We start from the raw sequence: 124,101 nt of genomic DNA on the forward strand, positions 1-124,101 counted from the left end.
TACGGAGATGAATAAGGATTAGGAGTGTGGGATGCCGTGGTTACTGTTCGCCACCAGCGAGGTTTCACAGGAGAGTACGGGGTTTCAGTCCAAATGACCTGGTGTACGGACATAGTGTGCATGGGCTTCTAGCGGTGCTCCAGGATGTATGGAAGTGTCCCGAGCCACCTCAGTCCCTGTTATCTTCTGTGTGTGATTTCCGGCGACGCCTGTACGTCGCTGGTGAGATGGTTAAAGAGAAGCTTCCCAGGGGAGGATGAAAGGAATATTTGATTAGCGAGCTGAGCATCGTCACTTTAGTCCAGGTGACCAGATTCTTGCTCGGCTGCAAATGGTTGGTTCTCCTTTTCAAGCCAAGTTTCAAGGTCCATATACAGTTGTGCACCAGTACACTGAGCAAAACTATCTAGTTGCTCCTCCGGAACGGAGGAAAGCGCACCAACTGTCCCATGTAAAAATCTTGCCAAAATCCTACTATCCACGTTACCTCTGGGACCCGAAGAGTGGGAGTCCTCAGAGGATGGTAAACCTGTTCTTTTGGCCGGTACTGTTACATTGCTGGGTTCTTCTTGTCATGCTAAGTCCATGCATAGTAAGGAGGAGATCCCTGGTGCAGAAGATTGAAAAATTAATAGAAACTGGATCTTTTGGATAGCCTTCTCGCTCATCTACCTGCTTATAGGAGAGATGAGTTGTTCGGTCTGATTCTCAGTTTTCCAGTTTTGCTTTCTGATATACCTACAAACTTAATAGAACACAATATTGACGTTGGGAATGTTGACCCCATCCGTCCGTGGTTCTATAGAGTTTCTCCAGAACAACAGAGTTGTCTGGACGCTGAGATCAGGTACATGCTGGATGGTGATATTGCAGAGCCTTCTTTCTCCAGCTGGGCTCCTCCCTGTATCTTGGTCAGTAAACCGGATGGGACAAACAGATTTTGTACGGACTACCATAAGGAAAACAATGTCACTATGCCAGATTAATTTCCTCTTCCTCGGATGGAGGACTGCGTTGATCAGGTCAGAGCGGCTAAGTTTGTGAGCCGGGTTGTGACAAGTGGGGGTCTTGTGAAGTTTGAACTGTTAAAGGGCTATTGGCAGGTGCCACTGACGAGTAGAGCATGTGAAATCCCTGCCTTTATTACACTCTCCTGTCTGTACTTGTATTCTGTTATGGGTTTCGGCTTGCGTAACGCACCTGAACAGGGTTGTCTCCGGTCTGTACTTGTATTCTTTTATGGGTTTCGGCTTGCGTAACGCACCTGAACAGGGTTGTCTCCGGTCTGTACTTGTATACTGTTATGGGTTTCGGCTTGCGTAACGCACCTGAACAGGGTTGTCTCCGGTCTGTACTTGTATACTGTTATGGGTTTCGGCTTGCGTAACGCACCTGAACAGGGTTGTCTCCGGTCTGTACTTGTATACTGTTATGGGTTTCGGCTTGCGTAACGCACCTGAACAGGGTTGTCTCCGGTCTGTACTTGTATTCTGTTATGGGTTTCTGCTTGCGTAACGCACCTGAACAGGGTTGTCTCCGGTCTGTACTTGTATTCGGTTATGGGTTTCTGCTTGCGTAACGCACCTGAACAGGGTTGTCTCCGGTCTGTACTTGTATTCGGTTATGGGTTTCTGCTTGCGTAACGCACCTGAACAGGGTTGTCTCCGGTCTGTACTTGTATTCGGTTATGGGTTTCTGCTTGCGTAACGCACCTGAACAGGGTTGTCTCCGGTCTGTACTTGTATTCTGTTATGGGTTTCTGCTTGCGTAACGCACCTGAACAGGGTTGTCTCCGGTCTGTACTTGTATTCGGTTATGGGTTTCTGCTTGCGTAACGCACCTGAACAGGGTTGTCTCCGGTCTGTACTTGTATTCGGTTATGGGTTTCGGCTTGCGTAACGCACCTGAACAGGGTTGTCTCCGGTCTGTACTTGTATTCTGTTATGGGTTTCGGCTTGCGTAACGCACCTGAACAGGGTTGTCTCCGGTCTGTACTTGTATTCTGTTATGGTTTTCGGCTTGCGTAACGCACCTGAACAGGGTTGTCTCCGGTCAGTACTTGTATTCTTTTATGGGTTTCGGCTTGCGTAACGCACCTGAACAGGGTTGTCTCCGGTCTGTACTTGTATTCGGTTATGGGTTTCTGCTTGCGTAACGCACCTGAACAGGGTTGTCTCCGGTCTGTACTTGTATTCGGTTATGGGTTTCTGCTTGCGTAACGCACCTGAACAGGGTTGTCTCCGGTCTGTACTTGTATTCTGTTATGGGTTTCTGCTTGCGTAACGCACCTGAACAGGGTTGTCTCCGGTCTGTACTTGTATTCGGTTATGGGTTTCTGCTTGCGTAACGCACCTGAACAGGGTTGTCTCCGGTCTGTACTTGTATTCTGTTATGGGTTTCTGCTTGCGTAACGCACCTGAACAGGGTTGTCTCCGGTCTGTACTTGTATTCGGTTATGGGTTTCTGCTTGCGTAACGCACCTGAACAGGGTTGTCTCCGGTCTGTACTTGTATTCGGTTATGGGTTTCTGCTTGCGTAACGCACCTGAACAGGGTTGTCTCCGGTCTGTACTTGTATTCTGTTATGGGTTTCGGCTTGCGTAACGCACCTGAACAGGGTTGTCTCCGGTCTGTACTTGTATTCGGTTATGGGTTTCTGCTTGCGTAACGCACCTGAACAGGGTTGTCTCCGGTCTGTACTTGTATTCGGTTATGGGTTTCTGCTTGCGTAACGCACCTGAACAGGGTTGTCTCCGGTCTGTACTTGTATTCGGTTATGGGTTTCTGCTTGCGTAACGCACCTGAACAGGGTTGTCTCCGGTCTGTACTTGTATTCTGTTATGGGTTTCGGCTTGCGTAACGCACCTGAACAGGGTTGTCTCCGGTCTGTACTTGTATTCGGTTATGGGTTTCTGCTTGCGTAACGCACCTGAACAGGGTTGTCTCCGGTCTGTACTTGTATTCGGTTATGGGTTTCGGCTTGCGTAACGCACCTGAACAGGGTTGTCTCCGGTCTGTACTTGTATTCTGTTATGGGTTTCGGCTTGCGTAACGCACCTGAACAGGGTTGTCTCCGGTCTGTACTTGTATTCTGTTATGGTTTTCGGCTTGCGTAACGCACCTGAACAGGGTTGTCTCCGGTCAGTACTTGTATTCTTTTATGGGTTTCGGCTTGCGTAACGCACCTGAACAGGGTTGTCTCCGGTCTGTACTTGTATTCGGTTATGGGTTTCTGCTTGCGTAACGCACCTGAACAGGGTTGTCTCCGGTCTGTACTTGTATTCGGTTATGGGTTTCTGCTTGCGTAACGCACCTGAACAGGGTTGTCTCCGGTCTGTACTTGTATTCTGTTATGGGTTTCTGCTTGCGTAACGCACCTGAACAGGGTTGTCTCCGGTCTGTACTTGTATTCGGTTATGGGTTTCTGCTTGCGTAACGCACCTGAACAGGGTTGTCTCCGGTCTGTACTTGTATTCTGTTATGGGTTTCTGCTTGCGTAACGCACCTGAACAGGGTTGTCTCCGGTCTGTACTTGTATTCGGTTATGGGTTTCTGCTTGCGTAACGCACCTGAACAGGGTTGTCTCCGGTCTGTACTTGTATTCGGTTATGGGTTTCTGCTTGCGTAACGCACCTGAACAGGGTTGTCTCCGGTCTGTACTTGTATTCTGTTATGGGTTTCGGCTTGCGTAACGCACCTGAACAGGGTTGTCTCCGGTCTGTACTTGTATTCGGTTATGGGTTTCTGCTTGCGTAACGCACCTGAACAGGGTTGTCTCCGGTCTGTACTTGTATTCGGTTATGGGTTTCTGCTTGCGTAACGCACCTGAACAGGGTTGTCTCCGGTCTGTACTTGTATTCTGTTATGGGTTTCGGCTTGCGTAACGCACCTGAACAGGGTTGTCTCCGGTCTGTACTTGTATTCGGTTATGGGTTTCTGCTTGCGTAACGCACCTGAACAGGGTTGTCTCCGGTCTGTACTTGTATTCGGTTATGGGTTTCTGCTTGCGTAACGCACCTGAACAGGGTTGTCTCCGGTCTGTACTTGTATTCGGTTATGGGTTTCTGCTTGCGTAACGCACCTGAACAGGGTTGTCTCCGGTCTGTACTTGTATTCTGTTATGGGTTTCTGCTTGCGTAACGCACCTGAACAGGGTTGTCTCCGGTCTGTACTTGTATTCTGTTATGGGTTTCGGCTTGCGTAACGCACCTGAACAGGGTTGTCTCCGGTCTGTACTTGTATTCTGTTATGGGTTTGGGCTTGCGTAACGCACCTCCCACTTTTCAGCGTCTTATGAACAGGGTTGTCTCCGGTCTGGTTGGCTTGTTTATCTGTTTATCTGAACGATGTAGTGGTTTATGCAGATACTTGGGAGGAGCATGTGTCTCGTATTGAAGCCTTGTTTGAACACCTGGCTGCAGATTGATAGTGAGGCAATCTGGCGAAATGTGAGTTTGCTCAGGCGACCGTTGTGTACCTTGGTAAGGTGGTTGGGCAGGGTGAAGTGCGTCGGGCTACAGTGGTAGCTATTGATGCTTTTCCACCGCCAACTACTAAATAGGAACTAATGCGTTTCTTGGGAATGATTGGTTATTACCGTAGTTTCTGTGGGAAATTCTCTACCGTAGACGCTCCTCTGACTGATTGGCTGAAAGCTAAGGCTGATTGGCTGAAAGCTAAGGCTGATTGGCTGAAAGCTAAGGCGGATTGGCTGAAAGCTAAGGCGGATTGGCTGAAAGCTAAGGCTGATTGGCTGAAAGCTAAGGCTGATTGGCTGAAAGCTAAGGCTGATTGGCTGAAAGCTAAGGCGGATTGGCTGAAAGCTAAGGCGGATTGGCTGAAAGCTAAGGCTGATTGGCTGAAAGCTAAGGCTGATTGGCTGAAAGCTAAGGCTGATTGGCTGAAAGCTAAGGCTGATTGGCTGAAAGCTAAGGCGGATTGGCTGAAAGCTAAGGTGGATTGGCTGAAAGCTAAGGCGGATTGGCTGAAAGCTAAGGCTGATTGGCTGAAAGCTAAGGCGGATTGGCTGAAAGCTAAGGCGGATTGGCTGAAAGCTAAGGCTGATTGGCTGAAAGCTAAGGCTGATTGGCTGAAAGCTAAGGCGGATTGGCTGAAAGCTAAGGCTGATTGGCTGAAAGCTAAGGCTGATTGGCTGAAAGCTAAGGCGGTTTATTTCACATTTATTTAACCAGGTAGGACAGTTTAGAACAAGTTATCATTTACAACTGCGACCTGGCCAAGATAAAGCAAAACAGTGTGACAAAAACAACAACACAGTTACACATAAACACATGTCCAGTCAATAACACAATAGAAAAATCCTATGTAGAGTGTCACGGCCCCTCCTCTGCAGTGCAAGGGAATAGGGTGCTAAGTAGTGCACTATATAGGGAATAGGGTGCTTAGTAGTGCACTATATAGTGTCACGGACCCTCCTCTGCAGTGCAGGGGCGGTTCCTCCTGCAGGCAGAGGAGGGTCGTTAGTGATTGGAGTCACCTGGGCTCAGGGTATTTAAACTGCTTCACTAATCACCTCTCTCTCTCTCTGCTTCTCCAGGTATGATCCTGTTTTGTTTGTTCCTTTGTAGTTTTGCATAGTTTTCACTCAGTCATTCACACACACAGATTCACCCATCCCTGCACTTTACATACACCCTACATTATGATACTTTCACACCTCATTCCATTTTTCTTAGTTTAAAGTTAATAGTTTTTGGTTTACAATAAAGAACCTTTTTGATTGGCCTATACCTGTTGTTCATGTTCCCTCATTTTTGCCACAGGCTATGAGCAGGCCTGTGACAACAGTGTATGCAAATGTAGAAGAGTAGAGGTAGGCCATAGAGGTGAAATAATTACAATTTAGCATTAGCACTGGAGTGATAGATGTGCAGATGATGATGTGCAAGTAGATATACTGGGGTGCAAAAGAGCAAAAGGGTAAGTAACAATTTGGGGATGAGGTAGTTGGGTGTGCTATTTACAGATTGGCTGTGTACAGGTACAGTGATCGGTCAGCTGCTCTGACAGCTGGTGCTTAAAGTTAGACAGGAAGATTTGGTCTCCTCTCTGTCAACAGGCTTTTGAAGATGCAAAGATGTTGCTTACCTGCTAGTCATGTGGGGGCAGGTGGATGCTAGTCACGTTGGGGCAGGTGGATGCGAGTCTGGTTGGGGCAGTGGGATAGTGTTAACAAGGGCAATAGTTGGTGTGTGGTGTTCCTGAGTCCTTGGTGGTCATTCGTTTTTTTTTTTGGGGGGGGGGGGTGACCCTCCCACTCTGTCTGCCCGAATTCTTACTCTTTGCGCTTGTTTTTCATAATAGGATGTCAGTGGGCGGAGCCGGGAGTATCGTCAGCCAAATGGGACACACCTAGGCGTGGGGGTGTGTCCCGGGGATAAATACACCCTTCCCCCATTCTGTGAGGAGACTCTCCATGCAGACACACTGTTGTTGGTTGTGGCATTTTGTGGCTTGATTGTTTTGGCACCTCTCAACACACCTCATTATCACCATCTATGCACGCAACCACTCACTTACACTACTGACTACACACACCATTGTCAAGGTTATATAGTTACTAAATATATTTATTACTTGATCTCTGTCTCCCTTTTTGTTATAGGCTATGTGACCGAAGCACAGAATCGTCTAGAATGTCATTGTGTGCTGTAGAGCTAAGATTTCCCTTCACTGGAACTAAGGGGCCTGAACCATGAATAAAAGCCCCAGACCGTTATTCCTTCTCCACCAAACTTTACAGTTGGCACTATGCATTCGTGCAGATAGCGATCTCCTGGCATCCGCCAAACCCAGATGAGTCCGTTGGACTGCCAGATGGTGAAGTGTGATTCATCACTCCAGAGAACATGTTTCCACTGCTCCAGAGTCTAATGCTGGCGAGCTTTACACCACTCCAGCCGATACGCTTGGGGATCTTAGGCTGGTGCTCAAGCTCGCGCCGAACAGTTCTTGTGCTGACTTTGCTTCCGGAGGCAGTTTGGAACTTGGTAGTGAGTGTTGCAACCAAGGACAGATCATTTTGACGCTCTTCGCGCTTCAGCACTTGGCAGTCCTGTTCTGTGAGCTTGTGGAGCCTACCACTTTGCGGCTGAGCCATGGTTACTCATAGACATTTCCATTTCACAATAACAGCACTTATAGTTGACCGAGCCAGCTCTAGCAGGACAGAAATTTGATGAACTGACTTGTTGGAAAGGTGGCATCCTATGACTGTTCTACTGCGAAATGGAGATCTCATGACTTTGTGTTCTTATTTAGATTTCACTTTATAGTGATTTACTTTATTTACTTATTCTAGTTCTTTACGTTAGACTGTGGAATAACATTTTTTTCTAGCTTTATTAAAATATATTTCAAAACAACCTTTTAGATGTTTTACCTCACTTGAAAGTTCTAAATATGTAAAATATCAACGTAACATAAGGCAGTAGGTAACCTTTTTCGATTACGGTTCCACCAACTGAAGTTGGCTGTTACGGTTCCACCAACTGAAGTTGGCTGTTACGGTTCCACCAACTGAAGTTGGCTGTTACGGTTCCACCAACTGAAGTTGTCTGTTACGGTTCCACCAACTGATGTTGGCTGTTACGGTTCCACCAACTGATGTTGGCTGTTACGGTTCCACCAACTGAAGTTGGCTGTTACGGTTCCACCAACTGAAGTTGGCTGTTACGGTTCCACCAACTGAAGTTGGCTGTTACGGTTCCACCAACTGAAGTTGGCTGTTACGGTTCCACCAACTGATGTTGGCTGTTACGGTTCCACCAACTGAAGTTGGCTGTTACGGTTCCACCAACTGATGTTGGCTGTTACGGTTCCACCAACTGAAGTTGTCTGTTACGGTTCCACCAACTGATGTTGTCTGTTACGGTTCCACCAACTGAATTTGGCTCTGCCCGGAGTACTCCTGATGTACCCCCTCATGTACATTTTAACTAGTAACTGTGGTCTCATTAATCTTCTCAAGTACCCTCTGTGGATCGTCCTAGTACCCCTGGTTGGGAACCAATGACATAAAGGCATTTCCTGTGTCCTGTATTATCAATATATCAAACTATGTTTTTTTCATCTTTATGGTTTATATTTTGAAACATTGCTTTCTGTGCCTCCCCCGACCCTCCCTTTTCAATGTCACACAGTTGACCATTTGGGATGCAGACATAATCCAATCATACGTTTGATGAAATCATTAGCCTTATGACATTGCATTCAAATGCTGTGTGTTTTAATATACCGTATATAAATTAGCAACATCAAGACACATACACTAAAATTAATTTTCTGTCAATAATCTCAAAATAGTAGTGTAGTATCCATAAAGGTGAACAAGATGATAATCAGAGTACTAAACATATTTTAATATTAAAAAAGAAAGAAATGAACTATTATTCTAACCAATATGTGTGTCTGACCTATGTCCAAGTGTCCAGGTGGATGGGGCAGGTAAACATTTAGCTGCTGGAAATCCTTATCGTGGTGAAGGACTTGGGCATTTTGGACCTCCCCATCCCCACTCTCAGTTCACCTTTGCAGCTGCCTGAACTGGCTCTGTTGTTGCTGTCCCCTTGGCTCTGGATAGAGGCTGTTTCAGGCTGTGTTGACGATGCCGATGGCTCGGATTCATAGAGAACGCAGATGGAGCCGTCCTCTCCTATCCGATATGACACCTCGTATGGATCCACCCACATGGTTAGCTCACTGGGCAGAAGGGTGAAGAGCTGTTCTCTGGTCAGTCCGATGGTGCCGGCGGCTTCACCAATGACTGGGTCCATCTTGTGGTTCTCGTTGATTCTGATGCATCTATAAGCTGAGCCCCGGCAGGGAGCGTTAGGGAACCAGTGGTGTTTGTAGTGCTCTGCAAAAATAAACAACAAAGTCATGTCAGGATTTTTTTTTTTACCTTTATTTTACTAGGCAAATCAGTTAAGAACAAGTTATTATTTTCAATGACGGCCTAGGAACAGTGGGTTAACTGCCTGTTCAGAGGCAGGACGACAGATTTGTACCTTGTCAGCTCGGGGGTTTGAACTTGCAACCTTCTGGTTACTAGTCCAACTAGGCTACTCTGCCGTGTGATGTAGAAAAGGATTGGGCAGTCAAAACAGCCATTTTTGCTCTCTGTCCTTCATGTTTTGTCATTGTGTGTGTGTGTTTGAGAGAGAGAGAGAGAGAGACTTCTGCTACTCAGACATCAATCACCATTGAAGATTTTAATAGCAAGAATATCAGCAGCAATTACAAAACAAAACAATCCACACAATGATTATTATGTCCTATCCTGGTGTCTATGTTTTCTGTCCTATAGGTAGCTAGCTAAGTGACAGTCTAATGTTCATTCATAGCCTGTAGCCCTAAACTTCTACTTGATCTGCTTAAAAAAAAAAAAAAAAATGTTACTGACCCGTGTGATGGAATGCATACTTGTCTGGTGATTTTTATAGGCTACCCTATGCATGAACAGTCATATTCCCCATTCATTTTACCTCCCAGAGATTTCTCGAGGGAATAGCTGAAATGCTGAAGTTGCTCCTCGGATAGCAGTCCAGTTGTTTTCAGTAATCTGGAGATGAAATTCGCTGCTGTGGATACCTCAGTTTTCATTTTATATCTGTCTCATAGAGTAAACAAACGGATAACATTAGTTCACAATCAAACTACAATTACATTTATACCAAGATTGTATCGAAAATAACAACCTAGGTAATAACAATGTTATAACGACCCGACACCATCTCTCTTTGTTGCAATTATTAACATAAATGACACGAAAAGAAAAATAAAACAAACCTGGTCTACAATCAGGAAGGAAAAAAAAGTTACTGTATCGCTTCTTCTCCTTGCAAATATGACTAGGAGATTTTGAAAAGGGGGAAAATGTAGATTACGTGTGGTGAAGGGGAGGAGAAAAAACAACGTATTTCAGTGTAATCTTTGGCGCTCACAACACTGCTTCTTTTTTCTGCTCAGCTGGTAAACATTCTGGAGTACCCACAAAACCCCAGGCAACCAATCCTGTCACACATCACCTATGACGTCATACAGATTTCACTCTCCTTTTTGTGTAAGTGGAGAGAATGTCGTTGAACTTTGTTCACTAAATGTTTACACATAATTATGCCAGAATGATATCACCGCAAATATCCATCAAAAAAAATAAACATATGGGCGAAGTATTACAATGTCTTTATTTTATGATCTGATATGTACTACTGACACAATGTGTCATGGATTTAATTAATTCACTGAGATGAAATGTTGCGTAAACAATCTATTGGGAATCAATTTTTAAAAAGTCTGTCTCTGTCCCTTTTTTGTGTGGAGATTTTTTGTCTGCTCCGAGAAAGAAGGATAAGATAAGAACGAGAGAAAGATAGAGAGATGGCAAAACTCGGCGTTGTTATTTTTGTCCCTTTTGGCGATCCATACAGTTTTTATCACGGAGCGCTTTCTAGACCAATAGGATCGCTGTTTATGTTGAGGTCGTGAATAAGCAGCGTTGTGATTAGCTCATTCTGTAAAACGTTTGAAAGATGGTTTGATAGCTTGCTAACTGAGTTCGCCTGCAGTTATTTTTTGTGAACTTTGTATTTTATTTTTTAGGAATGCCTTCTAAATTGTGAGACGTGCGACAAATAACTAGCCAGAGGCTTGCTTTGAACTGCAATACCGGAGAGGTTCAGGTTGAATGGTTGAGTTTCCTGACCCACATTGACTGGCGCAAGTTAGCTTGCCAAAGTTCGCTAGCTAGCTAAAAAGTTTCTACTTGGCTATCCAAGCTGCACGTTTTCTAGTAATTTTAGTGGCAAAAAAAGTAGTCGGACCCCTGGCCCGGTAACATGGCGTACCCACCCCGCAAGCGCCTCAAGGTGGTGAGCCCTGCGGCTCCATGTAACGACCCCTTCGGAGGTGACGATGATTTTACCCAGGATGATCTGGAAGAGATTGATATTATAGCATCTCAGGCCGTCAACGGAGATCTAGCAGGACCAGGGCCAAGCTCCAAAGGGACGGGGATGGGACCCATTGGTCCTCGACCAGGGGAGTCGTTGAAGCCGTATTCGGGGAGCAGACAACAACCCTCTGGTCTGGCTAGGAGTAACTCCATGAGAGGCAGAGAGATCCCCGAGTTACCATGTAAAGACACTTTCGGTAAGACTTCTGAAATAAATGTACTGTCTGTGGCCTGAAGCACTTAACTATGCCTGACAGAATATATATTGGCCTCTTGTTCTTCCATTCCTGACAGAATATACACTAACGTTACCGGTCAAAAGATTTAGAAAAACCTACACATTCAAGGCATTCCCATATTTATTTATTTTACATTTTCTACATTGTAGAATAATAGTAAAGACATCAAAACTATGAAATAACACATATGGAATCATGTAGTAACCGAAATGGTGTTAAACAAATCAAAATAGATATTTAAAGTAGCCACCCTTTGCCTTGATGACAGCTTTGCACACTCTTGGCATTCTCTCAACCGCCTTCATGATGTGCCTAGGGTTGCAACATTTTGGGGAATATTCAAAGGTAGAAACTTTTTGTGAGAATTACCGGGACTATATGGGAATTAACGTAAATATATGCAAATTAATATTAATACAATTGAAATGTAATGTTTTTTGCATTGGAGTTATTTACCATATCACGTGGAGAGGGAAACCTTTTTACCTCATCATAAGCTGACATATCATCACGTGGAGAGAGAAACCTTTTACCTCATCATAAGTTGACATAGTATCACGTGGAGAGAGAAACCTTTTTACCTCATCATAAGTTGACATATTATCACGTGGAGAGAAACCTTTTACCTCATCATAAGTTGACATATTATCACGTGGAGAGAAACCTTTTACCTCATCATAAGTTGACATGTTATCATGTGGAGAGAGAAACCTTTTTATCTCATCATAAGTTGACATATTATCAAATCATTAAATCCTTCCAATAGAACATTTTAAAACAATTTAGTTACGAATTGAACTTTAATTAAATGAGTTGACTCTAAACATGGGATGATTTCACTGAACAACAAAAGGGAATTTCGAAGGTTCCCCAATGATCCATCGCTTCTCCCATTAATGTTTTCAACATACATCTGTAAAATTATAGTCTAGAAACTAAATCTTTGGTTGTCTTCCTCTCAGTCTTCCATGTCTTCTCCCTGGACCTCCTCAATGTCCACCTCTTGAACATCAGACTCTGAGGCCTCATTTTCACTGTCACTTTCCAACCTTGTTGAGTATGGCTCATTGCCAGGTTCAAAAAGACTCATATTTGCCCGGATGGCCACCAATTTTTCAACCCTTGTATTGGTCAGCGTGTTGCGTGTTTTGGTGTGTGTGTTCCCAAACAAAGACCAGTTGCGCTCTGAGGCGGCTGATGTTGGTGGGATTTGGAGGATGATGAAGGCAACAGGGGAAAGAGCCTCAGATCCACTAAGTCCCTTCCACCAGGTGGCTGATGAGATATGTTGGCACGACTGCCATATTGCATCTCCATCCCAAAGCCCTTGCTTGGAAGTGTACTTCGCCAGACTGCCAAGAACCTCGCCCTCATCCAGGCCAAGGTGGCGAGACACGGTAGTGATGACGCCATAGGTCTTGTTGATCTCTGCACCAGACAGGATGCTCTTGCCGGCATACTTGGGGTCCAAAATGTACGCTACGGTGTGTTTGGGCTTCAGGTAGAAGTCTTCACGCTTTCTGATGTATTTCAGAACTGCAGTTTCCTCTGCTTAGAGCAACAGTGAAGTGGGCAGGGCAGTTCGGATTTCTTCTCTTACATCTGCAAGCAGAGTCTGAACATCAGACAGGATGGCATTGTCTCCCTCAATCCGTCCAAATGGCTACTGCTATAGGTTTCAGGAGTTTCAGGCTGCTTACCACTCTCTCCCAAAATACATCATCCAGGAGGATCCTCTTGATGGGGCTGCCCATATCGGCAGTCTGTGATATGGCCATTTCTTGGAAAGACTCCTTCCCCTCCAGGAGACTGTCAAACATGATAACACCACCCCAACGGGTGTTGCTGGGCAGCTTCAATGTGGTGCTCTTATTCTTCTCACTTTGCTTGGTGAGGTAGATTGCTGCTACAACTTGATGACCCTTCACATACCTAACCATTTCCTTGACTCTCTTGTAGAGTGTATCCAATGTTTTCAGTGCCATGATGACCTTGAGGAACAGATTCAATGCATGAGCAGCACAGCCAATGGGTGTGATGTGATGGTAGGACTCCTCCACTTGAGACCAAGCAGCCTTCATGTTCACAGCATTGTCTGTCACCAGTGCAAATACCTTCTGTGGCCCAAGGTCATTGATGACTGCCTTCAGCTCATCTGCAATGTAGAGACCGAGACCAAATTAGTAGATAAAGCATGTCTGGTTGGAGGGATGCATGCTGAGCGAAGAACATTCAGAAATCTCTTCCAATACACATTGCCTGTGAACACCAGAGGTGAACCAGTTGCATACGCAGCTCGAGCAAGACATTCATCAGCATTTCTCTGACTACATTCTTCCATTGAGTCCAAAAATCTTCTGATTCCAGGAGGACCATGAGCTGTTGCTATCGATAAGGTGTCTGATTCATCATTTTCACCTTGAATATAAGTAGAGGGACTTTTGTCAGAGGTCGCTTATTGTGAGCGTTGAGGGAACTTTATGCACTTGGCCAGATGATTCAGCATCTTTATTGCATTCTTCACATATGATTTGGCACAGTATTTGCAAATGTACACAGCTTTTCCTTCTATATTAGCTGCAGTGAAATGTCTCCACACATCAGATAGTGCCCATGGCATTTTCCTGTAAAGAAAACACAAATACAATTCCATGTACAGATAAATAGTTAAGCGGTTAGATTAAACAACTCCTTTGTAAGATAAATGTTTTAAAATGAAACATGTATGGAAACAGGTGAATTAACACTCCTCGGTTAGCAGGCTCAAGCAAGCTAAAAACCCACATGGTAGCAAAAACTAACTCGCAGAAATTGTTAACAAGTTAGACATTATTTAAACACACTTTGCTGTAGGCTACTATTTACTAGTTAACAAAAAATCATGTATGGCATATAAAATATATTCACCCCACCCAGTATTGTAATCAAAACTTACCAAAAAGCATGTAGCCCTTGGCTCAGACAGTGTAGTAGTGTGGACTCATTAGCATCTCATTAGTGTGCCAGATCTTGATAATCAGCTGTACATATTTTATTTTTTATTTTACCTTTATTTAACCAGGCAAGTCAGTTAAGAACAAATTCTTATTTTCAATGATGGCCTAGGAACAGTGATGGAAGAATGCACTATGCATGCAGACGGTTGCAATTCCATTGAATTGAGGATAGTTTAAACAAAATATGCCACAAGACCTATAATTGCCTTAAGTGTATCCCACAAAAAAAGGTTCACTGTTATAAGCTAACTTTCTTTTGATGAATTTAAGCAAAGTTCCCAGGCATAATTTCCCATTGAAACTTTCCGGAAAGTTTCCCAACCCTTTGCAATCCTCGGTGTGCCTTCTTAAAAGTTTGTTTGTGGAATTTCTTTCCTTCTTATAGTGTTTGAGCCAATCATATACAGAAGATAGCCCTGTTTGATAAAATACCAAGTCCATATTAGAGTTCAAGTAACCGACATGAGGTAGTCACCTGGAATGCATTTCTTCAATCAACAGGTGTGCCTTGTTGAAAGTTAATTTGTGGAGCCAATCATTGTGTTGTGACAAGGTAGGGTTGGTATACAGAACATAACCCTATTTGGTAAAAGACCAAGTCCATATTATGGCAAGAACAACTCAAATAAGCAAAATAGAAACGGCAGATCCATCTTTCCTTTAAGACGTGAAGGTCACAACGATGAAACTGGCTCTCATGAGGACCGCCACAGGAAAGGAAGACCCAGAGTTACCTCTGCTGCAGAGGGTAAGTTCATTAGTTACCAGCCTCAGAATTTGGCAATTAACTGCACCTCAGAATGCAGCCCAAAATAAGCACTTCACAGAGTTCAAGTAACAGACGCATCTAAACATCAACTGTTCAGAGGAGACTGTGGGAATCAGGCCTTCATGGTCGAATTGCTGCAAAGAAACCACTACTAAAGACACCAATAAGAAGAAGATACTTGTTTGGGCCAAGAAACACGAGCAATGGACATTAGTCCGGTGGAAATTTGTCCTTACTTCTGATGAGTCCAAATTGGAGATTTTTGGTTCCAACCGCCTTGTCTTTGTGATACAGTGTGAGTGAACAGATGATCTCCGCATGTGTGGTTCCCACTGTGAAGCATGGAGGAGGAGGTATGATGGTGTGGGGGTGCTTTGCTGGTGACACTGTCTGATTTATTTAGAATTCAAGGCACACTTTAGCAGTATGCCTACCACAACATTCAGCAGCGATAAGCCATCCCATCTTGTTGGCACTTAGTGGGACTATGACCAACACACCTCCAGGCAGTGTAAGGGCTATTTGAACAAGAAGGAGAGTGATGGAGTGCTGCATCAGATGACCTGGCCTCCACAATCACCCGACCTCAACCAAATTGAGATGGTTTGGGATGAGTCGGACCACAAGGAAAAGCAGCCAACAAGTGCTCAGCATGTGGGAACTCCTTCAAGACTGTTGGAAAAACATTCCAGATGAAGCTGGTTGAATGAAAGCCAAGAGTGTTTAAAGCTGTCAACAAGGCAAAGGGTGGCTACTTTGAAGAATCTAAAATAAATATTTTTGGGGTTACTACATGATTCCGTATGTTATTTCATGAGCAGGGCATTGACTCTGGATGCTTCTGTGTGTCACTCTGAATGGGTCTGTTGGATGACTGGTGTGGTGTAGTTGCGGCTTCACTGCATGTATATTGTATGTTTCGGATATTCAATAAAGTATACTTTTTTTAAAGAATGTCTTCGGTGGTATTACCTAAAATAAATACCAAAACTTTGGCAGCCATGCCATTATAAAGACCTTTATTCTACCTGTAAGATTTATGGGAAGATTATTCAAATTGTTGAGTAATGGAATAAGATTTTTTATATATAATCTTATTCCATTACTCAACAATATGAACGCAGATCTAATTAATTTAAATTATCTTCCCATACATTTTACAGGTAGAATAAAGGTATTTTAGAATGGTATGTATGGCTGCCAAAGTTTTGGTATTTAGCATCCAGAGTCAATGCCCTGCTCAAGGGCACGTTGACAGATCTCCCACCAGGCCGAAAGAATGTGAACCCGAAACAACATTCTATCTCCCGCCCAGCAACTCTACTCCCATTCCACATCCCAACCCTCAGCTTCCCTCTGTCCAACCCACCCATCTGCTGGCCACACTCTTCGGATTTCTACGCGACATATATCTTTCAACTATGCTGTGAAGTTTAACGTACAATTTCAATCTATCTAATCGAATAGAATCCACAGATTGCGAGTTGAAGATAAATACTTTAACTAAGAGTATTAGTATATTAGTAATTAACTGACCCGGTCTCTCCAGATCTCCTAACAGTACTATTTCTAGGGTCAATTTTAGATCAATGTTTTGCATTTTCAGCCATTCCTGAACCTGAGACCAGAAACAGGCTACCTGAGGACAATACCAGAATAAATGCTCTATTGATTCTGTATCCTCACAACAAAATCTGCAGAGCTTCGATGATATTGTGCCCCAAATATTCAACATTTTGTTGCTGCCAAGAATTCTCTATAATAATTTTAGCTGAAAAGTACGAGGTCTTAAATCTTGCATTGTTTTATATCAACTCATACACCCTGTACATCGGAAATCTCTTATTTTGCAATCTGTATGGCACAGTTGTCAACATCCTGGTCTTCAACTGAAACTCAGATACTTTTCTATTTATGCTATTTTTATTCCTCCGCCAGTTTCGATATTTTTATATTGGGCAGACAGACCAGTTCTCTACCTCCTCCCACTGCCACCCGCCTCCTCCAGTTTTGATCCTTTATATTGGGCAGACAGACCAGTTCCCTACCTCCTCCCGCTGCCTCCCGCCTCCTCCATTTTTGGGGTAATGCTGTAAAAAATTGGATGTAATCTTGGATTGAGCAGACCTTCCCGTACAATTCTGATAACTCCATGAAGGACATAACTCTACCATTCCAATTTACAATATAATTTAAAAACAAAATACCCTTTTCAAACATCTTTCCCATAAATACAGGTATTTTATCAACCAGCATGTTTGAGTTCAGCCATAATATTTGTTCTATCTTTTCAGGGGATGAAATTGAAATTGTAGCCAGCTCTGCAATGCTTGTTTGAAAAAGAGTATATTTTCAATTAATCGAAAATGAGACATGGCAATCTGCACAAAGGCAAAAAGGCCATTTTTAAACAATCAATGAGCTTTTCTTAGTAATCTACTTGAGAACCATTTAGGGTTCAAGTAAAACTTTTGAATAAGTGAAGCTTTTAGAGAGAGGTTTAGTGCTTTTATATTTACTAATCTTAACCCACCCAATTCATATTCATCATATAGATAGGCATGCTTTTTATTTTGTCTGGTTTAGGATTCCAGATAAAGTTAAATATTTTTTTCTCATGATTAAAAAAACAAATTATCTGGAGTAAGTGACTAAACTCACTAAGGAGTTAATCAGGGAAATTTTTCCGTAAATAGACAGGTATTTACCTCTCCATGGTTACACGGATCTTGTCTATTTTTACAACTTTTCTATTGAAATTCAATGTGGAGAGCTTATTTATATATTTTGTGATATGAATACCAAGTATGTCTACTTCATCATCAGCCAATTCTATAGGTAAACTGCAGGGTAATGTAAAAGTTGTATTTTTTAAAGATCCAATACGTATTATTGAACACTTTTCATAATTAGGTTTTAGTCCAGAGAGTACTGAAAAGTTATCTAGATCTTTAATGAGACATTGCAGGGATCTAGCTAGCAGATTAAATATAAAACTTGAGTCATCGGCATACATGGACACCTTTGTTTTTAAGCCTTGAATTTATAATCCTCTAATGTTATTTGATATGATTTAGCTAGCATTTCGATGGCCATAACGAATAGGTATGGTGACAGCGGACACCCTTGTTTAACTCCTCTTGACAATTCAAAACTCTCTAAGTAGCCGTTATTTACTATTTTACACCTGGGGTTGCTATACATTATTTCTACCCATTTTATAAGAGAATCACCGAAATGGAAAAAAAGCAGGCATTTATAAATAAAATCCAGTCTTACTTTATCAAATGCCTTTTCAAAATCCGCTATAAATACCATGCCTGGCTTCTTAGATGTTTCATGATGTTCTATTATTTCTAGTAGTTTGTCGTATATGATCTCCAATGTATTGTCCATGTGAAAAACCTGTCTGATCAGGATGAACAATACCTGGTAAAACCCTTTTAAATCTGCTATGCATTTTGCTAGTATTTTTGCATCCCAACATTGAAGTGTACGAGGCCTCCAGGGTTTTTTGACAGCAATATAAAGACCCAGTCTATCTGGGTCTTGTTTTAATAATCGGGAATTCAGACCCTTCGTATTTCATAGTTTTGATGTCTTCACTATTATTCTACGATATAGAAAATAGTCAAAATAAAGAAATATTGTCCTCTTGTTCTTTCAATCTTGACAGAATATATATTGTCCCCTTGTTCTTGTATTCCTGACAGAATATATATTGTCCTCTTGTTCTTCCATTCCTGTCAGAATATATTTTGTCCTTTTTGTTTTCGCAGGGAACAGACATCAGTCTAAGACCGACGGGGAGCATTTAAAGCAACTGGAAGCCCAACAAGCAGACCTCCAGAAAAAGGTAGTGAACTGATATGCCGAGTTGTGAAACTCAAATCCTGGAAAGTCTCGTGACGTATATTCACATTGCTAGTTTACTTTTAAGAAATCTCAGCAGCTCAATATCAAGTCAAAATCAAATAATACAGTGTGGAATATGACGGTGTGATGTGGTGTTGTTCTCCAGCTAAAGGAGGTAGAGGAGGAGATCCTGATGAAGAACGGAGAGATCAGAGTGCTGCGTGACTCCCTCAGGGTCGCCCAGCAGGAGAAGGAGACGCAAAGACAGGCTCAGCTCCTCCTGGAGAGGGAGAAGAGAGAAACTCAGAGCGAGAAAGAGAAGGAGCTCTCCAAGAAGGTAGATGTCCCAAGTCGGTTTTTGATTCTGTACGACTATCAAACTCCGATGTGTTACGAAACCACCCTTTACACACTATCCTGCCAAGTCCGAACTAGAGTTGCAAAATTCCAGTAACTTTCTCAACTTTCCCAGAAATCCTGGTTGTAATTTATCAGGTATCAGGAGGGAATAAACAGGACATCCAGAATCCTCCAGCCTGGATTTCTGGATAACCTGGTCCTTTCTTTTTGCATAGTTACAGGAATTTTGCAACCCTATGCCGACCCAAACCGTATGTAATGTAAGCTCACTCCACTGCACACTGACACCCGTTACAATGGAGGAAGCTAAACTGTTTGTATCACACTGACCCCCGTTACAATGGAGGAAGCTAAACTGTTAGCATCACACTGACCCCTGTTACAGTGGAGGAAGCTAAACTGTTAGCATCACACTGACCCCCGTTACAATGAAGGAAGCTAAACTGTTAGCATCAAACTGACCCCTGTTACAGTGGAGGAAGCTAAACTGTTAGCATCACACTGACCCCTGTTAAAGTGGAGGAAGCTAAACTGTTAGCATCACACTTACCCCGTTACAGTGGAGGAAGCTAAACTGTTAGCATCACACTGTCCCCCGTTACAGTAGAGGAAGCTAAACTGTTAGCCTCACACTGACCCCCGTTACAGTGGAGGAAGCTAAACTGTTAGCATCACACTGTCCCCCGTTACAGTAGAGGAAGCTAAACAGTTAGCCTCACACTGACCACCGTTACAGTGGAGGAAGCTAAACTGTTAGCATCACACTGACCCCCGTTACAGTGGAGGACGCTAAACTGTTAGCCTCACACTGACACCCGTTACAGTGGAGGAAGCTAAACTGTTAGCATCACACTGACCCCCGTTACAGTGGAGGACGCTAAACAGTTAGCATCACACTGACCCCCGTTACAGTAGAGGAAGCTAAACAGTTAGCAGCACCTTGAAGTCAGTTTCGCGTGAAGGGGTATCTCATCCTTTACTTGAATGGTTATTTACATGTCTGACACAAGGTGATGAGCCACTGCTTTGTGGGTTACATGAAATAGCGCCCCATTATACTATTAACCAGAGCCCTATGTAGTGCACTATAAAGGGAATAGGGCGCCATTTGGGTTTTCTGATGACCATCTAACCCATTGGTTTGTCTCTGGCTGTATTCTGTTAGAATGGTTTTCTGATGACCATCTAACCCATTGGTTTGTCTAGCTGTATTCTGTTATGATGGTTTTCTGATGACCATCTAACCCATTGGTTTGTCTAGCTGTATTCTGTTATGATGGTTTTCTGATGACCATCTAACCCATTGGTTTGTCTAGCTGTATTCTGTTATGATGGTTTTCTGATGACCATCTAACCCATTGGTTTGTCTCTGTCTGTATTCTGCTATGATGGTTTTCTGATGACCATCTAACCCATTGGTTTGTCTAGCTGTATTCTGTTATGATGGTTTTCTGATGACCATCTAACCCATTGGTTTGTCTCTGTCTGTATTCTGCTATGATGGTTTTCTGATGACCATCTAACCCATTGGTTTGTCTCTGGCTGTAGTCTGTTAGAATGGTTTTCTGATGACCATCTAACCCATTGGTTTGTCTCTGGCTGTATTCTGTTAGAATGGTTTTCTGATGACCATCTAACCCATTGGTTTGTCTCTGGCTGTATTCTGTTAGAATGGTTTTCTGATGACCATCTAACCCATTGTATTTTGACGCTCCCACCTATCCAACCTCTATGTGCGTGTCACCCGTTACAGACCATCTAACCCATTGTATTTTGACGCTCCAACCTATCCTGTCTTACGGTTGGAAAAAAGCACAATACAAGTTTCCGTTGGACGTCTGTGTACAATTGGACAATAAAGTCCATCTGTTTCTTCTAATGTGTCCGCAGGTGCAGTCCCTGCTGTCTGAGCTGCACTTCAAAGAGGCTGAGATGAACGAGATGAAGACTAAACTACAGAACGCAGAGAAGGGAAGGAAAGCAGTGGCTTCACCTGTCCCCAGAAACAGGTACCCAAACACACACACCTGTCCCCAGAAACAGGTGCCCAAACACACACACCTGTCCCCAGAAACAGGTGCCCAAACACACACACCTGTCACCAGAAACAGGTGCCCAAACACACACACCTGTCCCCAGAAACAGGTGCCCAAACACACACACCTGTCCCCAGAAACAGGTACCCAAACACACACACCTGTCACCAGAAACAGGTACCCAAACACACACACCTGTCACCAGAAACAGGTGCCCAAACACACACACCTGTCACCAGAAACAGGTGCCCAAACACACACACCTGTCACCAGAAACAGGTGCCCAAACACACACACCTGTCCCCAGAAACAGGTGCCCAAACACACACACCTGTCCCCAGAAACAGGTACCCAAACACACACACCTGTCCCCAGAAACAGGTACCCAAACACACACACCTGTCACCAGAAACAGGTACCCAAACACACACACCTGTCCCCAGAAACAGGTGCCCAAACACACACACCTGTCACCAGAAACAGGTTAACTGCTCTTCGGGCCTACCAGTCTTTCTGTATATGATATGTAATGAGCTGATTGGACCAGAGAGCACACAGGAAAACTATGCGGACCAATGATTTTCAGGTAGACATTAGACCTTTTCCAACCTGGGGAGGCTTAGCTATTGTCTTTATTTTGTTATGTTCTGACTTTACAAAAGTGGATCAGGGTTCTCGCCAAAGAATGTAAGAGAGGTACTGCTCCACCTTGTAGACTGGCTGCGCCATATGACTTTATTTGTTATTATATAAGGCAATATTTAGCTTTCGGGTTGCTGGAAATGGATAGATTGCAGGATTTGACAATATTTGCACATTATTCTTGCACGCAGCTCTGTCAAGTTGGTTGTTGACAGTTGCTAGACTGACATTTTCAGGTCTTTGCCATAGATTTTCTAGTCGATGTAAGTCCAAACTGTAACTCGGCCCCTCCCGAATATTCAATGTTGTCTTGGTTAAACAACTCCTGTTTAGATTAGTCCTTGTGTTTTAGGTTATTGTCCTGCTGAAAGGTGAATTCATCTCCCAGTGTCTGGTGGAAAGCAGACTGACCAAAGGTTTCCTGTAGGATTTTTCTTGTGCTTAGCTCTATTCTGTCTCGTCCTTGTTGATGACAAGCATACCAAATATATTAAGGAGGATGGGATCCACCCAAATAATTTGTGTTCCTGGATCCTTACACAGCATTATAAGGCTGCGTTGAGACAATGCCTTATCAATGACCCAAACCCAGCTCAGTTAATCTCTACCATTGTGACACTGAGTCATCAGAATGCTTCAGCAAATGTACATTATCCCAGGGGTGATGGAAGACACAATGTAAGTAACCTAATGTATGTCCCTCTATCTGCCCTGAATGCCTCAGCTGATCCCACAGCTGTTGTCTGCAGTAATCATGTGTCTATGAACCAGAGTTATACTGTTAGCACTGAGGCGGTGTGCCCTAGGAGGACGTTCAACTCCCCCTGCACTAACATCAATAACAATATCAACTCCCAGCTGTTGTCTGCAGTAATCATGTGTCTATGAACCAGAGTTATACTGTTAGCACTGAGGCGGTGTGCCCTAGGAGGAAGTCCACTGTGAGCAGCTCACCCTGCAACAACATCAATAACAATATCAACTCCCAGCTGTTGTCTGCAGTAATCATGTGTCTATGAACCAGAGTTATACTGTTAGCACTGAGGCGGTGTGCCCTAGGAGGAAGTCCACTGTGTGCAGCTCACCCTGCAACAACATCAATAACAATATCAACTCCCAGCTGTTGTCTGCAGTAATCATGTGTCTATGAACCAGAGTTATACTGTTAGCACTGAGGCGGTGTGCCCTAGGAGGAAGTCCACTGTGTGCAGCTCACCCTGTATTAACATGAGCATGTCTACTTCTGCTAAGCCTCCCAGTAAAGTAATGAAAACAATCAAGCATCCCAGAAAAGTGCTAAAAATAGCCCACGTTAAACATATGTAGCTTAAAGAAACAAGGTTCATGAAGTCAATAATTTGCTAGTAACAGATGACATTCATATTCTGACTATCTCTGAAACTCACTTAGATAATACCTTTCATTATACGGTGGTAGCAAGACATGGTTATAACATCTACAGAAAATACAGAAATTCCAATGGGGGCGGTGCTGTGGTCTATATTGAGAACTACATTCCTGTAAAGCTTAGAGAGGATCTCATGTTAAATACTGTTGAAGTAATATGGCTACAGATTCATCAGCCTCACCTAAAGACCATTCTGGTGGGAAGCTGCTATAGACCACCAAGTGCTAACAGTCAGTATCTGGATATTATGTGTGAAATGCTTGATAATGAATGTGATATCAACAGAGAGGTACATTTTCTGGGTGATTTAAATATTGACTGGCTTTCATCAAGCTGCCCTCACAAGAAAAAGCTTGAATCTGTAACCAGGGCCTGCATCCTGGTTCAGGTTATCAGTCAACCTACCAAGGTAGTTACAAACAGCACAGGAATGAAATCATCAACATGTATTGATTACATCTTTACTAATGCTGCAGAAGCAGCTTTAAAGCAGTATCCAAATCCCATCAGATGTAATGATCAATATAGTAGCCATACCTAGGAAAAGCAACGTTCCAAAGGCTGGGCCTAATATAGTGTATGAGAGGTCAGGCTGGGCCTAATATAGTGTATGAGAGGTCAGGCTGGGCCTAATATAGTGTATGAGAGGTCAGGCTGGGCCTAATATAGTGTATGAGAGGTCAGGCTGGGCCTAATATAGTGTATGAGAGGTCAGGCTGGGCCTAATATAGTGTATGAGAGGTCAGGCTGGGCCTAATATAGTGTATGAGAGGTCAGGCTGGGCCTAATATAGTGTATGAGAGGTCAGGCTGGGCCTAATATAGTGTATAAGGTCATACAATACGTTTTGTAGTGATTCCTATGTTGATGTAAAGAATATTTGTTCCGTGGTGTGTAATGAGGAGCAATCAGACGTTGCACTTGACACATGAATGAAATTGCTTATCCCAGTTACTAATAAGCATAAACCCATTAAGAAAATGACTGTTAAAACTATTAAATCCCAATGGATTGGTAAGGAATTGAAAAATGGTATGTTTTAGAGGGATGAGGCAAAGGGAATGGCATAAGTCTGGCTGCACAACCGATTTGGCAAACGTACCGCAAATTGATAAATCATGTGACTAAACTGAATAAAAAGAAACTAAACTATGAAACAAAGATAAATGATATAAAGAATTATAATAAAAATCTTTGGAGTGCCTTAAAAATAGATTTTGGGCAAAAAGGCAAACTCAGCTCCCTCATTCATTGAATCAGATGGTTCATTCATCACAAAACCCACTGATATTGCCAACTACTTTAATGATTTGTTTCATTGGCAAGATGAGCAGACTTAGACATGACATGCCAGCAACAAACGCCAACACTACACATCCAGGTATAACTGATCTAATTATGAAAGACAAACATTGTCATTTTGAATTTTAAAAATGCAGTGTGATAGAGGTGCATTTCTGTTGTCTATCAACAATGACAAGCCACCGGGGTCTGACAACTGGATGGAAAATGACTGAGGATAATAGTGGACAATATTACATCTCCTATTTGCCACATCTTCAATTTAAGACGAGTAGAAAGTGTGTGTCCTCAGGCCTGGAGGGAAGCTAAAGTCATTCCACTACCTAAGAATAGTAAAGCCCCCTTTACTGGCTCAAATAGCTGACCAATCAGGCTGTTACCAACCCTTAGTAAACGGTTTTGCGAAAAACAATGTTCGACCAGATACAATGCTATTTTGCAGTAAACAAATTGACAACAGGCTTTCAGCACGCTGATAGGGAAGGACCTTTCACATGCATGGCACTTACACAGATGACTGATGATTGGCTGAGATAAATTGATGATAAGAAGATTGTGGGAGCTGTCTTGTTAGACTTCAGCGTGGCTTTTGACATTATTTATCATAGTCTGCTGCGGGAAAAACATATGTGTTATGGCTTTACACCCCCTGCTATAATGTGGATAAAGAGTTACCTGTCTAACAGAACACAGAGGGTGTTCTAGAATGTGTTATGGCTTTACACCCCCTGCTATATTGTGGATAAAGAGTTACCTGTCTAACAGAACACAGAGGGTGTTCTAGAATGTGTTATGGCTTTACACCCCCTGCTATATTGTGGATAAAGAGTTAACTGTCTAACAGAACACAGAGGGTGTTCTAGAATGTGTTATGGCTTTACACCCCCTGCTATAATGTGGATAAAGAGTTACCTGTCTAACAGAACACAGAGGGTGTTCTAGAATGTGTTATGGCTTTACACCCCCTGCTATAATGTGGATAAAGAGTTACCTGTCTAACAGAACACAGAGGGTGTTCTTTAACGGAAGCCTCTCTAACAAAATCCAGGTAGAATCAGGAATTCCTCAGGGCAGCTGTCTAGGCCCCTTACTTTTTACAGTCTTTACTAACGGCATGCCAAAGACCCGTGTGTCTATGTATGCGGATCACTCAACACTATACATGTCAGCTACTACAGCGACTGAAATGACTGCAACACTTAACAAAGAGCTGCTGTTAGTTTCAGAGTGGGTGGCAAGGAACAAGTTAGTCCAAAAAACAAAGCATTTTATTTGGGACAAATCATTCACTAAACCCTGAACCTCACCCAAATATTGTAATGAATAATGTGGAAATTAAGGTGACTAAACTGCTTGGAGTAACCCTGGATTGTAAACTGTCATGGTCAAAACATATTGATACAACAGTAGCTAAGATGGGGAGAAGTCTGTCTATAATAAAGCTCTGCTCTTCTTAACAGCACTATCAACAGTGCAACCATTAATAATATGCACGTAATCTCTCCTGGCTGAAAGTGGAGGAGAGATTGACTTCATCACTACTTACATTCATGAGAGGAGTTGACATGTGGAATGAACCGAGCTGTCTGTTTGAACTACTAACACAAAGCTCAGACACCCATGCATACGCCACAAGACGTGCCACCAGAGGTCTCTTCAGACTCCCCAAGTATAGAACAGACTGTGGGAGGCGCACAGTACTACATAGAGCCATGACTACATGGAACTCTATCCACAGTACTACATAGCGCCATGACGACATGAAACTCTATTCCACAGTACTACATAGAGCCATGACTACATGGAACTCTATTCCACAGTACTACATACAGCCATGACTACATGGAACTCTGTTCCACAGTACTACATAGAGCCATGACTACATGGAACTCTATTCCACAGTACTACATAGAGCCATGACTACATGGAACTCTATTCCACAGTACTACATAGCGCCATGACAACATGGAACTCTATTCCACAGTACTACATAGAGCCATGACTACATGGAACTCTGTTCCACAGTACTACATAGAGCCATGACTACATGGAACTCTATTCCACAGTACTACATAGAGCCATGACTTCATGGAACTCTATTCCACAGTACTACATAGAGCCATGACTACATGGAACTCTGTTCCACAGTACTACATAGAGCCATGACGACATGGAACTCTGTTCCACAGTACTACATAGAGCCATGACTACATGGAACTCTATTCCACAGTACTACATAGAGCCATGACGACATGGAACTCTATTCCATATCAAATAACTGATGCAAGTAGTAGAATCCTACTTTTTTAAATACACCTTATGGAACAGCGGGTACTGTGAAGAGGCACAAACATACGCAATACACACACACACACACACACACACATGGATTTTGTATTGTAGGTATGTGGTAGAAGATTAGTGGCCTGAAGGCACACACTTAATGTGTTGTGAATGTATTGTAATATTTTTAAATTGTATAAACTGCCTTAATTTTGCTGGACCCCAGGAAGAGTAGCTACTGCCTTGGCAGGAACTAATGGGGATCCATAATAAACCCCAGGAAGAGTAGCTGCTGCCTTGGCAGGAACTAATGGGGATCCATAATAAACCCCAGGAAGAGTAGCTGCTGCCTTGGCAGGAACTAATGGGGATCCATAATAAACCCAATAGAGAGTAGCTGCTGCCTTGGCAGGAACTATTGGGGATCCATAATAACCCCCAGGAAGAGTAGCTGCTGCCTTGACAGGAACTAATGGGGATCCATAATAAATACAAATACCTATAAAATAATGCTTGAAAAGATGAAGAGTGGTACTCAGTGTTGTGTTGGATTTGCCCTAAACATAACGCTTTGTTCAGGACTTAAAGTTAATTTCTTTGCTGCATGTTTTGCAGTATTACTTTAGTGCCTTATTGCAAACAGGATTCATGTTTTGGAATATGTTGTATTCTTCCTCTCCGGCAACTGAGTTAGGAAGGACACCTGTATCTTTGTAGTGACTGGGTGTATTGATACACCAATGTGTAATTAATAACTTCACCGCTCAAAGGGATATTCAATGTCTGCAGTAGGTGCCCTTCTCTCTGATTCCACTTTGACATTATTGTGGGTAGGCCAGTGACACAAAATCTTAATTTAATAAAATGTTAAATTCAGGCCGCAACACAACAAAATGTGGAAAAAGTCAAGGGGTGTGAATACTTTGTGAAGGCTCATGTAAACATTCACTTCCATTCTTCTCCTCTTTTCCCTGGCCTCTCTCACTCCCTCCATCTCACGGATCCAACACACTCTTAGGTCTATGTCCCAAATTGCACCCTATTCCCTATATAGTGCACTAATTTTGACCTGTTTGAAACTCAATGTGTTTTTTTTTGTGTGTGTTTTTTAACCATTTACTAATCGGTGCCATTCTTTTTGAAGCATTGGAAAACCTCCCTGGTCTTTGTGGTTGAATTGGTGTTTGAAATTCACTGCTTGACTTAGGGACCTTACGCATAATTGTATGTGTTGGGTACAGAAATTAGGTAGTCATTGAAAAATCATGTTAAACACAATTTCACACACAGGAAGTCCATGCAACTTATTATGTGATTTGTTAAGCATGTTTTCACTCCTGAACGTATATACGCTTTGAATACTTATTGACTCAAAGCCTTTCATCTCTTCATTTTTTTAATACATTTTAGATACATTCTTAAACATAATTCCACTTTGAACTTATGGGGTAGTGTGTGTGTGTTGTGTGTCACTGGCCTACACACACACACATCTCAATTTAATCCATTTTAAATTCAGACTGTAACACTACAAACTGTGGGGAAGAAGACACTTTCTGAAGGTGCTGTAAGTCTGATGTCTTTTCCCCATTCTCCCTCCCCGTCTCCAGCCCCGGTCTGTCTGGTCCCACTGCCCTGCTCCAGGGTGCCGGTGGTGCCAGCAGCAGCCCTCACTGTGTAGCCATTCCTGGAGGAACAGCCTTCATCACCAAGGAGATGTTTGGTGCCCAGCTGCCCTCTAGGTCAACGCCAGGCAAGACCCCGGGACCAGTACACCTCAGAGACGGTACGGATGATTGGCTAATCGCCTATGGATTATCACATTCCCACCTGCTCCTTCCATTTTAAACCATTGAGTTCCGGAGAGATGTAACATAATTGGAGCTCCTATTTGGTGTGATTAAGAAAATGTGTATCCCCCTCCGTTGCTATGATGACAAGCCATGTCTCAAGGCTACCTGTTACATTAAAATGTAGTCATTGGGGGGGGGGGGGGTCCAGTGTGACTGTTAACTCGGCCGTCTGACTGGGCCAGTCTGACTGTTAGTTAGACCCGTCTGACTGGCCCAGTGTGAATGTTAGTTAGGCCCGTCTGACTGGCCCAGTGTGAATGTTAGTTAGGCCCGTCTGACTGGCCCAGTGTGAATGTTAGTTAGGCCCGTCTGACTGGCCCAGTGTGAATGTTAGTTAGGCCCGTCTGACTGGCCCAGTGTGAATGTTACTTAGGCCCGTCTGACTGGCCCAGTGTGAATGTTAGTTAGGCCCGTCTGACTGGCCCAGTGTGAATGTTAGTTAGGCCCGTCTGACTGGCCCAGTGTGAATGTTAGTTAGGCCCGTCTGACTGGCCCAGTGTGAATGTTAGTTAGGCCCGTCTGACTGGCCCAGTGTGAATGTTAGTTAGGCCCGTCTGACTGGCCCAGTGTGAATGTTAGTTAGGCCCGTCTGACTGGCCCAGTGTGAATGTTAGTTAGGCCCGTCTGACTGGCCCAGTGTGAATGTTAGTTAGGCCCGTCTGACTGGCCCAGTGTGAATGTTAGTTAGGCCCGTCTGACTGGCCCAGTGTGAATGTTAGTTAGGCCCGTCTGACTGGCCCAGTGTGAATGTTAGTTAGGCCCATCTGACTGGCCCAGTGTGAATGTTAGTTAGGCCCGTCTGACTGTTAGTTAGGCCCGTCTGACTGGGCATGTTGTTTTTGTGTTCAGATGGAAAACAACAGTCCAGCGGCAGACAGGAAGTGACTCACTCAGACCCTTTTAACACATTTCAACACTCTCATCATCAAGGTGAGTTTCTAGTTACCTAACCCTCAGTATAGTATCTATATATAGTTCTACTAGTTACCTAACCCTCAGTATAGTATCTATATCAAATCAAATTTATTTATATAGCCCTTCGTACATCAGCTGATATCTCCAAAGTGCTGTACAGAAACCCAGCCTAAAACCCCAAACAGCAAGCAATGCAGGTGTAGAAGCACGGTGGCTAGGAAAAACTCCCTAGAAAGGCCAGAACCTAGGAAGAAACCTAGAGAGGAACCAGGCTTTGAGGGGTGGCCAGTCCTCTTCTGGCTGTACCGGGTGGAGATTATAACAGAACATTGCCAAGATGTTAAAATGTTCATAAATGACCAGCATGGTCGAATAATAATAAGGCCTAACAGTTGAAACTGGAGCAGCAGCACGGCCAGGTGGACTGGGGACAGCAAGGAGTCATCATGTCAGGTAGTCCTGGGGCATGGTCCTAGGGCTCAGGTCCTCTGAGAGAGAGAAAGAAAGAGAGAAAGAGAGAATTAGAGAGAGCACACTTAAATTCACACAGGACACCGAATAGGACAGGAGAAGTACTCCAGATATAACAAACTGACCCTAGCCCCCCGACACACAAACTACTGCAGCATAAATACTGGAGGCTGACAGGAGGGGTCAGGAGACACTGTGGCCCCATCCGAGGACACCCCTGGACAGGGCCAAACAGGAAGGATATAACCCCACCCACTTTACCAAAGCACAGCCCCCACACCACTAGAGGGATATCTTCAACCACCAACCTACCATCCTGAGACAAGGCTGAGTATAGCCCACAAAGATCTCCGCCACGGCACAACCCAAGGGGGGGGCGCCAACCCAGACAGGATGACCACATCAGTGAATCAACCCACTCAGGTGACGCACCCCCTCCAGGGGAGAGCCCCAGTAAGTCAGTGACTCAGCCCCTGAAATAGGGTTAGAGGCAGAGAATCCCAGTGGAAAGAGGGGAACCGGCCAGGCAGAGACAGCAAGGGCGGTTCGTTGCTCCAGAGCCTTTCCGTTCACCTTCCCACTCCTGGGCCAGACTACACTCAATCATATGACCCACTGAAGAGATGAGTCTTCAGTAAAGACTTAAAGGTTGAGACCGAGTCTGCGTGTCTCACATAGATAGGCAGACCATTCCATAAAAATGGAGCTCTATAGGAGAAAGCCCTGCCTCCAGCTGTTTGCTTAGAAGTTCTAGTGACAATTATGAGGCCTGCGTCTTGTGACCGTAGCGTACGTGTAGGTATGTACGGCAGGACCAAATCAGAGAGATAGGTAGGAGCAAGCCCATGTAATGCTTTGTAGGTTAGCAGTAACACCTTGTAATCAGCCCTTGCTTTTGACAGGCAGCCAGTGTAGGGAGGCTAGCACTGGAGTAATATGATCAATTTTTTTTGGTTCTGGTCAGGATTCTTGCAGCCGTATTTAGCACTAACTGAAGTTTATTTAGTGCTTTATCCGGGTAGCCGGAAAATAGAGCATTGCAGTAGCCAAACCTAGAAGTGACAAAAGCATGGATACATTTTTCTGCATCATTTATGGACAGAAAGTTTCTGATTTTTGCAATGTTCCGTAGATGGAAAAAAGCGGTCCTTGAAATGGTCTTGATATGTTCTTCAAAAGAGAGATCAGGGTCCAGAGTAACGCCGAGGTCCTTCAGTTTTATTTGAGACGACTGTACAACCATTAAGATTAATTGTCAGATTCAACAGAAGATCTCTTTGTTTCTTGGGACCTAGAACAAGCATCTCTGTTTTGTCCGAGTTTAAAAGTAGAACGTTTGCAGCCATCCACTTCCTTATGTCTGAAACACATGCTTCTAGCGAGGGCAATTTTGGGGCTTCACCATGTTTCATTGAAATGTACAGCTGTGTGTCATTATGTTTTCGAATGACATCCCCAAGAGGTAAAAAATATAGTGAAAACAATAGTGGTCCTAAAACGGAACCTTGAGGAACACCGAAATTTCATCATTGGTGGGGGGCGCTACATCATTCTCTGTGTTGGTGGGGACACCATGTTAACTGTTCTCTGTGTTGGTGGGGACACCATGTTAACTGTTCTCTGTGTTGGTGGGGACACCATGTTAACTGTTCTCTGGTTCTCTGCGAAGGCTCAGTGCTGTTAAGTCTGCTGTTACAGCATCCTTTAGACCCCAGTAGTCTGGGTCTGGGTCACCTGCTCTGCATCAGCCCTGACGCACTACCTGGTCTCCTGACCAACACCTGTCTCAGCTCGTAAGACCCCCCATCATCCTCATTACTCTGTTTTATTTCACTGTGTTTTTTTGGTTGATGCATTGAGTCATTTAACACTGTGTCCACCCTTACAGAGGGTCTTCGGTTGGCTCCAGTTCCTCCTCGACAGAACCCAGGCTTGTTCCCCACCACAACAAGCCCCACAGTCAGCAGCCACGCTTCAAACACTACCAGAATCTGGCCCTGTCTGGCCTCAACATGATGGCCCTACCCAGCCACCACACTGCCTTGCCTCCTGAGGACCCGCCCAACCAGAACCCTTCCCACTCTGCCTCTGCCCTGAAAAACAATACCAGGTCCTGTCCTGGTGCTGTCCACCTCCTCCCTCTCCTCGACTACCACATCGGCCTGTTCTGCCAGAGTCTGGAGGCTATCGCCCTGGACGGCTCAGGGACAGGGTCTGGTAAGAGGACCCTGAGAGGGAGCTCTCTGTCTGGGTCGTCGGACGGCAGCCTGGCCTCCAGCGTGGAGGATTCCCTAGGCAGTCAGGAGGAGTTTGCCCTGGCAGCCCTGAAGGCCCTGCATCATACTGTGGCCCAGAGCTCTGAGGTCGTGAACACCCTGCTGGCCCTAACGCCTGGAGCAGAGGAGAGCCCTCCACAGGGTAACACTAGACACGGGTATGTATGATTTGAACATTTTAATGTCCCGAATGAGGAAATTCAATACGCCACTTTTTAAAAACACAACAGATAAGCAGCGCGTTGAGCTACGGTCGGCAGGCTGAATGTGTGCAACATGCTATAATACATACGATACACATTCAGGTTTTAAAGGGCTTGATCTTTTTTGCGTGTTTGAAGCATTTCATTGTATCGGTCATGAGAAAGGCCGCAGGGCTGAACCATCACTAAATGTTTGCCTCCCAGTCTCTAATCTGTGTTCGATGTATTTATGTCCTTTTAAGGGAAGTTTTTATTTTGTATTCACTAGGCTATATTTTGTTTAATTGATTCTATGGATCCAAGGACTCCCTGGAAAACAGTAGCTAGTGTTACTGAGTGGACGATCCTGGCTAAATTAATTATTTTGATTGACCAACAGGCCCATCCTGGCGTCAGGCCTGGCCCCCCTGCTGCCTGACACCTCCATCCAGCCTGGGACTTCTAGAACCTCTGAGACCCCAGTGGATGGCACCAGAGAGGGTCCGGCCCTCCATCCTCTCCTCAGGAAGCTCCTCCAGCTGTCAGACCCCTCCTTCTCCACCAGCGCTTTTCAGAGGGAGGCCCTGGTGCCCAGCAGTCTGACGACTCTCAACATGCTGCTGGAGAGAGCACAGGAGCGGCAGCTGTCCAGGCAAGCCCTTAGATTCTACCCAAATGGCACCCTATCCCCTATATATAGTGCACTACTTTGGACCCGAGCCCTGGTTCAAAGTAGTGCACTATGTAGGGAATAGGGTGCCATTTTGGATGCGTTCTCTTTAATGCAGAAAAGAAACGACATTGAGTGTCTAGTTTAGTTAATCTTCTTCTTATATAAGCAAGTAAGACTGCTCTCGGGCCGTGCGCAGTGCAAGCTGACATGGTCGCCAGGGGTTTCCTCAGTGCAAGCTGACATGGTCGCCAGGTGTTTCCTCTGTGCAAACTGACATGGTCGCCAGGTGTTTCCTCTGTGCAAACTGACATGGTCGCCAGATGTTTCCTCTGTGCAAACTGACATGGTCGCCAGGTGTTTCCTCTGTGCAAACTGACATGGTCGCCAGATGTTTCCTCTGTGCAAACTGACATGGTCGCCAGATGTTTCCTCTGTGCAAACTGACATGGTCGCCAGATGTTTCCTCTGTGCAAACTGACATGGTCGCCAGGTGTTTCCTCTGTGCAAACTGACATGGTCGCCAGATGTTTCCTCTGTGCAAACTGACATGGTCGCCAGATGTTTCCTCTGTGCAAACTGACATGGTCGCCAGGTGTTTCCTCTGTGCAAACTGACATGGTCGCCAGGTGTTTCCTCTGTGCAAGCTGACATGGTCGCCAGATGTTTCCTCTGTGCAAACTGACATGGTCGCCAGGTGTTTCCTCTGTGCAAACTGACATGGTCGCCAGATGTTTCCTCTGTGCAAACTGACATGGTCGCCAGATGTTTCCTCTGTGCAAACTGACATGGTTGCCAGATGTTTCCTCTGCAAACTGACATGGTCGCCAGATGTTTCCTCTGTGCAAGCTGACATGGTCGCCAGGTGTTTCCTCTGTGCAAGCTGACATGGTCGCCAGATGTTTCCTCTGTGCAAGCTGACATGGTCGCCAGGTGTTTCCTCTGTGCAAACTGACATGGTCGCCAGGTGTTTCCTCTGTGCAAACTGACATGGTCGCCAGATGTTTCCTCTGTGCAAACTGACATGGTCGCCAGGTGTTTCCTCTGTGCAAACTGACATGGTCGCCAGGTGTTTCCTCTGTGCAAACTGACATGGTCGCCAGATGTTTCCTCTGTGCAAACTGACATGGTCGCCAGATGTTTCCTCTGTGCAAACTGACATGGTCGCCAGGTGTTTCCTCTGTGCAAACTGACATGGTCGCCAGATGTTTCCTCTGTGCAAACTGACATGGTTGCCAGGTGTTTCCTCTGTGCAAACTGACATGGTCGCCAGGTGTTTCCTCTGTGCAAACTGACATGGTCGCCAGGTGTACGGTGTTTCCTTTGACACATTGGTGCTTCCGGGTTAAACAGGCATTGTATCTAGAAGCACGGCTCTCGACATTCGCCTCTCCCGAGTCCGTACGGGAGTTGCAGCGATGAAACAAGACTGTAACTAGCAATTGGTTAACACAAAATTGGGTAAAAAATAAATATATATATATATAATAATAATAATAATAATAATATTATTATTTTTTTTTAAGTGGTTAAATGTATAGATATAGTAACACCCCCCCCCCCCCCCCCCCCCCCACCCCTAAACTCAAAATGCAGAATAATGCCTGGCTGGATGAGGAGTGGGCCACGAACTTAAAACTCGTTAAACTGACTATCCTTCCGATCCTCGACTTTGGCGATGTAATTTACAAAATAGCCCCCAACGCTCTACTCAGCAAATTGGATGCAGTCTATCACAGTGCCATCTAATATTGTTCAAATTTGAATAAAACTAGTCCATTGCCTGCGCTACTCAAACAAACAGCGTGAGAATATCTTAATGCATCTAGGAAATATAAATCCAATAGGTGGAAATGTCATCTATTAATATTTTGGTAGCGGATTAATAGACAACTTTCCAAGTCACATGTGCTCTCATTCATGCTGTTATGGTCCTACAACAATACATACAGGTGATGTTGTTGTATTGTAATCGGCTCTAAGGAAAACAAGTGGGCTCAGACGTCAAAATGACACTTCAAGGTTCCTTGAAGGGATTTTGTATCTTTAACCGCTACTCTTGTAATTTAATCAGGAGGCCACCACAGATGATGTTTGGGGCCACCACAGATCCACAGATGATGTTTGGGGCCACCACAGATGATTTTTGGGGCCACCACAGATGATGTTTGGGGCCACCACAGATGATGTTTGGGGCCACCACAGATGATGTTTGGGGCCACCACAGATGATGTCTGGGGCCACCACAGATGATGTCTGGGGCCACCACAGATGATGTCTGGGGCCACCACAGATGATGTCTGGGGCCACCACAGATGATGTCTGGGGCCACCACAGATGATGTCTGGGGCCACCCTGGATTTTTACCTCAAATCCAATATGGCTGCCATAATACCATTTCATGGAAGTCAAAATCACCTGTTATTTTATTTTACCTTCATTTTACTAGGCAAGTCAGTTAAGAACAAATTCTTATTTTCAATGACGGCCTAGGAACAGTGGGTTAACTGCCTGTTCAGGGGCAGAACGACATATATGTACCTTGTCAGCTCGGGGGTTTGAACTTGCAACCTTCCGGTTACTAGTCCAACGCTCTAACCACTAGGCTACCCTGCCGCCCCAGTTGTCCTGGTTTATTTAGTATTTAGTCTTTAAAATAATTTTAATACATCTCTCGATATAACTAGGACTAGCACTGCCGTGCCTCTGTTGAAGTAGATGAAGCCAAGTAGCTGTTCATGTTGTTCACAACACAAGCACATAGTAGAGTAACCAAGGTACAGGAAAACAACCTGTAACACAACAGCCAGCCACTCTGGCAGCGTATATGTACAACTATGACATGCCCCCTCTTTCACCCACTGAAATTAAGTGGACAAGGTCTCTGGGGTGACCAGGACATGAGTGTGTCCTAACAGGCTGAGGAGACAAAGTAGCCAGTAGTGTTTGCAGTTCTGGGACCTGACCAGGTTACACAGATAACAGTAGTGGTTGGGGCCTGACCAGGTTACACAGATAACAGTAGTGGTTGTAGTTCTGGGGCCTGACCAGGTTACACAGATAACAGTAGTGGTTGTAGTTCTGGGGCCTGACCAGGTTACACAGATAACAGTAGTGGTTGTAGTTCTGGGGCCTGACCAGGTTAAACAGCTAACAGTAGTGGTTGTAGTTCTGGGACCTGACCAGATTACACAGCTAACAGTAGTGGTTGGGGCCTGACCAGGTTACACAGATAACAGTAGTGGTTGTAGTTCTGGGACCTGACCAGATTACACAGATAACAGTAGTGGTTGTAGTTCTGGGGCCTGGCCAGGTTAAACAGCTAACAGTAGTGGTTATAGTTCTGGGGCCTGACCAGGTTACACAGCTAACAGTAGTGGTTGGGGCCTGACCAGGTTACACAGATAACAGTAGTGGTTGTAGTTCTGGGGCCTGACCAGGTTTCACAGATAACAGTAGTGGTTGTAGTTCTGGGGCCTGACCAGGTTACACAGATAACAGTAGTGGTTGGGGCCTGACCAGGTTACACAGCTAACAGTAGTGGTTGTAGTTCTGGGGCCTGACCAGGTTACACAGCTAACAGTAGTGGTTGTAGTTCTGGGACCTGTCCAGGTTACACAGATAACAGTAGTGGTTGTAGTTCTGGGGTCTGACCAGGTTAAACAGCTAACAGTAGTGGTTGTAGTTCTGGGGCCTGACCAGGTTACACAGATAACAGTAGTGGTTGTAGTTCTGGGGCCTGACCAGGTTAAACAGCTAACAGTAGTGGTTGTAGTTCTGGGGCCTGACCAGGTTACACAGCTAACAGTAGTGGTTGGGGCCTGACCAGGTTACACAGATAACAGTAGTGGTTGTAGTTCTGGGGCCTGACCAGGTTACACAGATAACAGTAGTGGTTGTAGTTCTGGGGCCTGACCAGGTTAAACAGATAACAGTAGTGGTTGTAGTTCTGGGGCCTGACCAGGTTACACAGCTAACAGTAGTGGTTGTAGTTCTGGGGCCTGACCAGGTTACACAGATAACAGTAGTGGTTGTAGTTCTGGGGCCTGACCAGGTTAAACAGCTAACAGTAGTGGTTGTAGTTCTGGGGCCTGACCAGGTTACACAGATAACAGTAGTGGTTGTAGTTCTGGGGCCTGACCAGGTTACACAGATAACAGTAGTGGTTGGGGCCTGACCAGGTTACACAGCTAACAGTAGTGGTTGTAGTTCTGGGACCTGACCAGGTTACACAGCTAACAGTAGTGGTTGTAGTTCTGGGACCTGACCAGGTTACACAGCTAACAGTAGTGGTTGTAGTTCTGGGGCCTGACCAGGTTAAACAGATAACAGTAGTGGTTGTAGTTCTGGGGCCTGACCAGGTTACACAGATAACAGTAGTGGTTGGGGCCTGACCAGGTTAAACAGCTAACAGTAGTGGTTGTAGTTCTGGGGCCTGACCAGGTTAAACAGCTAACAGTAGTGGTTGTAGTTCTGGGACCTGACCAGGTTACACAGCTAACAGTAGTGGTTGTAGTTCTGGGACCTGACCAGGTTAAACAGCTAACAGTAGTGGTTGTAGTTCTGGGGCCTGACCAGGTTACACAGATAACAGTAGTTCTGGGCAAGCTACAGCAACAAGGGCAGTATACTTCCTGTATGACTGGCAGGGTATTGGGGCTGTGTGGTGATCAGTTTCAGTTGGGTGCAGGCACTCAGCAGATGCAGCTTGCATACCAACGAGACCCATTTATTTATGTTTTATTTCACCTTTATTTAACCAGGTAGGCCAAAATTCACCCAACTTATTGTGGGTAGCTTGTGGAAGACTACCCGAAAGGTTTGACCCAAGTTAAACAATTTAAAGGCAATGCTACCAAATACTAATTGGTAGCTAATACTAAGAAATAAGAGCCGTAGGCCATTAATATGGCCAAATCCGGAAACTATCATTTTGAAAACTAAAAGTTTATTCTTTCAGTGAAATACGGAACCGTTACTTATTTTATCGAACGGGTGGCAACACTAAGTCTAAATATTGCTGTTACATTGCACAACCTTCAATGTTATGTCATAATTATGTAAAATTCTGTCAAATTAGTTCGCAGTTCGCAACGAGCCATGCGGCTCAAACTGTTGCATATCCCTGAACACGAGAAGTGACACAATTTCCCTAGTTAATATTGCCTGCTAACATGAATTAAATATGCAGGTTTAAAAAAATATATATATACTTCTGTGTATTGATTTTAAGAAAGGCATTGATGTTTATGGTTAAGTACATTTGAGCAACGATTGTGATTTTTTCCACGAACGCACTTTTGTTAAATCATCCCCCGTTTGGCGAAGTTGAAGTAGGCTGTGATTCGATGATAAATTAACAGGCACCACATTGATTATATGCAACGCAGGACAAGCCAGTTAACTTCTTATGGCTGCAATCCATTACTAAAAATATTTATATTCATGAAATCACAAGTGCAATATAGCAAAACACAGCTTAGCCTTTTGTTAATCCAGCTCTCGTGTCAGATTTTGAAAATATGCTTTATAGCGAAAGCAATCCATGTGTTTGTGGAAGTTTATTGATCGCTCGACAAAACATTATGAACACCTAGCATCAAAGTAGCTTGGTCACGAAAATCAGAAAAGCAATCAAATTAATAATTTACCTTTGATCTTTGGATGTTTTCACTCACAAGACTCCCAGTTACACAATAAATGTTCCTTTTGTTCCATAAAGATGATTTTTTAAATCCAAAATACCTCCGTTTGTTTGGTGCGTTTTGTTCAGAAATCCACAGGAAAGAGGGTCACGACAACGCAGAATTCCAAATAGTATCCGTAATGTCCACAGAAAAATGTCAAACGTTTTTTATAATCAATCCTCAGGTTGTTTTTAAAATATATAATCGATAATATATCAACCGCAACTGCTTTTTCAGTAGGAGAGGGAAGGCAATGGCTGCCCAATCTCTGTTGCGCATACAAAACGCTGCTGGCACCCGGCCATACAATTACTTGATGTTATCTTTCTCGCTTATTTTTCAAAATAAACTTATACACATACACATGGTTTTTCAAACTAAACTTTAACAACATACACATGGTTAAATGGAGCAAAGGCAGGCTATGGAACATGGAGTTTTCAAAATAGAAGCCACTTCCTGGTTTGATTTTCTCCAGGGTTTCGCCTGCAATATCAGTTCTGTTATATTCACAGACAATATTTTGACAGTTTTGGAAACTTTAGAGTGTTTTCTATCCAATACTAATAATAATATGCATATATTAGCAACTGAGACTGAGGAGCTGGCCGTTTACAATGGGCACCTATTCATCCAAGCTCCTCAATACTGCCCCCCAGCCATAAGAAGTTAACCTAGTAATATCATCAACCATGTGTAGTTAACTAGTGATTATGTTAAGATTGAATGTTTTTTACAAGTTAAGTTTAATGCTAGCTAACAACTTACCTCGGCTCCTTGCATCCACAAGGTCCTTTTCGGCGCTGCACTTGCGTAACAGGTGGTCAGCCTGCCACGCCGTTTCCTGTGGATTGCAATGTAATCAGCCATAAGCGGCGTCCAAAAAGGCCGGTGACCGATTGTCACGACGCCGTTTAATTGGTCGATCAGACCCAGGGCCCCGAGCTTAATGATCAGCTTGGAGTGTACTAAGGCTGAGCTGCTGTTGTCAATGAACAGCATTCTTACATAGGTATTTCTCTTGTCCAGGTGGGAAAGGGCAGTGTGGCAATTGCGTCGTCCGTGGATCTGTTGGGGCGGTATACAAATTGTAATGAGTTTAGGGTGTTGGGTATGGTGGAGGTGATATGATTCTTAACTAGATTCTCAAAGCACTTCAGGATGACAGAAGTGAATGCTATGGGGCGAAAGTAATTTAGTTCAGTTACCTTTACTTTCTTGGGTACAGGAACAATGACCTTGAACATCTTGAAGGTACAACCGACTGAATAGGGAGAGATTGAATACGTCTGTAAACACTCCAGCATGCTGGTCTCTGAGTATGAGGCTTGGGATGCCATTCTGGGCCGGCAGCCTTGCGCGGGTTAACACGCTTAAATGACTTAAACACATCAACCACGAAGAATGAGAGCAAAAATCTGGAAGGAGATCCTCGCCCTGAGCTCGTCTACTTTATTGTCCAGGGACTAAACGTTACCGGGTAATAATTCTCTGAAGGGGTGGATGGTATGCACGCCGCCTGAGTGACTTGGGCCAACTCCTTCTACCTCTTCTCCGGTGTTTTGATGCAGCCCCTCAGGATGAATAGAGCTGCCTCGGGAAGTTCAAACAAAGGATTTCTTGTGACCGCCAATCTATTATCCAAACGTTCTTTCCTGCTGTAGGTAATAATACAATACATCTTCTGAGCAAATAATGTCTGAAACAACAACAAAGAATACACCCTTTAACCTCTCTCGGCAACCCGGCGCGCTAGCGTCCCACCTTGCCAACAATAAATGCAAATGCGCTACGCCAAATGCTAATAGCACTCGTTAAAACTCAAACGTTCATTAAAACTCACATGCAGGGTACTCAATTGAAGCTACACTCGTTGTGAATCTAGCCAACAAGTCAGATTTTTAAAATGCTTTTCGGCGAAAGCATGAGAAGCTATTATCTGATAGCATGCAACACCCCGAAATACCAGAAGGGAACGTAAACAAAGGAATTCGCGTAGCCGGCGCTACACAAAACGCAGAAATAAAATATAAAACATTCATTACCTTTGACGAGCTTCTTTGTTGGCACTCCTATATGTCCCATAAACATCACAATTGGGTCTTTTTTTCGATTAAATCGGTCCTTGTATACCCAAAATGTCCATTTATGAAGACCGTCAGATCCAGGAAAAACACAGTTTTTAAACGCAACGTTATTTTTTTAAATAAAAAAAGTTGCCTATAAACTTTGACAAAACACTTCAAAAAACTTTTGTAATCCAACTTTAGGTATTAGTAAACGTTAATACGCGATCGAATTCATCACGGGCGATCTGTATTCAATAGCATTAAGTCTTCAGACGATGGTCGATATTCTCTCTCGATATTCTCTCGACCAAAACTTCCTTTGTGATGCAGTGATGACAGGAAGTGCCTCTTCTTCGTTGAACCAAGGAATAACGTCACACCAATTGCCAAGACTGGAGACATCGTGTGGAAGCTGTAGGAATTGTCAACTGGGAGCCATCTATTTTCTCTTCCCATAGACAATACAGGCAACTGACGCATTGATATTTTTTTTATTTTGGGTGATCAGTTTTCCTTGGGGTTTTCCCCGAGACACACGTTCTGTTATAGTCACAGCCGTGGTTTAACCAGTTTTAGAAACTTCAGAGTGTTTTCTATCCACACATACTAATCATATGCATATACTATATTCCTGGCATGAGTAGCAGGATGTTGAAATGTTGCGATATTTTTAACAAAATGTTGAAAAAAGTAGCCCTAGCTCTAACAGGTTATGGTATTTCGGCAGCCATATTGGATTTTGGATGCCATAATGGATTTAGAGCAGAGGAGGCTGGTGGGAGGACCTACAGGAGGACGGGTTCATTGTAATGGCTGGAATGGAATCAATGGATAGGAGTCTAACGTGTGTTCCATACAGAATGTTTGTGTTTGATACCATCGGTTTCATTCCAACCAACAGAATGAACCGGCCCTCCTCTAGCTCCTCCCACCAGTCTTCTCCGATTTGAAGTCAAGTCTTAGGGGCGCACCCTAACGTAATTGCAAGAGGTTGAACATATAAAATCTACAGAGAAACATTTGACTGAAAATAATCGATAGTTTTCTCTTGTTTTTCTTGGAGATGGTTTTTAGATTAATAGCCACATCATAAAACGCGTAAAAATTAAAAAATATAGCAGTGAATGACGGAAAGATTTGACTTGGAAAGTTGCCTGTTAATTAGCTTCCAAAAAAGTCAAGCTTACACTGATCATAAATCTCCATAGTTAATATTTCCTCCTATTGCATCTCTGTGTTTACAGGTCAATATTAACTAGATGCAGTAAGATATTCTCGTGCTGTCTGTTTGTGTAGCGTAGACAATTAACTACTTCTATTCAACATTTTCGCTGTTTATCAGATCTTGCAATATTGGGTTCATGAGCTTATGTGGCCCATTCCTCATCCAACCAGACATTATTTTGCATGTCAAATAAAATTTTATTGGTCACGTACACATGGTTAGCAGATGTTATTGGTCACATGGTAGCAGATGTTATTGGTCACATGGTTAGCAGATGTTATTGGTCACATGGTTAGCAGATGTTATTGGTCACATACACATGGCTAGCAGATGTTATTGGTCACATACACATGGCTAGCAGATGTTTTTGGTCACATGGTTAGCAGATGTTATTGGTCACATACACATGGCTAGCAGATGTTATTGGTCACATACACATGGCTAGCAGATGTTATTGGTCACGTACACATGGTTAACAGATGTTTTTGGTCACGTACACATGGTTAACAGATGTTTTTGGTCACATACACATGGTTAGCAGATGTTATTGGTCACATACTGTACACATGGTTAGCAGATGTTTTTGGTCACATACACATGGTTAGCAGATGTTATTGGTCACATGGTTAGCAGATGTTATTGGTCACATGGTTAGCAGATGTTATTGGTCACATGGTTAGCAGATGTTATTGGTCACATGGTTAGCAGATGTTATTGGTCACATGGTTAGCAGATGTTATTTGTCACATACACATGGTTAGCAGATGTTATTGGTCACATACACATGGTTAGCAGATGTTATTGGTCACATACACATGGTTAGCAGATGTTATTGGTCACATACACATGGTTAGCAGATGTTATTGCGAATGTAGCAAAATGCTTGTGCTTCTAGTTCCCGACAGTACAGTAATAACCAACAAGTAATCTAACAAGTCCCCAACAACTACCTAATGCACACAAATCTAAAGGGATGGAATAAGAATATGTACTGAATATGGCCGAGCGGCATAGACAAGATGGTATACATGGTATAAGATACAGTATATACAAATGAGATTAGTAATGCAAGATATGTAAACATGATTAAAGTACCGTTGTTTAAAGTGACTAGTGAGTCTCTATGTTAGGCAGCAGCCACTCAATGTTAGTGGTGGCTGTTTAACAGTCTGATGGCCTTGAGATAGAAGCTGCTTTTCAGTCTCTCGGTCCCAGCTTTGATGCACCTGTACTGACCTCGCCTTCTGGATGATAGCGGGGTGAACAGGCAGTGGCTCGGGTGGTTGTTGTCCGTGATGATCTTTTTGGCCTTCCTGTGATATCGGGTGGTGTAGATGTCCTGGAGGGCAGGTAGTTTGCCCCCGGTGATGCGTTGTGCAGACCACACCACCCTCTGGAGAGCCTTACGGTTGAGGGCGGAGCAGTTGCCGTACCAGGCGGTGATACAGCCCGACAGGAAGCTCTCAATTGTGCATCTGTAAAAGTTTGCCAGGGTTTTAGGTGACAAGCCGAATTTCTTCAGCCTTCTAAGGTTGAAGAGTCGCTGTTGCACCTTCTTCACCACACTGTCTGTGTGGGTGGACCATTTCAGTTTGTCTGTGACGTGTTCGCCGAGGAACTTTAAAACTCTCCACTCATGTTTTGAGTTTAGGGGGAGTGTCTCAATATCTATCAAATTACCAATTTTTGTAGTAAATTTTAAAAAATGTCCACAACAATCCATGTATTAAATGGGAGACATTAGAGATGTGGAAAAACACGGTTGTGTTTTGTTCTACCACGGCTCAGGGTAGCTCAAATACTAAAGCCCTTTTTGAGGATTGGCCACGAGCCTACTATGTTCACTTATGTCATGTTTTGTATTGCCTCCTTGCAGGTTCCAGTGTGTTGTGTCCAGTCCGGCTCTGTCTCGCTGCCTGTCTCTAGACTCGTCCTACCAGACCCTGTCTCTGTCTGTCTCCCTACTAGCTGGCCTGGCCCACAGCGATGAGCTAGCTTTTAGAATCTGCTGTCATACAGGTAACTAGGGGGCCTTGTCTGCTGTCGTACAGGTAACTAGGGGGCCTTGTCTGCTGTCGTACAGGTAACTAGGGGGCCTCCTCTGCTGTCGTACAGGTAACTAGGGGGCCTCTGCTGTCGTACAGGTAACTAAGGGGCCTCTGCTGTCGTACAGGTAACTAGGGGGCCTCCTCTGCTGTCGTACAGGTAACTAGGGGGCCTCCTCTGCTGTCGTACAGGTAACTAGGGGGCCTCCTCTGCTGTCGTACAGGTAACTAAGGGGCCTCGTCTGCTGTCGTACAGGTAACTAAGGGGCCTCCTCTGCTGTCGTACAGGTAACTAGGGGGCCTCCTCTGCTGTCGTACAGGTAACTAAGGGGCCTCCTCTGCTGTCGTACAGGTAACTAAGGGGCCTCCTCTGCTGTCGGACAGGTAACTAAGGGGGCCTCGTCTGCTGTCATGCAGGTAACTAGGGGGCCTCGTCTGCTGTCATACAGGTAACTAGGGGGCCTCGTCTGCTGTCATACAGGTAACTAGGGGGCCTCGTCTGCTGTCATACAGGTAACTAAGGGGCCTTCTTTGTCATGACTGGGTCTCCTTCACATTCGTTGATTAGATGACGTTATGCACTTTACCAACGTTTTCAGAGCTGGAATAAGTGAACAATCAATTGAAGAGATGTAAAGCCCGTTTTAATAAATGTGTATTTCTCTGTACGTGGTGGTGATGCTATTGCCGTCCCTCCAGACTGGTGTCCGTTACTGAAGGTTTTCCAGTACATCACCTCCAGGCCTGACAAGACCGTCACAGACTCTCACTGGTCACAGCTGGAGGTGGAGGTGACTTTACCTCACATCTGCTGTTGTTGAAAACAGAACAAAATCACAACTACTATGTTGTCTGTTTATACATGCTGTCTGTCTGTTTATACATGCTGTCTGTCTGTCTGTTTATACATGCTGTCTGTCTGTTTATACAGTCTGTCTGTCTGTTTATACATGTTGTCTGTCTGTCTGTTTATACATGCTGTCTGTCTGTTTATACATGCTGTCTGTCTGTTTATACATGCTGTCTGTCTGTTTATACATGCTGTCTGTCTGTCTATACATGCTGTCTGTCTGTCTATACATGCTGTCTGTCTGTCTATACATGCTGTCTGTCTGTTTATACATGTCTGTCTGTCTGTTTATACATTCTGTCTGTCTATACATGCTGTCTGTCTGTCTGTTTATACATGCTGTCTGTCTGTCTGTTTATACATGCTGTCTGTCTGTTTATACATGCTGTCTGTCTGTCTGTTTATACATGCTGTTTGTCTGTCTGTTTATACATGCTGTCTGTCTGTCTGTTTATACATGCTGTCTGTCTGTCTGTTTATACATGCTGTCTGTCTGTCTGTTTATACATGCTGTCTGTCTGTCTGTTTATACATGCTGTCTGTCTGTCTGTTTATACATGCTGTCTGTCTGTCTGTTTATACATGCTGTCTGTCTGTCTGTTTATACATGCTGTCTGTCTGTCTGTTTATACATGCTGTCTGTCTGTTTATACATGCTGTCTGTCTGTCTGTTTATACATGCTGTCTGTCTGTCTGTTTATACATGCTGTCTGTCTGTCTGTTTATACATGCTGTCTGTCTGTCTGTTTATACATGCTGTCTGTCTGTCTGTTTATACATGCTGTCTGTCTGTCTGTTTATACATGCTGTCTGTCTGTCTGTTTATACATGCTGTCTGTCTGTCTGTTTATACATGCTGTCTGTCTGTCTGTTTATACATGCTGTCTGTCTGTCTGTTTATACATGCTGTCTGTCTGTCTGTTTATACATGCTGTCTGTCTGTCTGTCTGTTTATACATGCTGTCTGTCTGTCTGTCTGTTTATACATGCTGTCTGTCTGTCTGTTTATACATGCTGTCTGTCTGTCTGTTTATACATGCTGTCTGTCTGTCTGTTTATACATGCTGTCTGTCTGTCTGTTTATACATGCTGTCTGTCTGTCTGTTTATACATGCTGTCTGTCTGTCTGTTTATACATGCTGTCTGTCTGTCTGTTTATGCATGCTGTCTGTCTGTTTATACATGCTGTCTGTCTGTCTGTTTATACATGCAGTCTGTCTGTTTATACATGCTGCCTGTCTGTTTATGCATGCTGCCTGTCTGTTTATGCATGCTGCCTGTCTGTTTATGCATGCTGTCTGTCTGTTTATACATGCTGTCTGTCTGTCTATACATGCTGTCTGTCTATACATGCTGTCTGTCTGTCTATACATGCTGTCTGTCTGTCTATACATGCTGTCTGTCTATACATGCTGTCTGTCTATACATGCTGTCTGTCTGTTTATGCATGCTGTCTGTCTGTCTATACATGCTGTCTGTCTGTCTGTCTATACATGCTGTCTGTCTGTCTATACATGCTGTCTGTCTGTCTATACATGCTGTCTGTCTGTCTATACATGCTGTCTGTCTGTCTATACATGCTGTCTGTCTGTTTATACATGCTGTCTGTCTTTTTATACATGCTGTCTGTCTGTCTGTTTATACATGCTGTCTGTCTGTTTATACATGCTGTCTGTCTGTTTATACATGCTGTCTGTCTGTTTATACATGCTGTCTGTCTGTCTGTCTATACATGCTGTCTGTCTGTCTATGCATGCTGTCTGTCTGTTTATACACGCTGTCTGTCTGTTTATGCATGCTGTCTGTCTGTCTATACATGCTGTCTGTCTGTCTATACATGCTGTCTGTCTGTCTATACATGCTGTCTGTCTGTCTATACATGCTGTCTGTCTGTTTATACATGCTGTCTGTCTGTCTATGCATGCTGTCTGTCTGTCTATACATGCTGTCTGTCTGTCTATACATGCTGTCTGTCTGTCTATACATGCTGTCTGTCTTTTTATACATGCTGTCTGTCTGTCTGTTTATACATGCTGTCTGTCTGTCTGTTTATACATGCTGTCTGTCTGTTTATACATGCTGTCTGTCTGTTTATACATGCTGTCTGTCTGTCTATACATGCTGTCTGTCTGTCTATGCATGCTGTCTGTCTGTTTATACACGCTGTCTGTCTGTTTATGCATGCTGTCTGTCTGTCTATACATGCTGTCTGTCTGTCTATACATGCTGTCTGTCTGTCTATACATGCTGTCTGTCTGTTTATACATGCTGTCTGTCTGTTTATACATGCTGTCTGTCTGTCTATGCATGCTGTCTGTCTGTCTATACATGCTGTCTGTCTGTCTGTCTATACATGCTGTCTGTCTGTCTATACATGCTGTCTGTCTGTCTATGCATGCTGTCTGTCTGTCTATACATGCTGTCTGTCTGTCTGTCTATACATGCTGTCTGTCTGTCTGTCTATACATGCTGTCTGTCTGTTTATACATGCTGTCTGTCTGTCTATACATGCTGTCTGTCTGTCTATACATGCTGTCTGTCTGTCTATACATGCTGTCTGTCTGTCTATGCATGCTGTCTGTCTGTCTATACATGCTGTCTGTTCTCTATGGGCAGGTGGTGCGTTTCCTGACCAGTCTGTTCAATAGGAAAGCTTCCACGTGGAGTGTGTTTGTTGAGTCGTCCTGTCAGTGCCACAGTGAGGTAAGAAGCAGAGCTGTTTGTCAGCGGTATAGAAATAGAATAAATAGCTTGGGGTATTGGAACCTCTCACCGTAATGACCTGAATGGGGACGCTATTGGAACCTCTCTATAATGACCTGAATGGGGACGCTATTGGAACCTCTCACCGTAATGACCTGAATGGGGACGCTATTGGAACCTCTCACCGTAATGACCTGAATGGGGACGCTATTGGAACCACTCTATAATGACCTGAATGGGGACGCTATTGGAACCACTCTATAATGACCTGAATGGGGACGCTATTGGAACCTCTCTATAATGACCTGAATGGGGACGCTATTGGAACCTCTCTATAATGACCTGAATGGGGACGCTATTGGAACCCCTCACCGTAATGACCTGAATGGGGACGCTATTGGAACCCCTCTATAATGACCTGAATGGGGACGCTATTGGAACCTCTCTATAATGACCTGAATGGGGACGCTATTGGAACCTCTCACCGTAATGACCTGAATGGGGACGCTATTGGAACCTCTCACCGTAATGACCTGAATGGGGACGCTATTGGAACCTCTCTATAATGACCTGAATGGGGAAGCTATTGGAACCTCTCTATAATGACCTGAATGGGGACGCTATTGGAACCTCTCACCGTAATGACCTGAATGGGGACGCTATTGGAACCTCTCTATAATGACCTGAATGGGGACACTATTAGAACCTCTCTATAATGACCTGAATGGGGACGCTATTAGAACCTCTCTATAATGACCTGAATGGGGACGCTATTGGAACCCCTCTATAATGACCTGAATGGGGACGCTATTGGAACCCCTCTATAATGACCTGAATGGGGACGCTATTGGAACCTCTCTATAATGACCTGAATGGGGACGCTATTGGAACCTCTCTATAATGACCTGAATGGGGACACTATTGGAACCTCTCTATAATGACCTGAATGGGGACGCTATTGGAACCTCTCTATAATGACCTGAATGGGGACGCTATTGGAACCCCTCTATAATGACCTGAATGGGGACGCTATTGGAACCTCTCTATAATGACCTGAATGGGGACGCTATTGGAACCTCTCACCGTAATGACCTGAATGGGGACGCTATTGGAACCTCTCACCGTAATGACCTGAATGGGGACGCTATTGGAACCTCTCTATAATGACCTGAATGGGGAAGCTATTGGAACCTCTCTATAATGACCTGAATGGGGACGCTATTAGAACCTCTCTATAATGACCTGAATGGGGACGCTATTAGAACCTCTCTATAATGACCTGAATGGGGACGCTATTAGAACCTCTCTATAATGACCTGAATGGGGACGCTATTGGAACCTCTCACCGTAATGACCTGAATGGGGACGCTATTGGAACCTCTCACCGTAATGACCTGAATGGGGACGCTATTGGAACCCCTCTATAATGACCTGAATGGGGACGCTATTGGAACCTCTCACCGTAATGACCTGAATGGGGACGCTATTAGAACCTCTCTATAATGACCTGAATGGGGACGCTATTGGAACCTCTCACCGTAATGACCTGAATGGGGACGCTATTGGAACCTCTCACCGTAATGACCTGAATGGGGACGCTATTGGAACCTCTCTATAATGACCTGAATGGGGACGCTATTGGAACCTCTCTATAATGACCTGAATGGGGACGCTATTGGAACCTCTCTATAATGACCTGAATGGGGACGCTATTGGAACCTCTCACCGTAATGACCTGAATGGGGACGCTATTGGAACCTCTCTATAATGACCTGAATGGGGACGCTATTAGAACCTCTCTATAATGACCTGAATGGGGACGCTATTGGAACCTCTCTATAATGACCTGAATGGGGACGCTATTGGAACCTCTCTATAATGACCTGAATGGGGACGCTATTGGAACCTCTCTATAATGACCTGAATGGGGACGCTATTGGAACCTCTCTATAATGACCTGAATGGGGACGCTATTGGAACCTCTCTATAATGACCTGAATGGGGACGCTATTGGAACCTCTCACCGTAATGACCTGAATGGGGACGCTATTGGAACCTCTCTATAATGACCTGAATGGGGACGCTATTAGAACCTCTCTATAATGACCTGAATGGGGACGCTATTGGAACCTCTCTATAATGGCCTGAATGGGGACGCTATTAGAACCTCTCTATAATGACCTGAATGGGGACGCTATTGGAACCTCTCTATAATGACCTGAATGGGGACGCTATTGGAACCTCTCTATAATGACCTGAATGGGGACGCTATTGGAACCTCTCACCGTAATGACCTGAATGGGGACGCTATTGGAACCTCTCACCGTAATGACCTGAATGGGGACGCTATTAGAACCTCTCACCGTAATGACCTGAATGGGGACGCTATTGGAACCACTCTATAATGACCTGAATGGGGACGCTATTGGAACCTCTCACCGTAATGGCCTGAATGGGGACGCTATTAGAACCTCTCACCGTAATGACCTGAATGTGGACGCTATTGGAACCTCTCACCGTAATGACCTGAATGGGGACGCTATTGGAACCTCTCTATAATGACCTGAATGGGGACGCTATTGGAACCTCTCTATAATGACCTGAATGGGGACGCTATTGGAACCTCTCTATAATGACCTGAATGGGGACGCTATTGGAACCCCTCTATAATGACCTGAATGGGGACGCTATTGGAACCTCTCTATAATGACCTGAATGGGGACGCTATTGGAACCTCTCTATAATGACCTGAATGGGGACGCTATTGGAACCTCTCTATAATGACCTGAATGGGGACGCTATTGGAACCTCTCACCGTAATGACCTGAATGGGGACGCTATTGGAACCTCTCTATAATGACCTGAATGGGGACGCTATTGGAACCTCTCTATAATGACCTGAATGGGGACGCTATTGGAACCTCTCTATAATGACCTGAATGGGGACGCTATTGGAACCTCTCTATAATGACCTGAATGGGGACGCTATTGGAACCCCTCTATAATGACCTGAATGGGGACGCTATTGGAACCTCTCTATAATGACCTGAATGGTGACGCTATTTGAACCTCTCTATAATGACCTGAATGGGGACGCTATTGGAACCTGTCACCGTAATGACCTGAATGGGGACACTATTGGAACCTCTCTATAATGACCTGAATAGGGACGCCATTTTATTCATTCTGATTCCATAGTCAGAGGAGAGTTGGTCAACCAACTCAGACTTAGTGTCTGTCCATGGAAATTCTTATCTGTTGACATGGACATATTTTTTTTAAGTGTCTAAGAGTAGGAACCCTGATTTATTTATAAAAATCTCCTGACGTTGGTTGTCTGCCTGTCTCTGTGCGCAGGTAGTGAAGACCACAGTGGTGCTACTCCACAGGCAGTGGCTGGACCTCCGGGGCCGAGTGGAGGGGAGCCCTGGGGGCGAGGCAACGATCCAAAGCCCAGCGTGGTGCTCCTCTCCTGGGGTTGATCTGCTAAGGGAGGCTCTGATGCTGCTTCACTGGCTCTTCCACAACAACAGTAGCTTCTCAGAGCACTGCCTTCCTGTCCTCCACATGTATGACCAGATGATTCCTGCCATTAGAGACACCTTCAGGAGGATCCCCCACCTCTCAGAGAGTGAAGGTAGGTAGTGGGCAAACTATGTCCCGCGGCCCACATCCGCCCCACAAATCTTTTTTTTTTTATATAGGTTTTTGTTAAATAAAATATATACGCTGGATAAAAATATAAACGCAAAATGGAAAGTGTTGGTCCCATGTTTCATGAGCTGAAGAAGAAAAAAAAAAGATCCCAGGGATTTTCCATACGTACAAAAATTCTGTGCACAAATTAGTGAGCATTTATCCTTTGCCAAGATAATCCATCCACCTGACAGGTGTGGCATATCGTGAAGCTGATCAAACCGCGTGATCAAAGATGGCGCCGACAGACAGACAGCAGCTCTGATTCTAGATCCTAAAGCAACTTTACAGTATTTCGTTTTTTTTGTGTGTTATTTCTCACATCAAATCAAATTTCATTGGTCACATACACATGGTTAGCAGATGTTAATGCGAGTGTAGCGAAATGCTTGTGCTTCTAGTTCTGACAGTGCAGCAATATCTAACAAGTAATCTAACAAATTCACAACAACTACCTAATACACACAAATCTAAAGGGATGGAATAAGAATATGTACATATAAATATATGGATGCGTGATAGGCAAGATGCAGTATATAATACAGTATATACATATGAGATGAGTAATGTAGGATATGTAAACATTATTAAAGTGGTGTTATTTACGGTGTCTAGTGATACCTTTATTAAATCAGTTTATTAAAGTGGCCAGAGATTTGAGTCAGTATGTTGGCAGCAGCCCCTCTATGTTAGTGGTGGCTGTTTAACAGTCTGATGGCCTTGAGATAGAAGCTGCTTTTCAGTCTCTCGGTCCCAGCTTTGATGCACCTGTACTGACCTCGCCTTCTGGATGATAGCGGGGTGAACAGGCAGTGGCTCGGGTGGTAGATGTCCTTGATGATCTTTATGGACTCCCTGTGACATCGGGGGGTGTAGGTGTCCTGGAGGGCAGGTAGTTTGTCCCCGGTGATACGTTGTGCAGACCTCACTACCCTCTGGAGAGCCTTACGGTTGTGGGCGGAGCAGTTGCCGTACCAGGCGGTGATACAGCCCGCCAGGATGCTCTCGATTGTGCATCTGTAAAAGTTTGACGGTTATAAGTGACAAGCCAAATTTCTTCAGCCTCCTGAGGTTGAAGAGGCACTGTTGCGCCTTCTTCACAACGCTGTCTGTGTGGGTGGACCAATTCAGTTTGTCCGTGATGTGTATTCCGAGGAACTTTCCATGTTCTCCACTACTGTCCCGTCGATGTGGATAGGGGGGTGTTCCCTCTGCTGTTTCCTGAGGTCCACAATCATCTCCTTTGTTTTGTTGACGTTGAGTGAGAGGTTATTTTCCTGACGCCACACTGGTTTGCGCTTTCAGTTTTGCTGCCGTCAATCCAAGGTTTCTGGCTCGGTTTTTAATACTCACAATGGTTACAACATCATCTCCAATGCACTTCCTAATAAGTCACTCACCGAGCCAGCGTATATGTCGATGTACATACAGACAAAAAGTAGCGAGGCTACATAGAGACACCGGTTCGTCAGACTGACTGAGGTAGTATGTACATGTAGATATGGTTAAAGTGACTATGCATATATGATAAACAGAGAGTAGCAGCAGTGTAAAAGAGGGGTTGGTGGGTGGTGGGACACAATGCAGACTGCCCGGTTATTTAATGTGTGGGAGCACTGGTTGGATCGGGCCAGTTGAGGTAGTATGTACATGAATGTATAGTTAAAGTGACGATGTATATATGATAAACAGAGAGTAGCAGCAACGTAAAAAGAGGGGTTGGGGGCGGGGCACACAATGCAAATAAAGAGAACTCAAACAGGAAGTACCTGTGCTAAGGTCTATTCAACGCTGGTCTGACCAATCGGAATCCAGGCTTGAAGATTGTTTTGATCACACGGACTGGGATAACATTGACATATGGCACTGTGACTGGGTTCACCAGGAAGTGTATAGGGGATGTTGTTCCCACGGTGACTATTAAAACCTACCCAAACCAGAAACAGTGGATAGATGGCAGCATTCATGCAAAACATCGCATTTAACCACGGCGAGGTGACTGGGAATATGGTCAGATACAAACAGTGTAGTTATTCCCTCCGTAAAGGCAATCAAACAGGCAGAACGTCAGTACAGAGACAAAGTGGAGTCGCAATTCAACGGCTCAGACACGAGACGTATGTAGCAGGGTCTACAGACAATCAGACAGGAGACGTATGTAGCAGGGTCTACAGACAATCAGACACCAGACGTATGTAGCAGGGTCTACAGACAATCAGACAGGAGACGTATGTAGCAGGGTCTCCAGACAATCAGACAGGAGACGTATGTAGCAGGGTCTACAGACAATCAGACAGGAGACGTATGTAGCAGGGTCTCCAGACAATCAGACAGGAGACGTATGTAGCAGGGTCTACAGACAACCAGACACCAGACGTATGTGGCAGGGTCTACAGACAATCAGACAGGAAACGTATGTGGCAGGGTCTACAGACAATCACGTCGAGGAGACCAACGTCTTGCTCCCAGACAAGCTGAACCCCTTCTTTACCCGCTTTGGGGATAACACAGTACCACCAAAGTGGCCCGCTACCAGGCTGTGGGTCGACGTGAGTAAGACATTTAAACGCTTTAACCCTCGCAAGGCAGACGGCATCCCTAGCCGCGTCCTCAGAGCATGCGCAGGCCAGCTGGCTGGAGTGTTTACGGACATATTCGATCTCTCCCAATCTCAGTCTGCTGTCCCCACTTGCGTCAAGATGTCCACCACTGTTCCTGTACCAAGAAAGCAAAGGTAACTGAAATACATGACTGTCGCCCCGTAGCACTCACTTCTGTCATTATGAAGTGCTTTGAGAGACTAGTCAAGGATTACATCACCTCTAACTTACTTGACACCCGAGACCCACCGAAAATTCCATACCGCCACGATAGATCCACAGACAATGCAATCACACTGCACACTGCCCTATCCCATCTGGACAAGAGGAATACCTATGTAAGAATGCTGTTCATTGACTATAGCTCAGCATTTAACACCATAGTACCCTCCAAACTCATCATTAAGCTCGGGGCCCTGGGTCTCGACCCCGCCCTGTACAACTGGGTCTTGGACTTCCTGACAGGCCGCCCCCCAGGTGCTGTAGGTGTCCTGGAGGGCAGGCAGTGTGCCCCGGTGATGCGTTGGTGGTCAGACCGCACCACCCTCTCCAGAGAGGTGCCTGCCCTCCAGGACACCTACAGCACCCGATGTCACGGGTAGGCCAAAAAGATCATCAAGGACATCAACCACTGGAGCCACTGCCTGTTCACCCCGCTACCATCCAGAAGGCGAGGTCAATACAGGTGCATCAAAGCAGGGACCGAGAGACTGGAAAAACAGCTTCTATCTCAAAGCCTTCAGACTGTTAAATAGTCACCACTAGCCGGCCTTCACCCAGTTACTCAACCCTGCACCTTAGTCTGCTGCCCCACATACATAGACATGGAATCACTGGTCACTTTAATAACAATGTTTCCATACTGCTTAACTCATTTCATATGTATTTACTGTATTTTAGTCAATGCCACTCTGACATTGCTCATCCTAATATTTTTCTCTTTCTTAATTACATTGTACTTTTAGATTTGTCTATTGTTGACAATTGTTTGATACTACTGCACTGTTGGAGTCTTTGGCTACACCGCAATAACATCTGCTGAATACGTGTGTGACCAATCAAATTTGATTTGACACAGGTGCACCTTGTGCTGGGGACAATAAAAGGCCACTCTAGAATTTGCCGTTTTCTCACACAACACAATGCCACAGATGTCTCAAGTGTTGAGGGAGCGTGCAATTGGCATGCTGACTGCAGAGATGTCTACGAGTGTCAAATAATTAAATGTTAATTTCTCTACCATAAGCCGCCTCCAAAGTTTTCGAGAATTTTGCAGTACGTCCAACCGGCCGCACAAACACATGTATGGCATTTTCTGGTGTAAACGTTGTGAATAGAGTGCCCCCTGGTTATGGTATGGGAAGGCATAAGCTTCGGACAACGAACGGAATTGCTTTTTATCAATGGCAATTTGAATGTGCAGAGATACGGTGACCAGATCCTGAGGCCCATTGTCGTGCCATTCATCCACCACCGTCACCTCATGTTTCAGCAGGACAATGCACAGCACCATGTCACAAGGATCTGTCCACAATTCCTGGAAGCTGAGAATGTCCCACTTCTTCCATGGCCTGCATACTCACCAGACATGTCACCCATTGAGCATGTTTGGGATGCTCTGGATCGACGTGTACGACAGCGCGTTCCAGTTCCCGCCAATATCCAACAACTTCGCACATCCATTGAAGAGGAGTGGGACAACATTCCACAGAACATAACCAACAGCCTGATCAACTCTATGTGAAGGAGATGTGTTGTGATGCATGAGGCAAATGGTCACACCAGATACTGACTGGTTCTGATCCACACCCCTACCTTTTTTTTAAAGGATCTGTGACCGACAGATGCATATCTGTATTCCCAGTCATGTGAAATCCATAGATTAGGGCCTAATGAATACATTTCAATTGACTGATCTCCTCATATGATCTGTAACTCTTTGAAATTGTTGCGTTTATTTTTATTCAGTAATTTAAAAAAAAAAGTTTGACCCCCCCTTGTCATAGAGGGTGGATACTGCACATGTACCCGGCCAGTTGACCCCCCCCCCCCCCTGTCATAGAGGGTGGATACTGCACATGTACCCGGCCAGTTGACCCCCCCCCCCCCCTCCTGTCATAGAGGGTGGATACTGCACATGTACCTGGCCAGATGACCCCCCCCTGTCATAGAGGGTGGATACTGCACATGTACCTGGCCAGTTGACCCCCCTGTCATAGAGGGTGGATACTGCACATGTACCTGGCCAGTTGACCCCCCTCCCCTGTCATAGAGGGTGTATACTGCACATGTCCCCGGCCAGTTGACCCCCCCCTCCCCCTGTCATAGAGGGTGGATACCGCACATTTACCTGGCCAGTTATACTTTGAATACCTCCTCTTTCCTTGCAATGATCCTTTGTGTCCTGTGTTTTCTGTGTTGTTAGAATTGGCTTTGGATGAGCTTTGTCGTCCTGAGTCTGAGGATACTGAAGATATGGACATAGACACTGGCTCCTGACCTGTTGTCCTACACCGGAGTAGTGTTCAGTTGCCCCAAGATGCTGATCTTGGGTCAGTTTTTGCAATCCCCCCCCTCCACTAATGGTTAAGTTAACTGAATTGACCCCAGCCCTACTATGTACAGCGTTCCAACTGGGACCAGTTTCCCTATATAATGCGCTACAGTAGTGCCCAGAAAAAAGGCCCTAATTGGGACGCAGGTAATATCTGGTTGGTTCTTCTGACGAATGCTTGACTGTTCTTGATATTGGAATGTGAAAATATTCTGTGATTACTGTACTGAGCTCTTTGTGAGTTTTTATTTGAATCCATTAAATAACATCAATGTTGCAAACGACAATTGTAATTTGTACTCGGTGTGTAATTTGTTACGCTTGACAATGTAAGGTTCTTTACATGAAAATACTGGAGGCACCAACAAATCTGGGTTATCAGGCTAAATAATGATACAAGAGTTGAAAAAAAAAAAAACATTTATTTGTCATTGTAGCAAAAAAGTGGCATTTTATTCCTGATAACATTTTAAAAACTACAGCATGTCATTTACTCGGTCGAACAAGCGGCTCGCTAAAGCAGATATGGCTGACGAAGGTGCTCACAACCCCAAGTCACATGAACAACAGACAAAGGCTTGGTATCCTGTCACAACATGAGTCATGATACCCATCTGAATGCATTGAGTCACGCCAGGGTAAACCTACACAAAACACTTATTTTAAGTGTTTCTACAATCCCCCATTGGGGGGGGGGGGCGATTGGAACCATTTCCCTGTTTTGACAGCTAGGTTCTATGGGTATTATGACTCATCCACTGTGGGGGCTCTCAAACTCAACTCTGGACCTCAAAGCCAGTTCCACTGCGTTTTCATTGTTCCCCTCTGAAATCAGGGACTGATTTTTAGACCTGGGGACACCAGGTGGGTCCAATTTAATGATCAGGTAGAACAGAAAACCAGCAGCAGTCTCCGTCCATCGCAGGGTCCGAGTTGAAAACCCCTGACATAGGATAGAAACACGTGTGACGTGGACAAAACAACCCTGGGCAACAAGTTCTAACGACGCGGGTCGTGTATAAAAGAGAGTGCAACAGCATACCGCACGCAAACAGAAATACAACCAATAGCAGCCAACATGATTCTTCACTGCAAACATGTCAACCGCATGCATGTTCTACACTGACCTTTCCAGACCCCCAACTTCACAGATACAGTGTGGGAAACCAGGGCTGGCTCTCAAAATAGTGCACTGCTTTTGACCACAGGACCTCAAAAGTAGTGCACTTATATAGGGAATAGAGAGCCATTAGGGATGCAGACAGGGACATTATCAACAGAGGAGAGGTCAATCAGATAATAAAAAAAAAACATTTTTTTTTTTAAGTATTACATTTCATTTAAAGGCTGGTAGCGCTTCATTCAGCTTGGTTCACCTGCAAGGCTTGGTACAGAATGATCTCACAGCATAAGTGGGGAAAAACAAGGCATATTGTGGAGGTTTAACAGTCCAAAATGGCACCCTATTCCCTACATAGGGCACTACTTTTGAGTTCATTGGGCAAAAGCGGTGCCCTACATGGGGACACAGACATTTTAACGCGGTGTCTAAAAACCACATACACTGATGGTTTTATTAAAAAAAACAATATATATTTATGTTTATAATTTGGTTGGACCAAGAATTTATGGTAAAAAGAAAGGCACAACTGTTTCTGTACGAGACAGGATAGCGTAATTTTAATAGAACATATGTTTCACCACTAAACTAGATTTCGGTATATTTCATAATTGTGTGAATGAGGATTCAGATATTTCTATTTTACGTCATTCAACTTACAGTGCAAAAATGTTTTAAACCACAGTTTGGGGTTGCACAATGAAGACCGAGGCACAGCAATACATGAAGATTCCCTTTTAGACTGTAATAATGATATACCTGGCCCTAACAAGGTATAGGATCCATCCCAAACAGCACCCTATTCCCTATGTCGTGCACTACGTTTGACCAGGATAGTGCACTACATAGAGAATAGGGTGCTGTTAGGGATGCAAGCCAGTTCAGTTCTCTCCCAGGTGAGCTCTAGAAGCTCAGTGAATGGAACATGTTTGGGGTGGTGGGGAACGGGAGGGAGACCTGTGGGTGATGAGAGAGAACTGCTTCAGGCAGTGGGTGGATGGAGAATGGGAGGGAGAACTGTGGGTGGATGGAGAATGGGAGGGAGAACTGTGGGTGATGGAGAATGGGAGGGAGAACTGTGGGTGATGGAGAATGGGAGGGAGAACTGTGGGTGATGGAGAATGGGAGGGAGAACTGCGTCAGACAGACAGTGGGTGGATGGAGAATGGGAGGGAGGGAGACCTGTGGGTGATAAAGATAACTGCTTCAAACAGACAGTGATGGAGAATGGGAGGGAGAACTGCGTCAGTGGGTGATGGAGAATGGGAGGGAGAACTGCGTCAGTGGGTGATGGAGAATGGGAGGGAGAACTGCGTCAGTGGGTGATGGAGAATGGGAGGGAGAACTGCGTCAGTGGGTGATGGAGAATGGGAGGGAGAACTGCGTCAGTGGGTGATGGAGAATGGGAGGGAGAACTGTGTCAAACAGACAGTGATGGAGAATGGGAGGGAGAACTGCGTCAGACAGACAGTGGGTGATGGAGAACTGCGTCAAACAGTGATGGAGAATTGACTCAGCCAGTCTTCGGAGGTTGGGAGTCCACGAAGGCAGGGTTGTAGGCAGGCTGGGCAGAGAGGTAGTCAGGCTGCGCGGGAGGCGCGCCAGCTTGGGCTGGGTGGCTGGGCTGCTGGGCTGGGTAGCCGGGCTGAGCTGGAGGCTGGAAGGGGTAAGATGGTTGTCCTGGATTGAACCCAGCCTGACTATAAGGCGCTTGGATAGCAGGATGATAGGCTGAACCTGAGAGAGAAAGAGAGGACATTACCACACCAGACAGAGGTGGTGTTTTTTGGGCAAACTAGTCATAAGGTGGAACTAGAATGCTTCGACAGCAACCTGGAGAGACCATCCTTCCTGTAGGTTTTAACTCCAACCCTGTTCCTGGAGAGATACCCTCCTATAGGGTCGGAGTTAAAACCTACAGGAAGGTAGCTCTCCAGGAACAGGGTTGGAGTTAAAAACCTACAGGAAGGTAGCTCTCCGGGAACATTGTTGGAGTTAACCTATAGGAGGGTAGCTCTCCAGGAACAGGGTTGGAGTTAAAACCTACAGGAAGGTAGCTCTCCGGGAACAGGGTTGGAGTTAACCTATAGGAGGGTAGCTCTCCAGGAACAGGGTTGGAGTTAACCTATAGGAGGGTAGCTCTCCAGGAACAGGGTTGGAGTTAACCTATAGGAGGGTAGCTCTCCAGGAACAGGGTTGGAGTTAACCTATAGGAGGGTAGCTCTCCAGGAACAGGGTTGGAGTTAACCTATAGGAGGGTAGCTCTCCAGGAACAGGGTTGGAGTTAACCTATAGGAGGGTAGCTCTCCAGGAACAGGGTTGGAGTTAACCTATAGGAGGGTAGCTCTCCAGGAACAGGGTTGGAGTTAACCTATAGGAGGGTAGCTCTCCAGGAACAGGGTTGGAGTTAACCTATAGGAGGGTAGCTCTCCAGGAACATGGTTGGAGTTAACCTATAGGAGGGTAGCTCTCCAGGAACAGGGTTGGAGTTAAAAACCTACAGGAGGGTAGCTCTCCAGGAACAGGGTTGGAGTTAACCTATAGGAGGGTAGCTCTCCAGGAACAGGGTTGGAGTTAACCTATAGGAGGGTAGCTCTTCAGGAACAGGGTTGGAGTTAACCTATAGGAGGGCATCTCTCCAGGAACAGGGTTGGAGTTAACCTATAGGAGGGTAGCTCTCCAGAAACAGGGTTGGAGTTAACCTATAGGAGGGTAGCTCTCCAGGAACAGGGTTGGAGTTAACCTATAGGAGGGTAGCTCTCCAGGAACAGGGTTGGAGTTAACCTATAGGAGGGTAGCTCTCCAGGAACATGGTTGGAGTTAACCTATAGGAGGGTAGCTCTCCAGGAACAGGGTTGGAGTTAACCTATAGGAGGGTAGCTCTCCAGGAACAGGGTTGGAGTTAACCTATAGGAGGGTAGCTCTCCAGGAACAGGGTTGGAGTTAACCTATAGGAGGGTAGCTCTCCAGGAACAGGGTTGGAGTTAACCTATAGGAGGGTAGCTCTTCAGGAACAGGGTTGGAGTTAACCTATAGGAGGGTAGCTCTCCAGGAACAGGGTTGGAGTTAACCTATAGGTAAAAAAATAAAAAATAATCACCTGTATGTCTATCACTTACCAGTCTCTTGGTAGGGGGGGGGTGGTCCTGGCTGGAAGGGCTGTCCCTGGTAGCCCAGTGCTGTGGGCATGGGCTGCCCTCCTCCGTAGCCGGGTTGAGGCTGAGCCCCATACCCAGGCTGGACGGGTACGGGCTGGTAGGCTGGGTACTGGGGGCCACCCTGGTAGGGCTGGATGGGCTGCTGGGGTTGCTGGGTGAACTGGGTGTTCACCACTGTGGTGTGGGAGGTCGTGGCTATCACCGCTGTATGGAATAAGGCAGACAATAAATCAGAGGTTAGTTCACACAGCTCTTTATTAAAGCGTTCAACAACTATTTGTTGAAAGGGGTGTGGTGAAGGAGAACCCAGTGAAGCCGTTGTTGAAAAGCCCTAGTGGATGTTTCTAATATCAACAGTGTACTGGTTCCTCTCTCGGTTTCTTCCGTGGTTCTGGCCTTTCTAGGGAGTTTTTCCTAGCCACCGTGCTTCTACACCTGCATTGTTTGCTGTTTGGGGTTTTAGGCTGGGTTTCTGTTACAGCACTTTGATATATCAGCTAGTGTAAGAAGGTCTTTTATAAATACATTTGATTTTATTTGTAAACCACAGCCTAAACTATGTAGGTGGAAGCGGAGAGCTGTGCTGACATACTGAGGGACAGGCCAGAAATGAAGCCTGATGATCAGAACAGGAAGTGGGACGCCCCGGTCAGCTCAGTCCAGAGGGTATAAAGCTTCTATCAGTCCAAAATGTATTTGGGTAAGCAACAGCAGTGTTCTACAATATTGAACTGTTGGCTTTTCATTCTTTTTTTGAATTCTCAGCGCAGCTCAAATACTCCGTCAAAACCATTCAAATGAAGAGGAATGCGTCGTACTTGTTGGGAAGGAGCACAACGTTGGTGCTCAGAGCCACGTGGTTATGTCATGGGATGCTGGGCTATCGCATCTGTGTCATGGGATGCTGGTTAAATGCCACTGGTTTAAACACACATTTACAAGAAGTGTTCATTTCTATATATTTTTTAAAGTCAAACAACCTGTTAAAATTACCAGTTTCCAGGGCCTCCCGGGTGGCGCAGTGGTTAAGGGCGCTGTACTGCAGCGCCAGCTGTACCACCAGAGACTCTGGGTTCGTGCCCAGGCTCTGTCGTAACCGGACGCGACCGGGAGGTCCGTGGGGGCGACGCACAATTGGCCTAGCGTCGTCCGGGTTAGGGAGGGCTTGGCCGGTAGGGATCTCATCGCGCACCAGCGCGGGCCGGGCGCAGTGCGCGCTAACCAAGGTTGCCAGGTGCGGCTGGCTTCCGGGTTGGATGCGCGCTGTGTTAAGAAGCACTGCGGCTTGGTTAGGTATCGGGGGACGCGTGACTTTCAACATCGGTCTCTCCCGAGCCCGTACGGGAGTTGTAGCGATGAGACAAGATAGTAGCTACTACAACAATTGGATACCACAAAATTGGGGAGAAAAAGGGGTAAAATTTAAAATAAAAAAATGGCAGTTTCCAAATGTACTTAAACTAATCTTACACCATAGGTCTACGAATGTTGAATCCTACAGTTATCAGCAGTGCTTAAAATGTATGCATTCTTGTTTCGAATTCCAAACGAGAGGTTTTTTTTCTCCCTGAACTCAAAAGAGCTGTTAGATTAGACAAACCCTAGATTCCTTCTCCATTGTAAGGAGGGGAAGAGGTTACATAATTGGGTGTTGTCTGTGTGCATTCCAAATGACAAACTATTCCTTTATATACACTGCACTTCAGGTCAAAAGTAGTGAACTATATTAGGGAACCGTTTGGGATACACTATCCTTTGTTTGTGGATTCCTCCCACCGCCAAGGCCTGTCAGGGTTCCAAGTGGGAGTTGTCTGACCACTTCCTGTATGACAGAGGGCTGTGAAGGCTCCGCCCCCTGTGGTGGGTTGCTAGGGAAAGTATGAGTCAGACTCATTGGCTGGAACAAACCCACCTGTTATCATTCTAACCACAGATTCAGCAGACACCAAACAGGATAACACTTTTTTTTATTTTTTTTATGAAATGCCACGAAAACAAGAGAAATTCTCACTCCACAACAGCCCAGGTCAGCCTGGTTCCTGTTCAGTCGGCACCAAACCAGACAACTTTTCTAACAAGCGTGACACACGGAAGGAACATCCAATAAGAAACGTGTCAGAGGAAGTAGAATACTTCCACGGCTTGTCAACGCGTTACAGGAAGTAGAATACTCGCTCTGGTCTAAAGTAGTGCACTACCCACAGGGCTCTGGTCTAAAGTAGTGCACTACCCACAGGGCTCTGGTCTAAAGTAGTGCACTACCCACAGGGCTCTGGTCTAAAGTAGTGCACTACCCACAGGGCTCTGGTCTAAAGTAGTGCACTACCAACAGGGCTCTGGTCTACAGTAGTGCACTCCCCACAGGGCTCTGGTCTAAAGTAGTGCACTACCCACAGGGCTCTGGTCTAAAGTAGTGCACTACCAACAGGGCTCTGGTCTAAAGTAGTGCACTCCCCACAGGGCTCTGGTCTATTGTAGTGCACTACCAACAGGGCTCTGGTCTACAGTGGTGCACTACCAACAGGGCTCTGGTCTACAGTGGTGCACTACCCACAGGGCTCTGGTCTAAAGTAGTGCACTCCCCACAGGGCACTGGTCTAAAGTAGTGCACTACCCACAGGGCTCTGGTCTACAGTAGTGCACTACCCACAGGGCTCTGGTCTAAAGTAGTGCACTACCCACAGGGCTCTGGTCTACAGTGGTGCACTACCCACAGGGCTCTGGTCTACAGTGGTGCACTACCCACAGGGCTCTGGTCTAAAGTGGTGCACTCCCCACAGGGCACTGGTCTAAAGTAGTGCACTACCCACAGGGCTCTGGTCTAAAGTAGTGCACTACCAACAGGGCTCTGGTCTACAGTAGTGCACTACCCACAGGGCTCTGGTCTAAAGTAGTGCACTACCCACAGGGCTCTGGTCTAAAGTAGTGCACTACCCACAGGGCTCTGGTCTAAAGTAGTGCACTACCCACAGGGCTCTGGTCTAAAGTAGTGCACTACCCACAGGGCTCTGGCCTAAAGTAGTGCACTACCAACAGGGCTCTGGTCTACAGTAGTGCACTCCCCACAAGGCTCTGGTCTAAAGTAGTGCACTACCCACAGGGCTCTGGTCTAAAGTAGTGCACTACCCACAGGGCTCTGGTCTAAAGTAGTGCACTCCCCACAGGGCTCTGGCCTAAAGTAGTGCACTATCCATAGGGCTCTGGTCTAAAGTAGTGCACTACCCATAGGGCTCTGGTCTAAAGTAGTGCACTACCCGTAGGGCTCTGGTCTAAAGTAGTGCACTACCCGTAGGGCTCTGGTCTAAAGTAGTGCACTACCCACAGGGCTCTGGTCTAAAGTAGTGCACTACCCACAGGGCTCTGGTCTAAAGTAGTGCACTACCCACAGGGCTCTGGTCTAAAGTAGTGCACTACCCACAGGGCTCTGGTCTAAAGTAGTGCACTACCCATAGGGCTCTGGTCTAAAGTAGTGCACTACCCACAGGGCTCTGGTCTAAAGTAGTGCACTACCCACAGGGCTCTGGTCTAAAGTAGTGCACTACCCCCATAGGGCTCTGGTCTAAAGTAGTGCACTACCCATAGGGCTCTGGTCTAAAGTAGTGCACTACCCATAGGGCTCTGGTCTAAAGTAGTGCACTACCCCCATAGGGCTCTGGTCTAAAGTAGTGCACTACCCATAGGGCTCTGGTCTAAATTAGTGCACTACCCATAGGGCTCTGGTCTAAAGTAGTGCACTACCCATAGGGCTCTGGTCTAAATTAGTGCACTACCCATAGGGCTCTGGTCTAAATTAGTGCACTACCCATAGGGCTCTGGTCTAAAGTAGTGCACTACCCATAGGGCTCTGGTCTAAAGTAGTGCACTACCCATAGGGCTCTGGTCTAAAGTAGTGCACTACCCATAGGGCTCTGGTCTAAAGTAGTGCACTACCCATAGGGCTCTGGTCTAAAGTAGTGCACTACCCAGGAAATAGGGTACCATTTCTGGTGTAGATATATTTCCCTAATTCACATTAACCAGTTCTGACTAGACTACAGGTATGTGGCTGTCTGCTCCATATGAATGTGCAGCATTTAACCACAAACAGAAACCTGAGGTGTGTTCAACAAGGAAAATAGTTTTAACTTTAGCTAAAGCATTCCGTTTGTTTTGTGTCTGAGAAGGTAGTGTTCGGAGGAGCGTGTGTCTGTTTCAGGTCTAAACTGCCACTACAAATAATACAGTACATTTGGAAATATGGTTTCATTTAAAGTTTGAATGTTGCCGGAAAACATTCATGCCTACCACTTTGAAGATGCAAAATATTTTTGGGTCAAACAAACAAGAAATAAGACAAAAACAGAACTTGAGCGTGCGTAACTATTCCACTCCCCCCCCAAGTCAATACTTTGTAGAGACACCTTTTGCAGCAACTACAGCTGCTAGTCTCTTGGGGTATGTCTCTATAAGCTTGGCACATCTAGCCACTGGGATATTTGCCCATTCTTCAAGGCAAAACTGCTCCTTCAAGTTGGATGGGTTGCGCTGGTGTACAGCAATCTTTAAGTCATACCACAGATTCTCAATTGGATTGAGGTCTGGCCTTTGACGAGGCCATTCCAAAACATTTAAATGTTTCCCCTTAAACCACTAGAGTGTTGCTTTAGCAGTATGCTTAGGGTCATTGTCCTGCTGGAAGGTGAACCTCCGTCCCCAGTCTCAAATCTCTGGAAGACTGAAACAGGTTTGCCTCAAGAATATCCCTGTATTTAGCTCCATCCATCATTCCTTCAATTCTGACCAGTTTACCAGCTGGTGAAAAACATCCCTACAGCAGGATGATGCCACCACCAAAGGTAATTGGTTGCCCCAGATCTTATTTAGGGGCTTCATAGCAAAGGGGGTGAATACATATGCACGCACCACTTTTCAGTTATTAATTATTTATTAAAGTGGTATTTTTCATTTCACTTCACAAATTTGGACTATTTTGTGTCCATTACATGCAATTTAAATTACAGTTTGTAAAGCAACAAAATAGTAAAAACACCAAGGGGGGGGGGGGGGGGTGAATACCTTTTGCAAGGCTGTAATGTACATCAGGGCTTCAGGAAACGTTGTGATCAAAAGGAGAGACTTACGTCTGGGCTTCCGGCACATGTTGTACATGCAGCAGCAGGGACACACGCAGCAAGAGATGAAAATAATCACCAAGATGACAGGTATTGCTATCAATGGCCAGATGATGAACGTGCTGCTCCTGCTGCTGCTACTGGAATAGAGAAACACAACAAATCAGTCAGAGAGAGAAACAAATCATTTATTTCTGAACTAACAAAGCCAGATCATTAAAAAAAAAAAGACTTCTGTAATTGTTGCATAAATCATTACATCATATAGATATAGATTTGCATGTTAGCCCTGTGCAGTCAAATATACAGTAGGGGTATACTACGAAGCAGAATCAAGGAGTTGACCAGCGAACTTTTCTAAATAATCTGAAATAGTTGATTTTTTATTTTTTAGAAAGATAAAACTTGATATGGGCAATTGATTCCATCAAAAACACGTTTAGCTTTCTAAATGAATCAGACAACATTATTTCTGCTTGTTGATCAAAGTTAGCTGGCTAATTCACTGATCCTGTTTTATATACCCTTCAAGTTTGAAGTTGTGTTGATTCTGCAACTCTCGTGAGGTTGATTTAGGGCGGTGGAGGGGGTGTCTACTCTGCACCTGCTCCTGTTCTGATAGGGTGGTGACGTGCCTGTTCATGTATTACAAGGACGGATGCTTGTTGCAAAGTTTCGTTTCACTGATCTGAAAAGAGCTTGGTTTTCAAGAGGAAGTGAGGGGCAATAGTTGACATCTTTGTGATTGAATGCGTTTCACAATCCGGTGGCTCGGCTGTGGGTTTCAGCCTTAGTGCAATAAAAGATGTTTTTCAATGTTCTTCAAGTCTCAGGCCAGGTTTGCAATAATCACACGAGCACTGAACCACATGGTCAGTGGTTTAATCTTTGAGTCAGTCTCAAATGGCTCCCTATCGGAAAGTATTCAGACCACTTGACTTTTCTCCACATTTTGTTACGTTACAACCTTATTCTAAAAAATTGATTAAATTTAAAAATCCTAATTAATCTACACACAATACCCCATAATGACAAAGCGAAAACAGGTTTTGTAAATAATACTATGTGATTCAAAATTGAGCTCAGGTGCATCCTGTTTCCATTGATCATCCTTCATGTTTCTACATCTTGATTTGAGTCTACCTGTGTTAACCTGTAAATTCAATTGACTGGACATGATTTGGAAAGGCACATACCTGTCTATCTCTAGGTCCCACAGTTGACAGTGCATGTCAGAGCTAAAAACCAAGCCATGAGGTCGAAGGAATTGTCCGTAGAGCACAGATCTGGGGAAGGGTACCAAAACATTTCCCCAAGAACACAGGTCCCCAAGAACACAGTGGCCTCCATCATTCTTAAATGGAAGTTGTTTGGAACCACCAAGACTCTTCCTAGAGCTGGCCGCCCGGCCAAATTGAGCAATCAGGGGAGAAGGGTCTTGGTCAGGGAGAAGACCAAGAACTCGATGGTCACTCTGACAGAGCTCTGGAGATGGGAGAACCTTCCAGAAGGACAACCATCTCTGCAGCACTCCACCAATCAGGCCTTTATGATAGAGTGGCCAGACGGAAGCCACTGCTCAGTAAAAGCCACATGACAGCCCACTTGGAGTTTGCCAAAAGACACCTAAAAAGACACCTAAAAGGACCATGAGAAACAAGATTCTTTGGTCTGATGAAACCAAGATTGAACTCTTTGGCCTGAATGCCAAGCGTCGCGTCTGGAGGAACCCTGGTACCATCCCTAAAGTGACTTGCCTAGTCAAATAAAAGAAATAAATACAGTAAAGCATGTTGTGGGGATGTTTTTTAGTGGCAGGGACTTCGAGATTAGTCAGGATCGAGGGAAAGATAAACGGAGCAAAGTACAGAGAGATCCTTGATGAAAACCTGCTCCAGAGCGCTCAGGACCTCAGACTGGGGCGAAGGTTCAACTTCCAACAGGACAACGACCCTAAACACACAGCCAACGACCCTAAACTCACAGCCAAGACAACACAGGAGTGGCTTCGGGACAAGTCTCTGAATGTCCTTGAGTATCCCAACCAGAGCCCAAACCCGATCGAACATCTCTGGAGAGACCGAACGCTGATACCGATTATTGGAGGACACACAAAAAAGCAGATACCGATTTAATTGGACGATTTTTATATATATATATATATATATATTTGTAAATAATGACAATTACAACAATACTGAATGAACACTTATTTTAACTTAATATAATACATAAATTAATAATGCAAAAATGCAGTGTTGGAGAAGAACGTTAAAGTGCAATAAGTGCCATGTAAAAAAGCTAACATTTAAGTTTCTTGCTCAGAACAAGCTGCTGGTTCAGTCTCCAATATTCCCCGGTAAGAAGTTTTAGTTTGTAGTTATTATAGGAATTATAGGACTATTTCTCTCGCAAACGGAGGAAAGTGCTGTTTGAATGAATGCTGCTGCCTACCACTGCTCAGTCAGACTACTCTATCAAATCATAGACTTAATTATAATATAATAAACACAGAAATATGAGCCTTAGGTCATATCCGGAGACTATCATTTTGAAAAACAAAACGTTAATTCTTTCACTGAAATACAGAACCGTTCCATATTTTATCAAATGGGTGGCATCCCTAGTCTAAATATTGCTGTTACATTGCACAACCTTCAATGTTATAATCATGGCAAATTAAGTAGTCTTTGTTAGGAAGAAATGGTCTTCACACTGTTCGCAACGAGCCGTGCGGCCCAAACTGCTGCATATACCCTGACTCTGCTTACACTGAACGCAAGAGAAGTGACACCATTTCCCTAGTTAATATTGCCTGCTAACTTTAATTTCTTTTAAACTAAATATGCAGGTTTAAAAATATACACAGTGGGGAGAACAAGTGTTTGATACACTGCCGATTTTGCAGGTTTTCCTACTTACAAAGCATGTAGAGGTCTGTAATTTTTTTATCATAGGTACACTTCAACTGTGAGAGACGGAATCTAAAACAAAAATCCAGAAAATCACGTTGTATGATTTTTAAGTAATTAATTTGCATTTTATTGCATGACATAAGTATTTGATACATCAGAAAAGCAGAACTTAATATTTGGTACAGAAACCTTTGTTTGCAATTAGAGATCATACGTTTCCTGTAGTTCTTGACAAGGTTTGCACACACTGCAGCATGGATTTTGGCCCACTCCTCCATACAGACCTTCTCCAGATCCTTCAGGTTTCGGGGCTGTCGCTGGGCAATACGGACTTTCAGCTCCCTCCAAAGATTTTCCATTGGGTTCAGGTCTGGAGACTGGCTAGGCCACTCCAGGACCTTGAGATGCTTGTTACGGAGCCACTCCTGAGTTGCCCTGGCTGTGGGTTTCGGGTCGTTGTCATGCTGGAAGACCCAGCCACGACCCATCTTCAATGCTCTTACTGGGGGATCTCAAGATCTCGCAATACATGGCCCCATCCATCCTCCCCTCAATACGGTGCAGTCGTCCTGTCCCCTTTGCAGAAAAGCATTCCCAAAGAATTATGTTTCCACCTCCATGCTTCACGGTTGGGATGGTGTTCTTGGGGTTGTACTCATCCTTCTTTTTCCTCCAAACACGGCGAGTGGAGTTAAGACCAAAAAGCTCTATTTTTGTCTTGTCAGACCTTCTCCCATTCCTCCTCTGGATCATCCAGATGGTCATTGGCAAACTTCAGACGGGCCTGGACATGCGCTGGCTTGAGCAGGGGGACCTTGCGTGCGCTGCAGGATTTTAATCCATGACGGCGTAGTGTGTTACTAATGGTTTTCTTTGAGGCTGTGGTCCCAGCTCTCTTCAGGTCATTGACCAGGTCCTGCCGTGTAGTTCTGGGCTGATCCCTCACCTTCCTCATGATCATTGATGCCCCACGAGGTGAGATCTGTGTATGTATATTCATGTTAAGAAAGGTGTTTATGGTTAGGTACATTTGTGCAACGACTGTGCTTTTTTCGCGAATGCGCTTTTGTTAAATCATCACTCATTTGGCAAAGTTGAAGTAGGCTGTGATTCGATGATAAATTAACAGGCACCACATTGATTATATGCAACGCAGGACAAGCTAGTTAACCTAGTAATATCATCAACCATGTGTAGTTAACTAGTGATTATGTTAAGATTGTCTTATTTTATAAGATAAGTTTAATGCTAGCTAGCAATTTACGCGAGTGCAGCAAGGAGCCAAGGTAACAGGTGGGTCAGACTGCCACGCAGTCTCCTCGTGGATTGAAAAGTAATCGGCCATAATCGGCGTCCAAAATTGACGATTACCGATTGCCGTAACTTGAAATTGGCCCTAATTAATCGGCCATGCAGATTAATCGGTCGACCTCTAGTCTGAATGCTTATGTATATGTGATTTCATTTTTAATACATTTGCAAAAATGTCTTAAGTTTTTGCTTTGTCTTTATGGAGTATTGTGATGTCATTATGGGGTATTGTGTGTAGATTGGTGAGGGGAAAAAAAACAATTCAATCAATTTTAGAATAAAACGTACCAAAATGTCAAGGGGTCTGAATACTTTCCAAATGCATTACTTTAAACTAGAGCCCTATTCCCTATATAGGGCACTACTTTAGACCAGAGCCCTATTCCCTATATAGGGCACTACTTTAGATTAGGGCCCCATGGGGTTCCATTCGATTAGGACATTTTTTTGTCCTCCTACCTGAAAAAGCAGCTGCTCTGTTCAGACGTCCCCATCTGGTTGAAGATATTGCTGCAGCAGTATCTATTCTCACACGTTCCACAGCACCCCTGGAGTATACCACAGTACTGCTTGGATTTGTATTGGCTCTTGCTGTAGTAGCCCTCACAGTCATCACCAGCTGGGTAGAAAGGAGAAAGACATCATCGGTTTGAGTTGGACAAAGCTTGGGAGAAAATACATGGTATAGTCTAACCGGAAAGACAACGGCAATAACATTGACAAGTGTACAACAAACACAATAGAGTTAATGAGGGTGTTTGATTAAGCTGACCCGCAGTGCCCCCGGGCTATGGCCCACGACATGAACAGGCAAAAACAGTGAAGGAGGAGCAGCACTCTTCTCAAAATCAACAGTTATCTTCCCCCGCACGGTCATGTTATCAACAAGGTAGCATGGAGCAAGAAACATGTGTTTCTATCCAAAGCAATCCCTTTAGCATGTGAAAACACATAATCCTACTCAATACTCCATGTGCTTAACCAACATAAAAAAATTAGTGACCACAGGGAGTCGGGACACCGATTTAACAGCCACTCTGAAAGACAGCACCCCTACACAGGGCAATGTCCCCAATCACTGCCCTGGGGCATTGGGATCTTTTTTAGACCAGAGGAAAGAGTGCCTCCTATTGGCCCCTCCAACACCACTTCCAGCAACATCTCGTCTCCCACCCAGGGACCAACCAGTACTAACCAGGACCATCCAGGGACCAACCAGGACTAACCAGGACCAACCCAACTTAGCTTCAGAAGCAAGCCAGCAGTGGGATGCAGGGTGGTAGCCTAAAGCCACATGGGGCTACAGAGTTCCTCAATGTCTTGAAAGCACCATAATGTTGTGATCAAATCAATTTCTGACTTCTGAGCGTTCAAGACAATTGGGAAGCTCCGACTGGTAAAATCGTTTTGAATGGTCATCCAAGTCGGCCAGCATCTTTCTATAACTGCGACTTCTGAGTTCACTTCTGAGTTCGACATTGCCAAAACAACTGCTATGCAAATGCGGACTAAAGCCGATCTGATTGAATTGGCCACAAAGTCTCTTCAGATTATAAGTCTGCAGACGTTTTGAAGCCTAAAACGAGGTTGATGTCCATGCAACTACCGGAGGATATCATAAAGTCATGAGGTTGCAGGCCTGCCAGACAGACATCCTTGTTGCAGGCCTGCCAGACAGACATCCTTGATTGCTTCCTCGAGATCTGGTTGATCTAATTAGAGTAGCTAGGATGTGAAGGACCTCTCACAATCAGCTGCAGAGCAAATAATTAATGTCTCTATCTCACTGGCTAAATGCCCTCAACATAGTGTATATTTCAAATTTCAACATTTACAACCCAAGATGGGGTTAAACACTGGTTCCAGTCTCACCCATGTAATTTACGAGTTGGTTTCCTGTGACATCATGGAAGCAAACACTTGTTTTACTTGAGCAACTAAATTAACAACAAACTCCACGAGTCACACAACACATATTGCATGTTTAAAGTCAATCCACTCAGAAATACACAGGTCTAGTTCAGGACCCAGTAACTACGGAGGAAGTGGATATTGCGAAATAAGAACGATATAGTAAGTTCGTTAGATAATACCATCCACAGTGTGCCATCACAGCAGCAAGATGTGTGACATGCTGCCACAAGAAAATGGCAACCAGTGAAGAACAAACACCATTGTAAATACAACCCATATTTATTTTCCCTTGTGTACTTTAACTATTTGTACATCGTTACAACACTGTGTGTAATATATATATATATAAATAATATGACATTTGTCATGTCTTTATTGTTTTTTAACTTCTGTATGTGTAATGTTTACTGTTAATTTTTATTGTTTATTTCACTTTTGTATATTATCTACTAAACTTGCTTTAGCAATGTTAACACATGTTTCCCATGTCGATAAAGCCCCTTGAATTGAATTAATACTGCATAACGACGTTACGTCCATGTTTTTGACCGAGAGAGAACATAACGCATCTCTAGACCAATAATGTACTTAAACCCCTGATTAAGATGAAGTCATATGAAACAGTCACACATATGTAGTTACCAAACAGACACTACCTGGCTACAGTAACATGTTTTGTCAGACTCGCCCCCACCACATCCGAAAATTAAAGATGTACTTTCACTCTTTGAGAGGGAAAAAAAAACATTAACAAACTCTACAATGTCACACAGACTGAACAATGTTTGTTAATGACTGATTTCCAATTGACAAACTCACCGGTCACGAAGGGGATCAGAGTCCCACACAAAAGGAGCACAACAACGCACAGACTTTCCGCCATGGCTTGGTACATTAAGATGCTCCTAACGACGAGCGCAACGGACAGCCCCAGTCCGGAATGCTATAGTTTCTTCTTCCATGGTATTATGGCGGTCCGCAAATAACGTGGACGCCGCCATCTACTGGATGGGGGGTGAAACTGACAAACCAACGTAAAATAATTAAGATTATAAGTAAATGTAACAAAAAAAAACACTTCTAATATTCAAAAGTAAATAAAACACAAAATCTACAACTGTACTCTTTTAGTCGCATTTAAATGTCTATTCAGATCCCTAGACTGGCTCTGGAACCTGGGAGGGGGGGCCTCTTCATTCTGTATAATTCCCTGTAGAATTTCGTCTGTAAAGTTCTGGATATCCAGAAAAAACGTTTTGCCACCTTCACAATGATGTCTAGATTCAGAGATGCACCACCAACAAAAGAGTGTCAAGAGAAGCCCGTTTGGATTTGGCTTCAGACCAATCACATCACAAGCCAAACGTCATTATTGACAGAAAAAAAACTTGAATTGTTGCATCTCATTGTGTTGTTATCCTCCGGTGGTTAGCTAGCTGGCTAATTTAGGAAAGGCCCGATTTTAGCTAGCTAGCTAACCACTGGAGGACAACAACACAATGAGATGCAACAATTCAAGTTTTTTTCTGTGGATGGAGATAGGGATTTGGACTTGTGGTTTTACTTATTTCTCCGTACTGGCCAATGATTATAAAGGGGATTCTGATACAACCATATTTTCATACATTGTGCCCCTGGCTTATGTACAAAATACTGTGAAGTATTTGTTGTTAATCATATGAGTAATGTTAGTTCCTCATATCAGAGCTGTAGCTCCTCCCACCGGTGAAGTGGAACAGAGCATGCTCAGAAAAGAAGATCAGCTGGAGAGAAGTCAAGTGAGAGAACGTTCCAGACGTCCTTGTGTTGTCTCCAATTAGCTTTCATTGTGTTAGCCGAGGCCAGTGTGCATCCTTGTTGATACAACACACACACACACAAACACGTTTATTGGCTCTCAACCAACCGTGCTATTATGTGTTTTTTTTGCATTGTTCGTAACTTGTTTTGTACATAATGTTTCCCCCCCCCCCACCCCATCTATGCTGCTGCTACTCTGTTTATTATCTATGCATTGTCACTTTAACTCTACCTACATGTACATATTACCTCAATTATCTCAACACTGGTACCCCTTGTATATAGTCCCACTATTGTTATTTACTGCCTCTTTAATTATTTGTTATTCTTATCTCTTACTTTTCTTAAAACTGCATTGTTGGTTAAGAGCTCGTCAGTAAGCATTTCACTGTGAGGTCTACTACACCTGTTGTATTCAGCATGTCACTTTAAGGTCTACTCCACCTGTTGTATTCAGCATTTCACTTTAAGGTCTACTCCACCTGTTGTATTCAGCATTTCACTGTAAGGTCTACTACACCTGTTGTATTCAGCATTTCACTGTGAGGTCTACTACACCTGTTGTATTCAGCATTTCACTGTGAGGTCTACTACACCTGTTGTATTCAGCATTTCACTGTGAGGTCTACACCTGTTGTATTCAGCATGTCACTGTGAGGTCTACTACACCTGTTGTATTCAGCATGTCACTGTGAGGTCTACTACACCTGTTGTATTCAGCATTTCACTGTAAGGTCTACTACACCTGTTGTATTCAGCATTTCACTTTAAGGTCTACTCCACCTGTTGTATTCAGCATTTCACTGTGAGGTCTACTACACCTGTTGTATTCAGCATTTCACTGTGAGGTCTACTACACCTGTTGTATTCAGCATTTCACTGTGAGGTCTATTACACCTGTTGTAGAGTGTACCCATACTGGTTCACTACACTGGGCTGCAGGTACCCATACTGGTTCTCTACATTGGGCTGCAGGTACTCTGGCTCCTCAACAGTGCTCTGATTATTATCTCTGTGCCTGGCTCCTCAACAGTGTTCTGTTTACTATCTCTGTGCCAGGCTCATCAACAGTGCTGTTTACTATCTCTGTGCCAGGCTTCTCAACAGTGCTGTTTACTATCTCTGTGCCAGGCTCCTCAACAGTGCTCTGTTTACTATCTCTGTGCCTGGCTCCTCAACAGTGCTGTTTACTATCTCTGTGCCAGGCTCCTCAACAGTGCTGTTTACTATCTCTGTGCCTGGCTCCTCAACCGTGCTGTTTACTATCTCTGTGCCAGTCTCCTCAACAGTGCTCTGTTTACTATCTCTGTGCCAGCCTCCTCAACAGTGCTCTTAATATCTCTGTGCCAGGCTCCTCAACAGTGCTCTGTTTACTATCTCTGTGCCAGGCTCCTCAACAGTGCTCTGTTTACTATCTCTGTGCCAGGCTTCTCAACAGTGCTGTTTACTATCTCTGTGCCAGGCTCCTCAACAGTGCTCTGTTTACTATCTCTGTGCCAGGCTCCTCAACAGTGCTCTGTTTACTATCTCTGTGCCAGGCTCCTCAACAGTGCTCTGTTTACTATCTCTGTGCCAGGCTCCTCAACAGTGCTGTTTACTATCTCTGTGCCAGGCTCCTCAACAGTGCTCTGTTTACTATCTCTGTGCCAGGCTCCTCAACAGTGCTCTGTTTACTATCTCTGTGCCAGGCTTCTCAACAGTGCTGTTTACTATCTCTGTGCCTGGCTCCTCAACAGTGCTGTTTACTATCTCTGTGCCAGGCTCCTCAACAGTGCTGTTTACTATCTCTGTGCCAGGCTTCTCAACAGTGCTGTTTACTATCTCTGTGCCAGGCTCCTCAACAGTGCTCTGTTTACTATCTCTGTGCCAGCCTCCTCAACCGTGCTGTTTACTATCTCTGTGCCAGTCTCCTCAACAGTGCTCTGTTTACTATCTCTGTGCCAGCCTCCTCAACAGTGCTCTTAATATCTCTGTGCCAGGCTCCTCAACAGTGCTGTTTACTATCTCTGTGCCAGGCTCCTCAACAGTGCTCTGTTTACTATCTCTGTGCCAGTCTCCTCAACAGTGCTCTGTTTACTATCTCTGTGCCAGACTCCTCAACAGTGCTCTGTTTATTATCTCTGTGCCAGGCTCCTCAACAGTGCTCTGTTTACTATCCCTGTGCCAGACTCCTCAACAGTGCTCTGTTTACTATCTCTGTGCCAGACTCCTCAACAGTGCTCTGTTTACTATCTCTGTGCCAGGCTCCTCAACAGTGCTCTGTTTACTATCTCTGTGCCAGGCTCCTCAACAGTGCTGTTTACTATCTCTGTGCCAGGCTCCTCAACAGTGCTGTTTACTACCTCTGTGCCAGACTCCTCAACAGTGCTCTGTTTACTATCTCTGTGCCAGGCTCCTCAACAGTGCTCTGTTTACTATCTCTGTGCCAGGCTCCTCAACAGTGCTGTTTACTACCTCTGTGCCAGACTCCTCAACAGTGCTCTGTTTACTATCTCTGTGCCAGGCTCCTCAACAGTGCTGTTTACTATCTCTGTGCCAGGCTCCTCAACAGTGCTGTTTACTACCTCTGTGCCAGACTCCTCAACAGTGCTCTGTTTACTACCTCTGTGCCAGGCTTCTCAACAGTGCTCTGTTTACTATCTCTGTGCCAGCCTCCTCAACAGTGCTGTTTACTATCTCTGTGCCAGACTCCTCAACAGTCGTCCTCTAATTCTCTGCCCTTCCCCAGGTGTCTCCTGTTTCTCCTGAAGACGTGTCCCTGTTCTGTCTTCACCTCGTAGGACCTTTGCTCCACAGGTTTGCATAGCAGGTCTGACTGCTATGACACTCTGTCCTGTGAATGGCTGGACTCTCACCCTGTCATCTCATTGGCAGCTCTGTGAGATCCTCAGCGGAGGTGTCGTAGTACGTTGCCCGTCTCTGCTGTCTTTCTGTGAACTTCTCCAGCTGACAGTTTGTCATCGCCGGTCTCAGCAGATTTTCAGTCATTAGCAGAAGTGTTTTTGTACGTCTTCCCATGAGCCATTGCAGGGCTGCTGTCTGTTCCTGTGATCCAGCAGGGCCAGGTACGGGTCAGCACCTCCTCTCTTTTGTATGGGTCAGCAGCACCTCTCTTTTGTACGGGTCAGCACCTCCTCTCTTTTGTACGGGTCAGCACCTCCTCTCTTTTGTACGGGTCAGCACCTCCTCTCTTTTGTACGGGTCAGCACCTCCTCTCTTTTGTACGGGTCAGCACCTCCTCTCTTTTGTACGGGTCAGCACCTCCTCTCTTTTGTACGGGTCAGCACCACCTCTCTTTTGTACGGGTCAGCACCTCCTCTCTTTTGTACGGGTCAGCACCTCCTCTCTTTTGTACGGGTCAGCACCTCCTCTCTTTTGTACGGGTCAGCACCTCCTCTCTTTTGTACGGGTCAGCACCTCCTCTCTTTTGTACGGGTCAGCACCTCCTCTCTTTTGTACGGGTCAGCACCTCCTCTCTTTTGTACGGGTCAGCACCTCCTCTCTTTTGTACGGGTCAGCACCTCCTCTCTTTTGTACGGGTCAGCACCTCCTCTCTTTTGTACGGGTCAGCACCTCCTCTCTTTTGTACGGGTCAGCACCTCCTCTCTTTTGTACGGGTCAGCACCTCCTCTCTTTTGCTTTTGCCATTGGTGTTTTGGCTGTTTTCACTGCCGATTCCACTTCCCCAGTATTTTGCGGCTATCCTGGAGATTTAGTTTCGTGTTTAAAGTCCCAGGCATTGCTGAAACTTCGGAACTCGTCTGAAGAGTACTGGGGGGAGTGGGGGGGGGTAAAGGATGTCTGAGTAAAGGATGTCAGGTATGTGCAAAGTGCGTCTTTAGTTTTCTGATGACCGTTTTCTTGTGTGTGTTCTCCAAATGGTCCACTTCTCTGAAGTTTGAGAGATAATCAACTATGACTATGTAGTCTCTGTCGTTGTACTGGAACAGGTCCATCCCTAACACCCCCCGTCCCCCGTCCCCCCCAGGGATGCTTTGGTGCTTCGTGTGGCCTCAGAGTCTGTTTCTACTGCTTCTCACCCCCATGCAGTGCAGATGCTGCATTGATCCATGTATGTTCTCACCCGGGCCAGTAGACTTCTCATACATCCCTCAATTCCTATGTGTGAGGAATGAAATCTCTGCATTATCTCTGACCTGAGGCTAGCTGGCACAACGACTCGCTCACCTCCTGAAGATAACTCCTTTTGCACACTCAGCTCATCTCTGTTGTGAAAATACATGGCTACTTCCAAGGGTACATGTTCTTACACTTCAGGCCACCCCTTGCAGGATCACATGTTTCAGTGTCTGGAGATCCTGGTCTAGCTCAGTGGCTCTCTGGATGTGCTTGAGTCTCTCGCTTGACACAGGGAGGTAGTGTATCATATTGATTGATTTCACTTGGACCTCCACAGGGCCTCTGTTGTCTTGTTCTGTGAGGTACGCCCTGCTCAGGGTGTCGGCCAGCACCACATGTTTTCTCCGTAACGTTTCGGACCTCGTAGTTTTGGAGTCTCATGAGCATGTGTTTTAGTCTTTTTGGTGCTCTGAGGAGAGGCTTTGTCAGGATGCTCTCTAGAGGCATGTGATCTGGCTGCATTTCCACAGTCCATTCAGAAAGGATTCAGACCCCTTGACTTTTCCCCCATTTTGTTATGTTACAGCCTTATTCTAAAATTGATTAAATTGTGTTTTTTCCTCATAATGACAAGGCAAAAATATGTTTTTAAGAAATTTTAGCAAATTTATTACAAATAAAAAACTGAATACTTGAAGTTTGCCAAAATGCACTTGAAGGACTCTCAGACCATGAGAAACAAGATTATCTGGTCTAATGAAACAAAGAATCAATCAAATTTATTTATAAAGACCTTCTTACATCAGCTGATGTCACAAAGTGCTGTACAGAAACCCAGCCTAAAACCCCAAACAGCAAGCAATGCAGGTGTAGAAGCACGGTGGTTAGGAAAAACTCCCTAGAAAGGCCAGAACCTAGGAAGAAACCTAGAGAGGAACCAGGCTATGAGGGGTGGCCAGTCCTCTTCTGGCTGTGCCGGGTGGAGATTATAACAGAACATGGCCAAGATGTTCAAATGTTCATAAATGACCAGCATGGTCAAATAATAATAATTACAGTAGTTTCGAAGGTGCAACAAGTCAGCACCTCAGGAGTAAATGTCAGTTGGCTTTTCATAGCCGATCATTCAGAGTATCTCTACCGCTCCTGCTGTCTCTAGAGAGTTGAAAACAGCAGGTCTGGGACAGGTAGCACGTCCAGTGAACAGGTCAGGGTTCCATAGCCGCAGGCAGAACAGTTGAAACTGGAGCAGCAGCACAACCAGGTGGACTGGGGACAGCAAGGAGTCATCCGGCCAAGTAGGGCTCAGAGAGAGAGAGAGAGAGAGAGAGAGAATTATAGAGAGTATACTTAAATTCACACAGGACACCGGATAAGACAGGAGAAGTACTCCAGATATAACAAACTGACCCTAGCCCCCAACATATAAACTACTGCAGCATAAATACTGGAGGCTGAGACAGGAGGGGTCGGAAGACACTGTGGCACCATCCGATGATACCCCCGGACAGGGCCAAACAGGCAGGATATAACCCCACCCACTTTGCCAAAGCACAGCCCCCACACCACTAGAGGGATATCTTCAACCACCAACTTACCATCCTGAGACAAGGCCGAGTATAGCCCACAAAGATCTCCGCCACGGCACAACCCAAGGGGGGGGGCGTCAACCCAGACAGGAAGATCACATCAGTGACTCAACCCACTCAAGTGACGCACCCCTCCTAGGGACGGCATGGAAGAGCACCAGTAAGCCAGTGACTCAGCCCCTGTAATAGGGTTAGAGGCAGAGAATCCCAGTGGAAAGAGGGGAACCGGCCAGGCAGAGACAGCAAGGGCGGTTCGTTGCTCCAGAGCCTTTCCGTTCACCTTCACACTCCTGGGCCAGACTACACTCAATGATATTACATACTGAAGAGTTGAGTCTTCAATAGACCTAAAGGTTGAGACCGAGTCTGCGTGTCTCACATAGATAGGCAGACCATTCCATAAAAAGGGAGCTCTATAGGAGAAAGCCTTGCCTCCAGCTGTTTGCTTAGAAATTCTAGGGACAGTTAGGAGGCCTGTGTCTTGTGACAGTAGCGTACGTGTAGGTATGTACGGTAGGACCAAATCAGAGAGATAGGTAGGAGCAAGCCCATGTAATGCTTTGTAGGTTAGCAGTAAAACCTTGAAATCAGCCCTAGCCTTAACAGGAAGCCAGTGTAGGGAGGCTAGCACTGGAGTAATATGATCAAAGTTCATTAAAGTTACCAGCCCAAATAAATGCTTCACAGAGTTCAAGTGAGAGTTCAACATCAACTGTTCAGAGGAGACTGCGTGAATTAGGCCTTCATGGTTGAATTGTTGCAGAGAAACCACTACTAAAGGACACCAATAAGAAGTGACTTGCTTGGGCCAAGAAACATGAGCAATGGACATTAGACCAGTGGAAATCTGTTCTTTGGTCTGATGAGTCCAAATTTGATATTTTTAGTTCCAACCGCTGTGTCTTTGTGAGACGCAGAGTAGGTGAACAGATGATCTCTGCATGTGTGGTTCCCACCTTGAAGCATGGAGGAGGAGGTGTGATGGTGTGGGGGTGCTTTGCTGGTGACACTGTCTGTGATTTACTTAGAATTCAAGGCACACTTAACCAGCATGCATCAGATAACTTGGCCTCCACAATCACATGACCTGAGATGGTTTGGGATGAGTTGGACTGCAGAGTGACGGAAAAGCAGCCAACAAGTGCTCAGCATATGTGGGAACTCTTTCAAAACTGTTTGAAAAGTATTCCTCATGATGCTGGTTGAGAGAATGCCAAGAGTGTGCAAATCTGTCATCAAGGCAAAAGTTGGCTACTTTGAAGAATCTAAAATATATTTTGATTTATTTAACACTTTTTGGGTACTTCCATATGTGTTATTTCATAGTTTTGATGTCTTCACTATTATTCTACACTATTATTCTACAATAGTAAAATAAAGAAAAACCCTTGAATGAGTAGGTGTCTGAACTTTTGAATGGTACTGTATATACATCAGAACATGTACATAGTGAACTCGTACATATACCTACACATATACAATACTTGTAAATGTAAATTAATAATACAGTATTTCAGAACGCGACCTACTGCTTGCATGTCAATATCAGACTGGGAAGAATATACCTTCCCCATCTCCCCCTAACTGCCGAAGGGGGTAGCTGCATCCCAATATGCCGACCGGAGGATGGGCGGGTGGTTGTGTTGAAAGGAAAGGAGTGGGCCTGTGGAAAGGAGTGGGGTGTCAAAAGGAATGGGCCTGTGGAAAGGAGTGGGCCTGTGGAAAGGAGTGGGCCTGTGGAAAGGAGTGGGGTGTCGAAAGGAGTGGGCCTATGGAAAGGAGTGGGGTGTCGAAAGGAGTGGGGTGTCGAAAGGAGTGGGCCTATGGAAAGGAATGGGCCTGTGGAAAGGAGTGGGCCTGTGGAAAGGAGTGGGCCTGTGGAAAGGAGTGGGGTGTCGAAAGGAATGGGCCTGTGGAAAGGAGTGGGCCTGTGGAAAGGAGTGGGCCTGTGGAAAGGAGTGGGGTGTCGAAAGGAATGGGCCTGTGGAAAGGAGTGGGCCTGTGGAAAGGAGTGGGGAGTCGAAAGCGCTCTGCTACCGTACTACGAGAGGATGAGTCTGAATCGTATTTCACTGTTAGTTTTAAACAAATAACCTTAACCGATAAAACGGACTTCTGGCAAACAGTTGTGGCAAACCTTTGGCCCATTTTCTGCAAATTTACGGCAAGCTCATATTCAAATCAAATTTCACCTTACCGTGGAAATGCTTACTTACAAGCCCTTAACCCACAATGCAGTTCAACAAATAGAGTTGATCAAATATTTACTAAATAAACTAAAGTAAGGGGGGGTCAATGTAAATAGTCCAGGTGGGCATTTGATTCGCTGTTCAGCAGTCTGGTGGCTTGGGGGTAGAAGCTGTTCAGCAGTCTGATGGCTTGGGGGTAGAAGCTGTTCGGCAGTCTGGTGACTTGGGGGTAGAAGCTGTTCAGCAGTCTGATGGCTTGGGGATAGAAGCTGTTCAGCAGTCTGATGGCTTGGGGATAGAAGCTGTTCAGCAGTCTGATGGCTTGGGGGAAGAAGCTGTTCAGCAGTCTGATGGCTTGGGGGAAGAAGCTGTTCAGCAGTCTTATGGCTTGGGGGGAGAAGCTGTTCAGCAGTCTGATGGCTTGGGGGTAGAAGCTGTTCAGCAGTCTGATGGCTTGGGGGAAGAAGCTGTTCAGCAGTCTGATGGTTTGGGGGTAGAAGCTGTTCAGCAGTCTGATGGCTTGGGGGAAGAAGCTGTTCAGCAGTCTGATGGTTTGGGGGGTAGAAGCTGTTCAGCAGTCTGATGGCTTGGGGGAAGAAGCTGTTCAGCAGTCTGATGGCTTGGGGGTAGAAGCTGTTCAGCAGTCTGATGGCTTGGGGGTAGAAGCTGTTCAGCAGTCTGATGGCTTGGGGGAAGAAGCTGTTCAGCAGTCTGATGGTTTGGGGGGTAGAAGCTGTTCAGCAGTCTGATGGCTTGGGGAAGAAGCTGTTCAGCAGTCTGATGGCTTGGGGGAAGAAGCTGTTCAGCAGTCTGATGGCTTGGGGGTAGAAGCTGATCAGCAGTCTTATGGCTTGGGGATAGAAGCTGTTCAGCAGTCTGATGGCTTGGGGGTAGAAGCTGTTCAGCAGTCTTATGGCTTGGGGGTAGAAGCTGTTCAGCAGTCTGATGGCTTGGGGGTAGAAGCTGTTCAGCAGTCTGATGGCTTGGGGGTAGGAGCTGTTCAGCAGTCTGATGGCTTGGAGGTAGAACCTGTTCAGCAGTCTGATGGCTTGGGGGTAGAAGCTGTTCAGCAGTCTGATGGCTTGGGGGTAGAAGCTGTTCAGCAGTCTGATGGGTTGGGGGTAGAAGCTGTTCAGCAGTCTGATGGCTTGGGGATAGAAGCTGTTCAGCAGTCTGATGGCTTGGGGATAGAAGCTGTTCAGCAGTCTGATGGCTTGGGGGTAGAAGCTGTTCAGCAGTCTGATGGCTTGGGGGTAGAAGCTGTTCAGCAGTCTGATGGCTTTGGGGAAGAAGCTGTTCAGCAGTCTGATGGCTTGGGGGTAGAAGCTGTTCAGCAGTCTTGTGGCTTGGGGGTAGAAGCTGTTCAGCAGTCTGATGGCTTGGGGGTAGAAGCTGTTCAGCAGTCTGATGACTTGGGGGTAGAAGCTGTTCAGCAGTCTGGTGGCTTGGGGGTAGAAGCTGTTCAGCAGTCTGATGGCTTGGGGATAGAAGCTGTTCAGCAGTCTGATGGCTTGGAGGTAGAAGCTGTTCAGCAGTCTAATGGCTTGGGGTAGAAGCTGTTCAGCAGTCTGATGGCTTGGGGGTAGAAGCTGTTCAGCAGTCTGATGGCTTGGGGGTAGAAGCTGTTCAGCAGTCTGATGGCTTGGGGATAGAAGCTGTTCAGCAGTCTTATGGCTTGGGGATAGAAGCTGTTCAGCAGTCTGATGGCTTGGGGGTAGAAGCTGTTCAGCAGTCTTATGGCTTGGGGGTAGAAGCTGTTCAGCAGTCTGATGGCTTGGGGGTAGAAGCTGTTCAGCAGTCTGATGGCTTGGGGAGGTAGAAGCTGTTCAGCAGTCTGATGGCTTGGGGGTAGAAGCTGTTCAGCAGTCTTGTGGCTTGGGGGTAGAAGCTGTTCAGCAGTCTGATGGCTTGGGGGTAGAAGCTGTTCAGCAGTCTGATGGCTTGGGGGTAGAAGCTGTTCAGCAGTCTGATGGCTTGGGGGTAGGAGCTGTTCAGCAGTCTGATGGCTTGGAGGTAGAACCTGTTCAGCAGTCTGATGGCTTGGGGGTAGAAGCTGTTCAGCAGTCTGATGGCTTGGGGGTAGAAGCTGTTCAGCAGTCTGATGGGTTGGGGGTAGAAGCTGTTCAGCAGTCTGATGGCTTGGGGATAGAAGCTGTTCAGCAGTCTGATGGCTTGGGGGTAGAAGCTGTTCAGCAGTCTGATGGCTTGGGGGTAGAAGCTGTTCAGCAGTCTTGTGGCTTGGGGGTAGAAGCTGTTCAGCAGTCTGATGGCTTGGGGGTAGAAGCTGTTCAGCAGTCTTGTGGCTTGGGGGTAGAAGCTGTTCAGCAGTCTTGTGGCTTGGGGGTAGAAGCTGTTCAGCAGTCTTGTGGCTTGGGGGTAGAAGCTGTTCAGCAGTCTTGTGGCTTGGGGGTAGAAGCTGTTCAGCAGTCTTGTGGCTTGGGGGTAGAAGCTATTCAGCAGTCTGATGGCTTGGGGGTAGAAGCTGTTCAGCAGTCTGATGGCTTGGGGGTAGAAGCTGTTCAGCAGTCTGATGGCTTGGGGGTAGAAGCTGTTCAGCAGTCTTGTGGCTTGGGGGTAGAAGCTGTTCAGCAGTCTTGTGGCTTGGGGGTAGAAGCTGTTCAGCAGTCTGATGGCTTGGGGGTAGAAGCTGTTCAGCAGTCTGATGGCTTGGGGTAGAAGCTGTTCAGCAGTCTGATGTCTTGGGGGTAGAAGCTGTTCAGCAGTCTGATGGCTTGGGGGTAGAAGCTGTTCAGCAGTCTGATGGCTTGGGGGTAGAAGCTGTTCAGCAGTCTGATGGCTTGGGGGTAGAAGCTGTTCAGCAGTCTGATGGCTTGGGGGTAGAAGCTGTTCAGCAGTCTGATGGCTTGGGGGAAGAAGCTGTTCAGCAGTCTGATGGCTTGGGGGTAGAAGCTGTTCAGCAGTCTGATGGCTTGGGGGTAGAAGCTGTTCAGCAGTCTGATGGCTTGGGGGTAGAAGCTGTTAAGGAGCCTTTTGGACCTAGTTACAGAGGGATTCAACCGGTCAGGATGCTCTCGATGGTGCAGCTGTAGAACCTTTTGAGGATATAGGGACCCATGCCAAATCTTTTCAGTCTCCTGAGGGGGAAAATGTGTTGTCGTGCCCTCTTCACGACTGTCTTGGTGTGTTTGGACCATGTTAGTTTGTTGGTGATGTGGACACCAAGGAACTTGAAGCTCTCAACCTGCTCCTCTACAGCTACATCAATGTTAATGGGGGCCTGTTTGGCCCTCCTTTTCCTGTAGTCCACGATCAACTCCTTTATCTTGCTCACATCGAGGGAGAGGTTGTTGTCCTGGTACCACACTGCCATGTCTTTGACCTCCTCATATAGGCTGTCTCATCGTTGTCGGTGAACAGGCCTACCACTGTTGTGTCGTCAGCAAACTTAATGATGGTGTTGGAGTCGTGCCTGGCCACGCAGTCATGGGTGAACAGGGAGTACAGGAGGGGACTAAGCACGCACCCCTGAGGGGCCCCTGTGTTGAGGATCAGCGTGGCGGATGTGTTGTTAACCTACCCTCACCACCTGGGGGCAACCCGCCAGGAAGTTTAGGATCCAGTTGCAGAAGGAGGTGTTTAGTCCCAGGGTCCTTAACTTAGTGATGAGCTTTGAGGGCATGCTGCATGCTGAGCTGTAGTCAATGAACAGCATTCTCACATAGGTGTTCCTTTTGTCCAGGTGAGAAAGGGCAAAGAAAAGGGCAGTGTGGAGTGCGATTGAGAATAGATCATCTGTGGATCTGTTGGGGCGGTATGTGAATTAGAGTGGGTCCAGAGTTTCCAGGATAATGGTGTTGATGTGACCCATGACCAGCCTTTCAAAGCACTTCATGGCTACCGACGTGAGTGCTACGGGGCGGTAATCATTTAGGCAGGTTACCTTTGCTTCCTTGTGGGCACAGGGACTATAGTGGTCTGCTTGAAACATGTAAGTATTACAGACTCGGTCAGGGAGGTTGAAAATGTCAGTGAAGACACTTGATAGTTGATCCGTGCATGCTCCGAGGACACATCCTGGTAATCCGTCTGGCCCTGCGGCCTTGTGAATATTGACCTGTTTAAAGGTCTTGCTTACTTCGGCTACGAAGAGCATGATCACACAGTCGTCCGGAATAGTTGGCGCTCTCATGCATGCTTCAGTGTTGCTTGCCTCGAAGCGAGCATAAAAGGCATTTAGCTCGTCTGGTAGGCTCGCGTCACTGCTCGTGGCTTGGTTTTCCTCTGTAGGAAAAACAAACTGTTGCGGTAAACTTGCGGCAACTTGTGAACTTCTGGCAAACAATTCTGGGAAACTTGTAGCGAACATTCTGTTTGTTGCAAACTCAACATTGAAATTAAAATGTATCTACATAAACCAAATCACATCACTTTAAATTAACTTACATCACAGAGCAGAAAAAACGAAATGTACTAAATGTAGTAAATATACTAAACAATCAATGTCTTTAACAGATACAAATAAATCCAATGCAACTTGAAATCATCAGCATGGTAATGAAGAAAATAGCAAAAATGGTTATTAATGGTTTAATCTTTTTTATGTAGCTACAACATTATATGAGAGAAATGTAAACACTATGGGGATAATGGCCTTATGATGTTTACAGAATTAGTTACATGAGCCAAATGATAACTTAGTAATAGATTAACCAATGAAAGTTTAAAAGATAATTAACAAAATTGTAATAATTAAAACAACAAAAACTAAATAAAACCCTGTTCAGAACTATTGCCTTTTTGAGTGACCTATGGAGAAGGCAGGTGGCCCTGTGGAAGTCCTTCATCCAATGCTTGTTGAAACAATCAGAAAACAAAACAAAATTAGCGTACTGAAAACAATTATTGAAAACAATTTAATATTTTGGCATCTTAAAAAGGTAGAAATTGAGTTATGCCTAATATGGCAATTCATATAATTTTTTTGCAAAATTAATTATTGTCTCTCTAAAAAGGCTTGGTTAAAAATAACCCAATTTCGACAACCCAACCTATGTAGATATTCCATGAAAAGTCAGCCGTTTCCAGCTACAATAGTCATTTACAACACTAACAATGTCTACACTGTATTTCTGGTAAGTTGTATGTTATTTTAAAGGACTTTTTTTTTTTGCTTGTCTTTCAAAAACAAGGACATTTCTAAATGACCCCAAACTTTTGAATGGTAGTAAATGTACCGAATTTCATGACTTTAGGTCAAAATGGCTGAGTGATGTGTCCTTTCAAAGTTAGCATTTTCAATCGCTTATTATTGCGCCACCATCTGGCCAATCAGTGACATTTTGTAACAGTCGGATTTCTATGGCAGTGGTGTTTCCAAGACAACTGGGAACTTGGGGAAAAAAACGAGGTCTAACCTAATTACCCTAACCTACTACGTTAATTCTCCTAACCTGTTTGCGTAAACTATCCCAACCTGCTACGAAAAATCTAATCTGACGTGTATTTGACAAAAACGTGATCCCTTCGAGCCATGACCGAGTTCCCAGTTGTTTCAACGCTGTCTACGATATTGCGTGTGACGTACGTACGTGCGCACCTACGTCTGTGTCTTGAATAGTCCTGTAACCTCAGTGTATGGGTTTTTTCTTATTATTAAAGAATCATAATTCCTATTGGGTGAAGCTCTCTCTCAGGTCGGTACTTGTTTCATGGGCACTTAAACATGCTGAAACCTCAACACACATGTTCTCTGCAAACTACCATTCACAGAGAATATGTGCAAAAAAAAGTGTGTCGAGTGATATCGGAAGATGATCCAGAATATCATTCTCCTAAATGTTTTTTTGGTCAAGCGCAAATAAGGACACGTCATTCAGCGTTGCTGTGTTGCTTTTATTGCAAAAGTAACACTAGAGGGAGCACTATCACAACAAAACATAACCCATCCTTTGTTTCAGCACATCAGAATCTTCATTCAGTAACACATTCGACCGGTCAATGCATTTGGGCAATGATGGAAGGTCAAACTGTGTAGTGAAGGGAATAGAATATTATAGTACTACAAATACAACATATGACCATTCTCTTTAAATATTTTTTCTCAAGTCGGGGCGGCAGGGAAGCCTAGTGGTTAGAGCGTTGGACTAGTAAGCGGGTTGCAAGTTCAAATCCCCGAACTGACAATGTACAAATCTGTCGTTCTGCCCCTGAACAGGCAGTTAACCCACTGTTCCTAGGCAGTCATTGAAAATAAGAATTTGTTCTTAACTGACTTGCCTAGTTAAATAAAGGTAAAATAAAAAATGTAAAAATCAACAATTACACACAACTATTTGTAAAAAATGTTTTTAACGCTGCATCGTTGTGAAGGGCTCGTATAGCAAGCATTTCACGGTAGTCTACACCCGTTGTATTTGACGCATGTGACTCGAACACATACTCTACCACACACTCTAAATGCAGACTAACTTGTTGCGTGTGACATTTACAATGCATACTGGTAGACTACTTTTTGGGGAGATTTGAGAACTGAAAGTACATATATTTAGCTTTTCATATTGTGAAATGATCCAGTATTCAAATACCAGTGGATACGCCCCTCATCATACATTGTTTTATGTAGAATTGACATGTAAATGTTTACACGTCAAAATTGTATTTACCTGTCTCCAAAAATATTTTACATGTAAATGTTTAACTACAGCGTAGACTAATTGTATATTTCAACTGACTTGCCAAGTTAAATAAATGTTAAATAAAAAATACAAATAAATGACTGAGGATATGAGTCACCCTTTGCTTTTGACATAATGGAACATTTTCTGGGGCAATGACTTTCTGGAGGGCTGTGACGTACACACTAATCCTCTCGCGAGATTTGGCGTTAGTATTCGTTCTTATAAACCCGGTTGTCTATCCTTGTCCTTTCGTTCGTCCTCAGTGCAGGATAACGAAACGTAGTTTTGGAACAGTAGCTATATGAACTATTAAGAGTGTTATATTTACAATAAAACAGCCGCTGAGATCTTTCAAAGACAATCTAGCTTTTTTTTTAAGCTTAGTTGTGAGAAGGTGATCCTAAGCATATCGAGGTAAGCAAACGTTCGTTCTTAGTTCCTCGGTCAACCAGCTACTGTAGCTCGGCGTGCTAGTGGGTCTAACCGGAGCATATTCTAGCCGCTTGACTGAATGAAGATTTAGCTAGTGTTATTCATTGAGTAACGATGACATGGAAATGTAAATAGTTATTAAAACCCGTCGGTATAGCTATGAAACTTAGTATCCTTATGGAGTGGATACATCTTATTGGTTTAAAAAACACAACAAATTATGACTGGGGGTGTTGTTGAATTATTAATGCACGATTGACGGGATATGCGGTTTGCGTGGTTTGTCTCAGATTACACGAGAATGTAGGCTAGTTTGTAAAATACTTGTATCAGGACTGCCAACATTTGAAGAAAGCTTGGAGTGAGATTTGCTATATGAATTGCATTGCCCTCTGACACAATCCTGAGACGGGGGACGGTGGGTCCTACGGCCCTAGACGATGTTACTGTTTTAATTAAGACAATATACCTGCAATTCTATGTATTTCGACAAGGTTTAGGCCTATGTCCAGGGTGTATTCAGGATGCTTTGAAACATGAAATGAACACTCAAAATTTGACCACTTTTGTTATTTTCGATTTTTGGAGTATGAAATGTAACGTATGCAAATATTTTATTTAAAAAAATGTGTTTGTTGGTTTGACACTTTTATTCAGAGACTAATGAAATGAGAGAGGGAGACTGGAAAATGTTAGAAACGGTTGGAAGCAGGGAATGCTCCTTGTTCTCAAGTGGAAAGTTATAAGCAAAGGCTCTGCACAGGAAATGCTAATAATCAAATTAACATTTCCTGTGTAACCTAATCATAGATTGCACTCTGCTTATCCATAGACTGCTTTCAAGTCAAGGACACAAACATGTTATAATTTGGTCATTTTGGGTTAACTATTTCTTTAAAATGTGGATGGAATAGCATCCTGCTTGCTTTCTAGGAGTGTTGGTCACCCCTGAGCTATGTTTCCCAGGTGATGGGTGTTTAAAACATTTTCTTGTTATAACAATTTAGCTATAATAGATCAAGCTATAATAGATCAATATCCGTGTGGTTTGGGTCTACTAGCTATAATAGATCAATATCCGGGTGGTTTGGGTCTACTAGCTATAATAGATCAATATCCGGGTGGTTTGGGTCTACTAGCTATAATAGATCAATATCCGGGTGGTTTGGGTCTACTAGCTATAATAGATCAATATCCGGGTGGTTTGGGTCTACTAGCTATAATAGATCAATATCCGGGTGGTTTGGGTCTACTAGCTATAATAGATCAATATCCAGGTGGTTTGGGTCTACTAGCCATAATAGATCAATATCCAGGTGGTTTGGGTCTACTAGCTATAATAGATCAATATCCAGGTGGTTTGGGTCTACTAGCTGAAGAGCTTTGACATGGTCTTACTATACGTAGACAGTATGTGTTGTCCCCATACCCTCTCTGCAGAGCATGTAAACAATACTAAAATGTCAAATATTTATATTTGACTCCTGGAGCATTTCAAATTCCAATGCTTATTTGTATGACTTATTCTAAACTGTTCAATGAACGGCTGCAACAAAAAAATGTAAATAAATGCATAGCCTCATATCATTCATTTTCAAAGACGCACGTAGGCAGATTTTAGGTATGTGAATACTCTTGTCAGAATTGGGAATACGCGGAATACTAAAGTACGTGTGGGGAATAGCAGTATTGTGCTTGCTGTTAAGCACAGTTAATCACCCTGTATTTTATCCCATTGTAGAGAATTGTTCCAGTGATCAGACTAAATAAAGGGGGTAATAAAATATCCTGAAGAATATGACGTAACTCTGCCCCTACACTCTTACCCAAACTATGTTATATGCATTTTGTCCCCCCCTCCCCTAGAATCAAACGTACACTTCTGAGTTCACAATCTGTTTAACAAAAATTATTTTCAGTTCCAAATCGGGTCACCATACCGAACTTCCCTGCTAAAACATTATGTAGGCCTGTCACCTTTTCGTTGTCACAGCCTAAGTCTGTCACCAAACGAGAGTACTAACACAAGTGTGGATTTAATCAAATTTAGTACATGCTGTCAAAAGACTGCTGTTACTCCCCTCCCTATTGAAGAACGCAATTTCATTTCGTTGACCACATTGTACATAAAACTAGCGCTAATATGCTGCTCTTTTTACAGTTTTTAATAAACTCAGGGGAGAATGATCTCCCTCTCTCAGCTCAACTCTAATCTTGAGGGGTGATTTCTTTTAAAACGCGCATCCAATCCACATGATCCTTTACATAACTAGACCAGTCATATGCTTCAATGTGCCGCGGTTCACAGTGCTGTGGCAAGACCGATCGATGGATAGAGATTCCGCTCATGAGTAGCTCAGTTGAAAAAAATGTAAACGCGTTGACTATACAGTGGACTATGAAAAGCAGTACTTTCCAATGCGTGAGATACGAGAGGTGTGCCGCGAGTAGGAGGGTGAAATGCGTGTCTCACGGCCAATGAGTTGGCAGCCCTGTGTGATTTAAAATTATTTATTTTTTTCCCTGCTATGTGCCTGGCTACTGAATGGAGGTTAAGTTTTCCTCATTCCAGGAATAAGACACATTTTTCTTGTTAACGCTTTCCAGTGTCATGGTAGGAAGCAAAAATGATAAAATTGTAAAACCCCCAAAACCAAGCTTCTAGGACCTTATTCTTGTATGTATGTATGTATGTATGTATGTATGTATGTATGTATGTATGTATGTATGTATGTATGTATGTATGTATGTATGTATGTATGTATGTATGTATGTATGTATGTATGTATGTATGTATGTATGTATGTATGTATGTATGTATGTATGTATGTATGTATGTATGTATGTATGTATGTATGTATGTATGTATGTATGTATGTATGTATGTATGTATGTATGTATGTATGTATGTATGTATGTATGTATGTATGTATGTATGTATGTATGTATGTATGTATGTATGTATGTATGTATGTATGTATGTATGTATGTATGTATGTATGTATGTATGTATGTATGTATGTATGTATGTATGTATGTATGTATGTATGTATGTATGTATGTATGTATGTATGTATGTATGTATGTATGTATGTATGTATGTATGTATGTATGTATGTATGTATGTATGTATGTATGTATGTATGTATGTATGTATGTATGTATGTATGTATGTATGTATGTATGTATGTATGTATGTATGTATGTATGTATCAATCATTGTGAATTTCTCATTGTTGTCAGAAGCATTGTATTTATCATGTGAAGAGCAGCATGTTATTGTGTTTCATTAGTTTCATGATGTCACGGGCTTATTCCTATCCCACAGACTGTACTGTTTTGACATAGCTAGGCCCTATGACCTTACGTGCTTCAGATAAGAAATGTGAATGCCTAGCCATTCATAACGCATTACAATGTTCAACTTCTCACTCAGAGCAAAGTATAGTATAGCTTTATTGATTACAACTTGGGGGAAATGGACAAGACTTGAATCAATGACAAAACACATGATAAGAAAAAAAAACATAAAATGTCTGGTTTACAGGAGATCCTGATCTTATCTCTTTTCCCTCAGGCTTGGACAATCGTTAGAAGGATGGAGACTATAATTCGCCGCTGCCCGTTCCTGTCCCGTGTTCCCCAGGCCTTCTTCCAGCAGGCCCGGAAATCCCTGGTGGTCTATGCCCAGAAATGTCCTGTGATGATGGACCTCGCTTCCAAGCCTCTGGCCCGCTCCCTCTGTTCCTCACCGGCTAGCTTCCAGAAAGCTGATGACACCATGACTTCAGCTCAGACTTCAGCCGAGAAGGGTAGGTGATCTTGTGACACCGTGACATCAGCCGAGATGGGTAGGTGATCTTGTGACACCGTGACATCAGCTGAGAAGGGTAGGTGATCTTGTGACACCGTGACATCAGCCGAGAAGGGTAGGTGATCTTGTGACACCGTGACATCAGCCGAGAAGGGTAGGTGATCTTGTGACACCTTGACTTCAGCCGAGAAGGGATCTGGTCATAAACTGTAACATCATGATGTGTTGTTACGTTAACATATGAATTATGACCCCAAGGTTTCCTCAGTTGGAAAAAATCTCTTGGTCTGTGTTTTCCCAACCTGCTCACGTCACTAGGAAAAACCACTCGTAGTATTGTGTACGTTTTTTAAAGGGTCTGTATCTGTGTGTCGCTCTTAGTCTTCTAACCCTTAGTATCTCCTGTGTTTTAGTAGCTGATGGAGGCACCACCAAGCTGCCTCAGAGCCACCCCCATCCCAAGCCCCCCTCTGGCCAGGTCTCGGGGGCCTCCAAGTGCCCCTTCCTGGCGGCTGAGATGGGCCAGAACAGCGGTGTGGTGCGCCAGGCCAGCCTCCAGCTGCAGGAGGACGTGCAGGAGGTCCGCACCGTTCAGAAAGGTAAACGAGGGGTTAAACTACCTGGAGCTTTGTTCCGTTGTTGCAGGGGTCGGTACTTCAGAGGGTACAGATGTAAACACAGTTTTTTTAAAATTTTTTATTAACATTACTAACAGATTTTAAATACATTTTGGACAAGGGATCTGTGGAATTGGTTTAGAGGGTGTAGTACAATGTCAAACTATTCATCCACAGTACTCTGTTCTTAACCCTGGGGGGGTCATGGGCCTGGGGGGTCATGGGCCTGGGGGGTCATGGGCCTGGGGGGTCATGGGCCTGGGGGGTCATGGGCCTGGGGGGTCATGGGCCTGGGGGTCATGGGCCTGGGGGTCATGGGCCTGGGGGTCATGGGCCTGGGGGTCATGGGCCTGGGGGGTCATGGGCCTGGGGGGTCATGGGCCTGGGGGGTCATGGGCCTGGGGGGTCATGGGCCTGGGAAGCTCACTGGGATATTAGTATCCACTGCAGTACTCTACCAATTTTTAAAAAATTAACTCAATACTGATATATTTTTTATATATTTTTTTTTTTACTTAAATGCACTGTAATTTAAGCTTTAAAGCTGAGAAGTTTTCTCCCTGCCTCATGGCAAAATGTGTAGAATTGCAGGAATTTAGCTTAAACTGTTAAATATTCTCTCCAATTCCAAGAGGCGGGCTTTTTAAATCTTGCTTCCCAGGGCCCAAGACTTGGTTCGTCCATGTATGCTTTTTAATTTTTATTCATTTTTATTTATGTTCGGATTAAGTGGTGTCCCTGATACAATTGATATCACAAAAAAGGGGTCCATGGCCCCAAACATTTGGAGAACTCCTCCTTTATTGATACAGATGGAGTATATGGGGGCTCCTGAGTGGCGCAGTGGTCTGAGACACTGCATCTCAGTGCTAGAGGCGTCACTACAGACCCTGGTGAATATCTGTCAGGAGCTCTACCGGGGCAGTCCCGTTAGTTCTCTTGTATACTGCAAACAAGTTATATTTGCATAATTTAACATTTGCTTTGTTCATGTGACGACCAATACTGGTTCATTACATGTGACAGACCAACACCTCACTAGGCATCTTCTCTCTAAGCTGAGACCATGAAACTGAGATCCCTTTCTCCAAGGTTCTGGGCGTACTGAGAGATCGTTCAATCTGTCACTTGCGCGAACACAGAAATTGGGTTTTTAACAAACATTTCCATCACAGGATATATTTTCTAATTTCCTTCTTCTAGAAGAAAAAAAACGCACACCTATTTAGACGAGGTGCTGACTAGCGGAGTAGAAAACTTAAAAATGAAGGAGAGCTACACTCTAGGAGCTCAGATGCAAAAAATGATAATTTACCAATGTTTCGAGAGCCAATGGATGAAGACAGCTTGGCTGTCGAAACATTGGTAAATGAGCTCCTAGAGTGTGCGGCTCTCCTTTTTTTTCTAATTTCCTCCTTCCCCATTGGAGGACCAGCTGCCTATTAAAACATGTCTGTGTTCAGTACTTAACCTAATAGAACGTTCAGTGGAATGGAAACGGAGCTGTACTGAACGACCAGCTGAAATGGGAAGGAGTTGGTTTTGGGTTCAAATTCCACCACTGACCCTTTTTTTTTTTTTAGTGTGATATCTTAAATACGTCACTCATTGCTTCAAGCCACACCCAGCCTCATACCGGTCTCCCCTTGGACGTTTGCGGAACGACACGTTGTCAGACCCTCTGTGTGCTGGAGGAAGTATTGAAGGACAGAGGAAGAGGAGATGGAATTGTACAGTGTCTCCTCAGATGTGACCCCAGCCCTATACCTCTCTGTCTCCTCAGATGTGACCCCAGCCCAGGCTCTGGCCAGTAGTTCCTCCTCAAAGTCTGGAGGTCTTACCCGAACCGATCTGATGAAGAAGCTGCTGAATCAACGTCCAACCAGGGTGTCCCATCTACTGCAGGAGAACATGCCCAGCTGTGAGTCACATGACCAGACTATTCAAACCAAACTTTATTGTCCTTGTCGTAGAGACTCATTTTAAATGAATGAGTTCTATTTCAATGAAAAACGTTGTCATTGTGTAGCCGTGAACATACAAGGTAGAATAGAGTATACAGTCAGTTGATAAAACATTAGGAACACCTCATATTTGAGTGGCACAGAAGAGCTGTCGCCTATTGTAACCGATGACCCACGGTTATCTCCTCCTATGCTCTCTGGACATGTTCGTATTACCCAACTCACTCATGATCATCAGTTCCTAATGGCCTGGTACTCTGGGGCTCTATTGTCCCCACTCTGGGGCTCTATTGTCCCCACTCTGGGGCTCTATTGTCCCCACTCTGGGGCTCTATTGTCCCCACTCTGGGGCTCTATTGTCCCCACTCTGGGGCTCTATTGTCCCCACTCTGGGGCTCTATTGTCCCCACTCTGGGGCTCTATTGTCCCCACTCTGGGGCTCTATTGTCCCCACTCTGGGGCTCTATTGTCCCCACTCTGGGGCTCTATTGTCCCCACTCTGGGGCTCTATTGTCCCCACTCTGGGGCTCTATTGTCCCCACTCTGGGGCTCTATTGTCCCCACTCTGGGGCTCTATTGTCCCCACTCTGGGGCTCTATTGTCCCCACTCTGGGGCTCTATTGTGCCTTTATATACAATACGTACCTTGACCACATATTACACATAGCAGAAAAACATTTATTTTTCATTTTCATGATTTGATGTCTATACTAAAATGAAACTTAGCTATTTATATAATTACGACCGACTTATTACATTCAACCACAGAATATAACGCCACTGTACATTACCATCTCCTCCTCTTCCTCTGTCCTTCAATACTTCCTCCAGCACACAGAGGGTCTGACAACAGTTTTTAATTTAAAAAAAATGTTTCGTTGGGAAAACATGTTCCCAAAACACTTCAATTGGTTTCACAAATTAAGCACTGGGTAGCTGAAGGAACAGGGTTGGAGAACCCAGCATCCACAGAGTACTGGGTAGCTGAAGGAACAGGGTTGGAGAACCCATCGTCTACAGAGTACTGGGTAGCTGCAGGAACAGGGTTGGAGAACCCAGCGTCCACAGAGTACTGGGTAGTTGCAGGAACAGGGTTGGAGAACCCAGCGTCTACAGAGTACTGGGTAGCTGCAGGAACAGGGTTGGAGAACCCAGTGTCTACAGAGTACTGGGTAGCTGCAGGAACAGGGTTGGAGAACCCAGCGTCTACAGAGTACTGGGTAGCTGCAGGAACAGGGTTGGAGAACCCAGCGTCTACAGAGTACTGGGTAGCTGAAGGAACAGGGTTGGAGAACCCATCGTCTACAGAGTACTGGGTAGCTGCAGGAACAGGGTTGGAGAACCCAGCGTCCACAGAGTACTGGGTAGCTGCAGGAACAGGGTTGGAGAACCCAGCGTCTACAGAGTACTGGGTAGCTGCAGGAACAGGGTTGGAGAACCCAGCGTCTACAGAGTACTGGGTAGCTGCAGGAACAGGGTTGGAGAACCCAGCGTCTACAGAGTACTGGGTAGCTGCAGGAACAGGGTTGGAGAACCCAGCGTCTACAGAGTACTGGGTAGCTGAAGGAACAGGGTTGGAGAACCCATCGTCTACAGAGTACTGGGTAGCTGCAGGAACAGGGTTGGAGAACCCAGCGTCCACAGAGTACTGGGTAGCTGCAGGAACAGGGTTGGAGAACCCAGCGTCTACAGAGTACTGGGTAGCTGCAGGAACAGGGTTGGAGAACCCAGCGTCTACAGAGTACTGGGTAGCTGCAGGAACAGGGTTGGAGAACCCAGCGTCTACAGAGTACTGGGTAGCTGAAGGAACAGGGTTGGAGAACCCAGCGTCTACAGAGTACTGGGTAGCTGCAGGAACAGGGTTGGAGAACCCAGCGTATACAATGAAAATATTATGTTCCCCAGCAAGAACCCCCAAAAAATGTTTGCTCAAATAGAAGGGGGAACTAACAGAGTCACTGACAACAACCAGAACTAAACAGGTGAAGTTTTAGGAGGGGTTCTGAAAGACCCTCATGGGGGTGTCCACTGAAAGTTGACTAGCAACAACTGGGACCTAAAAGACACATCATGAGACCCACAAAGAAGCAAACAAAAGAAACCCACACCGAACTTAGACAGGAAGCAAACCAAAAAATGGAGCAAAATGAAAACAGGAAAAATCAGTTAAAGGATTGTTTTTCTAGAAATCAACTAGGGAGAGGCAACAAAAGGAGTTAACCCTTCACATCTCATTAGTCAGTAACACATACTGACTAACAAGGTGACCAACCAGCACAGGAGTAACACATACTGACTAACGAGGTGACCAACCAGCACAGGAGTAACACATACTGACTAACGAGGTGACCAACCAGCACAGGAGTAACACATACTGACTAACGAGGTGACCAACCAGCACAGGAGTAACACATACTGACTAACGAGGTGACCAACCAGCACAGGAGTAACACATACTGACTAACGAGGTGACCAACCAGCACAGGAGTTACACATACTGACTAACGAGGTGACCAACCAGCACAGGAGTAACACATACTGACTAACAAGGTGACCAACCAGCACAGGAGTAACACATACTGACTAACGAGGTGACCAACCAGCACAGGAGTAACACACACTGACTAACGAGGTGACCAACCAGCACAGGAGTAACACATACTGACTAACGAGGTGACCAACCAGCACAGGTGTAACATACTGACTAACGAGGTGACCAACCAGCACAGGAGTAACACATACTGACTAACGAGGTGACCAACCAGCACAGGAGTAACACATACTGACTAACGAGGTGACCAACCAGCACAGGAGTAACACATACTGACTAACGAGGTGACCAACCAGCACAGGAGTAACACATACTGACTAACGAGGTGACCAACCAGCACAGGAGTAACACATACTGACTAACGAGGTGACCAACCAGCACAGGAGTAACACATACTGACTAACGAGGTGACCAACCAGCACAGGAGTTACACATACTGACTAACGAGGTGACCAACCAGCACAGGAGTAACACATACTGACTAACGAGGTGACCAACCAGCACAGGAGTAACACATACTGACTAACGAGGTGACCAACCAGCACAGGAGTAACACATACTGACTAACGAGGTGACCAACCAGCACAGGAGTAACACATACTGACTAACGAGGTGACCAACCAGCACAGGAGTAACACATACTGACTAACGAGGTGACCAACCAGCACAGGAGTAACACATACTGACTAACGAGGTGACCAACCAGCACAGGAGTAACACATACTGACTAACGAGGTGACCAACCAGCACAGGAGTAACACATACTGACTAACGAGGTGACCAACCAGCACAGGAGTAACACATACTGACTAACGAGGTGACCAACCAGCACAGGAGTAACACATACTGACTAACGAGGTGACCAACCAGCACAGGAGTAACACATACTGACTAACGAGGTGACCAACCAGCACAGGAGTAACACATACTGACTAACGAGGTGACCAACCAGCACAGGAGTAACACATACTGACTAACGAGGTGACCAACCAGCACAGGAGTAACACATACTGACTAACGAGGTGACCAACCAGCACAGGAGTAACACATACTGACTAACGAGGTGACCAACCAGCACAGGAGTAACACACACTGACTAACGAGGTGACCAACCAGCACAGGAGTAACACACACTGACTAACGAGGTGACCAACCAGCACAGGAGTAACACACACTGACTAACGAGGTGACCAACCAGCACAGGAGTAACACACACTGACTAACGAGGTGACCAACCAGCACAGGAGTAACACACACTGACTAACGAGGTGACCAACCAGCACAGGAGTAACACACACTGACTAACACACACTGAGGTGACCAACCAGCACAGGAGTAACACACACTGACTAACGAGGTGACCAACCAGCACAGGAGTAACACACACTGACTAACGAGGTGACCAACCAGCACAGGAGTAACACATACTGACTAACGAGGTGACCAACCAGCACAGGAGTAACACATACTGACTAACGAGGTGACCAACCAGCACAGGAGTAACACATACTGTCTAACGAGGTGACCAACCAGCACAGGAGTAACACATACTGACTAACGAGGTGACCAACCAGCACAGGAGTAACACATACTGACTAACGAGGTGACCAACCAGCACAGGAGTAACACATACTGACTAACGAGGTGACCAACCAGCACAGGAGTAACACATACTGACTAACGAGGTGACCAACCAGCACAGGAGTAACACATACTGACTAACGAGGTGACCAACCAGCACAGGAGTAACACATACTGACTAACGAGGTGACCAACCAGCACAGGAGTAACACATACTGACTAACGAGGTGACCAACCAGCACAGGAGTAACACATACTGACTAACGAGGTGACCAACCAGCACAGGAGTAACACATACTGACTAACGAGGTGACCAACCAGCACAGGAGTAACACATACTGACTAACGAGGTGACCAACCAGCACAGGAGTAACACATACTGACTAACGAGGTGACCAACCAGCACAGGAGTTACACATACTGACTAACGAGGTGACCAACCAGCACAGGAGTAACACATACTGACTAACGAGGTGACCAACCAGCACAGGAGTAACACATACTGACTAACGAGGTGACCAACCAGCACAGGAGTTACACACACTGACTAACGAGGTGACCAACCAGCACAGGAGTAACACATACTGACTAACGAGGTGACCAACCAGCACAGGAGTAACACACACTGTCTAACGAGGTGACACTAATCGCGTTAACATCCAACCTCAATAAAATGGAACAATCAAAGCCTGTAACAGATGATGAAAATACTGTATGATCACTTGATGAGAACAGCTGTGCAGCCTGAGGCAAGGATCAGAGCACAAGCATTTATTGTCACTTTCTCAAATCGTCAATAGCCTTTAGTCACATCTTACTGTCCACACAGTGCATTCAGACCCCTTGACTTTTTCCACATTTTTTACATTACAGCCTTATTCTATAATGGATTTAATTATTGTTTCTCATCGATCTACACACAATACCCCATAATGACATCACAATACCCCACAATGACATCACAATACCCCATAATGACATCACAATACCCCATAATGACATCACAATACCCCATAATGACAACACAATACCCCATAACGACAACACAATACCCCATAATGACAACACAATACCCCATAATGACATCACAATACCCCATAATGACATCACAATACCACAAAGCGAAAACTGTTTTTCTAGATAATTTTTAGTTGTTGTGCAAATTTATTAAATAAACACATACCTTATGCAAATAAGGTATGTAGACCCTTTTGAGGTGACTCAATTGAGCTCAGGTGCATCCTGTTTCCATTGATAATCCTTGAGATGTTTCTACAACTTGATTGGAGTCCACCTGCGGTAAATTCAATTGATGGGTCATGATTTGTAAAACACACCTTTCTTTTATAAGGTCCCATAGTTGACAGTGCATGTCAGAGTAAAAACTTATCTATGAGGTCTCAAGGCTTAAAAATCCTTCTTTAACCCGTCTCCTCCCCTTCATCTACACTGATTGAAGTGGATTTAACAAGTGACATCATTAAGGGATCACAGCTTTCACCTGGATTCACTTGTTCAGTCTGTCATGGAAAGACCAGTAGTCACACACACACACACACCAAGTATCTCCTAGCTCTGTTATCAATAAGACCCAGGGTGTACATTTCTCCTATTACTTCCCAGTTTAGGTTACACACACACACACACACACACACACACACACACACACACACACACACACACAACTATGAAACAGAATAAAACCGAAAGACTGCACCTGTTCAGAGTGTCCTGAAAGAGGATAGCGTTAAGCATGTTCTCTCTCGTCTTTTATTAAAACGGCGACACCTCAATATGATCTTTACCGTCTCTAATCATGTTTGCTTCCTTTTTTTTGGTCTCCTGCCTGCAGTCTCTAACTTCCGCTACGATGAGTTCTTCGAGAGGAAGATTGAGGAGAAGAAGAGTGACCACACGTACCGCGTCTTTAAGACGGTTAACCGGCGAGCCACGGACTTCCCCATGGGTGACGACTACACCGATTCCCTTAGCGACAGGAGAGACGTGTCTGTGTGGTGCTCCAATGACTACCTGGGCATGAGCAGACACCCGCGGGTCGTCAACTCCATCACGTAAGTAGCCGGACAACTGGCGATGAGTTTGGTAGTTGGACGGATAGATAAATGAGGTGAACAGTGGTGATTTTTTTTTTGAATTTGGTAGTTGGACGGATAGATAAATGAAGACACTATATAAAGGGGCTGTTTTGATTTCCCATTGAAACTGAGAATTAGCATTTTTGTTTTTCCACAGATACTAGTACCTCCACAGTTTTCACTCTTTCAAAAAAATTAGTTCTTGTTACCGACCTGAACACAACCATGGATAGATCAATGGGCTGTATTTCTCCCTGAGGATGGAGACGGGACAAAACTGGTAGTTTCATTAAGAACCTATTACCTATCCATTGGCCTAGATGCCCACACAGAGCTGTTAACAACCCAGGGAAGGTGTCTACGTGGTTAATTGGCCAGTTTACTATTGTTTCCTGTTTGTCTGGTGTTCTTGACAGAGAGACGTTGGGTTGTCATGGTTTCCCGAGGATTTTGTTTCACCGTTGTTGTTGACTGTTGTTTCCAGGGAGACGTTGCGTAAGCACGGCAGTGGGGCTGGAGGAACCAGGAACATCTCTGGGACCAGTAAGTTCCACGTGGAACTGGAACAGGAACTAGCAGACCTCCACAGGAAGGACGCTGCGCTCCTCTTCACTTCCTGCTTCGTAGCCAATGACTCCACCCTGTTCACCCTGGCCAAGATGATACCAGGTAAGCAAATCACCTTATCTGTACTGAACTAATTCAATGTACTTACAGGGCCAGCTAAATAATAATCACCTGAACTAACAGACGTTGGCCTGCCTCTACGACCAGGTAATCCCCTCACCTCACCTGAACTAACAGACATTGGCCTGCCTCTACGACCAGGTAATCCCCTCACCTCACCTGAACTAACAGACATTGGCCTGCCTCTACGACCAGGTAATCCCCTCACCTGACCTGAACTAACAGACATTGGCCTGCCTCTACGACCAGGTAATCCCCTCACCTGACCTGAACTAACAGACATTGGCCTGCCTCTACGACCAGGTAATCCCCTCACCTGACCTGAACTAACAGACATTGGCCTGCCTCTACGACCAGGTAATCCCCTCACCTGACCTGAACTAACAGACATTGGCCTGCCTCTACGACCAGGTAATCCCCTCACCTCACCTGACCTGAACTAAAAGACATTGGCCTGCCTCTACGACCAGGTAATCCCCTCACCTCACCTGACCTGAACTAACAGACATTGGCCTGCCTCTACGACCAGGTAATCCCCTCACCTCACCTGACCTGAACTAACAGACATTGGCCTGCCTCTACGACCAGGTAATCCCCTCACCTCACCTGACCTGAACTAACAGACATTGGCCTGCCTCTACGACCAGGTAATCCCCTCACCTCACCTGACCTGAACTAACAGACATTGGCCTGCCTCTACGACCAGGTAATCCCCTCACCTCACCTGAACTAACAGACATTGGCCTGCCTCTACGACCAGGTAATCCCCTCACCTGACCTGAACTAACAGACATTGGCCTGCCTCTACGACCAGGTAATCCCCTCACCTCACCTGACCTGAACTAACAGACATTGGCCTGCCTCTACGACCAGGTAATCCCCTCACCTCACCTGACCTGAACTAACAGACATTGGCCTGCCTCTACGACCAGGTAATCCCCTCACCTCACCTGACCTGAACTAACAGACATTGGCCTGCCTCTACGACCAGGTAATCCCCTCACCTCACCTGACCTGAACTAACAGACATTGGCCTGCCTCTACGACCAGGTAATCCCCTCACCTGACCTGAACTAACAGACATTGGCCTGCCTCTACGACCAGGTAATCCCCTCACCTCACCTGACCTGAACTAACAGACATTGGCCTGCCTCTACGACCAGGTAATCCCCTCACCTCACCTGAACTAACAGACATTGGCCTGCCTCTACGACCAGGTAATCCCCTCACCTCACCTGAACTAACAGACATTGGCCTGCCTCTACGACCAGGTAATCCCCTCACCTCACCTGACCTGAACTAACAGACATTGGCCTGCCTCTACGACCAGGTAATCCCCAACCCTCACCTGACCTGAACTAACAGACATTGGCCTGCCTCTACGACCAGGTAATCCCCTCACCTCACCTGACCTGAACTAACAGACATTGGCCTGCCTCTACGACCAGGTAATCCCCTCACCTCACCTGACCTGAACTAACAGACATTGGCCTGCCTCTACGACCAGGTAATCCCCTCACCTCACCTGACCTGAACTAACAGACATTGGCCTGCCTCTACGACCAGGTAATCCCCTCACCTGACCTGAACTAACAGACATTGGCCTGCCTCTACGACCAGGTAATCCCCTCACCTCACCTGACCTGAACTAACAGACATTGGCCTGCCTCTACGACCAGGTAATCCCCTCACCTCACCTGACCTGAACTAACAGACATTGGCCTGCCTCTACGACCAGGTAATCCCCTCACCTCACCTGACCTGAACTAACAGACATTGGCCTGCCTCTACGACCAGGTAATCCCCTCACCTCACCTGACCTGAACTAACAGACATTGGCCTGCCTCTACGACCAGGTAATCCCCTCACCTCACCTGACCTGAACTAACAGACATTGGCCTGTCTCTACGACCAGGTAATCCCCTCACCTCACCTGACCTGAACTAACAGACATTGGCCTGCCTCTACGACCAGGTAATCCCCTCACCTCACCTGACCTGAACTAACAGACATTGGCCTGCCTCTACGACCAGGTAATCCCCTCACCTCACCTGACCTGAACTAACAGACATTGGCCTGCCTCTACGACCAGGTAATCCCCTCACCTCACCTGACCTGCACTAACAGACATTGGCCTGCCTCTACGACCAGGTAATCCCCTCACCTCACCTGACCTGAACTAACAGACATTGGCCTGCCTCTACGACCAGGTAATCCCCTCACCTCACCTGACCTGAACTAACAGACATTGGCCTGCCTCTACGACCAGGTAATCCCCTCACCTCACCTGAACTAACAGACATTGGCCTGCCTCTACGACCAGGTAATCCCCTCACCTCACCTGAACTAACAGACATTGGCCTGCCTCTACAACCAGGTAATCCCCTCACCTCACCTGACCTGAACTAACAGACATTGGCCTGCCTCTACGACCAGGTAATCCCCTCACCTCACCTGACCTGAACTAACAGACATTGGCCTGCCTCTACGACCAGGTAATCCCCTCACCTCACCTGACCTGAACTAACAGACATTGGCCTGCCTCTACGACCAGGTAATCCCCTCACCTCACCTGACCTGCACTAACAGACATTGGCCTGCCTCTACGACCAGGTAATCCCCTCACCTCACCTGACCTGAACTAACAGACATTGGCCTGCCTCTACGACCAGGTAATCCCCTCACCTCACCTGACCTGAACTAACAGACATTGGCCTGCCTCTACGACCAGGTAATCCCCTCACCTCACCTGAACTAACAGACATTGGCCTGCCTCTACGACCAGGTAATCCCCTCACCTCACCTGAACTAACAGACATTGGCCTGCCTCTACAACCAGGTAATCCCCTCACCTCACCTGACCTGAACTAACAGACATTGGCCTGCCTCTACGACCAGGTAATCCCCTCACCTCACCTGAACTAACAGACATTGGCCTGCCTCTACGACCAGGTAATCCCCTCACCTCACCTGACCTGAACTAACAGACATTGGCCTGCCTCTACGACCAGGTAATCCCCTCACCTCACCTGACCTGAACTAACAGACATTGGCCTGCCTCTACGACCAGGTAATCCCCTCACCTCACCTGACCTGAACTAACAGACATTGGCCTGCCTCTACGACCAGGTAATCCCCTCACCTCACCTGACCTGAACTAACAGACATTGGCCTGCCTCTACGACCAGGTAATCCCCTCACCTCACCTGACCTGAACTAACAGACATTGGCCTGCCTCTACGACCAGGTAATCCCCTCACCTGACCTGAACTAACAGACATTGGCCTGCCTCTACGACCAGGTAATCCCCTCACCTCACCTGACCTGAACTAACAGACATTGGCCTGCCTCTACGACCAGGTAATCCCCTCACCTCACCTGACCTGAACTAACAGACATTGGCCTGCCTCTACGACCAGGTAATCCCCTCACCTCACCTGACCTGAACTAACAGACATTGGCCTGCCTCTACGACCAGGTAATCCCCTCACCTCACCTGACCTGAACTAACAGACATTGGCCTGTCTCTACGACCAGGTAATCCCCTCACCTCACCTGACCTGAACTAACAGACATTGGCCTGCCTCTACGACCAGGTAATCCCCTCACCTCACCTGACCTGAACTAACAGACATTGGCCTGCCTCTACGACCAGGTAATCCCCTCACCTCACCTGACCTGAACTAACAGACATTGGCCTGCCTCTACGACCAGGTAATCCCCTCACCTCACCTGACCTGCACTAACAGACATTGGCCTGCCTCTACGACCAGGTAATCCCCTCACCTCACCTGACCTGAACTAACAGACATTGGCCTGCCTCTACGACCAGGTAATCCCCTCACCTCACCTGACCTGAACTAACAGACATTGGCCTGCCTCTACGACCAGGTAATCCCCTCACCTCACCTGAACTAACAGACATTGGCCTGCCTCTACGACCAGGTAATCCCCTCACCTCACCTGAACTAACAGACATTGGCCTGCCTCTACAACCAGGTAATCCCCTCACCTCACCTGACCTGAACTAACAGACATTGGCCTGCCTCTACGACCAGGTAATCCCCTCACCTCACCTGAACTAACAGACATTGGCCTGCCTCTACGACCAGGTAATCCCCTCACCTCACCTGACCTGAACTAACAGACATTGGCCTGCCTCTACGACCAGGTAATCCCCTCACCTCACCTGACCTGAACTAACAGACATTGGCCTGCCTCTACGACCAGGTAATCCCCTCACCTCACCTGACCTGAACTAACAGACATTGGCCTGCCTCTACGACCAGGTAATCCCCTCACCTCACCTGACCTGAACTAACAGACATTGGCCTGCCTCTACGACCAGGTAATCCCCTCACCTCACCTGACCTGAACTAACAGACATTGGCCTGCCTCTACGACCAGGTAATCCCCTCACCTCACCTGACCTGAACTAACAGACATTGGCCTGCCTCTACGACCAGGTAATCCCCTCACCTCACCTGACCTGAACTAACAGACATTGTATTGCCAAAATAAATAGCATCCTGTGCTCAACAGTCCCTCTGGGCCAGGGGCCGGTTGAGCGGTCCCCTCTGTCGGGCCGGTTGAGCGGTCCCCTCTGGGCCGGTTGAGCGGTCCCCTCTGGGCCAGTTGAGCGGTCCCCTCTGTCGGGCCGGTTGAGCGGTCCCCTCTGGGCCGGTTGAGCGGTCCCCTCTGTCGGACCAGTTGAGCGGTCTCCTCTGGGCCAGTTGAGCGGTCCCCTCTGGGCCAGTTGAGCGGTCTCCTCTGGGCCAGTTGAGCGGTCTCCTCTGGGCCAGTTGAGCGGTCCCCTCTGTCGGACCAGTTGAGCGGTCTCCTCTGGGCCAGTTGAGCGGTCCCCTCTGGACCAGTTGAGCGGTCTCCTCTGGGCCAGTTGAGCGGTCCCCTCTGTCGGACCAGTTGAGCGGTCTCCTCTGGGCCAGTTGAGCGGTCCCCTCTGGACCAGTTGAGCGGTCTCCTCTGGGCCAGTTGAGCGGTCCCCTCTGGGCCAGTTGAGCGGTCCCCTCTGGGCCAGTTGAGCGGTCCCCTCTGGACCAGTTGAGCGGTCCCCTCTGGACCAGTTGAGCGGTCCCCTCTGGGCCAGTTGAGCGGTCCCCTCTGGGCCAGTTGAGCGGTCCCCTCTGGGCCAGTTGAGCGGTCCCCTCTGGGCCAGTTGAGCGGTCCCCTCTGGGCCAGTTGAGCGGTCTCCTCTGGGCCAGTTGAGCGGTCCCCTCTGGGCCAGTTGAGCGGTCCCCTCTGGGCCAGTTGAGCGGTCCCCTCTGGGCCAGTTGAGCGGTCCCCTCTGGGCCAGTTGAGCGGTCCCCTCTGGGCCAGTTGAGCGGTCCCCTCTGGGCCAGTTGAGCGGTCCCCTCTGGGCCAGTTGAGCGGTCCCCTCTGGGCCAGGGACCAGTTGAGCAGTCTCCTCTGGGCCAGTTGAGCGGTCCCCTCTGGGCCAGGGACCAGTTGAGCGGTCTCCTCTGGGCCAGGGACCAGTTGAGCGGTCTCCTCTGGGCCAGTTGAGCGGTCCCCTCTGGGCCAGTTGAGCGGTCCCCTCTGGGCCAGTTGAGCGGTCCCCTCTGGGCCAGTTGAGCGGTCCCCTCTGGGCCAGTTGAGCGGTCCCCTCTGGGCCAGTTGAGCGGTCCCCTCTGTCGGGCCGGTTGAGCGGTCCCCTCTGGGCCAGTTGAGCGGTCCCCTCTGGGCCAGTTGAGCGGTCCCCTCTGTCGGGCCAGTTGAGCGGTCCCCTCTGTCGGGCCAGTTGAGCGGTCCCCTCTGTCGGGCCAGTTGAGCGGTCCCCTCTAGACCAGGTAGTTGTGGATTCAAGCTGTTGTACTTCCTGCTCCATGTTGTGTCTCTGTGGATCATAGAGCTGAATTGTCTGTCGGCAAAGTCACCTAGGTAAAATAGGGTTAGTAATTATATCATACTGCATATTCATCTGGGTTATCAGGATCCTAAACAGGCTTTTATTATCCTTCCCAATCTCACACGAGAGATTGTCAAGATGATCTCCTGAATAAACAAAAGATGGAAAATAAATTAATCTGTGCCATGGCTTTGAGGAGGGCGGCTTTGAGGAGGGCGGCTTTGAGGAGGGCGGCTTTGAGGAGGGCGGCTTTGAGGAGGGCGGCTTTGAGGAGGGCGGCTTTGAGGAGGGAGGCTTTGAGGAGGGCGGCTTTGAGGAGGGCGGCTTTGAGGAGGGCGGCTTTGAGGAGGGCGGCTTTGTGGAGGGCGGCTTTGTGGAGGGCGGCTTTGAGGAGGGCGGCTTTGAGGAGGGCGGCGTTGAGGAGGGCGGCGTTGAGGAGGGCGGCGTTGAGGAGGGCGGCGTTGAGGAGGGCGGCGTTGAGGAGGGCGGCGTTGAGGAGGGCTGCGTTGAGGAGGGCTGCGTTGAGGAGGGCTGCGTTGAGGAGGGCTGCGTTGAGGAGGGCTGCGTTGAGGAGGGCTGCGTTGAGGAGGGCTGCGTTGAGGAGGGCTGCTTTGAGGAGGGCTTTACTGCAATGTTTAAAACAATTATTTAAAAAAAAAAGTATTTTAGTTGAATGCAGTAACTGTAAGTCGCTTTGGATTACTGCGTCTGCTGAATGCCGAATGTGAAATGGTACCAAACAGGGGTTTTATTGCCCCTCTCTCCCCTCCAGGCTGTGAAATCTATTCTGATGCAGGGAATCATGCCTCAATGATCCAGGGCATCAGGAACAGCGGAGCCAAGAAGTTCGTATTCCGTCACAATGACCCCGACCACTTGAGAGAGCTGCTACAGAAGTCAGACCCGTCCACTCCAAAGATCGTAGCCTTCGAGACGGTCCACTCCATGGATGGTGAGTGGAGCCTGTGTCCCATATGGCACCCTATTCCCTATGTGAAGTGCCTTAACGTGACCTGCGATGTGTAACTAAAACATCCCGTTGACGTCAGTGCTGCGATTTGAATATAACGTTTACAAGTCTGATTTGCCTGAATAGTTCTAATCTGAATTTGTGGAGGTGACTCAGTGAAGCCTGAGTAGCAGGATTTAACCCTCGTATTAAAATGTCCTACGCTGGTTATATGATATTTCCTGTTAATTTAATGTGTAAATTAGGGCCGGGTCAGTACCGCCGCACTCATTAGTATCATGGCAAGGAAACAAAACGCAAAGCTGATTTGAACTTCTTTAGGAAAAGAGCCGTAATGTTGGAAACAAACGTCATTATGTTGTCATCCGGAGTCACGTTGATTTATTTTCCAAGCTACAGGTGGCAGGGTAGCCTAGTGTTTAGAGCGTTGGACTAGTGACCGGAAGGTTGCAAGTTCAAACCCCCGAGCTGACAAGGTTCAAATCTTTTGTTCTGCCCCTGAACAAGGCAGTTAACCCACTGTTCCTCGGCCGTCATTGAAAATAAGAATTTGTTCTTAACTGACTTGCCTGGTTAAATAAAGGTAAAATAAAAAATAAACATTGTATTTCATATACAGCAGGTTTTTAAAGGACCAAACAGTTTGGTCTGCTTCGTGTTAGAAGTTTTTGACATGGAAAAAATATTGGGATACTGGTATCGTTCCTAGTGTAAAACCCTCCTGCTAAATTAGTTACATGATATTAACCCCTTTGTTGTTGTTTTTAAAGGTATGGTGTAACCCTACCTTTTAAAATGCCTCATTAATTATTTTATTTTTCTTTTAAAGGTGCGGTTTGTCCCACTGTAACCCTACCTTTTAAAATGCCTCATTAATTATTTATTTTATTTTTCTCTTAAAGGTGCGGTTTGTCCTCTGGATGAGTTGTGTGATGTGGCCCATGAGTTTGGCGCCATCACGTTTGTAGACGAGGTGCATGCGGTGGGGTTGTACGGCGCTCGGGGAGGAGGTATCGGGGACCGAGACGGCATCATGCACAAGATGGACATCATCTCTGGAACACTGGGTCAGTACTACAACTAAACACTGTTCAAAATGGCTCCAATGACTAATAGTTAACAGCATTTACCCCCCCCCCCCTCCCCTCCCCAAACAGCACAATGTTTTAAAGCTTTTCTAAACCCTCCCAAGTTAGTTTTCCTGACATCTGTAGTCGAGTTTCTTCAGTCTTTTGTTGTCTGAATCCCTGAAGCGAACAAGATTTCTGGTCTCAAATACTGGAGTTTCAGATTGTCACCTAATGGGACACTGGAGAAACAGGAACTAGAATCTAGTTTCCTGTTGCTAGGAGACCACAGCCCTGGGCGAGCTGAGAGACCAATCAGCGCACACACACACTACAGCAGGCCAATCATCTGTTCAGTTCCTTTGTCTTGATAGAATAGAAGCATGTCAAGATGACCAGAATAAAACCACACAGAGAACTGCTTCACAACAACAAGACCTGTTGAATACCAAGAGGTCTAGAAGTAGAAAGAAAGAGTCATATTTTAATCTCCAACAACCAGGGATGCTCGTATTTGTTGTGAACCAGAAATATATCTGTCGGATAAATGTTAATTTTCCCTGCTCTAGTGGAAGAGCCTTTAACGTTTAACGGCGCATTTAACGTTGTCTTTGTTCTTCCAGGCAAGGCGTTTGGCTGTGTTGGAGGCTACATTGCCAGTACCGCCGCCCTGGTGGACACGGTGCGTAGTTACGCTGCAGGCTTCATATTCACCACGTCCCTGCCTCCCATGCTGCTGGCGGGCGCCCGCGAGTCCATCCAGACCCTTAAAGGGGAGGAGGGCCGCGCCCTCCGGAGGAAACACCAGCGCAACGTCAAGCTGCTGAGACAGATGCTCATGGACTCCGGACTGCCCGTCGTCCACTGTCCCTCTCACATCATCCCTGTCAGGGTGAGAATCGCTACAACTTTTATTGTCCAATGTGAATCTGAAATTTTGTCTGGAAACTTGCGAGGCCATCCATTCTCATTTAGTTTCTCATTTGCTGCTACTTCACTCAATCCGGTTTTTAAAAGTCTCCTTTCCTAACTGTTTTATGTTTCCCCGAGACCAACCAGAAACGTTTCCATGGTCAGATATTCCCAGGCGTTCATAACTCGTTTTTGGATTTTTGACCAAATTTTGCGTGAACCAAACATGTGTTCATGTCGTCTACACGGTCTCCCGCAAAATCAACCCCATTGTACGTTTTGCGTCGTATTTAAATGTGGTCACATGGGCGTTTGGAATCCGCACGCGTAACATGATTTATCATAGCGTCATTCGGGGTCCTGAGTTATCCCTAACCAGATACAACTCCTGGGTCATGTCTGTCAACTTGACACCTTAGAGACGTCATGGTGTAACTGTAGACAGTGTTTTATTTTTAATTGTTAGTATGGATCGGCATAATATTGATTTAGCCTGAACGGTATTGAGTTGACATATTTTTTATTGACTAATTGACCCATCGTTTTATTAGTATTGATTGACATTCTCATGATGATTCTTCCATTGATTGATTGATTGATTGATTGATTGATTGTTTACTGTTTTGGACGTTGTCTACAGGTGTCTGACGCGGAGAAGAACACGGAGGTGTGTGACATCATGATGAGCCGTTACAACATCTACGTCCAGGCCATCAACTATCCCACAGTCGCCCGGGGGGAGGAGCTTCTACGCATCGCCCCCACGCCGCACCACACCCCCCAGATGATGACTCACTTCGTCGGTAAGAGAGCCGTGTTTGGTCAAGCAAGTAAACAGGAAATGACTGCGGTGAAGGTTTTATATTGGTGTGTGTGTGTGTTTTAAACATGGGTTGTGTTCAGTACTAAACACACAATGGCAGAAAACCTTCAACTAAAGGTAACGGCTGTACCCAAACCCTTGTTTTTATTTTCCTGCCAAAGCGTTTCTGTTTGCAACAGTTTTGCTCTACTGAACACGACCCAGAATGACTTCTAGAGACAGGGCACTATGTCACTCACACAAATTAATGTTGAGATTTAGATATTCTAATACTTGGGGATCTTCAACATTTTTCTAGCATGAGAGCTTGTTTTTTTTATTACATTTTACATTTAAGTCATTTAGCAGACGCTCTTATCCAGAGCGACTTACAAATTGGTGAATTCACCTTCTGACATCCAGTGGAACAGCCACTTTACAATAGTGCATCTAAATCATTTAAGGGGGGGTGAGAAGGATTGCTTTATCCTATCCTAGGTATTCCTTGAAGAGGTGGGGTTTCAGGTGTCTCCGGAAGGTGGTGATTGACTCCGCTGTCCTGGCGTTAATTTTTTCTATCTTTCAAATCGGCACATTCTTCTCCTCTACCCTGCAACTCTTCCCTGGGTCAATGATGTACAAGAGATGTATTTTTGGTCAATATACCTGGTAATACACAACTCTTAAGGGGGGGGGGCATAATCTTCAGAATTCTTTTAAATGTAAAAATAAAAGTTTTTTTTTTTTTAGATTTCTTTTCGTTTTTTTTACACTCAATATTACGATTTTTCATAGAACATTTTCATTGATTGAGTCCATGTCGACTCTTAAATCACATCAGAAGACTAATTTTGAGCCTAAAAAAAGAACTCTGCAGTGGCTAACTGGCTACATACTGAGTGATATATATATATATATAGACATGGCTAACTGGCTACATACGGAGTGATATATAGACATGGCTAACTGGCTACATACTGAGTGATATATAGACATGGCTAACTGGCTACATACTGAGTGATATATAGACATGGCTAACTGGCTACATACTGAGTGATATATAGACATGGCTAACTGGCTACATACAGAGTGATATATAGACATGGCTAACTGGCTACATACGGAGTGATATATATATATATATAGACATGGCTAACTGGCTACATACTGAGTGATATATAGACATGGCTAACTGGCTACATACTGAGTGATATATAGACATGGCTAACTGGCTACATACTGAGTGATATATAGACATGGCTAACTGGCTACATACGGAGTGAATAATAGACATGGCTAACTGGCTACATACTGAGTGATATATAGACATGGCTAACTGGCTACATACGGAGTGATATTTAGACATGGCTAACTGGCTACATACGGAGTGATATATAGACATGGCTAACTGGCTACATACGGAGTGATATATAGACATGGCTAACTGGCTACATACGGAGTGATATATAGACATGGCTAACTGGCTACATACGGAGTGATATATAGACATGGCTAACTGGCTACATACGGAGTGATATATAGACATGGCTAACTGGCTACATACTGAGTGATATATAGACATGGCTAACTGGCTACATACTGAGTGATATATAGACATGGCTAACTGGCTACATACTGAGTGATATATAGACATGGCTAACTGGCTACATACGGAGTGATATATAGACATGGCTAACTGGCTACATACAGAGTGATATATAGACATGGCTAACTGGCTACATACGGAGTGATATATAGACATGGCTAACTGGCTACATACGGAGTGATATATAGACATGGCTAACTGGCTACATACTGAGTGATATATAGACATGGCTAACTGGCTACATACTGAGTGATATATAGACATGGCTAACTGGCTACATACTGAGTGATATATAGACATGGCTAACTGGCTACATACTGAGTGATATATAGACATGGCTAACTGGCTACATACAGAGTGATATATAGACATGGCTAACTGGCTACATACGGAGTGATATATAGACATGGCTAACTGGCTACATACGGAGTGATATATAGACATGGCTAACTGGCTACATACGGAGTGATATATAGACATGGCTAACTGGCTACATACTGAGTGATATATAGACATGGCTAACTGGCTACATACAGAGTGATATATAGACATGGCTAACTGGCTACATACGGAGTGATATATAGACATGGCTAACTGGCTACATACTGAGTGATATATAGACATGGCTAACTGGCTACATACTGAGTGATATATAGACATGGCTAACTGGCTACATACTGAGTGATATATAGACACGGCTAACTGGCTACATACGGAGTGATATATAGACATGGCTAACTGGCTACATACTGAGTGATATATAGACATGGCTAACTGGCTACATACTGAGTGATATATAGACATGGCTAACTGGCTACATACTGAGTGATATATAGACATGGCTAACTGGCTACATACTGAGTGATATATAGACATGGCTAACTGGCTACATACGGAGTGATATATAGACATGGCTAACTGGCTACATACGGAGTGATATATAGACATGGCTAACTGGCTACATACGGAGTGATATATAGACATGGCTAACTGGCTACATACGGAGTGATATATAGACATGGCTAACTGGCTACATACGGAGTGATATATAGACATGGCTAACTGGCTACATACGGAGTGATCTTGACATTAAATCAGTGTCCCCCCTGTGGGACGGTTGAGGTAATGTGTGCGCTAATGTGATTAGCATGAGGTTGTAAGTAACAAGAATGCGGTCCTTAAGAGGTTTTAAGACAATAGTGTGGAATAATGTCAATGTGGCTTTGATTGATAGTCCTGTTGGAGACCCCCTTTTTAAACAACAATATTTCCCTTCTACAGAGAAGCTGGTTCAGACCTGGAAGGAGTCCGGTCTACCTCTGAAGCCCCATTCTTCGGCAGAGTGTAACTTCTGTCAGCAGCCGCTGCACTTTGAGCTGATGACTGAGAGAGAACAGTCTTACTTCAGAGGCCTGAGCCACCCCATCTCAGCTCACGCTGGATGACACTACAGAATACACTCAACCCATTCCTCTTGTCTTAGTCCCAAAATCACTCTTCCCTCAGCCCTACATTTTGAGCTTTCACTTACACCTCCGCCATATTACACGACTGTCCCAAAGCTGAGGGATTAAAAATTATCGAGGGTTTAAGGAGCTAATTTGACACTCTGTGATATAGCCACTTTGACCAAGCCTGTGTTTGGAGTTTGCACAATTTCAAACAAAAGAATGGAAAGGCGTGCCTAATTATCTAGAATGTGCATTTGTTTGTCTAATTTTCAAAGCTTGACACATGTAACAAATGGAATACCTCCCAAATTAAAAATGTAATTTATCTTGTAACAGGACACAGGGGAATTTGTTTAATTTTTTAACTTCATGTTTGTTTTATTTTGAATGTCTAACATGAATTGCGTCATTCAAGTCAGAAGTGTGTGCGGAAGTTGATGGGTTTATTGATCCCCCCCCTCGCCGCGCTCCGGAAGTCACCCTCTGAGTTCAGAACCACTGGGCACTCGGAAATATTCGACTTCCGACATCAGTTTGTTCAAGACACCTGGGAACTCGTAGAAGGGGGGGAAACTGCTCCCACTGGGGGGGAAATATAGTTTTGAAACGGTCATCCAACTCAGAACTCCAAATCAGAAACTTTCTAGAGCTGACCTGAAGATCACTGAGTTAGTGGTTTGACCTCATTCCTCCCCCCCCCCCCCTCCCCCCCGAGTTCCCAGTTGTCTTGAAAGCAGTGTTGACCAGGGACCATCGTGCTCTGGTTAAGAGTAATGTACTGCGTAGATTGTCTATATCCCTCAAACTCAACTCTGGACCAAGAAACCAGTTTCACTGCATTTCCCCCCCCCCCCCATTGTTCCCCTCTATTCAGGGACTGATTTAGACCCTGGACACCAGGTAGGTGCAATTAAGAATCAGGTAGAACAGAGAACCAGCAGGCTCGTAGGAAAAGAGTTGAATACCACCGGTCTATATGGTTTAAATACAAATGAGTAAAACAAGTTGAACGTTTTGTGTTGACACATCTCTTGCCTTGAAAGACACTCGAGTCCTCTGGTTTGAAGTACTTACCCAAATAGGAGTTTGTAACTCTAAGGGCTGGTTTCCCAGACACAGCTATTGTAACATTTACACAGGCAGCCCAATTCTGATGTTTTTTTTCAGCTCTGAAAAAGATCTGATGTGATTGGTCAAAATAAATATATATATATATATATATATATATATATATTTTAACTACAGTATTGGACTGTCTGTGTAAATGCAGCTTTAGCGAGCCATATGAGATGCTCTGTTGACAATGAATCTTAGTCCAACGCTAGTGTTTAGGTTCTAATTCTGAGTTTTAAAAAAACACTATGGACATTTATGAAAGCATCACCAAGTTTCATTCTTCCCAGAGTGTCAATACAGCTGCATTCAGACAAAACATGTTTCCACCACGAGTGTGTGTGTGTGTGTATGTATGTATGTATGTGTATATATATATATATATATATATATATATATATATATATATATATATATATATATATATATATATATATATATATATATATATATATATATATATATATATATATATATATATATATATATATATATATATATATACTTCCTTCCAATCCTTCTCTTTTATGGTTCGACAGGAAGAGGAAGTGATGGGGTAATAAACAATTGTTTCTCCCTTAAGGGGACCTGACCTCAATCTCCTTGATGTTTAACCCAAAGACCTCCACCCGTATCCCCTCTAGCAACCCTGGGACTTCTGCCCGTCCACCCTGCACATTTCAGAGCCATCTGGCTCCTACAGATAACCATGAACACTCTCTATCAACCCCTCAGATACTATAGTCTTACATCTGATATAAAAACCAGTCTCTATCAGCCCCTCAGATACTATAGTCTTACATCTGATATAAAAAACAGTCAATTCAATTCAATTCAAGGGGCTTTATTGGCATGGGAAACATGTGTTAACATTGCCAAAGCAAGTAAGGTAAACAATAAAAATTAACAGTAGACATCACACATACAGAAGTTTCAAAACAATAAAGACATTGAAAATGTCATATTATATATATATATATATATATATATATAGTGTTTTTACAAGGTACAAATTTGAAAGGACACAAGATAAAATAAATAAGCATAGATATGGGTTGTATTTACAATGGTGTTTGTTCCTCACTGGTTGCCCTTTTCTCGTGGCAACAGGTCACAAATCTTGCTGCTCTGATGGCACACTGTGGAATTTCACCCAGTAGATATGGGAGTTTTTCAAAATTGGATTTGTTTTCGAATTCTTTGTGGATCTGTGTAATCTGAGGGAAATATGTCTCTCTAATATGGTCATACATTGGGCAGGAGGTTAGGAAGTGCAGCTCAGTTTCCACCTCATTTTGTGGGCAGTGAGCACATAGCCTGTGAGCACATAGCCACAAAACAGTCTCTATCAGCCCCTCAGATACTATAGTCTTACATCTGATATAAAAACCAGTCTCTATCAACCCCTCAGATACTATAGTCTTACATCTGATATAAAAACCAGTCTCTATCAGCCCCTCAGATACTATAGTCTTACATCTGATATAAAAACCAGTCTCTATCAGCCCCTCAGATACTATAGTCTTACATCTGATATAAAAACCAGTCTCTATCAGCCCCTCAGATACTATAGTCTTACATCTGATATAAAAACCAGTCTCTATCAGCCCCTCAGATACTATAGTCTTACATCTGATATAAAAACCAGTCTCTATCAGCCCCTCAGATACTATAGTCTTACATCTGATATAAAAACCAGTCTCTATCAGCCCCTCAGATACTATAGTCTTACATCTGATATAAAAACCAGTCTCTATCAGCCCCTCAGATACTATAGTCTTACTTCTGATCTATCGTGTCTCTAGGATAGCAATGTTCCAAGTTTAACCCAGAATCCAACACTAGGTTTAATCTGTATCCAGGAAACCGGCCCGTAGTGTGAAGTTTATAGTGCATTTGAAGATGGATCCCAGAGGGTTTCTACAGTACACATTAGAAATGATAGTCCCAGGTTTCTACAGTACACATTAGACATGATAGTCCCAGAGGGTTTCTACAGTACACATTAGAAATGATAGTCCCAGAGGGTTTCTATAGTACACATTAGACATGATAGTCCCAGAGGGTTTCTACAGTACACATTAGAAATGATAGTCCCAGAGGGTTTCTACAGTACACATTAGACATGATAGTCCCAGAGGGTTTCTATAGTACACATTAGACATGATAGTCCCAGAGGGTTTCTATAGTACACATTAGACATGATAGTCCCAGAGGGTTTCTATAGTACACATTAGACATGATAGTCCCAGAGGGTTTCTATAGTACACATTAGACATGATAGTCCCAGAGGGTTTCTATAGTACACATTAGACATGATAGTCCCAGAGGGTTTCTATAGTACACATTAGACATGATAGTCCCAGAGGGTTTCTACAGTACACATTAGACATGATAGTCCCAGAGGGTTTCTACAGTACACATTAGAAATGATAGTCCCAGAGGGTTTCTACAGTACACATTAGAAATGATAGTCCCAGAGGGTTTCTACAGTACACATTAGACATGATAGTCCCAGAGGTTTTCTATAGTACACATTAGACATGATAGTCCCAGAGGGTTTCTACAGTACACATTAGAAATGATAGTCCCAGAGGGTTTCTACAGTACACATTAGACATGATAGTCCCAGAGGGTTTCTACAGTACACATTAGAAATGATAGTCCCAGAGGGTTTCTACAGTACACATTAGAAATGATAGTCCCAGAGGGTTTCTACAGTACACATTAGACATGATAGTCCCAGAGGGTTTCTATAGTACACATTAGACATGATAGTCCCAGAGGGTTTCTACAGTACACATTAGAAATGATAGTCCCAGAGGGTTTCTACAGTACACATTAGACATGATCGTCCCAGAGGGTTTCTACAGTACACATTAGACATGATGCTGTGGTCTTGTGACATTTCCAGGGTTCCGAGATTCCACTGAATGACCAACAGGTAAGTTAAGAATATTCCTTTGAACTTGAGTCATAAACAATTAATTACACTGTAACAACACTTCTCTTTTTTGTAAGTATTTGGTCACGTGTCACACTTGAGCAAGATTAAAGTAAAACTAATCCCTCTTATTTTAATCCATTTTCCACATCGCAACTCTGATCAATGGAAGCGTTTATATTCCTAGTTAAATCAAGACACTGTTGAATAACTGGCAAGCACACACGAGATTTGTTTATGAGGATTAGTGACTATGAAGCTTTTTGTTTAGCTTGGCTCTGGCACAAATCAGTCCGGTGCTGATATCGAGTGTGACTAAAATACCAACGGAGTCATATCCACAGTCCCCTCCCCGATTTCATCGTCGGGGGGACAACTAAAATCAGATCTCCCCAACTCAGTGGAGATCGAAGCCGTCCCTGAGCCAGGGTCTGGTAGCTCATAGGTTAAAGGTCACTGAAAAGACGTTGCCACAAGCAGCGCCGAAGATTATGGGCGTGATCGAACAGATCGCTTTTGTCAAATCGGTGACTTTCAAAGTGTGTTGCATTATGGGAATAAAAATGGTCAGACTTGAGCCTAATGTGTAGACTGCGTAAGCTTGACATAAATCACGTGATCGTGGGCCAGTTTTGACTGCTGTCGACGGGCAGTTCCTGCAGTTGCTCTTCACTAACTTCCTCCTGCAGCCATCTTCTGCACCGTGGGAGGATCTATTGTCAACCAATCATCAGGGTGTTTTTTGTTTTGACCCACACGAACGTGACCAAATGTAATCTTTGAGTCTCTCAATTCAATTCAAAGGGCTCTATTGGCATGGGAAACATATGTTAACATTGCCGAAGCAAGTGAAGTAGATGATAAACAAAAGTGAAATAAAAAATTAATAGTAAACATTACACATTTTATCTCGTTCTCTCTTTCTTTCTCTATCGATTTAAAAAAAATACATATAATTTTTATTTTCCCTTTTTATTTAACCAGGTAGGCCAGTTGAGAACAAGTTCATATTTACAACTGCGACCTGGCCAAGATAAAGCATAGCAGTTCGACACAAACAACAACACAGAGTAACACATAAACAAACATACAGTCAATAACACAATAGAAAAGTCTATATACAGTGTATGAAAAAGGCATGAGGAGGTAAGGCAATAAATAAGCCATAGTAGCAAGTAATTACAATTTAGCAGATTAATACTGGAGTGATACATGAGCAGATGATGATGATGTGCAAGTAGTGATACTGGTGTGCAAAAAAGTAAATAGAAACAATATGGGGATGAGGTAGTTAGATTGGGTGGGCTATTTACAGATGGGCAATGTACAGCTGCAGCGATCGGTTAGCTGTTCAGATAGTTGATGTTTAAAGTTAGTGAGGGAAATATAAGTCTCCAGCGATTTTTGCAATTCGTTCCAGTCATTGGCAGCAGAGAACTGGAAGGAAAGGTGACCAAAGGAGGTGTTGGATTTTTGGGATGACCAGTGAGATATACCTGCTGGAGCGTGTGCTACGGTTGGGTGTTGTTATCGTGACCAGTGAGCTGAGATAAGGCAGAGCTTTACCTAGCATAGACTTATAGATGACCTTGAACCAGTGGGTCTGGCGACTAATATGTAGCGAGGGCCAGCCGAGGAGAGCATACAGGTCGCAGTGGTGGGTGTTTGGGGCTTTGGTGACAAAACGGATGGCACTGTGATAGACTGCATCCAGTTTGCTGAGAAGAGTGTTGGAGGTCGATTTGTAAATGACGTTGCCCAAGTCGAGGATTGGTAGGATAGTTTAACGGATAGGTCAGTTCTGCGAGGGTATGTTTGGCAGCATGAGTGAAGGATGCTTTGTTGCGAAATAGGAAGCCAATTCTAGATTTAATTTTGGATTGGAGATGGTTTATTTGCAGGTATTAAAAGTTGTAAGTCGCTCTGGATAAGAGCGTCTGCTAAATGACTTAAATGTAAATGTAAATGTAATGTTTAATATGAGTCTGGAAGGAGAGTTTACAGTCTAACCAGACACCTTGGTATTTATAGTTGTCCACATATTCTATGTCAGAACCTTCCAGAGTAGTGATGCTGGACGGGCGGGCAGGTGCGGGCAGTGATCGATTGAAAAGCATGCATTTGGTTTGACTAGCGTTTAAGAGCAGTTGGAGGCCACGGAAGGAGAGCTATATGGCATTGAAGCTCATCTGGAGGTTGTTACCTACCTGACCAGTTAATATACACTGGGGTGGTCAGAGACGACCTGCCTGACCTGTTACCTACCTGACCAGTTACCTACCTGACCAGTTAATACACACTGGGGTGGTCTGAGACGACCTACCTGACCAGTTAATACACACTGGGGTGGTCAGAGACGACCTACCTGACCAGTTACCTACCTGACCAGTTAATATACACTGGGGTGGTCAGAGACGACCTGCCTGACCTGTTACCTACCTGACCAGTTACCTACCTGACCAGTTAATACACACTGGGGTGGTCTGAGATGACCTGCCTGACCAGTTACCTACCTGACCAGTTAATACACACTGGGGTGGTCAGAGACGACCTACCTGACCAGCTACCTACCTGACCAGTTAATATACACTGGGGTGGTCAGAGACGACCTGCCTGACCTGTTACCTACCTGACCAGTTACCTACCTGACCAGTTAATACACACTGGGGTGGTCTGAGATGACCTGCCTGACCAGTTACCTACCTGACCAGTTAATACACACTGGGGTGGTCAGAGACGACCTGCCTGACCTGTTACCTACCTGACCAGTTACCTACCTGACCAGTTAATACACACTGGGGTGGTCTGAGATGACCTGCCTGACCAGTTACCTACCTGACCAGTTAATACACACTGGGGTGGTCAGAGACGACCTGCCTGACCTGTTACCTACCTGACCAGTTACCTACCTGACCAGTTAATACACACTGGGGTGGTCAGAGACAGCCTGCCTGACCAGTTAATATACACTGGGGTGGTCAGAGACGACCTGCCTGACCAGTTACCTACCTGACCAGCTACCTACCTGACCAGTTAATATACACTGGGGTGGTCAGAGACGACCTACCTGACCAGTTACCTACCTGACCAGTTACCTACCTGACCAGTTAATATACACTGGGGTGGTCAGAGACGACCTACCTGACCAGTTACCTACCTGACCAGTTACCTACCTGACCAGTTAATACACACTGGGGTGGTCAGAGACAACCTGCCTGACCAGTTACCTACCTGACCAGTTACCTACCTGACCAGTTAATACACACTGGGGTGGTCTGAGATGACCTGCCTGACCAGTTAATATACACTGGGGTGGTCAGAGACGACCTGCCTGACCAGTTACCTACCTGACCAGCTACCTACCTGACCAATTAATACACACTGGGGTGGTCAGAGACGACCTACCTGACCAGCTACCTACCTGACCAGTTAATATACACTGGGGTGGTCAGAGACAACCTACCTGACCAGTTACCTACCTGACCAGTTAATACACACTGGGGTGGTCTGAGACTCGAACACAACAACCTTGACTGATATAGGCTCCACCTCCACAACTGATGCCTGTCGGGGTTTGCTTCTGTTTGGTCAACCTTTATAAACACACACACACACACACACACACATTCTCTCTCTCTCTCTCTCTCACTCTCACGCTCACTCGCTCGCTTTCGTTCTCTCTCTCTCTTCACCTCTCTCTGTCAAGCACATAATTAATTCCTAACAGGTCAGTGAGATCAATGAACTGTAGCCAACAGGCAAATGCGGCTCCATGCTAATCTTATTGTAAAGGTCATTCCCTCTCTATTTACAGGTGGAGCCAACAGGGCAGGCCAGTCAAAGAGCCCTGGGTTAGGACATGTGGAGGCTGGTGAAAGGAGCAATCTGAGGATAGGCTCATTGTAATGGCTGGATCGGAATCAATGGAACGGTATCAAACACATGGAAACCACATTTGACTCCATTCCATTGATTCCATTCCAGCCGTTACAATGAGCACAATAGCTCCTCCCACCAGCCGCCACTGATGTGGAGCAGGAACATGTGCCAAACAGAGAGAGAGAGAGACAGAGAGATAAGAGGAGAGAGAGAGAGAGAGATAAGAGGAGAAAGAGAGACAGAGATAAGAGGAGAGAGAGAGAGAGATAAGAGAGAGAGAGAGAGACAGAGAGATAAGAGGAGAGAAAGACAGAGAGATAAGAGGAGAGAGAGCGAGACAGAGAGATAAGAGGACAGAGAGAGAGACAGAGAGATAAGAGGAGAGAGAGAGAGACAGAGAGATAAGAGGAGAGAGAGAGACAGAGAGATAAGAGGACAGAGAGAGACAGAGAGATAAGAGGAGAGAGAGAGGTAAGAGGGGAGAGAGAGAGAGACCGTGGGAGAAAGAGAGAGACTACCTATCTACACAACAACCTTGACTGATACAGGCTCCACCTCCACAACTAATGCCTGTCGGGTTTGCTTTGCTTTGGTCAATCTTAAACACACACACACACACACATTCAATCATGAGGCATCAAAGCCAAAGGAACTGAGTAATATTAAGAAATGGTATAGATGGAAGGAATGTAGTTTTAGAAACCTACCAAAAAACAACTAGGCAACAACAAATTCAATCCCTTTTAGACAATTTCCTGGGTAAAATGTTCCACTGTAATATTGAAGGTGTAAACCTGGCAGTAGAAAACCTAAACAGTATATTTGATCTCTCAGCTTCCCTATCAAATCTAAAAATCTCAAATAGAAAACCGAAGAAAATGAACAACAATGACAAATGATTTGATGAAGAATGCAAAAATCTAAGAAAGAAATTGAGAAACCTGTCCAACCAAAAACATAGAGAAAAACCTGAGTCTACGCCTTCACTATGGTGAATCACTAAAACAATACAGAAATACACTACGGAAAAAGAAGGAACAGCACGTCAGAAATCAGTTCAATGTAATTGAAGAGTCCATAGACTCTAACCACTTATGGGAAAATTGGAAAACACTAAACAAACAACAACACAAATAATTATCTACCCAAAATGGAGATGTATTTGTAAACCACTTCTCCAATCTTTTTGGCTCTATAACAAAGAACGAACAGCGAAAACATATACATGATCAAATACAAATCTTAGAATCAACTATTAAAGACT

General features: G+C 45.1%; 4 protein-coding genes across 6 annotated transcripts; 2 read left to right on the top strand and 2 right to left on the bottom strand.

Annotated features, from left to right (window-relative positions):
* Positions 1-8,230: 8,230 nt before the first annotated feature.
* si:dkey-42i9.4 (uncharacterized protein LOC492503 homolog) lies at positions 8,231-9,992 on the bottom strand. The gene is made up of 3 exons (XM_064967132.1): positions 9,810-9,992; positions 9,506-9,630; positions 8,231-8,877 (listed from the first exon to the last, which is right to left on the bottom strand). The coding sequence occupies exons 2-3, from the start codon at positions 9,621-9,623 to the stop codon at positions 8,474-8,476; spliced, it is 522 nt and encodes a 173-aa protein (XP_064823204.1). The 5' UTR covers positions 9,624-9,630; positions 9,810-9,992; the 3' UTR covers positions 8,231-8,473.
* A 529-nt stretch (positions 9,993-10,521) lies between these two features.
* atrip (ATR interacting protein) lies at positions 10,522-56,952 on the top strand. The gene is made up of 14 exons (XM_064967426.1): positions 10,522-11,171; positions 18,758-18,834; positions 19,000-19,170; positions 21,084-21,202; positions 28,475-28,650; positions 29,567-29,647; positions 31,773-31,896; positions 31,992-32,537; positions 32,962-33,213; positions 44,089-44,231; positions 44,957-45,048; positions 47,724-47,810; positions 51,168-51,447; positions 56,532-56,952. The coding sequence occupies exons 1-14, from the start codon at positions 10,859-10,861 to the stop codon at positions 56,603-56,605; spliced, it is 2,535 nt and encodes an 844-aa protein (XP_064823498.1). The 5' UTR covers positions 10,522-10,858; the 3' UTR covers positions 56,606-56,952.
* A 110-nt stretch (positions 56,953-57,062) lies between these two features.
* shisa10.1 (shisa family member 10, tandem duplicate 1) lies at positions 57,063-73,132 on the bottom strand. 2 transcript variants are annotated; one of them, XM_064967428.1, is made up of 5 exons: positions 73,009-73,132; positions 70,735-70,894; positions 66,059-66,186; positions 60,900-61,142; positions 57,063-59,517 (listed from the first exon to the last, which is right to left on the bottom strand). In XM_064967428.1, exons 1-5 carry the CDS (start codon positions 73,082-73,084, stop codon positions 59,294-59,296), a joined length of 831 nt encoding a protein of 276 aa, XP_064823500.1. In that variant the 5' UTR covers positions 73,085-73,132; the 3' UTR covers positions 57,063-59,293. The 2 variants fall into 2 exon arrangements, with proteins under 2 accessions (XP_064823500.1, XP_064823499.1); XM_064967427.1 differs by having other exon boundaries at positions 66,059-66,189; positions 73,009-73,130.
* Positions 73,133-88,726: 15,594 nt separating this feature from the next.
* Positions 88,727-115,239, top strand: LOC135541297 (5-aminolevulinate synthase, non-specific, mitochondrial-like). 2 transcript variants are annotated; one of them, XM_064967429.1, is made up of 11 exons: positions 88,727-88,899; positions 92,495-92,729; positions 93,145-93,330; positions 95,132-95,269; positions 101,297-101,516; positions 102,025-102,209; positions 108,866-109,045; positions 109,966-110,130; positions 110,754-111,022; positions 111,683-111,845; positions 114,732-115,239. In XM_064967429.1, exons 2-11 carry the CDS (start codon positions 92,516-92,518, stop codon positions 114,893-114,895), a joined length of 1,884 nt encoding a protein of 627 aa, XP_064823501.1. In that variant the 5' UTR covers positions 88,727-88,899; positions 92,495-92,515; the 3' UTR covers positions 114,896-115,239. The 2 variants fall into 2 exon arrangements, with proteins under 2 accessions (XP_064823501.1, XP_064823502.1); XM_064967430.1 differs by having other exon boundaries at positions 93,148-93,330.
* The last annotated feature ends 8,862 nt before the right edge of the window (positions 115,240-124,101 follow it).

Source organism: Oncorhynchus masou, chromosome 6 (genome assembly GCF_036934945.1).
Source record: "Oncorhynchus masou masou isolate Uvic2021 chromosome 6, UVic_Omas_1.1, whole genome shotgun sequence".
NCBI lineage: Eukaryota > Metazoa > Chordata > Actinopteri > Salmoniformes > Salmonidae > Oncorhynchus > Oncorhynchus masou.

Excerpts from the sequence above, each read along its gene's own strand:
- atrip (XM_064967426.1), top strand. The coding sequence starts at position 10,859 with ATGGCGTACCCACCCCGCAAGCGCCTCAAGGTGGTGAGCCCTGCGGCT. Across the intron at positions 21,203-28,474 it reads TCACCTGTCCCCAGAAACAG|CCCCGGTCTGTCTGGTCCCA; the intron begins GTACCCAAACAC and ends CCCCGTCTCCAG. Across the intron at positions 32,538-32,961 it reads CAGGGTAACACTAGACACGG|GCCCATCCTGGCGTCAGGCC; the intron begins GTATGTATGATT and ends ATTGACCAACAG.
- LOC135541297 (XM_064967429.1), top strand. The coding sequence starts at position 92,516 with ATGGAGACTATAATTCGCCGCTGCCCGTTCCTGTCCCGTGTTCCCCAG. Across the intron at positions 95,270-101,296 it reads GCAGGAGAACATGCCCAGCT|TCTCTAACTTCCGCTACGAT; the intron begins GTGAGTCACATG and ends TCCTGCCTGCAG. Across the intron at positions 102,210-108,865 it reads CCTGGCCAAGATGATACCAG|GCTGTGAAATCTATTCTGAT; the intron begins GTAAGCAAATCA and ends TCTCCCCTCCAG.
- shisa10.1 (XM_064967427.1), bottom strand. The coding sequence starts at position 73,084 with ATGTACCAAGCCATGGCGGAAAGTCTGTGCGTTGTTGTGCTCCTTTTG. Across the intron at positions 70,895-73,008 it reads TCTGATCCCCTTCGTGACCG|CTGGTGATGACTGTGAGGGC; the intron begins GTGAGTTTGTCA and ends CTTTCTACCCAG. Across the intron at positions 59,518-60,899 it reads CCCCCCCTACCAAGAGACTG|GTTCAGCCTATCATCCTGCT; the intron begins GTAAGTGATAGA and ends TTTCTCTCTCAG.
- si:dkey-42i9.4 (XM_064967132.1), bottom strand. The coding sequence starts at position 9,623 with ATGAAAACTGAGGTATCCACAGCAGCGAATTTCATCTCCAGATTACTG. Across the intron at positions 8,878-9,505 it reads CCTCGAGAAATCTCTGGGAG|AGCACTACAAACACCACTGG; the intron begins GTAAAATGAATG and ends TTATTTTTGCAG.